The sequence below is a fragment of the Lissotriton helveticus genome, chromosome 9 (genome assembly GCF_964261635.1).
Source record: "Lissotriton helveticus chromosome 9, aLisHel1.1, whole genome shotgun sequence".
Classification (NCBI taxonomy): domain Eukaryota; kingdom Metazoa; phylum Chordata; class Amphibia; order Caudata; family Salamandridae; genus Lissotriton; species Lissotriton helveticus.
The window spans coordinates 1,178,373,308-1,178,517,486 of record NC_136070.1 but is presented as its reverse complement, the minus strand read 5'-3'; positions in this window follow the sequence as shown (position 1 = coordinate 1,178,517,486).

Genomic DNA, 144,179 nt, shown 5'->3' with positions numbered 1-144,179 from the left:
TCCATACAATCGCACTAAATATGGTGCTAGTAAGTCTGCGAACATTTTATAAAATTCCGTCACGAACCCGTCTGGCCCAGGCGCCTTGCCATTCGGTAGCCTTTTAAATGTGTCTGTGACTTCTTCAATAGTGATAGGGCAAGCTAGATATTCCCGGTGCCCATCGGCTAGCCAGGCAATCTCTACGTCTGCCATATAGGACAATAAGTCCTCTTGTGGTATCGAGGGGCGTGCTTCATAAAGTGCACCATATGTGGCCATGAATTCCCTTGTTATTCCCTTAATGTCCCTGGCGACACTTCCCTCCCTGGTTTGTATAGTCGTAATATTTTGGGGCGGTCGACCTGAGCAAATCTTGTCAGCTAGTGCTTTACCTGGTCTGCCTCCCTCCCCATACATTCTAGCAGTTTTACGTTTGGATATATGTTTAAGTTCATCATCTGCAAATTGACGATGTTCAACTAGCAGTGTTTGTATGTCTCCCAGTAGTTTAGTGTCTCCTGTTTGTGTGTACCTCTGTTCTAAATTGTGTAACTCTTTCTCACGTGTTTGTAACTGTCTTCAAATGTCTTTCAGTATGCCTGTGGAAGTACTTATGCACACTCCGCGTATTGTGGCTTTAAATGCTTCCCACAACAGACAATGATCCTCAGTCGTGGGGCCATTTAGGGCGAAGTAGTCTACCATTGCCGTATGTAGGGTTTCTACGTACAAGGGGTCTCGCAATGCCGCAGTATTAAATCTCCAAGTGAAAGGTGGTGGCTCATAGTGTGGGATAGTCATCTCAACTAGCACAGGGCTATGGTCCGACAGTGTTCTAGGCAGGTGCTTTATATGAGTGACCCATGTCGTCACCTCCTGCGTTCCTAGCCAATAGTCCAGTCTGGACCAACTGTTATGTGCAGTGTTCACATGTGTCGCCACTTCCATCCCCGAATGTTGAACCCTCCACATATCTGACATGCTCAAGTCTTCCATGGCATCTAGTATCACCGCTCTCGCTCTGACATGTGGTTCTAGTGTGCCAGGGGTCCTGTCCAGTCCGTCCTTCAGTGCCACATTAAAATCTCCCCCCCATAGCACATGTTCTACCTGGAGGTCTGTAATGATGTCCCATACTTTCCTAAAGAAACCTGGATCATCTATATTAGGGCCATACGTGTTCACTAATGCCATCTTCCTCTGTCTCACAGTACCCACTACAATAACATATCTGCCTTCGTGATCAGTGTGAGTGCCGGCGACTGTAAAGTGTATCCCTTTCCGTACTAAAATGCTGACCCCTCTGGAGTATGATGAGTAGTTCGCTTTGGTAACTGACTCTGCCCATCTAGCGCCCAGACTAGAGGTATTGGTAGCCGCTATATGTGTTTCCTGCAGAAAGGCTATGTCAATATGTAATCGATCAAAGTACGCAAACATCTGCCGGATTTTCTTGGGGTTACCCAGGCCCCTTACATTCCACGTGACGAATGTTAACGCATGTGATCCTGCCATTTTGGTGTGATCGGTAGATGCCATGCCATGTTAGTGGCCATCTTGGTGTATGAAGTGGCAGTAGTCGGTCGCACCGGTAGACGCAAAATGATGAGTCTGTAATGTAGTACAACAGGCAATTCAATGTGTTCCAGAAATAAGGAGGTCGCCATGCTTCTCAGACACAGTGGTTGAACTCTAATAACACCCAGTCCCCCCGTCCTCCCCCCACCCACTTCAGCTCCCAAACTGTGCCAAAGCCTTCCCTTCAAAACACTCAAAACAGTAGTAGAACTTGAATTGGGGCGCACCCTCTTGGGGGTGTCACCAGGTACACACATCTCCATCCACATAGTGGATGTGGACAGAAGCCTGCGGTCTAGTCAAGAAGTCGCACAAGTGTCCTTTTCCCCCCTCACCCACCCCTCGAGCGTCTTTAACCTCACAGTGCTACATATCCTCACATTAGTGCGTTTGCCATGCATTAGAAGACTGTTGTGCTAGCTGAAACATGTGCAAGTCTATCTCTGACGGTACGTCCAGTGGGACCACGCAGCACTGTTTAAATGTTCAACCATGCACAGTAAGTCTAAGCCCCACCTAGTCTTCAAGCCACCAAGTTCAGGATATATCATCCAGGTTGTTGCCTCTTAGCCCAACGCAATCTAAATCTCCCCTCACTACACCTTGATTTTCAATGCATGTCCAGTGTACTCACTGCGGGAGGTACCACCTCTAGTGCAGATGGCTGGCGTGGTCATGCATGAGGTGCAAGGGAGGTCCCCTCGCCGTGCAGCAGTTTAACACATGCGCTGTTCGTTGTCTCCTTATGAACTGTATGCTTTTCCGCTCTGGCGCCATGCCACAGCGCCCTTTAGTGAAAGTGATCTCCAGCTCGTCGTGCACATAAGCACTGAGTCCGTTCTCCCGAAGATTTAGTCGACATCACTGGTTTGCTCGTCTCGATCCTGTCTTTTCCTCCGCTTCCCCATTTTCTTGATATACTCCTGCGCCGCCTGTACCGTTGGGAGCACAACCGGCTTACCCGCAGTCGTGATTTTGAGCTTTGCCGGGTACAGCATTGCGTATTCCAATCCTAGATCTCGCAATTTTTTCTTCACCGGGGCGAATTCTTTGCGCGCCAACTGCACTGCCATAGTGTGGTCTGGGTAAAATTCCAGTGTATTTCCGTGGTGCATGATTTTACCCATTTCTCTGGCCAGTCTGAGGACCGTGTCTTGATCCCTGTAGTTGAGCAAACGCGCAATAATCATGCGTGGGGCTGCACCAGGTTTGGGCACGGGCGCCAATGATCTGTGGGCCCATTCGACCAGGAATACAGATGACAGTTTTTCGGCACCGAAAATCTCCTTCAGCAACGTCTCGATGTAGGTCTCCATTTTGCCCGTGTTGGTGGACTCCGGCAGGCCAGAAATGCGAACATTATTGCGTCTAGATCTCGCTTCTTGGTCCTCCACCTTGGCCCGAAGACTCTCCAACGTTTTATCGAATCCGCTGCATGCCTTCAATGTGTTCCTGGAGTCGTCCTCCACTTTAGAGATTCTCTGCTCCGCTTCTACTATGCGCTCGTCATGTTTTTCTATCTTCGCCGCCATATTGTCCACACGTTGCATCACGTTATCTAGTTTACCATTCATCTCTTGGAGACTCTGCTGGATGGCCCTCAGGACTGCCTCCATGCCCGTACCGTCAGGCGTGTCTTGTTCTCCTTTTAGATCTGGGGTAGTCGCGTTGGTCTTGGTCTGTTTCCTGGTCTCGAATGGCAATTTCGATTGCTGCTTATCTGGCTTACCCATATCACCAGTGTACGCTGGGGGACTGTGTCTCAGCGGGCTCGCTGCTGTCTGGGCGCACGTGGTGGATTGGTTGCGGCGGGCTGGTGGCCTGGACCCCGACAGGGTGGTAGTTCTGTTCATCAGATGTAGACTAGTCGTGTGGTTCCCTCCGCGCCTACTCTGCAGTCATATACTAAGGGCAGCTGCAGCTCTGTCAATTATTTCCGCCGTTTCCGCGTTTGATTAGCGCCGTTCGCCTATCAGGTGTGCAGTGTAATTTATATGGTATCCCAGCCGTGTCGGAGTGTCAGGATGTCTCCATATTCGCTTCTTCACAGGACCGTCTCAACTTGTATATTGGAGCAGGGTTGCAGTATAGTAGCGTTTATACCATATCCTGCCGGCTGTCTGGTGCGTTACATACTATTGTGCACATGCGGCAGGAGCCTCAGTGTTCCCGACGTCGCTTATTGCCAAGGCATGTCTCTGGAAGTCGCTGTAGTTGCACCTCCGATGCCGCCTGGAGCACGCCTCTCGCCCCTAGGAACAGCTCCGGCCGAACTGCGGTCGAGCGCTGCTGCTCTCGTACAGGTCTTCGCCGTCAGCGCAATATACCTCCACCATTAGGCTCCGCTCCGCTGACTTATGCACTCCAGCCCTCCTGCAATCAGTTCCCCTCAGTGTCGCGCAGACCCACAGTGATCACAGATGTCTCTCCCGCTGTAGCTGGTGTGCGTTTCAGCGCCTCCGCCATCTTGTGTCTGCTGGAACGCATACCTTATCTCCGCGATCTCCTTTCGCACACGATTGCACAGTCAGCTCGTTAATTTTTATATCAGATGCGTGCCTCGGCAGGTCGCACAGCGGGGCTGAATAGTATAGTGCTGAGCTTACAGTTAGCAGATCTCTTGGCAGTCACGGAGGTCGGGCGCGGCCATCTTGTAGCGCCGTTCTTCCTCGCAGCAATTTTCGCCTATATCTCCGCTAGGCGCCTCTAATTCGTCACGCCACCATGCAGCGATCATGGGTGGCGCAGTCCGACGGTCATTCAGATCATTTTCGCCGATTTTGCGGTGTCCAAGGGGGGTCAAAAGTCGCAATTTGGCTTCCGTCCGGCGGAGCTGACACACTTAGCCAGCCATTCCGCAGTGTGCCCTCTAGCGCCCCCCATGACAGTCCCTACTTGAAGAGATGACTGCATTGACCTAAAAGAAAGAAAGATTATTATTCTGTCCCTACACTAACACTAAAGTGGTATCCCTACTTAGCATCATTCCCAGGAAAGAGGAAAAAGGTGTCAGCAGTGAAGACTTCCTCAGAAGAGCACTCACTTTGCAAAGATAAATAGTCAAAGCTACAGAGGTCGTTCTAAGACGCTCTTTCTTGCTTCCCTTCTAACCCTCTCCTGCTCCACCCGCGGGGTACTGTCCCTAATACAAAATCCCCATACCAGTGAACATGGCCTGGACACACCCGTTCAGGCAGGTCTTCTTTATATGATTTTCAATCGAAACTCTGACTTCATTCTAGAACCGTCGGGGCGACCTTGAGTTCCGGACACCATCTTTGCTTAAAACATACTATCTGCATTCCAGTTGACTCCTGTGGCACCTGTTCCTACCATCCTTGCTCCTAAAACAAAAGGGACATGTGTCCTTGCACCTGCAGCTGGAAACTTGTAAACAACTCGACCTAGCATGCACACAAGTTTCACTGTCTACTTTTCACTAAAGAAAAAGGAGCCTTCCCAAGGAAAATACATTTCATGCCTACATCTTTTGGCTAACATAAGAAATCACGAATAGGCCTCTTCTTGTACTTATATGCGATCAGGCCTTCATACATTTAAACACACATTTTCTAATATCACGTTATAAGCATTACAATTACAGTCATCTAATCCATCATTTTTCATTACATGGATAAGCAAACCCTCACGTGCAACTTTAATATAGTGCATGTTTAATCCTAATGCATCACTTTACACGTAAATTAATAGATCCTGCATCTTCAAAAGCACATTTCCGATTGAACTCTACTACGATCTACATAAACTATATGGTTACATTTCTAAACATGCTAACATATGTCGTTTTAGTACTATTCCTCTAATGATCACACATTACTACAGTCCTCTAAATATGCCGGTGCTGACTATCAGTGATTATGATAGACCCCTACAATTTTCAGAATAACATGACGCTCTATCATGTATGTTAGATTTGGGGCTCTCTAGTTGGCACAGGTAGGTACTTGTGACAAATAGGAACCCTGGCCTCTAGTCCGGATAAGGGGATTACACTACTAAAATAACCCCTGCTCACCCCCTTGGTAGCTTGGCACGAGCAGACAGGCTTATCTCAGAGGCAGTGTGTTAAGCATTTGTGACCACATACAGTAATCCAGTGACAACACTACAAATGGACACCACACATGTTTTATATAAAAAAGAAGTATACTTTATATAGAGTTACCAAAAGACCATAAACGACAAAAATACACAATACTGTTACTTTAAGATGGTAGATTTAGCTTAGTTCAGTTCAGTTCTTAAGTTGCGACACTTTGCGTCAATGTACCTTAGGTTGCTGTGCGCTTCTACGAAAGCAATGTTGCAGCGAGGGAAATGCGGCAAAGTTCAGGTGCCAAGAAATAAAGACGTGAAGATCTTCCAGATGCGACACGCTTCTCCGGGGATGCAAGAAGTTCTCGATTCAATGCGTGGACTGCAGCGGCGACACCCTTAGTCAGCGATGCGACGGCAACAGCCCCAACTGCGACACTCTTCTCCCACGATGCATGAAGCTTCCGCGCCATGCGACAACTACAGCGGCGACACCCTCCTTCGGAGTTGCGACGGCAGCAGCAGAGACGGTGACATGCTTTCTCTTTGTTGTGACACACTTCTCTCGAAGCAGTGCAGGGGGACATTTCCAGCGGCGACAGCCTCCTTTTTAGTTGGGACGGCAGGCACAGCAACGGCGACACACTTTGTTTTCAATGAGTCGCGCTTCCAGCTCCTTGCGACACGCAGTTCCTCAGAAGGCCCAAAACAGCAGCAGGCACTTCCAAAGAACTCTGGGGAGCTGGGGGGTGAAGTCTGTTGTCCCTGAGACTTTAGCAGGAGGCAAGCTCTTGTCCACGCCCTTGGAGATCCTTCACAAGTTGAAAGCAAAGTACACAAAGTTCCTTTCTCCTTCCTTTGGCAGTAAGTCAACCACTGCAGGCCAATCCCCCAAGCAGCACTTCAGCTTGGGAATAGTCTCTCCTCAGTTTCTTCAGGTTCCTCTCCTCAGTAAAGGTTTCTTCTTGTAGTCCAAAAGTGATCTAATTTCATGGGATAAGGGTCCCAATATGTATACCCCAAAATCCTTTGTTCTCTGAGGGGAGAGAGGCCTTTGCCCAGTCCAAACCAGTTCTGAAGCACTCCGTTTACCAGACTTCTCCTTTCCTTTCACAGTGTAGGGCAGGCACATCAGACGCCCCACAGGAGGTGGAGCCAGCGTTGTGTTAGGCAAGTATAGTCCTGGAGCACTTTGTTTACAGGACTCCTTCTCTTCTTTCAGTGTGCAGGGCAGAGACATCAGCCGCTCGCCAGGATAATATGCCCTGGAGAATTCCAATAGAAACCCATGTTCACACCAGAACATGGACTTCTATTGGAATTCTCAAGGGCATATTATCAAGCCCAATATCGCCGCTTTAGCTGCAATTTTCTGCCGCTAAACCGGCGGTCATTTTTAACGCCCTCCTTGATAATATGCCCCACAGTCCCTTCAGAATCTCTGATCAACCCCTGGAACTGTGCCCAAGCAACCAGTGAACTGCCACAGAAATGAAAGCTACGTTTATGCAGCACCACTAATTTTAAAGTAAAGAAAACAGCATCAATAACATTTCCAAATCAATTTCTTCGAATGGAGAATCATTTCATGTCCCAAAAGACACACAAATGATCGAAATCAGAGAATCTGTCCAGAGCAAAAGGAAAGCACCAATAATATGGTATTAGTACACAGTTGACTGGACTTCGGAGCGATATTAGGGAGACTGCAATGAGCAGTCATTTACACCAACGGGGTCACACCAGTCAAATTTTAGCCCTGGGACTTAGTCTAATTTAGGTCTTCAACTGGGGCAAGGTCATTGTCAAGTTCCTGCAGAAGCAATTGGTTTTCAGTACCCGTAAGAAAATGGGTTAGATAAGGGGGAGGATAACCCCACTCAGGCAACAACCACAGATCTTGTCAAACACAAGCTGCATTTCTTGTGAACAAAACAAGTCACTAAATTATTGAGAAAGAAGGGCCCCAGTAAGTACAAACCAAATAATTAATGAACCACAACTGGTAATCAAAAAATGTAAACAAAAAGAATTAATCCGCTAGCATTGTTTTATTACAATGAAGCTGAGCCAGACATATCAGTAATAATTAATGAAACAACAAATGCAAAATCTCTAAGTTGTCGTGCCCTGGGAGAGGGGGAGGGAAATGTGCAGTGAGTAGAGTGAATATAGGGAAGGGTAAGTGACATATACACACGGGCCAAAAGGGCCACACAATATTGTACAAATTTAGAAATAACTGTCCATAGGTTTAAATAATAACCTAGAAAACAACCAATTTTATGGATGCAATAAAAAACAATATAGAAATAGAAAAAAGGAAAATAGTCGACGTTTTGACCCCTTTACGGACGCAGGCTTGAATGGATCCCTTGCAGTGGGGTCTTCATCAGGACAGAAGACAGGGACACAGACCAAGATGCTCGTTTTCAAGTGGTGGAGAAGGAACTGAACCCCCTAAGCGTGGCGTAGATTCTGGACAATCACCCTCTTATTATCCAGATGATGGCAGTGCCAGGGTGGATTATAAGGGAGGCGTAGTTATTGAACATATATGTTTGCTTCCCACTAGGGTCACAGACGATATAGCAACACCCGCCTGTTCGTGATGGAATCAGCACAGGAATTTTTCAAACCACTATCAAAAAGTCTCGGTAGATAAATGATTCAGAAGCCAAGGTGTCTGAACGCTATCACAGCGTGTTACTCTGACCAGCATCTAATGCGGAGCTCCATGGTGCATTATCAATCCGAATCGGCTTCAAGCCTGCGTCCGTAAAGGGGTTGAAACGTCGACTATTTTCCTTTTTTCTATTTCTGTATTGTTTTTTTATTGCATCCATAAAATTGGTTGTTTTCTAGGTTATTATTTAAACCTATGGACAGTTATTTCTAAATTTGTACAATATTGTGTGGCCCTTTTGGCCCGTGTGTATATGTCACTTACCCTTCCCTATATTCACTCTACTCACTGCACATTTCCCTCCCCCTCTCCCAGGGCACGACAACTTAGAGATTTTGCATTTGTTGTTTCATTAATTATTACTGATATGTCTGGCTCAGCTTCATTGTAATAAAACAATGCTAGCGGATTAATTCTTTTTGTTTACATTTTTTGATTACCAGTTGTGGTTCATTAATTATTTGGTTTGTACTTACTGGGGCCCTTCTTTCTCAGTATCTCTATTACCCAGGTCCCAGTGACGTTAATGGGTCAACCCCCCTTTTGCAACTTAAGTCACTAAATTAGCCTGTGCTTAACCCCCTGGTAGCTTGGCACAAAGCAGTCAGGCTTAATTTAGAGGCAATGTGTAAATTATTTATGCAGCACACAAACAGTAATAAAGTGGAAGCACAATAAAAGAAAAAACAATTTAGAAAAATAGAGTACATTTTAATAAATAAAATGATACTAGATCAACAAAAATCCAAACAGTAGAACTGTGGATATTCCGTGTTATACTTTTTAGTGAAAATAAAGCCTAAAAGCATTAAGTGCCACATGCTGTCATCTGGTCACGTTAGACCAGGGGAAAGTCACAAGTTCAAGCCACTGCAATGATGTGCGGACAAAGTATAGGGATCGGATTAGTCTTGCTGAAGAGTTATACTTAAAGTCCGGCACAAAGAGATCTGTTTGCAGTGGAGGAGGCCGCAAAGAGTATATACAGTGCCACAGATGGTCATCGCTGTGGCATGTAGAGCAGCCTGGGTGTCATGGGCTGAGCCGATCAGACATTGTGAAGAGGTGTTTCTGTATCCTTGCTTTGGCGGTCACGCTAGGCTGTGGCTATAGGAGAAGTGCAGCTCTTGTGTTGCCGGTCGTCACTGCAGGTCTCACCGGAACTTTTCATTGGAGGTCTTCATGGTAGGCAGAGTCATAGCGCGAATGGGCCACTTCATGGTCACAAGGAGTCCAAGCGAGGAGTTCACTAGAATACTAGCCAAGGGTATTGGACCTGAGCAGGCACCTCTTACAGTTCAGATACTCACTCCAGCAGAAGCCAGCAGGGCTCAGCCAAGTCCGGTTGCCGGTCCATGCAGATCCAGTGAAAGCAGATCAGGTGGGCAGTTCCAGGGAGGCCTCCGGAGCCTATTGTGGCCTGTAGCTCACACAGGAGGTCAGCCAACTGACTCTTGGATTCACATAGGGTAGCCTGGGATAAAGGTAAACAGGTCCAGTCTTTCTTCTCAGACAGCAAGGCATTCCTCAAGCAGCAGGGCATTCCTCTACTAGCAGGGCAAACCTTCTTCTGTAATGTTCACAGGCCTAGGAGTGTCCTAAAGAGTGGCTCTGGAGTTCCAGTGTTCCTACCCCGTGCCAACATTTGTGTGAGAGGATTCCCTGTACTAAACCCCCACATCTGGTCTGGAAAGTTCTTCCCCTGTCGGTCGGGGGGGTGACAAAAGGCAGGGTAGGCCTGGTGTCAGATTACTTTGTGTGTGCAAGAGGCAAAGCCTTTGAAATGTAACTGGAGCTGGGTACAGCACCTCCCAGTCATTGTGCCAGGATGGGGACTCCTGTGCACACCTAAGCCCCCATTGTTTTACTGTCTGGAAGCAATACACAAACTTAACAGCCAAGCCATTCACAGCTATTTGACCCAGGGCACTGGCAGACGACACAAATGGTTAGGACAAGAAAATGAAAACTTTCTAAATGTGGCATTTTCAAATTTTTGACTTAAAATCCAACTTTGCCATTAAAAAGGATTTTAGATTACAGCTCATTTAAGTGTAGACAGCATATAGCTGTCTGCTCTTAATTAAATGTAATAACGTAAACCAATTTTAGTCAATGGAAGAGAAAGGCCTTACCACAATGAAGGAAGACTTTAGGAGTTTTTCACTGCCAGGACATTTATAATTTAAGTGCACATGCCCTACTTGTTAAATACAATTCACCCTGGCCTATTAGCCTGTAGGGACTACCTTAGGGGGGACTTATATGTATTAAAATGGAAGAAGTAGGCCTGCAAAAAGGTTTATTTTGAAAGATCGAAATGCCAGTTTAAAACAGCACTACAGTGACAGACCAAGGCATGTTTTAAAAGGCTACTTTAAAGGGTGGCATAATGAGTGATGGAGGCCCACTAGGAGCATTACATTTACAGGTCGTCGGTACATGTAGTACAGTACCATTTACTAGAGACTTATAAGCAAATAAACAAAGGGTGTACGCCAATTTTAAGTCAATTTTATCATACTTGTAGGACTGAGCACAAGCCTTTCAGCACTGATTAGCAGTGGTAAAGTGCACTGAGTTCTAAATCCAACGAAAACGACTTCTGCAAAACAGGAAGTGTGAAGGCAAAAAGTGTAGGGCAGTACCGCACTATGGCTGACAGGAAGCCGCGGCCGGCAGTGGGAGGAAATGCAGGGCAGGACGTGGGGAGGGGGAGGGGCAGGGTGGGGGGTAGTAATGTATGGATTTCGGAGTTTTACAGGTAAGTAAACATTTAAATAAATAAAACCTATTTCGTTGCGCGCACTGCATCCCATTTTGGGATACATTGAGTTCAGCCTTAGGGCGGAGGGAGACCCTGAGTTTTACAAGCCAGGAGCCAGCTACAGAGGTAAGTTCGCCTTGGGGCAGCGTGTTGAGCATAGTGCATGCACATGCGTGAGAAAGGCCTCAGGTGAAGATTTGGGGCGCAAGAGCAAGGCTGAAATAGTTGTGCCCTGCCCTACAATGTTACACCCTTTTCTTTGCTGCACTAGTTAATCTTGACCCTTAACAGTACTCATGATTGGAGCTTCATTGTTTCCGTGACATCAAGGATTTCTGATACGATAATTAAAGGTAGATGTATCGCGTATTCTGCCATTAGGGTGGCCTTGCAGAGCTAACGTCGTTACACTTTTCTGTAATCGCAGGCTCACTGTCGAAGTCACTCTCTCAATGACAAGACAAGATGATAAAAAGTTTTCTAACTTCTTTTCTACACCAGAGTAACATTCACGGTGTAGTATAGAACACTTTTTATTTGATGTTATCACCTATTCTACATTAAGCGGTGTTTCAGCCCCGTGGCCTCTGTCTTCCATTTGAGCACTGCAGGTGTGGCAATCAAGGGTCCCTGGTTCTGTTTAAAGAGACAGAGCAGTACTTTTAACACGATTGACGTTAGGAAATAGAGGGGCTTATTTACAAGTCCCTTGTGCCGCCGGTGCACCTCTTTTGTTCATTTTCAAAGTGGAGCACCGGCAGCGCAAGGGGATTGCAAATAAGCCCCTAGAGTTTGGGGCTTAGTGTCCTCGATGCAGTGCATGTCTGTATTTGAAGGTTCTACAATTGCACAAGTTTGGTACTGCAAGAACCGTCTCGTTGGGTTACGATTTAGGACTGAGCAGGTCGGACACAATGCTGCTGCTTAGTCTAGTCTGCCCATCGATCAGCTCACTTCGTAGAGCTTCCCAGCCAGTGGGGGATAATATATTGCATTGCTAAACACTTATAAGGTCCCAAAGGCGAGACCTATTGGCTGTGCCAATGCTTGTTTTATATATGTGGGTGGTGTAATTCACACAATCAACCTATTTGCAATACTTAAATTCCACGCCACTGATGAAAATTCAGTGAGAACATGAATTGTCCTTACTGGAAAGGTAAATGTACTTGGGTAAAATAAATGGTTTTGTTCTGATTGTTGTAACATCAGCATGCAACATTGTTGCTGAGGTCAAAGAAAAGCAAAATAGTTCTCATTGAAATCTGTTATCCAAGTGCTCTCCTCCCTCACGATTCCTATATAGCGTGCATTTCTATTCAAGGAGAGTAACTAGGCTTGTTGGACAGTCTAAACCATTGTCTAAGATTTCTCTCTTACTCTAGGAACTCTGTCAGGATCGCACCGGGACAATGACGATGGATGCGCCTGCCGAGTTGTATGAAACCGGCTGCAGAACGGACTTCATGTACCAGAACTCTCATGGGAGGAGGAGCCTTTAAATAGGGGAAGTGCGCACTTCCGCATGTGCGTAATTTTGACTTTGGATTCGGAATCGCATTGGAAAACGACTACGGATATTGTTGTGCGGTGTAACTAACGTGGAGCGCGGAGGGGAGAGGATTCACCCGCCGAGTTGCCCCGTTGTTGAACGCCGAGTTCTGGACCGTTGTGACCCGTGGTTCGTGTGGACGGTATGTTGGGAGAGGATTCACTCACGTCGTTCCGTAACCAGTAGGCGATGCAGAAGACAAGTAGGGAGAGAGGAGTCGAGATCAGCTCTTTCACTCTGAACTATCGCTTACTGTGTCTTTACCTTGTTCTCTGGAGCCGAGTAGGGACACCGTGACGTAACGGTGCTATCCTGCTGCTCTGTGATTTGTTTATGGTTGTCCTACACACTTGGAAATCCTCCCCGTTTATTTTTAGATACTCAGCGTGTTGATTCCCCGGTGAGGAGGAGCGCTGAGGGAGCAGGCTGTGTTGTCTTATACATTGAACAGCAGACAGCGTGTTGATACCTGGGGAGGAAGAGCGCTGCAACGAGTGAAATAAAGGCGACGGTTGTTACACCCTGGAAGCTAGACTTGGGGAATTATCTAGAATAGCCTGTTAACTTTGGAGTGCTTATCCAATTTCTTTTGGGATAATAAAAGGGTTAGTACTTTTTCTTTGGTCTTGCAGCAGAACCGGAGTTGAAGGTTCATGTTTAAAGGAGGCTGGATAGTCTTCGTGTTTGGTTATGAGTTGTATGGTCTGATTGTACAAGGGAATAGACAAATTAGTGAGACCTATTGAGAGTAGACCAGGAAATGTCGTGTTTACTAATGTGTCTGATTATGTATTCCAGATCCTTTGTCCCTGCTGTCCCTTCCCGTCCTTTGTCCCCTGCCTGATCTGACCAGAACTCAGTGTTATACGAATTCAGTTCGGAACGATCTGGAAGTGGAATCATTATATCATCATACCGACCCTGAGGAGCTGGATCATAACAAACTCATATTGAGACTAAATCATCCAATTTCGTTTTGTGTTTGAATTTAGTAACTCTACCAATCTAACAGGATTAAAATATGATTTTCAATGGTTAATTGTTCTCACAAAAATAATTGACAAATTCTATTTCATGTAAAACATTAACATCATGTTTCCATCAAATGCATCTACAAAGTATCTGATTTTAGAAGAATCCATATATTATTCAAGACAGCCATTCACCTTCACACAGTCCCTAACTAAATTCCTGGCAGGGAAGAACAATATCTTGCAAAGTCCCGATTTAGATTCTGAATGTTAATGACAGAATCATCTAACTCGCCTGCTTTTTTGTTAGGAATGATTCATCGACTTTGATTACAAAGTTTTGAGCAGAATCAATTTAATGAGTTCAAAGGAATATTCAAATATGTCTGGCCAATTTCTAAAACCAATTATAACATTTTACCTACAGTCTTCTGCCAGACACCATGTGTCTTTGATTTCTTGAATCAATCTCACAGATGCTTTCAAATTTGAAGTTCCATATTGGGTAATAAATGTTGCCTTTCTATTTCAAGTATATGTCTTTATTTTCTCTTTGGGGTAGGCAGGGTAGCGGTCCAGCTCTTGGACGCCTCCCGCCCTCCCCTGCTACTTAAGGCGGTAATTACTGTTTCTTGGCAGACAGATTACTCTCTTTCCCCTGAGGCGGAAGCCGGGGGCATTCTCACTTTCGCTCTATGCAAACTGAAACGCGTGTGAGCTGTTAGCATTTTTAAAGCTTGTATATATTTTAATGGTGCAATTTTACCTCACTCAGCGAGGCGATCCTGCAGGCGAGATTGAAGTCGCTTGTCAGGGCTCTGCACACCGGCGCAGCCGATTCAGGCGCTGACGCCGGTACACAGAGGGACAGCCGCCATCTTTGGGGTAGGCAGGGAAGCGGTCCAGCTCTTGGACGCCTCCCGCCCTCCCCTGCTACTTAAGGCAGTAATTACTGTTTCTTGGCAGACAGATTACTCTCTTTCCCCTGAGGCGGAAGCCGGGGGCATTCTCACTTTCCCTCTATGCAAACTGAAACGCGTGTGAGCTGTTAGCATTGTTAAAGCTTGTATATATTTTAATGGTGCAATTTTACCTCTCTCAGCGAGGCGATTCTGCAGGCGAGATTGAAGTCGCTTGTCAGGGCTCTGCACACCGGCGCAGCCGATTCAGGCGCTGACGCTGGTACACAGAGGGACAGCCGCCATCTTTGGGGAAGGCAGGGTAGCGGTCCAGCTCTTGGACGCCTCCCACCCTCCTCCCCATGCATTTAAACAGATGGGCCGTCCGTCCGCGCAGCGGGCGGGCGCAGCGGGAGCGCCGATGGCGCGCCGAAGGCAAGCCCGTCTGCGCCCGTCCACGCCTGGCCCGTGCCTAGGGCCAGTCCCTCTGTCTGTCGGGCGGACACTAGTCGTATTAGCTGGACTAGTGATCAGCTCCTTCAACTGAGACCTGCGAGATGTTTATCTACCACTCGCTGTTCCCCCTGCCACCTGGAGGACGTTCCCTTTAACGCTCGCAATGTAACTTTACTCTCCCTCCTTGGGGCAAACGCTCCGCTCCACTTCCCAGCTTGGCCAAGCGCTCGACTTACCCCTCGACGCTGAAAGCAGGTCTGATTAATTGCCGCTCCCTGCCTCGCCATTCCAGTGAGATTTGGACGTCAATTGTCTCGGACGCTTGGGATGTTCTGTTCCTCACAGAGTCATGGATCAGGGACACTTCCAACCCTGATATCCATCTGGCTACTCCTCCGGGTTACCTTTTGAAGGGTATCAATCGAGAAGGGGGCAAAATAGGTGGGGCATAGCCATTATCTTAAAATCACACCTCAATTTGACCATTAGTAAACTCACGAATATTGGGATGATTGAAGCTATGTATTTTACTATTGCTGATGCAGCGGCGGTAATCCTTACGGGTATCCTAGTTTACAATCCTCCTCTTGCATCGACCCTTTCACTAACTGCATTAATTCACCTGACGGCAGATCTCTCCCTTAAACACCCACACTTCATAGTACTTGGAGATTTTAACCTTCACGTGGACAATCTACTCTGTACTCAGGCCACTCATTTATTAGACACCATGCAGGGCTTGAATTTGCTCCAATTAGTTAAGGGTCCAACCCATAAAGCTGGGCATACACTCGACCTAATTTTTTCTAACTTCTCGAATATTAAGGTCTATCCATCTCTCCCTCTTACCTGGTCTGATCACTATCTCGTTCCTTTTGACCTAGATTTGCTCTCTGGACCTAGACCGGTTGTTCTAGGCAAAGAGATGGGGGAGAAAGTGGCATAAAGTTACCTGTATGGCTTTGGATCCCCTACTTTGCTACCAGCCGGACCCCCTGTCTAGTGACATTGATGAAAGTGTGTCCAAACTTAATTCCGCTTTGCTCCTTGCCATTGACTCCATTACCCCTCTACAACCTATTACTTCCGCTAGAACCCGACCCTCTGCCCCATGGTTCTCTCCTGCCCTTCGTGAGGAAAAAAGCCGCTGCAAAATATTGGAACGTAAATGGCGACAAAATTATGACCTGGAGTCTAAAACGAATTATAAGACCGCTCTAAAAAAGTTCCTTAAACTAAAACGAGTTACTATGAGAGACTTTTTCTCTCTACAAATCACTAATGCTAAGAACTCTTCAAAAACCCTCTTTAGCATTGTTAAGGACTTTGTCAACCCTCCTGCCAGGGCCTCTCAGAACTCCTCTTGCCAGGCACTATGCAATGGCTTGTCTGACTAGTAAGAGAAAATCGACAATATCAGATCCTCGTTCCCTACTGATCGGATTACTCCGGCTCCCCTGGTCGGAGACCCGGAGATTGCATCTTTGCAGTCTTTTAACGAACTGTCTACTGAGACCGCATTAAGGTTGTTTACCCAGTGCAAATCTGGTTCCCCTTCTGACCCAGTCCCTGCCAAGGTCATGGGTGACCTGGCCCCTGTATTGGTTAGCCTTTTCTTTCTATCTGGAATGCCTCCCTTTATCATGGCAAATTTCCTACTGCTTGGAAGGAGGCTTTGCTGGTCCCCATTCTGAAAAAGTCGGACGCTGATCCAGCTAAATTCAGTAACTATCGCCCCATTTCCCTCCTCCCCAAACCTGCAAAAATTCTGGAAAAGGCCGTGCAGCTACAATTGACAGAATATCTAGAAAGTAATCTTTTATTCCACGATTCCCAATCCGGATTTAGAACGGGTTTCAGCACAGAGACTGCCCCCTTGGAGGTGTCTGAGACGATCTGTGAGTGTGTGGATATGGGCGAGGAGGCCATGTTGGTCCTCCTCGACCTATCCGCCGCTTTTGACACGGTTTCACATAAGATTCTTCTAGATCGTCTGAGGCTTGCTGGAATTGGTGGCACTGTACTGTCCTGGATTGAGTCCTTCCTTATAGGAAGATCTCAGAAGGTGGTTCTCAGGCCTTTTAAATCAGAGGGTAAACCCCTTCTTTGTGGCGTCCCGCAGGGCTCTGCCCTGAGCCCTCTGTTTTTTAATGTTTATCTCGCACCTTTGGCTAGAGTGGTGGAGGCCTGGGGGATCAGAGTGATCTCATACGCTGATGATACTCAGCTGGTGTTTTCTTTTAGAGATCACTCTGACTCCACCTTTGCCAACTTCCGCCATTGTCTGGACAATATTTGCGCTTGGATGACCACCAACCACCTAAGGCTTAACACCGATAAGACAGAGGTCTTGTTTTTTAACCAGAAAACTGCACTGTCTCCTAGTCTGTGGTGGCCCACAGTGCTTAACCCCCCGCCCACTCCTGTCCAATCAGTACGCAACCTTGGCTTCATGTTTGATGATGCCCTCTCCTGTAAAGCCCAGGTTGGCAAGGTTACATCGGCCTGTTTTGCGAAACTTCGTATGATTAAAAAGATCTTCCCATGCCTCCCCGAGACGCCTGCAGAACCATCACTCAGGCCCTCATTACATCACACCTGGATTACGCCAACAGCTTGTACGCCGGTGCCCCTCAATATCTGATTGAACGTCTGCAGATTGTACAGAATGCGGCGGCAAGACTGATTGGCAATATCCCTTATCGGCAGCCGGTTGCACCCTACTGCAAGAAATTACATTGGCTTCCCATTGCATGCCGTATCCAATTCAAGATTCTTACCCTCGCCTTTCGTGCTCTTAATGGTCTCGGTCCAGGATACTTGAAAAAGCGAGTGGTAGTATCCCAATCAGTAAGATCGCTGAGATCTAACAGTTTACGCCTTCTGATTGTGCCACGCTTCCGACTCTCCAGAATGGGCGGCAGAGGGTTTGGCGTAACGACTGCCAAACTCTGGAACAGCCTCCCACTTGATCTTAGGTTCAGCCCGTCTGAATCCCTTTTTCGTAGTAAATTAAAAACGTGGCTGTTCTCCAGGTTTTGAACTCAGTCCTGAACTTAGCCCTGTTCCTTCTCCCTACCTCTGAGCCTTCTGTCCTAGCGCCGGGACACCCCTTCGGGGGTAGCCGTGCGCTCTATAAGCTACTTAAATAAATAATAATAAATAAATAAAATACCCTTTTCTCCTTTTCTTAGTCTCTTCACTTTATTCTTTAAACTGTTCTTAATCCCAATTTAGATGTAATAGTTATGCTGTGCTTCATAATTCAGTAGACCTTGTATACATCCATTTTACATCCTTTAGTTTCCCATTATATTGTGGGTTCTTGCTTATTCATGGCCTTTAGTTTGTCTTATCTTGTATTGATGTGCTCGGGTTCCACAATCCTTGCATTTGAAGAGCCAATCTCCTCCTCCTTGATCTGACACTGTAAAGGAGAAAGTTTCCAAACGCTTCCTTTACACAACTTTAACACACTTTCTTATGCTTCTATCTGTGTGTACCTCTACACTAATTCTTATTTTTCATGTTTTTTTCATTCTTGTAGAGAAATCATAGGTATGGAGATGATTAATAACAATGACCCCAGCATTTGATGCCCCATGATGAACCACAAAAATTCATCAGAAGGCCTGAACTAGAAGTGATGATGATTTGTAATGGAGAAGCCTGGTGTACATAGTCGCCAAACTCTTTGTAGTTAGCTATGCAGAGGGCAAGAAGTTCATGAAAAGTTGATATGTGTTTATTCTACTGGGAGGTATGATGACCTCCTTGAAAGAGCTTGGCCTGTGGTGCTGTAGTGCCTTGGGGATGTGCAGATTGCCTTAAACATCATTGTTTAATTCACCAGGGCTTTCAATTTTGGTGTTGAATAGTCCATAATTATTTGTAGGCAATGTTCGGTGTTCATTAAAGTTTGCCCAAGTACCCTGCTGTTCAGTCCAGATGTAGCATTATCATGGCTGATGTGCCATGTTCAATAAGGAGTGAACCCATCACACAAAAGCAAACAGTAATGGACACGTTGACCTCAAAGATCCTCCATGGTCTGCACATCTGTTCTTTCAGTAGGGAGTAGACTAACCTTGGTCAGATTGTTGCAAGAGTTATCTGAGACATTCGACTATGTAGTAGATTGAGGGAACTCCCATCTGCTTGTTAAAAGTTTGAAGTTTGATTCCTTCTCTTTTTATGGTTTTCAGTCTCTAGGCACAAAACATGCCAGTAAGAAATTGGGTTACTGGTTGAGGGAAAACAACCTTTACAACGCAACTTTTACAACACACTACCATTACAACAAAACTTTTACCACACAACGTCTATTACAACACATGCAATTACAACGCAACTATTACAACGTATGACACTACAACGCACACCACTACAACGCATGCCATTACAACTCAGTCATTACAACGCATACCATTACAACGCATAACATTACCATCCAACACTTACCCCGCTGTTGCACCCCCTGGAGTTAGAATAGTAATTTTTACCCCTACACTGTCCAACACTTACCCTACTATTGCACCCCCTGGAGTTAGAATAGTAATTTTTACCCCTACACTATCCAATACTTACCAAACATGCAATGTAATGTTAGGCGTTGTAATGGTATGCGTTGTAAAGGTATCATGTGTTGCAATGGAATGCGTTGTAAATGTAGTTTTTTAATTTTCGTTGTAATGGCATGCGTTGTAATGGAATGAGTTATAATGGATGTTGCGTTGTAAAAAATGCATTGTAAAGGTATGCATTGTAAAAGTGTGCGTTGTAGTGACATACATCCCTGGTTGAGGTTGTGAAAAACCTACCCAAGCAACAAGCACAGACCTTGTCAAGGTGAATCACAAAAAGTCATTAACTTAACCTGTGCTTAACCCTCTTGTAGCTTGGCACTAAAGTAGTCAGGCGTAACTTTGAGGCAATGTGTAAAGTATATATGCAGCACACAAACAGTAATAAAGTAAAAACAGAGCACAAACAAATCCTACACCAATCTAGAAAAATAGAGAGCATGTTAAGAAATAAAATAACACAAAAACAAATTAAATTCAATCAGGAGAACCCAAGTTATGAATTTTTGAAGGTTTTAGTGAACAATAACACCCTAAAGATCAAAGCGCCAGCCGTGAGTATCTGGTCATGCGAGACTTGGGCACGGTCAAAAGTTAACGCTGACCTCGATGGAGAGTGGTTCGGACACGCAAGGTAAATTGAGTCTGGTCTCGGCTTACCTTCGGACTTGCCTCAATGCAGCATAGCTGCCAGTAAGCTAGTACATATGACCACATGATTGCAGAAGTGCCGTATTTGTGTCCACCCATTGTAGCCCGGAGAGTGCATGGATTTCCTCTGGATCCTTGAATCGTTTGTGAACAATTGTCGACCATCATGGGATTTTCAAGCGGCAACTGGAAGAGTCCCTAGAAGGTAGAAATGAGCTGCTGAACAAATGCCCTTTTGTCCAATCTTGCTTGTTGGCCCAGGCAGCCGCAGTGTGCTGGGTGGTAGGTGCTCTGCCACTGAATCCGGGGAGCTGGGATGTCGGACATATGGCGAGGCATGGCACAGTACTAAAAGGCTGAGGAGACATCGGGTGGGTGGAATTCAGAAGAGTTTCGAGAACGGGAGGAATTAGGCATGTCACACTGATTGTTAGTGCAGGGAGTTTGTGCCATGCATTACAAATTAGCAAGAACAGCAGCACACAACACACCAGAGGGTGTGCTTCTTGGGTGGGTTTTGCTGCCACTTAAGTAGATTTTCTACTCGAGTGGCAAATTTCTCACCATGAACGGTCCTGACTGCGCACTTTGGGGAACCATACAAGGGTGCCTTCGTAGCGACCGGAAATCATGCTAAGGGATGTCAAATCTCACTCACATTCACCAACTTACTGTTGGTGAGCCGCATGTGAGAAACATTTCTGCCACACGGCCGCTGGCAGACTTTGCCCTTAAAACCGTATTACATGCATAATGTAGAGTGGCCAAAACTCCACCAACTCTGAACGCGGGGCAAAAATTATCACCCACCTCTTGCACCTAAATTTGCAGGCTGTCATCCCTCCTTCCCTCCCATTGTCCTGATGAAGACCCGCAATGACTACTCAATAGTGCACAGATTGGGTTGAAACGTCAACGCTACTTCTTGGTCTAGATCATGGCTTGGTGCGCAAAAATTAAAATTGGATTAGCAGCAGAGCCATTGATTTCATTCTGGCTTTCCCTTCTCTTATACATATTTTAATCACCTTGTACATAATATGCACTCAACTGCATCACTGAGCACAATATATCACTTAAATGATACAATTTATATAAAACAACCTATTACCCATCAACCTGTGTTTTTTGTGTGTTCCTTATGGATAAAATTGCTTTGGTGTTTCCTTCTGAGGATTATAGATAATAAATAATATAACTGAATTACTTGTACAAGAAATAACTATGCACACATGACAGAACCATTGTTTTTGTTTTCAGCTCTAGAGGAGACCAGGAGGCTGGGATCTAAGGTAGAAGTTAGAAGTCTGAATTTTGAGATTTTGAGCGGGCTAGACAATGGGCAGCCACCTATCGGCAATCGGCTTTGTTGGTGTTGGTGTAGCTGTATGCACCACTTTTACCCAATCACAAGTTTAGGCTTTCCCAGCAGGGTGGAGGTGGTGGCACGGGCTCAAACAATGAGGGAGGAGATAACTGACGTGGTATCAATGTACATCTATTAGTTACCTTTTCACCCATGAGTTTTCAGGGCATTACACCACAGCATTGTGAAGCACTGTGAAGCCATGGGAAGCCTCACAGTGAAACTGTGAAGTACTGAGACATGATTTAGGTTCTTTGAGAGCACCTTAACTGATGGTATATTTCCGCAGTCATGGGTTTGGTGGTATACCTAGGCGGCTGAAAAAAAGCAAACACAATGCTTAACAGGATGCCATTACAGAGAAAAAGACACCAAAGGCAAACGAGGGGCTTAGGGGCTACTAGGGATAAAGAAGTGATAGATGGCAGCGACAAACAGCCAAATAGCTCATTGAACAAGGATGGATTTACCTGCGTGGGTCCTCCAACCCGCATAGGTTTGTCAATAAATAGGTGGGGTCAGTGGACAATACACAAGGTAATTCTGCAGCTACCTATATGGCATCCGCAATAGGAGAACTTGTGGACAAGTACTTAGGAAAAAAAGTACAAGTGGGACTCCGTTTCATAGCCTTCAAAGAAAATGACATCGAACTCTGTTTGGTAGATGAACTATTTTTGAGAATAGGTTTGCCTCAAACTTATCCAATGGATCCATAAACAATTTTTGGGAGTCACTTCTCCCTGTATCTCCAAGACAATTTGACATCATTCATCAGAACTCTGTCCTTTCAGACTGTACTGGAGGTGGTAGAAAGGGCAGAATGGATACAACAAATGTTGATGAGCTTCAAGAAGAAAGAGATTGTCAGGAAATATAGAAACAATCGACCAAGAATTACAACAGACTCTACAAGCCACTCTATAAACTGCTGGATGTGTTGATCTTAATGCAAAAAACTTTGCAAGGGAGTCTAGAAGCAATTGTCTTAAATAATGATAGCATGAAAACACCACCGGAGTTGTTGAGGAATATATCTCAGTAACTAGCCCAAATAAATTCTTCTATGCCATGTATAGTAAGGCAAATAGCCCAAGTTGAAGGCATAGACACATTTGAGAAGAATATGTGATGTTACAATGCGATCAAAATGATCACGTTACATTACATCGCAGTTTTTACAATGCAAGTCGTTACAATGACTTGCGCTGGAGGGCGCTGGACTTAGGAAAAGTATTATTTACTATTCCAGCACCAGTCAACGTACAGTAGGGAAGGTATTGGAATAGTAAATCATACTATTCCTTAGGTTAGAGCGATATCCATAGCAAGTCGTTGTAACGACTTGCGTTGAAATACCCGCGATGTAAAGGCATTGCGATGCAATGCCCGTGTGGTAATGGATGTCGCCCATTTGAGAATGTTATAAAAACAAAAGAAGCAGCAAAAAGAGGTGAGGGAACAGGTTGTCATTTCCTACTCGGTTTTTGTTTCCATAGTACCTATACTAATAAGGAGAGGTAGTTAATAGGGTAGGTACAGATACAGGAGGCGGGCCCCATGAGTGGACGACTTTTTCTGTAGATGGAAAGGGAGAATAATAAGACCCATCTTTAAAAGAGATTATCCTACTTATCCTAAAAACTAATGCCTCATTAGGCTTTTAAATGCAGGGGTAAGTATTTACTTGAAAGCTATGTTGGATTACCTAAAAGCTTGGATCAGGAGCATGACCTTGTACCAGTCAAACAAGGCATGTTTAAATAAAGTCACTCAACGATCGACCACTGCTTTGATCTCTGGGTGCTGGCTCAAACATTCATGGAAATCAAAGGGATTTCATTTTCCTGATTTTTGATTTTCGCATGGCCTTTGATTTAGTTGATCGGGCCATTTTATGGGGAAAATGATATAGTATAAAATCTCCCAAAACTTGCTGGCCTTACTACAAGGGTTACATCATGGAAAGGAAATGTCCCTGAAAAGTACGATTAATAACGGGTTAAAGAAGGGTTGTGTGTTGGACCCTACTCTTTTTGCATTGTACCCTGCAGACCTACCTGGAACTTTACAGACTACTCATTTATTCTACCACTGTATGGAAAGGAGCGTTTACCATGTTTACTGTTGATATAGTCATCTTGTTTGTAACACAGGTAAGCTTGCAATGAAAACGTAATACTTTTAGTAGTGTCAGGTGAACAAACAAACTATTAATATGGAAAAATCTATTACTATGGTGTTAAGTGATAAAAGTACCATATAAGTTGTCATTTTGAGAGATGATTGTAAAGGGGGTGTCGTCATATAAATATCTGGTGATGACTTTTACCAAAAAGTAAAAATCGAATTTACACCTAGATAATTAAAAAACCCAAGCAATGCTGACTGTGGGAGGGTTTAGAAATTTTAAATGGACTTTGGGGGCCCCTCAACCAAGCCTATCTTCTTGGCCTGCAAAGTTTTGGTTCTGCCACTGCTGTTATATGGAACAGAGGAGTTAAGCCTAGATTCATGATACGATTATGGGAATTTGGAGGGTAAATGTGTTAAAAATCTGTTGAGACTGCCCTCCAATACTATGGGGTCTATTAGGATGGCGGACGGACCAGTGGTGGCAACCGCCGCACCGGCGTCGGACTTCCGCGCATGATCGCAACCCAGGAAAGCACTGGTCCCATTAACATGGCGGTGACAACCGCGGTGGTGAGATTTTCCACCCGCCACATTTCCATTGGTACCAGTCTGCATGCCTGCCTAGCGGGCGGAACTGGACCACTACAATGGTGCCGTGCAGGGCCAGGCTCCACTAGCCTGATTATTGCCGGCGGTAGCCAGCCTTTCCGCGGCAGTGGGACCGCCATGCAAAGTTATGCGGAGAATGTCTCCGGGGGCCCATTGTGGGCCCCCAATGTGTTAGGGGGGTGTGGGTGCACAGGGGGGTACACAAGGTACCCCCTACATGTCCCTGTGCCAGGCGTCAGGCACTGTGCAGTGCCTGCTGCACAGTGCAGTGATGTGCATGACATACTCCTTTTCACATTGCGGCAGTGCTGCTGGCAGCAGCAGCCGCTGCAATGTTAATGCCTGCGATCGTACCGTCGCGGTCGGATTTCGACTGTGGAGCATGCTAATCAAACCGACGGTTATGCCGCGGTCCTCGCAGGCAGGCTTTTCCTGCTACCATGGCGGTCGGGCTGATCTTCTGCCCCGCCTCCTAATAGACCCCATAGTTTCAAGCAGTAAAATTTGTTGAACTCTCACTGCTTGTTTTGCTCTTTTTAGCAACTGGTTGGCTAGAAGTGTCTATAAAATGAACACTATGTTTTTTTTTTTTAAATGTGCTGTTTTAGAAATGGGGCTTCTAGTTGCTTAGGGCACGCACCTAAGGCAAGCAGTACCTACCACTCTAGTCAGTATAGGCTTAGATCCACCCCTAGGATGATCTGAGCTCACCCTCTGGTAACTTGGAACAGAGCAGTTAGGCTTATCATAAGAGGAAAAGTGTAAAGTATTGATGCAACACACACACAGTAACACAATTAATACACAACAAAAGACTACACAAGTTTAGAAAAATAGGGATTATTTATCTGAATAAAATAAGACCAAACTTACAAAAATCCAAGGCAAAAGCAGTGCTTTAACCGCATCAACGCGGTGCAGATTTACCGCGGTGCGCTGAAGAATGCTAAAACCCGCGGTTCATGACGAGCTCAGCTCGTCATGAGTGTACGAGAGGTGTACCTCATGACGAGCTGAGCTCGTCATGAGCGTGGAAGGGGTTAAAGATCATAAATGATTTAGTTCAGGCTATCAAGTTAACAGATTATTGTTTCAAAATCTGCTTTCTACCACAATGGTTAAAACAAGTTATTGTTGGTTCCTTGTGCCAAAAGTGGGTTGTTTGACTGAGTTAATCGACAATTCAGCTGAAAGCAAAGAGTTGCGGGCCAGTAGCAATTGCTCCTTAGACCCCCCCACTCCACCCAATAACTTCAGTATTCCGATGCCGGTGTTGGGCTCAGGCCCCTTGGGCTGAGGTGGGTGATTGGCGGAGGCTTCACCAGCATCACTCGACAAGCACGCATTGCTGAAGGGGCAGCGCTGAGGGATTCTTTTGGTGCGGTGTTGATTTCAACATGCATGCTCGGCTGAAGGGTCTGCGCTGAGGTGAATTTGCTCAATGTAACAGCGAATAGGTAAACCAGTAGGAAGTGCCTTCACTCTGCATTGGGATTAGAAGGGCTGATTGTCTTGTCTCTGAGAGTAAGGCGGTCCTGAGCAGGGAGATCCACCAAGCAGAGTCTCTGCTATGCTAACACATGTCGTGCTGAGCCCAGCATGACTGTTCCCCAAACAATGAGTTTTAACTCTACCAGAGTGAAGTGCTTGTAGTTTGCAAAGTGGTGCAAGGAGCTGGATGTAAGCACTGTGTTCAATCCTCAGTAGCACCAGCTGGCAATTAGGCACACTCCCTTAAAGCGAAGTGCTTCCACTTGCATGATGGTGCAATGCTGCCAAATCTTGTAAATAAGGCCCCTTTTACTTACAAACTATGAAGGTACCTGATTGAACTTCGGTACCTGAATACATTCTGTTGCATGTACTGAGCCCATTCATAAAGCTGAGATTTATAAAACAGAAATCGACTTATGCATATTTTCTCTGACATTTGGTGTAGAATTGAGGCTCTTTTCACATTCACCCTTCAAACATACAAATATTTGAAGAATTATTCCTACCAGCCAGTTTTTGCTTATATAAATATAATATTAGATGGAAATATGCACGAGTGGGTACATTGCGGTCTTCATTTTCCTACAAGTCCTATTGCACTGCTCTCTCCTGTCTCCTCCCTTCATAATGTAGCCATTATAAGTACGCTTTTCTGTGACTGGTGCTGGATTCCCATTAACTTCAATAGAGCACAACAATTTATTTGTGTACACCTGTCTAGTATGAAGCCAGCTGAGGCAATTCAGTCTACCCCATAGGCACCTTAGAAAAACAGAAAACATTTAAGATAGCTAGTTTTTAAATAGTTTTGCTAAGGGGAACCTTTATATATTTCGCTTAAATATAATGATAGGAAAAGGCTTTTTTTTGTATAGAGACACACATTTTTTTTATGCTGAGGGTTGTTTTAATTTTGTGAACTGGGACCTCGCTAAGCAGGCTCCAGTGCATGTGCTCTCAGACCTTAAACATGACGAGATTGGTTATACTCCTAATTGCTATATTTAACTTACCAAACGTTATTTTCACTGTAGTAAGACAGGCTGTTCCATAGGAAAACACCTGGATGCAACATTACATTTAATAAAGCTATCTCCATATTGAAGGCAGCTAGAGATTCCATTCTTGGACTCTTGCAATATGTATTAAAAGTCCAATTCACTGGTGGTGAAGTCAAATTTTGAATAAATATTAAGGAAAAAGTCCTTTTAGAAAGTTACATTTTGCCTGCATAAAGCATGTGGAGGCTAATTCGTATTAGCCTCCATCTGCTGCTCTCTGAATGCTTAGCCCTCAGTGAGGTGTGCAAACTTCTCCAAGAGCAGGAGACAAAGACTTGGATGTCGGAAGTGTTTCTGTTTCTCTGGCAGCATTACCATTTGGGCAATGCCAAGGAACTTGATTAACTTCAAATAGCCCCTTCCCCCTTCGTTATAGACAAATGTTAGCTGACACCTGGGAAGGTCATTCCTTTTTCTCCCGGTCAGGCAGGCTCAATTCGCAGTGGGTAGGGAGCTAGCTTCGGATCTGGTTTGAATTGACCACATAGGTAATTTCCGGGACTGCATCTCTGGGGATAACTCACAGGCTCTGCACAAGGGAGAAGTATTTCGCCATCTTGGAATTAGGTAGAAAGAGGAACAGTGGGATTTTTTACTGTAGGGTACACAGGAACCGCCATAAAATTAGGTAGGGATACTCCTCAGAATTTTGTCCTATTATATAGGGAGGGGCTAGGAGCCACCCACAGGCTAGTACCAGGTATTATGGCACCCTTGGGCACCTGCTTCAGAATACTCTGTTCGTATGGAAGAACAAAAGAAAGACTTTACCTGCTGTTTGAGACCTGTGAGGAGACTTGAAAGCCTGGAACTGCTCCAACTCATACCAAGGATACAGAAGTGGACTCCAAGTGTCAGATGGCTGACCTCTTGTTAAGCTACCACAAGCTTGAAGAAGTATTTTCCTGAAGAGGTCAGCTGACCAGTTAGAATAGATCCTGCCCTAGCCCTGCTGGTTGCTTCTGCTGGAGTGAGTCTTGATCCCCATGTGCTGTTCCTGATCTTCTGGGACCCTGGGGTGTGTCCAACTGTACCTTTGCTAACATCCTGAAAACCCTGGGTCACAGCAAACTATGGTTGCTAAGCCCTCCGGAGGACTGGGTCAAACCTGCCAAGTCGATGTGACTATGGTGGGTTGCTGCTGAGCTGTAGAAACAGTTTTCCCCCACTCAGCAGGACCTTGCCGAGAGGGAACTGGCCTCGTTGAGCCCTCTTTGGCTACAGCTTGCAGTCTTGCACTGCTGGAGGAATCAGAGATCCCAAAAGTGACTAAGTCAGACAAAAAAAAAACATGACTGGGGTGAAGGCACAAAAAGTATTTGGCTAGAAAGATGCCCCGGACCTGGCCCTCCAACTTAGGGTCTAAACCCTCCAGGGTAACCGGGGTCAGAGGTGATGACTCCCTCCGTCTGCACCCCCTTCCAGAGTTCTGCACCCTCCCACTTGGAGTTGTACCACTAGAAGACAAACTGGTAGGGACACTGTTTACAGATGTTCTTCCCTCCAGGTCAGGCAACACATGAACCTGTCTTCCCAACCCAGGGGCCAACCCCTGCAGTTGAACACTTGCCCGGCGCACCAGGACTTCACTCATAGATGTGCCCATACTGGTAGACAGTACCCACCTGGCCAACAGAACGGTGTGGCCCAGTCTACCCCCAGGGTGTGATTTCTGCCCCCTTCCAGGGGCCACCCTGTCCACCAGGACAGCCAGCCACAGGGGCCACTGACAATGGTCAGTGATGAGAGCCAGGCCTTATGCCATTCAGGCCTCTCTAACCTCTGTGGTATCAGAAAGTGGGGGGCAGTAGCCCCAGGTGCCTGGTACCTTTTCCCCAACAGCTGGTCTCCAACCTAGAGGCTAAACCCTCAGGTTGCACTGGGGTCAGAGGCGAGGACTCCCTCCCTCTACACTCCCTTCCAGAGTGCTGTACCCTCCCCACTGGAGTGGTACCCCTGGAAGTCAAACCGGTCAGGACACTGATTACAGATGTCCTTCCCTCCAGGTCAGGCAGAACCCAAACATGGTCCCCCAACCCAGGTACTTAACGCTGCGGTTGAACACCTGCTTGGCATGCCAGGACTTCTGTGGACTCACATAGTACCCCCCGAGGGTGACACATGACTCGTGTGTCTTATGACAGTCCGCCTGGCGCAGATCTCCCGACCCCTGTTCACCCGACAGTGCACGAAGATCCCCAGGACAGAAGTGGTATCACCATGGTCACTCCTGGGAGACCCAGCCCTTCTGGCTGGTCCCTGACCCTCTGGTTCTCCAACTGGGGAACACATCCCCCTTTCACCCCTCACTCTGGACTTCTGCACCCTCCCAAATGGAGCGGTGCCGCCAGACACCAGAACCACTGATGCTCTGTTTACAGACGCTCCAGGTTCTCCTGACACTAAGAGTTCCCCCTCAAATGTCCTTCTAGTACAGCCTAGGTCCCCAACCTTAAGGAACCCTCCAGGCCCTGAGACTGGGTTTGGGGCACATTGGGACCCACAGCCCCACACTCACTCCTTCACCACTGAGACAAGACATGAGCCCCAACACCCCTCCCACTACACTGGGACCTAACTGTGCTACACTGAACCTCTTCCACCTCACAGGTCTGAAAGATATCTATGCCACTCCTTTTGGGATCACTCCCCAATGTCTCTTCAGACTCTCTGGACTCCACCAAGAGATCTGATTCCTGCGCAAGCTCCCTGGGATCAGATAACTCACACTCCACCTGGTGTTGGCATAGCTCTGGAAACCAGGGACTTAAAATATGCTCTCCAACAAATGAATCACACAGCCCCCCACAGTCTTTAACCAAGCTACCCTTTGCCTCAACCTCTAGTGCCTCACACAAGTACCCCACACCACTCTCCTGATTCTGGCAAGACAGTATCTGACTGTCTCTGTCACACAACCCACACTCTTCTGGGCGGTCTTCACACTCACACACCAAGCCTTCTACCATGGGGGAACCCCTCTCCCTGTACCTCTAATCTAGAGTCAGTAGAGTGCCCCTCCCAACACTAGGAATATGGTCCCCTGTGTCAGTCCCCCAATCTACTTCAGGGACAGCGCACACCACTGGAACTAAATCATAAACCTGAACCTCCTCCCTCAAGTCAGGCATCACATCTCTGGGTCTTTGTACCTTTCTCTCAGCACTGGATACCATAATCTTGCTGCCACCATACGAGCTGAACTCCACCTCCAACTCAGCCAAGCTCACTTCTTGAGCTACCCATTGTTCTTCTTCAGCTGAGACACTCATGGCCTCAAGCCTCTCGAGCTCCAAATCAAGCTCTCTCATTCTTAATTCAAGTGTCAAGGTCAATTTCAATTCTTACAAGGCATACATTTTCTGGCTCTTTTCTGCTGTGTTCTGGGCCTCTATTTCTATCAGCTTCAACTCAAGCCTCAGGACTTCTAACACATGATCTGTAGCCCTTTGGTTTTCCTCCAACTCCTCTGGGGAACAACTTCTAGCGGAATAGTTGCTGCAAGCCCTGGAGGCTGCTCTGGACACAGGCAGATCCTGTGACCTGACACCATCCCCTTCTGCATCCTCATCCACTTCTCCACCATCTGTCTCCCCAGACTCATTGATCTCTCAGCAGGCCCTTAAGACCTTCTGTAGCTCTTCCTTCCTGGAGCGGCTCTTCATGGGACATCAAAAGCTCCTGCAGAAATGCTTGAGTTGACCTACTTTGTAACCACTTAACATTTCAATATCAAACTTCAGTTCTGCAACCTCACTTGCTGGTTTACCCTTCTGAGACATGATGCGTGGATACTTTTAGGGTTATGATCAAAAATAGAACCAAAACAAAACACAGTATGTGGTTGCGTAGTGGTCTGCACTAGACTAGTGATGTACAACAATTACTGTGGGTCAATTACAAATACAAGCTCAAATCCTCACCGCTGACCACCAATGTTAGATCTGGGGGTCTCTAGTTGGCAGAGGTTGGTACCAATGTCCAAATAGGGACCCTTGCTTCTAGTCAGGGTAAGGCGGATACACTCTTTAGATAACCCCTGCTCACCCCCTTGGTAGCTTGGCACGAGCAGACAGGCCTATCAAAGGCAATGTGTAAAGTATTTGTACCAACACTCACAGTAAAACAGTGAAAACACCACAAATGGACTCCACACCAGTTTAGAAAAATAAAGTTATTTAATCTAAACTACACAAGACCAAAACGACAAAAATCCAACATAAGCAGTTCAAGAATATGATTTTCAAAGAGGTCTATGGTTTGCGTTAAAATAATCCACAGTTGCGTCATGTTTAGCCAAAAGTACCTTTAGATGCGACAAAAGTTCCATATGGAAGCTGCGATGCGTCACTCCTGAGACCCTGGGGAGGCGATACGACAGCCCCGCTGGATGCAACGGGCGTGTTGTGATGAATCCGGTCTGTATGGGGAGGGAGGCGATACCCTGTATGGATTCCGGTGCGCAGGTTTGTTAGGAAGCGTCTCGCAAAGGCACGATGCGACGATGACAATCTCAGGTGCGGCAGATATGCGCGGCGCAGCGTCGATCTTCTCCTCTTGCGGCCCCTCGATGTAATGCCTCTGCGACGATGTTCGCAGCAACGTGATGCGGTCCGCAAGCAAGCGGTGCGGTGATCTCACCAAGTGATGGCAGGCTCTGCGAGGAAATTCACAGCAATGGTAATCTTCCCGCACCGGAGCGATGTGTTCCGCAAGCGAAGGATGCATTGTTTCTTGCAGCGGCAACAGACGCTGCGACGATCTCGATCTTCGTGGCGGCAGGAATTTCCTTGCACTGTCGGGGATGTGCTCCTCAAGCGAGCGATGCATGAACATTTGCAGATTGTCCTAGTTTCTCCTTGTCCAGCTTCCCAAACAACAGGTACAACTTCCAGAGGCACCACAACTGGACCAAGTACTCTAGGAAGCACAGCACTCTCTCAGTAGAGTTCAGGGGTGAAGCTGAGGATGAAGACCTTTTGTTCCTGGGACTTCTTAACAGGGAGCCAGCTCTACTCAGGCCCTTGGAGATCTCTTCAAGCAAGGGGACACAGCACACAGCAAAGTCCTTCCCTTCTCCTTGCCAGCAAAGCAACTGCAGGTCAGCCCACAAGTACACAGCAGGACAGTCCTTCCTCTTCAGTCTTCCAGCTTTCTCCTTGGCAGAGGTTCCTTCTTGATTCCGGGATGATCTAAAGCTCAGTGGTCTGGGGTCCTGTACTCATACCCCAAAAAGTCTGTGTTCCCTTTGTGCAGGAGGGCTCTGAGTCCGGTCCAAACCAGTTCTCGAGCACTCTGTTTACATGACTCCTTCTTTCCTTTTACAGTGCAGAGCAGAAACATCAGACACCCACAGGAGATGGAGCCAGCATTGTGGAGGGAAAGCCCAGCCCTGGAGAACTTTGTTGACATGATTCCTTCTCTCCTTTCACAGTGCAGGGCAGACACATCAGAAGCACCGCAGGGGGTGGAACCAGCACTGTGGGGGGCAGGAAAAGTCCTATTCAGGCCCAGGTGCTATCCCTTCCCACCACTCAAGATGCAGATGCAGCTATTCAGCCTAGGGCTGACTCATCCAGCCTCCTGGGCCTCCCAGCCCCCCCTGCCACCCACAAGCTAGACAGTCAATTCACAAACAGGTCAAGGCACACAGAAAGGTCAGACAAGAGAACAGCCACTTTCTAAAAGTGCTGTTCTCAAACACAGGATTTAAAAACATCTTTCCCAAAAGATGTGTTATTAAATTCTGTGTTCAGGGATACCAGACTTTAATTTTCTATCTTGCTCCAATGGGAAGATATGCAGGTAAACATTATACACAGAATTCCCCATAAAGCCTATGGGCAAGACAGCCCTCTCAATAGTGAAAAACGAAAACGGCTGTAATTCAGAGCATGTCACACACACTAGTACATGCTCTACCTTTCATATACACTGCACCCTGCCCAGGGGGGTACCTTGGGCCTTCCATAGGGGTGACCAATGTGTATAGAAAGGGAAGGGTTAGGTCTGGTCAGTGTGGGCACTGGCCAGGTCAGCATGGCAGTTAGCAACTGCCCTCAGGCACACTCAGTGCACTTTACTAGGGACTTCCTGGTAACACAAATATGCCAATCATGGATAACCAATCACAATAACAATTTACACAGAGAGCATATGCACTGATCAGCAGTGGTAAGGTGCCCAGAGTCCTATTGCCAACAAGCACAGGTCAGGAAAAATAAAGGAGGAAGAAGCAAAAAGTTTAGGGATAACCCTGCAACAAGGGCCATTTCCAACATGGCCTATGTTGAATTTATGAAGTAACACAGTTTACTTTCTCTGCCTTAGTACATGGGAAATCTCACCCTCAAGGAACTAGATGAGATGAGGCTAAATTGCTAATCATGCAAAGACTCAGGCCGTCATTGGGAAAGATTAACGCCTCATGTGTTTTTAGGGTTACATCATTTTTTCCTACTTGGCCATTCATTTTTTCTGCCAGTCTTAGACTTCTTTGCTTCTTCTATTTATGCCATCACAAGCCATTTTTCCCTCTATCATCCATAGCCTCCTTGTCTCTGTGCAATCCAAATCCACCACAGTATATGAATTTGATAAATGCTCTCAAGTGTCGTAGTAAGTCAATAACATGCTTGTTCACACCCATTTAATATGTGCCAGATGGAACATATATGTAATTGGATTAGCTATGGCCTTTATTCTCTGTTCCCTTTTCAAACACCTTCAGGACATGTCATATCTAGGACTTCTGAAGCAACACATTTATCCATGCTAGCTCAAAACTCTTCTGTATACATCATCTCTAACCATGGGTTCTGTATCCACCATCCCCAACCAACAATGGATGTGTAAAGTGTCAAAATATAATTCTTGCAAAATGGCATTTTTTCTCTTAAAAATGCATAGTTGTATGTAGTATAGGATCTTGTGTGAAAAAGTGTAATTTATGTTGAGTACTCAAATGGAATAGCGAACCAAGGCATGAAATAGTGGGAAAATGCCCGGAACAACATGGCCTGGACCACGTGTTCTGGAACACTGCAAGTGAAACCACTCTTGCCTGAACTACACATCTGCCTTAATGGCGCATATGCGTGGTTATGGCAGAGAGTGCTCTAGTGTTCAGAATTGAGGGGGGGAGCATTGGAAAAGGAAGCTCTGGACGCGGAACGGGTATGTGGTGCTGTGCCGGGTTTGAGGGGGTTTAGGGTGGGGATGCTTTTAGGGGTCAGGGCGGTGGGCTCAGGGTACTTTAGGAAAGGGGGCAGGTGTTTGGGGCTCAGGGTGGGGGTCGGGGGACAGGGTAGTTTACTTGCTGGGTTGGGGGGCTTAGCAGTGGGGGGCGCTTTTAGGGGTCAGGACGGGGAGGATCGGGGGAGGGTTTTTAATTGCGGCCGGATTATAGGTCTCAGGGGGGAAACAACCTTTACAACGCAACTTTTACAACGAACTACCATTACAACGAGATTTTTACAACGCAAAAACTATTACAACGCATGTTTTTACAACGCATGTTTTTACAACGCAGGTACCGTTACAACGCATACCATTACAACGTAAGTATTGGTAAGTATATAGTTTGTATAGTATTATAGTGTTTGGGTAATGGGGTATTTTTAGGGTTCAGGGTTAGTTTTCAGTTTTTGAGTAAAGGGGTATTTTTAGGGTTCAGGGTCAGTTTTCAGTTTTTGGGTAAAAGGGTATTTTTAGGGTTCAGGGTCAGTTTTCAGTTTTTGGGTAAAGGGGTATTTTTAGGGTTCAGGGTCAGTTTTCAGTTTTTGGGTAAAAAGGTATTTTTAGGGTTCAGGGTCAGTTTTCAGTTTTTGGGTAAAGGGGTATTTTTAGGGTTCAGGGTCAGTTTTCAGTTTTTGGGTAAAGGGGTATTTTTAGGGTTCAGGGTCAGTTTTCAGTTTTTGGGTAAAGGGGTATTTTTAGGGTTCAGGGTCAGTTTTCAGTTTTTGGGTAAAGGGGTATTTTTAGGGTTCAGGGTCAGTTTGGGGTTTTTTGGGTAAATGGGTATTTTTAGGGTTCAGGGTCAGTTTTCAGTTTTTGGGTAAAGGGGTATTTTTAGGGTTCAGGGTCAGTTTTCAGTTTTTGGGTAAAGGGGTATTTTTAGGGTTCAGGGTCAGTTTGGGGTTTTTTGGATAAAAGGGTATTTTTAGGGTTCAGGGTCAGTTTGGGGTTTTTTGGGTAAAGGGGTACAGGATAAATTAAATTAAATTAAATTAAATTAAATTAAATAATTTAAAATAAATTAAATAATTTTATTAAATTACATTAATTCAATTAAATTAAATAAATTAAATAAATTAAATTAAATTAATTAAATTAATTATATTAAATTACATTAAATTAATTAAATTAAAATTAATTAATTATATTAAATTACATTAAATTAAATAGAAATAATTAAATTAAATTATTTACATTAAATAAATTACATTAAATTAAATTAAATAAATTAAAATAAATTACATTAAATTAAATAAATTAAATTAAATTAAATTAATTAAATTAATTATATTAAATTACATTAAATTAATTATATTAAATTAAAATTAATTAATTATATTAAATTACATTAAATTAAATTGAATTAATTAAATTAAATTATTTACATTAAATAAATTACATTAAATTAAATTAAATAAATTAAAATAAATTAAATTAATTACATTAAATTAATTAAATTAATTAAATAAAATTAAATTACATTAAATAAATATTATATACTTACTAATATTTACGTTGTAATGGTATGCGTTGTAAAAACACCTGCGTTGTAAATACCAGCGTTGTAATGGTACTTCGTTGTAATGGTTCCTGCGTTGTAAAAATTGCGTGGTAATGGTAGTCGTTGTAAAAGTATGCGTTGTAACGTCATACATCCGTCTCAGGGCACTGGAAGCGGTTCGTGTAGTTTTGAAAAGTTAGAGGTTATTAGGGCTCAGGGCGGGGGAGGGTTACTTTTAGGCCCAGCGTGGGGCGGAGTGGGTAAGACATGGTAAGGGGCAGGTTTTAGGCCTCAAGGGAGGGGAAGGGGTAGCTTAAGGGCAGGGCAGGTTTAGGCCTCGGGCAGGGAGGGTCGAATTTTAGGACTTAGGGCAGTGGAGGTGGGATTAGTGGCAACCCTTAACCACACATACCCCTTTACCATTCATGCCTTTACAACGAAAATGCGTGGTAAAGGCATTCGTGGTAAAGGAATGCGTGGTTAGGATGCATTCGTGGTTCGGGCTGCGTGGTAGAGGCACACGTTTTTAGCCATACGTGCCTCTGTCATACAGCCAAAAATAGTGTACACATTTCTTGCAAGTTACGAACACACCCGATTTTGTAGTACAGATGGAAAAGAATAATCAAGGCATGCTCTTGCGTGCAAAAAGCATGTGATTCATACCCTCAACACGATTTTAGAATACCTGGAATAAAAAGCTAAGCGAACAATGCACTTGCTTACAAAGTGCTAGAGAGCAACTTGAGTTAAAACTAGTGAGAACAAACACATGCATCAAGTTTAAGAAAAGCAAGAAACTTTGCAAACCACGTATAGCCCAAATATCTGGACCCCTTCGAGACTATGCTTGAGAAAAAAAAAACATTTGCACCCCAGTTTTTGTATAGTGTCCCAGGCCAGACCCCCAGGAATCTGGACAGCTAACTACCTTAAATCTGTGTCATCCTAAAACGTGTCCTGTGTTCCTCACACGACAAGAACTATCTGTACTCTAACCGTTCTCTACACTAGCTTAACTCTTAAATGTGCATTAAGGTTAATAATTTCTGCTGAAAATGAAGAGCAAAGTGTCTGTCTACCTTGCAGTGCTGACAGCGACAAGCAACTGCAGATCTTCCCTGCCACCTGGAAACCGAGATGAGGCAGCGAGCAGCATGCAAATTTCAGAGGAATCCGACCTTATAAAAAATGCATGTTCCTCGTCTGGAGAAAGAGCCTCGGTGGTTTTCGCTCTGCCAATCCCTTCAGGTTTGGTTTATGTTACACTCTGTACTGACATGAATCTTGTTCACATTAAAGGGCTTTAGACATTTCCATATGCATGAGCCTGCTGGGAGCACAACAAACGCAACCTTACAAAAACAGAGCGCGCAGCGGCGCAGATAACCTGGATTCTTGCTGAAGATGTCTGGTCACCGACTGAACAGAAGGGACAGGCGGACGCATCAGCGGATTACAACAGATATATTTCTATCAACGAGAAGTACAGGGCCCTTCTGCTCATTGCTGAAGGTTTGGGCACTGAAGCCATGAAACCTAAGATGAGAAACAGAAAATAGCAACTGAAGGAAACCCCAAATGCACACTTTATCTGAAGACAGAAAGTAGTTTCATGCACAGGTTGTGCGGTATAAAAAACAAGTTCATTCACTTTCACCGAATGCGAGGCTCAAGTAGGTTTCATATGTCTGTGATTTTTCACTTTACCGTAATTTCCCCTATTTATATTTTAAGCTTTTTACAGGAGACGTTAATCTGCATCCAGCAAAGGAAGCCTAGGTGTCATTTGTGGGTAGCAAGGAGTAGAAGCTGCTATCCGTGACTTGTCATTTTGAAGTACCCCTGGAACTTTCTTTATTACGTCTTCTGTTAGAAATGGGGTTCTCTAGTTGGCAGAGGTAGGTACGTTTGTCCAATTAGGGACCCTTCTTCCTAGTCAGGGTAAGGGGATACACTTCTAAAATACGCCCTGCTCACCCTCTTGGTAGCTTGGCACGAGCAGACATGCTTATCTCAAAGGCAGTGTGTAAAGCATTTGTCAACACATAAGATAATACAGTAAAAACACTACGAATGGAAAGTAATCTTTATCTAAACCAAAACAAGACCAAAACGACAAAAATCCACAATACAGTACTAAAAATATGATTCTTAACCTCTTGCATGCTCTCGTCATGAGCTACAGTGCACCTGTGCTCATGACGAGCTGACCTCGTCATGGCCTTTAGAACGCTCGCGCGCTGGGCTAGTTCCCCTGCTGTGCGAACGTTCTAAAGAAACGGGTGTGGCTGTGATGAGCTCAGCACGTCATGAGCACAGGAGCACTGTACTGCATGACGAGCTCAGCTCGTCATGAGCATGGGGGCGCTGTGCGCCCCCCCAGCACAGCAGGGAAATGTGCACAGCAGGGAAGGGGCTAAAAGGTAGAAAAAGTTCTATTACAAGAAAATTATGGATCCAATACTTTTACACAAAGTACCTTGGGTGCGTCAAAAAATGCAAGTAAAAAGGTGATGCATTGGTTCTTTACACTCAGGGAAGGTGATGCATCAGTTATTCACTGGAGAGGAGGTGATGCGTCGGTTTCTTACTGCATTTCCCAACAATGCTACAGACTTGACGCTACGATGCAAAGCATGACGATCCGATTCAATGCGATGCTAGAAGACCCTTGATGCGCTGCAAAGATTTCAGCTGCATCCCCTCAATGCGTCAGTTCGTCTCCAACAGGGCCTGCGTCAGAATCGGTGCGGTGATCTCAGACGTCGGCGATCGGTGCACAGGATTGGTCTCACAGCAGACACTTCAGTCGTGAGCAGGCGCTGCGTAGATTCTTCAACGGCAGCAATGCTTTACAAAATTCTTCTCGCACCCCTGCGAATCATCAGAAACAGTTGAATGTGTCGATTTTCACAGTTCTTGCAGTTACCAGTCCCAATACAACCTCCAGAGGTCCAGAACACTGGCAGGCACCTCTCAGCATGTAGTGTAGTTCCTATATTCCCAATAGGCTCTGCGCATTGGAATAATATATCCTAAAGATTTGACGTAGGACATAGGTCGACTAGGTCTCTATCGAATATATTAGACTTAATTGTGAGTGCCAGCTAGCTCAGAGGTCACTAGAAACTTTCTCGAATACACAAGAAGGGATTAGTTTCTGACAACCGCATAAACATGACAACTTTGTTTCCCCAAGAATAAAACGAATCTTCAGAGTCGTGGAAACAATAGATAGATATTTTACTCAGTCAATTGAGCATGCTTCGTTTCATCAGAGGTGCAGAGAAACAGAGAGACAGGCGTTTTCAATAAAAGGGTTTATTGAACAGTCTTCTTTCTCAGACAGGTAAAATGAACTGCTACAATCGTAATACTGGTTGCAAAGTATAATGCGTACAGTAAGAAGAGTATTATGAAATAATACTGTAAAAGCATTGTATGGTTCCTAGACCATAGACAAATACATACATAAATAACAAAGGCTAAAAGTACTCAACTGGTGCTTCTAAAAAACACCTACCCCGATGTACCTAACCTAAGTCTTGTACGAGGGAAGAAGTAAGTGAGGTGTAGCATAGGTTTAGTTTTTCTTTGCCAAGAATCTAACCAAGATTTCTCTTAGGGTCTAATCAGCTCCGTACCTTGGTTTTAGAATTAAGAAGGTCTGGTATCTCTGTCTCGGAACTCGATTTGCCAACATCCCATGAGGGGAGCTTGGAAACACTGGAGCTGGATTCTCATCGAGAGAAAGGACAGCTTCTCTGTCAGTGCGTCAGCTGGAGGGTCGGCTTTCTTTGGCACTTGCTGTAGCGAGCTGCGTCGGGCAAGTAGATAGTCGAGCTGCTCCGAACCACTGTGTCTTAGCTAGAGCAAGTGTAGGCATATTTATACCTTGAAGGTGCCTAGTTTGACGTAAAGTCAGACATAATAACGTCATCAAAGAACCCCAAGGGAATGGTAGTTCTTTGAAAACTCCATGATTTCTAGGACAAATCAATATTCAAGCAAGGGGATGTCCCTGACTGCTGAAGCCGAGTTTTCCAAGAAATCGTTGTGGCTTTTTGGAACTAGTGCAAGTAGCCATGCCTGTATTTGGACTGGATGGGTTATGTCTAAATATGGGTATGATTTCTATGTCTATATAAGGGCAATGTGAATTATACCTATATAAGGGCATGAATCGGTAAATTACGCTTGGATCCCAAAATGCTACACAACAAGCAGAGAAGTTCAGGGGTGACTGGGGTGAAGTCCCAGTGTCCCTGAGACTTCAGAACAGGAGGCTAGCTCTATTTCAAGCCCTTGGAGATATTCCTCAAGCAGGAGACACAGCACACAGCAAAGTCCTTCTTCTTTCCTTTGCAGAAAGTAGACACTCCAGGCCAACCCCAGAAAGCAAAGAGCACTGGGGCAGTATTGCTCTTCAGTTTCTGCAGCTCCACTCCTTGGCAAAGGTTCCTCTTGATTCCCAGAACTGATCTAAAAGTCTTGGCCCCTCTTTTTATATTACAAAATGATTTGCTCTCTGTGGCAGATAAGCTCTTTGCCCAGCCAAAACCAAAACTGTCCTCTTTGGTGCAGCTTCCTGGCAGGAATGGGAGACAGCATTGTCCTTGGCAGACCAGGCCAAATCAGATGTGAAAGAAATCTCCTCACCCTACTCTGAATGCAGCCCAGGTCTATTCAGCCCAGCCCTGACTCACCATGCAAAGGCAGGACACACCTAACCCACCCCCAAGTAGCTGTCTGAACAGAATGCACATACCCAGCCCCTGCCACTCCAAGCCAGACAGATAATACACAACCTAACAGAGGCACACTGGGGTGTTAGGCAAGAAAAAACCGACTTCCTAAAAGTGGTATTTTTTTAAACTCAGAATGTAACAATAACTCTCACTAAAAGACGCATTTTAACATTCTGAGCTCAGGCATATCAAGCTTTATTTTCCTATCTTGTTCCCATGGGCAGTAATGCTCATAAGATGTTATGAGCAAACTCCCCATTCTAACCTATGGGACAGATACCCTTACAATAGTGAACAACTAAATTGGCAGTATTTCACTATCAGGACATGCCACACACATCAGGGCATGTCCTACCTTTCACAGACACTGCACCCTGCCCACAGGGGTATTTTGGGCCTACCTTCGGGGAAACTCACATGTTAAATAAGGGAAGGTTAGGGCCTAGCAAGTGGGTGCTCTTACTAGGTCGACATGGCAGTACTAGACTGCACACAGGCACTGCAATGGCAGGCCTGAGACGTTGTTGCAAGGCTGCTTGCGTAGGTGGCACAATCAGTGCTGCAAGCCTACTAGCATCATTTGATTTACAGGCCCTGGGCACACACCGTGCACTGTAATAGGGACTGACTAGTAAATCAAATATGCCAATCATGGAATCACCTATCCATAACACAAATTACAAAGGGAGCACTTGCACTTTGGTACTGAACAGCAATGGCAAAGTGCACAAAGCATCTAGACCAGCAACACAAAATCCATCACACGTAAAAATACAGGAGGCAAAGGCAAAAAGTACAAGGGAAATCAATGCTAATAATGCCATGTCTAACACATGTCTCCTTCAGCTGAAATGTGGGGAGAAAAACCCACCCTCTTCTTCTATCCTCTTGAATCACTGGTTATAAAGGAAATATCAGGAAGAGAAAGCAGAGACACAAGAGCAGTATTCTGTGTTTGGCATACCGCATACTGCAATCCCCTAAATCTAACTAGAGGTGTCAAAGGACTGAGTTTGGGGGTAAGAGATCTGCATTTAATGTCATCATTGGGCAAAGGGAAGATGAAATCACATCCATTGCCGCAGGCATTTTGCTGAATAGACACCCATGTGTAGATGGGTGTCAAGTTCCTAAAATGTTATGCTATAGTGACCTGTTGTGAATGGCTCTCACTGAGTACCACTAGCATGAATACAAGATTCTAAATATGGTTATTCAGGGCAATGACATTGCAATGTGGGTGAAATATAAAGCTGTGATTCACTAACGTCTCAAGGCTCCAGCTCATCATCAGTTAGTTCACAGAATTCTTAAGCTCATTTCAACTGGTGGGCCAAATTAGGCTCTCACTCACACTCGTATCCATGAGGGTCTGGCCAAAAAGATGCCCCAAAAAGTTACCGCTCTCTTACCCTAAAGCCCCCTCATAGCCCTCTTCATCATTGCATCCCATGCATCTATTATTCAAATTTCAGAACAATTATTTCACTAGTCACTATTCCAGAAACATATTAATTTTAATTATTTATGTACAGATGAGCAATACTCATTTGTCCAGTCTTTTTACTGGAAAAACGATGTCCAGTTTTCCTAACGGTAACTTACTTCAGTGCATGCTTTGACGATCATGAAGAAAGTTCACAGGAAACTACAGAGAAGGCATAAACTCCTACATCTTCCTCTCCTTTACTATGTGGTCCAGTGACAATAAAGCATATTCTTATATGCAATCTGAGTATAATAAATCTCTCTCTGTCGAGGCCTGGCAGCAACCAGGTCTATCCGGGAGCTCACCCTAAGTCCCTAAGGTTTCAAAGCATGTAAATCAACTTCTACATAAATGGTCCCAAATCATTATCAAAGATAAATTACATTATTCCATACATTTCCGCATGTTTTTCAAAAATTTATTGACTGTTATTCAGTATTAGTTATTCAAGCTGTACTCAATATATAAACAAAAAGGCAAACAGTGATAAATTCCGCACTGTACATAGCATTGAAACAATTAAATCATTCACAAAGCAAATTCCCAATGCATTTCGGGTCACTTTGACCCTTCTTCAGGGGCATATAACTCAATCTTGAAAATAATATTCATTCCGATGACATGTACGTCAGTTCCTTGTCAGGGCACTACAAAAGTAATATAATATGATATCACCATCAATGCTCTCATAATATACATGTTGAAAATTAAGGTTTAACTACAATTTCTCCGTGCGTCTAAAAATGACATTATGTGCTGAGCAAACGGCTAACATCCAATGGACATCTAAGGCTCATGGACCTATGCCAGTGTTCAAAAGATTAAGTATAAGCGTGAGTAAACAAAACTCCCAAATCTCAACCATCAATATGTTGTCTTAACAAACACCCAAGTGACTCCCCACGTACACCACAAGTGTCTAGACTCCAAACTGTTCCCATTATTTAGATGTATAAATGGTCATCAGACCACTCACCATGCCCGTCTAGTTCATGAAATAAGTGAAACGCTATCCACGTCAGTCGTATGCTGCAAATGGCCAGAAACGAAGTGGATACAACTGTTAGTACCTAAATCATCATTAAGTGAGGAATGTTGAATGCATCAACCTCAAAAACGCTTACCCCAATACTGGCGGTTCAACCTCTGTGCTGTTATTCAAATGTATGCGTCTCAAAGGGGATGCCTCCAAAAAGCCGTCTGAACCAACTGCAAATCAATGCGTCCGCGAAAATCAGGTTAGTGTGCGCGTTATCGTTATTTAAGTTGGGGCAATAAACGACTCTGAAATGCTGAAGCAGTAGTTACCTAGCGGTCGTGTACTGGCGTGCCTGCAGCCCTGAAACGAGTGTCGGCGTCTGCGTCCGGTCCGTCACCGGTTTCTACTATCAGCAACCTAAAAGCTCCAGCTCTCATGGAGCTAGAGATGGGACTAATCGAGTATACGCGGAATGCCCATAAACGTGTGCTTCCCTATGAACCCCATGTAAAACCAAAATGTGTTTGACAATAATGTGAAACATTGTAATACGTGCATCGTCATTAATACCATTCAGCTGTGCAACAAATTATAAGACTCGAAAATCCTATGTTAATCTCTTCATGATAACATATCTATATTTGGGGCACCCTCAGTGTCAAATTGCGAGCAAAGAAATTGTAGTTAATCCTGTACAAAAGGGCATTAATATCATATTTACAACAATGGCTATTTTTCACAATCATTCGAAAGTAATCTAGCTCCATGAGAGCTGGAGCTTTTAGGTTGCTGATAGTAGAAACCGGTGACGGACCGGACGCAGACGCCGACACTCGTTTCAGGGCTGCAGGCACGCCAGTACACGACCGCTAGGTAACTACTGCTTCAGCATTTCAGAGTCGTTTATTGCCCCAACTTAAATAACGATAACGCGCACACTAACCTGATTTTCGCGGACGCATTGATTTGCAGTTGGTTCAGACGGCTTTTTGGAGGCATCCCCTTTGAGACGCATACATTTGAATAACAGCACAGAGGTTGAACCGCCAGTATTGGGGTAAGCGTTTTTGAGGTTGATGCATTCAACATTCCTCACTTAATGATGATTTAGGTACTAACAGTTGTATCCACTTCGTTTCTGGCCATTTGCAGCATACGACTGACGTGGATAGCGTTTCACTTATTTCATGAACTAGACGGGCATGGTGAGTGGTCTGATGACCATTTATACATCTAAATAATGGGAACAGTTTGGAGTCTAGACACTTGTGGTGTACGTGGGGAGTCACTTGGGTGTTTGTTAAGACAACATATTGATGGTTGAGATTTGGGAGTTTTGTTTACTCACGCTTATACTTAATCTTTTGAACACTGGCATAGGTCCATGAGCCTTAGATGTCCATTGGATGTTAGCCGTTTGCTCAGCACATAATGTCATTTTTAGACGCACGGAGAAATTGTAGTTAAACCTTAATTTTCAACATGTATATTATGAGAGCATTGATGGTGATATCATATTATATTACTTTTGTAGTGCCCTGACAAGGAACTGACGTACATGTCATCGGAATGAATATTATTTTCAAGATTGAGTTATATGCCCCTGAAGAAGGGTCAAAGTGACCCGAAATGCATTGGGAATTTGCTTTGTGAATGATTTAATTGTTTCAATGCTATGTACAGTGCGGAATTTATCACTGTTTGCCTTTTTGTTTATATATTGAGTACAGCTTGAATAACTAATACTGAATAACAGTCAATAAATTTTTGAAAAACATGCGGAAATGTATGGAATAATGTAATTTATCTTTGATAATGATTTGGGACCATTTATGTAGAAGTTGATTTACATGCTTTGAAACCTTAGGGACTTAGGGTGAGCTCCCGGATAGACCTGGTTGCTGCCAGGCCTCGACAGAGCTAGTTTTCGAGAGTTGTGGGCACAACTCATTACCGGGTTGCTCCTAAAAATAGTTTTAACAAGAGCACACACGTGCAATTGGTTTATTAAAGGAGTGCAGGTCAATCTCAACACAGTGCAGTTTAGACACGGCCCATCACACGACCAGCACCCATTAAACTTATAAGATTATGGCTTCTTTTAGAGAGATATCCAACCTCACATTGAATCAGGCTGAAACCAAAGTTTATGGAACAGAAGAAGCAGCAGACATTTATGCACTGATCGAACAGGTCCGTACGTTCAGTACATCGAAGGGCACCACTTCACAAATGCTGAAGCAATTGGAATACACCATGCGCAAGGAGGTTAATCAACGTTTACATGCGACAACATTGATAGAATATCATAAGGTTAAGAGAATCCCTAGAGGATTACGCATAGCGCTGAAACCGATGCTGTTCAAGTTCAATAAGACATTCATGATTAAGTGGCATGCCATTTTAAATAAATGTTCATTGGACTTAATTCTCTTGATAATAGAGGAACTCTCACAAATATTAAAAGATTTGCAGGAAGATATTTATAAGCTCCAGCAGGATCTCGCAAAGAACATCCCAACTGAGGATTGGACGAAGATACTTGAAGACATCAACACAAGGTTGGATGTGCATGCGAAGGAGGTACACGATCGTAAAATTCGAAAATTCCGAAGGGATACAATCGATTATAAACTTGATGAAGTTTATACGTGGGCGGAAGCCTACGCACAGAAGAGATACACTAGCAGACCGACCCCAAGACAAACGTCCTCTGAAGAGAGTGTAGTACAGGAGGATGAACTTTCATTGCAAAGAGCACCAGTTCATATCCAGATGAGCACTGATCAAGCAGTAACAAGCGCGGCTGGTCCATCAAAGAGCACTCAACCGTCTTTTTTAGCAGAAGGCCAATCCTCCATACACCCGCCAGACCTACCGGCAGAAACAAGACTAGACGTACACGGAGGGGACAAAACGACAAAAAAACCAGTGGAAGGCGGACGACCACAGCGCACGGGAACGAAAAAACCAACCTAGTGGTAAATATATCCAAACGGGAACTCACGCAAGAAGAGTCACGAATTTTGAACAAGGGGACATCATTTGTACCAACCTACGTTTCAAATGGATTAGAGACTGAAATTGCTCTATTCAAGTTTCTACGTAAACTACGGTTAAAATGGTTCTTTTCCTCAACCACCACTGATGGCAGTGGACGCCCAATCGACAAATTCAGACCAAAGAGTAAATTCATGTCTCCTATCTCACATAAGATATTAGACAATTTTGAGACATTAGTAAAAAAGGACTTGGAAGCCATCAGGTACGAACTTCCTAAAAGACAGAACTTGTCGAAAAGTGAAAAACGGACACTCAATAAATTGAAACAGGATACTACGATAACGTTTCAACCTGCGGGTAAAGGAGGTGCCCTCGTAATGATGGACACATCATTCTATGATCAAAAAGTGGATGACCATGTAAAAGACATCGAGACATATATTCAACTGGATTGTGACCCCACAGATGAACTTTCTAAACTCCTCAATGAGATCATCTTAAAAGCGGAAAACTCTGGCATCATCACTACTAAGACTGGCAAATACTTGAGAACCGAATTCCCACAAGTGCCACATATTTATATGTTGCCCAAAATTCACAAGAGTATTCATGACCCACCGTTTAGACCCATCGTGGCAGGATGTGGATCTATTCATGAACCCATTGGACACTTTGTTGACTACTATTTACAACCACTGGTACAATCTTGGACAACATATTTGAAAGATACGACTGATTGTTTGGTTAAACTTTCAGAAGTGAATGACTCGATTGATGACACCACCATTCTGTGCACCATTGATGTGGTGGCACTTTATACATCAATAGCACACACAGAGGGCCTTGAAGCCATTGAATGGAGACTGCTACAATCCGACTTAGATCAACCATTATGTGTTTTTTTACTGGAGCTTCTACATTTTTCCTTATTTCACAGCTACTTCAGTTGGAAATCACAATACTTTTTACAAAAAACAGGGACATCCATGGGCTTTTCTGGGGCCCCAGCTTACGCTAACACCTTCATGGCACAATTTGAACAACAATTCATCCTATCCAACAGAGGTTGGACAGAACATTTGATTCTATTTCTCCGATTTATTGATGATATCCTGGTGATTTGGCGTGGCAGCAGAGATGAGTTGGAACACAGGATTAGGGAACTTAATGAATGTAACCCCCGAATCAAGTTCACACACAACATCCAAGAAAATAAGATACAGTTTCTTGATATAGAGATTCGTAAAACAACACAAGGGATATCTACCACCGTGCATCGCAAACCTACAGATGTGAACAATGCGTTACATTACACCAGTGCACATCCTTTGAATTTGAAGAACCATCTACCCACATCTCAATTCATACGCATCAAAAGAATAACATCGGATCAAACAGAATGTGAGGCACTGTTCAAAGATCAAACAGAAAGGTACACAGAGAGAGGTTACCCGATAAACATACTTCAGGATGCTGCACTAAAAGTGTCAAAGATGGATCGTAAGAATCTTTTACAAAAGACAGAAAAATCGCCAAATGACAGAATTGTTTTTGTAATGAAACATTCAACGCAATCCCAAAGGATTAAACGCATCTTGAAGAAGCGATGGGAGATGATAGCTAACGAGCCAGATTTCACTAATCTGTTTAGAAATTTTCCAATCATAGCACATACACGTGCTAAAAACATCAGGGAGATACTGAAGAACCCGAGACCAACGCAAGGAATGACCTACAAAGGGATGAGAAAATGCTATAACTGTGGTCAATGCAACAACGTTACAGTAGGCAAAACGTTTCATCATCCAAGTACAGGAAAAGACATAGCGCTTAAACATAATGCTGATTGTAACACTACAGGTGTGATCTATGCGATCACATGTCCATGCAGTTTAACTTATGTGGGAAGGACGTCGCGAAAAATAAAAACACGTATCATCGAGCACAAGAGCACTATTCGCAATAGGTCATCCACTTCCAGTCTAGCAACGCACTGGACCAGGTCCAATCACACAATTCCACAAATAAGATTCACAGTATTAGAAGTAGTTGAGAAACACACAGGTAAAGATCACAACACAGCATTAGCCCGACGAGAAACATTTTGGATTAAAAAATTGGGGACCATGACACCTGGTGGGCTCAATGATCAGTATGAGATGCTATGTTTCCTTTAAATGTAGTGACATTAAGTAACATGATGGGGTAGCATGTTGACCTCTAGTGATAATCCCTGGTAATTGATGTGAATGTTTTGTGTACTTAAAACCTAGAGTAAACACTTTGTAATGCATGAGATCAGTGTTTTACACTTGATTATTATTTTGTGTAGAGTGTTTGGCTCGCAATTTAGGATCCTTAACCTTGATTGATCGATAGCTGTTCATCGCACAGGAGATTGGAATAATCTACTGGTACAACAGTTGAGACTATGCATGTAACAACAGAAGATAATGACGCATGTCGATAACCTATTTTTTTGATGGTGTTTAAAAGACCAATAACTGATTACTTTCGAATGATTGTGAAAAATAGCCATTGTTGTAAATATGATATTAATGCCCTTTTGTACAGGATTAACTACAATTTCTTTGCTCGCAATTTGACACTGAGGGTGCCCCAAATATAGATATGTTATCATGAAGAGATTAACATAGGATTTTCGAGTCTTATAATTTGTTGCACAGCTGAATGGTATTAATGACGATGCACGTATTACAATGTTTCACATTATTGTCAAACACATTTTGGTTTTACATGGGGTTCATAGGGAAGCACACGTTTATGGGCATTCCGCGTATACTCGATTAGTCCCATCTCTAGCTCCATGAGAGCTGGAGCTTTTAGGTTGCTGATAGTAGAAACCGGTGACGGACCGGACGCAGACGCCGACACTCGTTTCAGGGCTGCAGGCACGCCAGTACACGACCGCTAGGTAACTACTGCTTCAGCATTTCAGAGTCGTTTATTGCCCCAACTTAAATAACGATAACGCGCACACTAACCTGATTTTCGCGGACGCATTGATTTGCAGTTGGTTCAGACGGCTTTTTGGAGGCATCCCCTTTGAGACGCATACATTTGAATAACAGCACAGAGGTTGAACCGCCAGTATTGGGGTAAGCGTTTTTGAGGTTGATGCATTCAACATTCCTCACTTAATGATGATTTAGGTACTAACAGTTGTATCCACTTCGTTTCTGGCCATTTGCAGCATACGACTGACGTGGATAGCGTTTCACTTATTTCATGAACTAGACGGGCATGGTGAGTGGTCTGATGACCATTTATACATCTAAATAATGGGAACAGTTTGGAGTCTAGACACTTGTGGTGTACGTGGGGAGTCACTTGGGTGTTTGTTAAGACAACATATTGATGGTTGAGATTTGGGAGTTTTGTTTACTCACGCTTATACTTAATCTTTTGAACACTGGCATAGGTCCATGAGCCTTAGATGTCCATTGGATGTTAGCCGTTTGCTCAGCACATAATGTCATTTTTAGACGCACGGAGAAATTGTAGTTAAACCTTAATTTTCAACATGTATATTATGAGAGCATTGATGGTGATATCATATTATATTACTTTTGTAGTGCCCTGACAAGGAACTGACGTACATGTCATCGGAATGAATATTATTTTCAAGATTGAGTTATATGCCCCTGAAGAAGGGTCAAAGTGACCCGAAATGCATTGGGAATTTGCTTTGTGAATGATTTAATTGTTTCAATGCTATGTACAGTGCGGAATTTATCACTGTTTGCCTTTTTGTTTATATATTGAGTACAGCTTGAATAACTAATACTGAATAACAGTCAATAAATTTTTGAAAAACATGCGGAAATGTATGGAATAATGTAATTTATCTTTGATAATGATTTGGGACCATTTATGTAGAAGTTGATTTACATGCTTTGAAACCTTAGGGACTTAGGGTGAGCTCCCGGATAGACCTGGTTGCTGCCAGGCCTCGACAGAGCTAGTTTTCGAGAGTTGTGGGCACAACTCATTACCGGGTTGCTCCTAAAAATAGTTTTAACAAGAGCACACACGTGCAATTGGTTTATTAAAGGAGTGCAGGTCAATCTCAACACAGTATAATAAATCTCTCACATGTTTTGTGTGTTGCCCAACCGTTTATTTTTCATGGTTACTTTGATTCTTGGCATGTGGAGGGCATCCCATCCAAACACCAAATCTGAATGATACATAGCAATGCTAAGTGACTGAAATTCAGTTGCAAAACAGTAATACTTTGTCAACTAGAAAGATGTAGTGGGAAGCCATTCACAAAGTTTGAGAATGATGAAAGTAATATTTTTAGTGGACAGTGGTCCCATGGACAATGGCTGATTCTTCAAAAATGTTAGCCACGTTTTTATAATGTTTTTTTAAATGCATTCTATTGTTATTTAAAAAAAGGGCTGCATTTGAAAAAAAAAGGATCACTTTAGGTGAAAGCAATAATAGACATGGTGGTCCGCTTATCCAAGCAGGCCGCCATCTCCGATGGCTGGGATATCTAGTGAGTTGCATATGGTGACCTACCTCATTATTATGCATGAGGTAGGTTGATTTGCGACTCCCCTTTTTTGTAAACCTACCTATTAGTATGAAGGTTGGTTCACAAAATACTGCACGGCTTCAAAAAATACTGCTCACAAAATGTGACCAGTATTTCTCAACTAGTGCTTCGTATTATTTTGGCCCATATTGAAGAAAAAAGGCAAGCACTCTTGTTACTGATACGTCAGTTGGCTTAGAGACTTAAGGCAAGATGTCTCTTCCATGAATTTTATTGCATAATCAGACTTCTCTATGAGAAGGTTAACAGGTCATGCAGACACCCTCTCTCCAGAGCACATATAACTTATGGTTAATGTGCAGAAATGTTACCTAAGTGTCATTCGTATCTAATGAGATGTGGCTCATCTTCAGATACAAAGAACTGCATGAGAAGATCTTGTGCTCCGATTTTAATTTCAAAACCCAAATAGAGATATGAAAGAACATTAAATTACCGGATTGAAGTGAAATTACATTTGTGTCTGAGAGAGCAGCCCTAATGAAAGAGCACAGATGCTCTTAATGGACAATTTGCCCTCTCCTGAGAAGATCTGTCAAGATTTTGAGAAGAAGAGTGACATCAATGAGTGCTTTGTTTACTACACAAAATTGCTACTTTCTGTATCTTCTCCATTTATACTGAAAGCACAAGTTATACATTTGGGAGGAAATTTAGTAAAATACGATGGGATGCAGCACAGCAACCACAGTTGTTGTGCTGCGTGCTAAAAGGGAGAGTGAAACGCAGCACCTTATTATGCAAGATATTTTGCTGCTTTTCTCTACCTAAGTGCTGGTGCACTTTTGGCTGCTATTTGCCAAAGCAAGGGTCTATTCATCAAGCATTTCTTTTTCTATTTGAAGCGGAGCCTTCTAGCACAAACTATTTTTTTAATACGTTTCCTACTTTGTATGTGTGCTGTGCAATGCCTCACATGAGCAAAGTTTACAAACTATGAAGAAATTAAAACATTTCTATACCTTTATGTCTGACTCATTAATGCATAAGGTTTATACACAAATTCCTTTCTAGAATTGTTAGGAGATATGGATGGACGTCATAATGCATATGTGGTTGCATAGGAAGACCAAGCACCATCCATTGACCGATCCCTTGACGCCAAGTAGTGCAAAGATGCATGTATGTCTACTATGAATCACTTTGGCCAACTTTCCAAAACAAATGACGTTTTGTATTGCTTAGTAAATACAGCCACAGTACTTCTCAATAGTTTTGTGACACAAAAGTGATGCAAACTTGGCGCAAAGCATTAGTAAATCGAAACCTAGGTCTTCACCTGCAGAGCACGGGTGATGGATGTTGTTGGTAAAGCATTATAAAATTTCTCACCATTTTAGAGTCTGGAGTAATCTTCCTTCTTGCTTCAAAGAAGGGAGAATTTGGGAGCCTGCTGGAAACATTGTGATATGCTTAACTTACCAATTGCCAGCTGAAGTATGCCCTATTAGTTCTTCCCTATTCCAACAGAGTTGGGTATAGGTGTGAGACTTTGTTCCAGGAAAGGGAAGAAAAATTCCTGTCAATCAAATTAAAGATATTGTTAACCCTCCCCGCTGCCCCAAAGCACTTGAATTACTTAACAGAATGTTGACGGGCTGAAAATTCTGCTCCAAGAAATTCACAAGAAATAACCAGGAACAGTTGCTGGGGAATTGGACAGTGTTGTTTGACATGGGCAAGGCAAGGGGAGTCTGGTATACGGAGGATTGCTTGGGTCTGAGTGTGAGACATTGAGCAGAGGTGGCTGCTAGCCATATCCTAGTTACGTTACCCTGTGAGGTCTCATTGGTGACTACATACTTCTGATTGGGAAAAAAATCAGTTGATGAGGGATTGCTGGCTGCTAGAAGGCTAGCTGATGAATACTTATTTACTTCTTTAAACTTTCTGATATGTGTCTGTTTGTGTATATTACCTACTGGCGGTCGCCAGTAGGTATATATAGTTAGGATTTTTTCTCTATGGGATTTTTGAAAATTCTATGTCTAATAACTTTGGCGTTTGTGGACGGAATTGGCTGAAATTTTCAGGAAAATGGAACATTTTGTTTCTGAGCAGCCCCTGAAAATTTGGGGGGGGGGGGTTCGTCAAGGGGGGGCCGAGAAAAAAGGGGGTCCCAAAACGTGTTTTTCCCATGTTAATTTCCATAGGGCGGTGGTCTCACTTTTAGCCCGAACGGTTGAATGGATTTGCATGAAACTTGGCAAAATTGTAGGGACTGTTAGCCCGATGTGTCTTTGCTAGGTCTCAATATATGTGCTCCAGTGGATTTTGATAAATTAACGTTCAAAAAAATATATATATCTGTAACAGCGCTCCGGGTAGCGCTCCGGTTCGCGTACTTGTGCAATGGGCGGTGGTAATCTAAATGATGAGGGGGGGGGGGCAGCGTTCAAAGCACATCAGCGTGCATAAACACAAACATGTTTTTATCTACCACGTACTTGACTTATCTCTCTGAGATGCATTCCCTTGTGTTTCGGCAATGGTAGTCTGTTCATTACATAGATCGCCCGAGGGCGGTAGTACAGACCGCGCGTAGGAAAGGGTCAAAAGCCAGGGGTATAGGAGTATGTAACAAGTGAGCCATTTAATTGAAAAAAATAAACGTGACAAACGGTTGCAGGATCAGTGAAGGTTGATTTTTTATTCGAAAGTATAACAGGATCAGTTACAATAAAATCGTCCATACGCACACCAAGGGCGAGTATCATGGGTAACATTACTTCGAAGCTTTAATAATACAATAATCAATAATGAAAAACCGACATCAATAGGGTTGTCCGTATGCCCAGTCAGTACCCTTCCCCGCCCGCCATGTGCACAAAGACCGCATACATCCCCCATAACGTCAAGGCTAAGTAACTAGAACGTCATAAGGAGTTGCAAGTCGCTCCCATACTGGCGCCATTTTGGTCGAGGCCAGGCAGGTCCTTTCAAGTGGTGTGGGACCTGCCTGGCTTGGGGAATCTTTCAAGTGATGTGACTGAGGAGCAAATTGTGGACCTCTTTAAAGACTTCAACCCACTACATGTCAAGAAATGTGAAAGCGGAATGAAATGCTTTGCATTTGTAGACTTCAGTTCGGCGAAGACCCAGCAGAATGTTATAAGTAAATGTCATGGCACGAAGTTCAGTGGGAGGTCTGTCATTGTGAAAGCTTCAATTAAGTTGAATGGCTGCAAGAGCCCCGATTACACCAGCAGCCCTGTTAATATGCCGATCTTGGAAAAAGTTCCTCTGTTGGATTGCAATGGCTGCAGTGATGGTCTTGGGAAACTGCTTCCGAAAACTCTAAAGGCCACGAAAGCTTGCTATGCTGTTTCTTTGGAAATGCGGTGCTGGGTGATGGAAGTTATTGAAGAGTTGGCAGTGGTGTTTTTTGTAGATTTTGGACGCTCTGCCACAGTCCTGGCTTCGTCATTACGAGCACTTGAAAACAAGACATTCTGGGCAATACCACCCTTGACGCAGCCCTTTATGCTACCTATATGGTGTCTTCCATACAGAAAATATTGTTGGCAGCATTTTGAAAGGAAAGATAAACGGCCGTTCTCCTAGTGAGTCTCACATTCTTACATTTATGAAGAATGTTGAAGAGTAGTATGTTGAAAATCTGAAGCCATCGTTCTACAAACTCTCAGTGCTTCACCTGCTGTTCGTTGCTCTCCGCTGTGGTGTGGCATCCTTCTCTTCTTCCTGCGGATTACCTCAACTTCTTGCCGGACCCGCTCCGCGGGTCCCGCTTCGCTGTTTGGCCCAGGCGCATTGTGGACAGACTGTGCAGGAGGTAAAGGCGCTGTAAGTCTTGCAGGGCTGCGAGCAGTGTAGTCAGGGACTCGCTATCCCAGGAGTCCCGGACAGCCCATCAGCAAACACCTGGGCCGCTCTCCCTGCAAGCCCCGCCCCCTCACTCACGAGTGAAAAGCCCTTCGCTCCATTGCCTCTGTGGGACCCTCCAGTGCTTCACCTGCTGTTCGTTGCTCTCCGCTGTGGTGTGGCATCCTTCTCTTCTTCCTGCGGATTACCTCAACTTCTTGCCGGACCCGCTCCGCGGGTCCCGCTTCGCTGTTTGGCCCAGGCGCATTGTGGACAGACTGTGCAGGTGGTAAAGGCGCTGTAAGTCTTGCAGGGCTGCGAGCAGTGTAGTCAGGGACTCGCTATCCCAGGAGTCCCGGACAGCCCATCAGCAAACACCTGGGCCGCTCTCCCTGCAAGCCCCGCCCCCTCACTCACGAGTGAAAAGCCCTTCGCTCCATTGCCTCTGTGGGACCCTCCAGTGCTTCACCTGCTGTTCGTTGCTCTCCGCTGTGGTGTGGCATCCTTCTCTTCTTCCTGCGGATTACCTCAACTTCTTGCCGGACCCGCTCCGCGGGTCCCGCTTCGCTGTTTGGCCCAGGCGCATTGTGGACAGACTGTGCAGGAGGTAAAGGCGCTGTAAGTCTTGCAGGGCTGCGAGCAGTGTAGTCAGGGACTCGCTATCCCAGGAGTCCCGGACAGCCCATCAGCAAACACCTGGGCCGCTCTCCCTGCAAGCCCCGCCCCTTCACCAATTACACTTACTGAAAAGAACGCTAGTATCACCGCTGCGCGGGAGCGCGCGGGAGCGCGCCGGGAGAAGCCCGGGACAAGGGCGGGACCGTCTGTGGCCGTCCGGGGCCGCTGGAGGCCGGGCTGGGCCACCCCATTAACATCTAGATCCCAGGTATTGTTCCACCGTGTGATATACTAGTCGATACGTGACTTGTAGATTCATTTGTAGGGGGGCTCTGTATACTATGGCTGGCACAACAAGTACTTCTACATTACTGCCATCAATGTCAGAATCAGAACCGGCTGTCATGGGCCCTCTTGACTCTTATTTCAAACGCTTGCCACAGGATATTGACAAAGAGATTGCCCTGGCGGAAAGACGAGCTGGGCGTAGGCTCTCGATTGAGCTCTTGAAAAACCCGCCTGAAAAAAATCAAGGTCTAAACTTTCCTGCGCTGGTTACACCACTGTCATCTATTGTTCTACCAGTCACCCAGGACTTACTATTTGATATACCCCCCCTGATTGAGCTAGTTGATACTTCTTCATCAGTCACTGTAGGAACTGGTTTATTTGTTGAGCATTCTGATGCACTCAGTCATTCATCTAAAGAAAATGGAGTTCTAGAAAAATCCTGTTTGCATTTGGATACGCTTAAACCCAAGCCTGGTGTTAAAAGGAAATGGGGAGTTACTGCCAAAAAAGCGCAATTACAAAAACCTGTGAGAAAGCATAGGAAGCTGGGTTCTAAATCACTCCTAAGCCATGTCCCTGCAAAGAATGAAGTAGTAATGCCGATGGGGGAGGATGTAGCAGTCCAACTAGAAGTGGACTCAATAATCTTGGTGCCTCCTTCAACATCGGCAGTTCCAATTAATGATTCAATTCTTTCAGAACCCCCGGGGTTATCCTCTCCTAATCATGATTTCCTGGTAGAAGTGGGAAAAATAATGCGTTCCCTTCTACACCCTGTAGAGCTTAGACTGCAAAAGCTAGCCGAACAACTTGACCATCTCGAACAAGCTAGCTTGGATAATTTCTTTTCTATTAAATCTTTAATCAAGTCTGGCAATAGATTGGGTGAGAATGGGAAACACTCACAGATAGCTAACAAAGACCAGGGAGTCGTGTTGGTGGACTTGCAATCTCCGCCTGTAAGTGTTACTCCTGTCCAGGAAACCAAAGGGGAGAACAGTAAGAATGTATCTAATATAATTCCCTCCAAAATTATTACCAACAGTGGGAACACTAAATCCTTTAACACTACCAATGGGGGTTGTAAGGTTAGTGTAAAAAACCCACCCACCACAACTAGTAAAAATACCACGCTTTTGCCGATCGGGCCGGGGAAAACCATGGCCAAAAGGCCAGGAAATGATAAATCCCCCTCTAGTAATGGCACTGGGAACAAGGTGGGGCCTACGACTAATATAGTAGTGGGTAGTGGTCCCACGAGGGATGCCCCTAGTATTGGGAATAGGACCAATACTGTTGCGGCAGTGGAAAACATCCTTACACATTGCCGTGTTCCCCCGGAGCAAGCATCCACAAAACCACTTATAACTAAATTTCTGACTAGGATCCCTCCAGTACAGCTCACCCCGGACTCCTACCCATATGTGGCCATACTCACTAATGTCCCACCCCTAATGGATGGCCAAAAAGAAACTTTTGACATGCTAAAAAACAAAGCCATGCACTGGCTTCGTGTCAATAGACCTCTGCCAGGGGGAGTGGACGGCCTGATAATTGGGGTAAGAAGAGTCAATTGGATAGGGAATACCCTAAAAAAGCAGGGGGGTGAGTGTATCATAATTAATTTTCAGGATCCAAGGGTTGTGGGGCTGATAACGGGACCAGGATGGAATATTAGTATTGGAGGGATTGGGGTTGTGGACCTAACTTTCTTCTACCCGAGACCTGTCACCCAGTTAGGGGGTTGTAGGGAGTACTCGAGATCTAGTATTTCCATTGGGGTAGAGGCTGGTCCCATTGCTGTGCCCACTGCAAGAACAAATAATTATTATATACCGGCATGTATCCCGCAGAATGGGCAGGGACAGATGAGGTGGGGATATTGACAGAGCTCAGATGATCAATTGCATCCGGTGGGGGAAATGGTTGGGGGAAGTAACCTTGCCGGAAAAATGATAAATAATGAAGATGAAACGAGTTTAACATCGGAAACAGAGAATATGGGTGATGGGAGTATTATTGAAAGCCCTGTGGGCTATGTGGGTGAACTATCTATCCCAACCATTATTAGTATCAAGGAGGGAATAGTTGCTAATTGTATAAATACTGTCGTTGGAGAGGATTGTGATTGTAGGACGCTAGTTGATTTGTTGCCCATGGTATCTACTGAAAAGGGGACCTGTATTGAAAACACCCTGGAGAGCTTTTTGTCATGGAACATAGCGGGGCTGGGGGCTAGATTATTGTCACAGCAATGGATTGATTTTGTAAGTGGGTTCGAAATGTGCCTATTCCAAGAGACGTGGGCTTGTGACCCAATATATTTCCCAGGTTACTTAAATTTTTGTATACCAGCTACGAGAGGCCCCAGGGGCAGACCCATGGGTGGCCTCGCAATTTGGATCAAGCAAAATTCAAAGGTTAAAATAAAAGTGATTGATCTAGGGTGCAAGGATATACAATTATTAAGATTATCTGTAGGAAAGGGTGGCGTGATAGACATTTATAACATATATGCCAGGGGCATGAGTCTTGGTAATTCTGCCACCCTAGAGGTCTTATCCGCCTCCCTTGATTCCCAGTCACTTGGAAACAGAGTAATTTTGGCTGGTGATCTGAATAGGACATTCGAGCCTCTAGAAAACACTGCATACCCAATAGGAATGGAGGAAGATGCCCTCTGGGGCATCCCAAATCTAAACCTCGTACCTGTGAAGCGGTGGTCAAAAGACATTCTATTGTTGAACGCGCTATGTCTAGAGTATGGTTTGAGGGCTCTCAATGGCAGGACAAAAAGCGATCAAGGTGGCAATTGTACATTCGATAATGGACATAACAAAAGTAGGATCGACTACGTCATCTGTAGTTTTGAGTTATGGTGTGGTGTGGGTGACATGGAAATTGTGGGGAGAGTAGAAAGTGATCACAACCCCCTCTGTGTCTCCCACTCATGGTGGAGGTCCGCACGAACTAACTTAGTATCAGGTAGTGGGAACGTACCTGTTATGACTAATGACTTAAGACGGGTGAGATGGCCATATGTCCTGGCCAATTTGTCCACTTTGGAGTCCATCAAATTGGAGACAGACAATGCAATTGCTGCCATGACAAAAGTAGACCCTGTAATACCAGACTCGGTCGAACTAACTGATATACACGACACCTTCTTTTCTGTGATAAAACCGCACTTTACCAAGCCAGCAAAGTACAACAGAAAAGTGCCAATCACTATGGCGACCTGGTTCAACAAGCAGTGCAGGGTAGCCAGACTGGAGTTGGGCAGAGCACTCAAAAGCAGGGTCAAGGCCACGATTAGCGCCAGTAGGAAATACTATAATGACAGTATCCGTATGGCCAAGAAGTTGTGGGATGAGGAGTATTGGGAGGAGCTACTCGATGCTTCAGGGCAGAAGGATTCCAGACTTTTCTGGAAAATCGTGAAATGGGGAAGAGGGGGTGCCCCTAACAAACCCGACAACAATGTCGATGAGGCATTGTGGGTCGAGTATTTTAAACCCCAGTATGCTGAGAGTAGGGATCTAATGGCCATAGAACCAATCCCTATGGTATTCTGCAAGGGTGATTTATTTTCATGCAAGGACGCGGAACACGTAATAGCAAGTTTGCAGGGGGGGAAAGCCCCTGGGCTAGATGGAATCCCCTCAGATATTTTTAAACACAACAAGGCCCAGTGGGCAAAATACGCGACAGTGTTGGGAAATGGCCTAGCGAAAGGGGCTAAAATCCCAAATACATGGAAGGGGGCAATAATAATACCGATCTTTAAGAAAGGCGATCGGTCACTCCCCGCAAATTATAGACCAATAAGTTTGTTGGCCACCATGCAAAAAGTGGTGGGGAAGATGCTGGTTGACAAACTCATGGTCTGGGTAGATGATAACAATGCGTTATCCCCCTTCCAGGCAGGATTCAGACGTGCAACTAGTACGGTCGACCAAATTTTTCGCTTCACCATGCTGCGGTGGGGGACTGTACTCCTGGGCAAAGGCAGGCTCTATGTAGCATTTGCAGATCTCAGGGCCGCCTTTGATCTGGTGCCCAGGCGCACGCTGTGGGAGGTTCTGTTTAAAATAGGGGTCCCACCTGATTTGCTCACGCTGATAATGCGTCTGCATGAAAGTAACTATGCAAAGGTCCAGTGGGGGAGGAATGGGGAATCCACCGCTAACTTCCCAGTTGAGCGGGGGGTCCGGCAGGGATGTGCTATGGCACCCCTGCTGTTCTCCCTGTTCATTAATGGCATTGTAGATAGGATATTGGACGCAATGGTCGATGCACCTTCGCTAGCGGGCATCAGAGTTCCTATTCTGATGTTCGCTGACGACACCTTGATCGTGTCTAAAACCCCGTCAGGCCTCCAGAGAGCTTTGAACATTTTCGACTCATTCTGCAAGGAACGGGGTCTTGAGGTTAATGTAAACAAAACTAAGTTGATGGCCTTTGGGCAAAAGTGCCATTCTCGACCCAATGTTTCTTTGAACAATATTAATCTTGAGTTGGTAAATGTTTTTACGTATCTTGGGGTCGAGATATCAAGTAAACCGGGTTGGTCACGACACATAGAGAAGGCGGTGTTGAAACATCAGCAGATTTCTGGTGCACTCAGGGTTGAGCAAATAAAATCTAAAACCAGGCCCGTAAAACCTGTTCTCATGGTTTATGACGCAAAGGCCCTGGGCGCAGCCCTTTACGGGGCTGAAGTCTGGGGCTTTGAGAGTCTTACCACCCTTCAGAGATCTGAGAACAGGTTTCTGAGAGGGATAACTAGTCTCCCTCAAAGCACCCCACTTACACCGCTTGGTTTAGATTTAGGTAGAAGATCGCTTACCGACCGTGCCCGATTGAGGCCCATCCTTTATTGGAGACGTTTATGGACAACCGTGGAAATAAGACACTACGCCGAGGGGTTTTTAGCATTAGCCAAACTTGATGTTTTTCATAAAATCACATGGCTAAAAATGTTAAGGGATGCTCTTTTTGAGCTTGGGCTCTCCAAACTGTGGGAAAACCCCTTGGGGGAAGTATTCCCTAGTAAATCCAGTATTAAAGAACTATATTGGAACCACATTGATCAAAAACTTTGGAGAAGCGTAACCTCGGAATCCTTGGGGGGTAGATTCATGGAAATTAAACCCAAGCCATCCTTAGAAAAGTATTGGGACACTATAACTGTCCCAACAGATAGGAAATTATTTTTCCAGTTAAGGGCAGGCTCTCTCCCCTTGAGGTGTATGACGTCCAGATGGAAAACTGGAGGTAGCGCGTGTTGTCCGTCATGTGGGGCCCCCAATGAAAGCATCGCACATTTTCTTTTTTCATGTGTGGCTTATGTAAACCCAAGGAAATCTTGGTTGGCCCCAGTTTGTAGGAACCTTGGTGTCCTAAGTGGTGTTGAGGGGCTAAGAATTATTTGTTCCTCCACTGAAATGTTCATTGTAGTCGGAACTGCCAAATATTTGGGGTGGGCATGGTCCTTAAGGAGGAGGGCTCTAGCTACCAGTGTCTTCTGAACTCTACATCTTCCCAATTTCCTGTGTACGATTTCTATTTCCTGATAGCAACTGGGAGATATATATGAATTTTAACTTCAAAATGCGGTTAACATGTATGCTATGAGTTTTATTGTGTAAACCCGGGAATGGTCCGTAACGCGGAGGTTTCTACATTGTATCATGCATTTAGTTTCCGCACATTATGAAAAAGCTTATATTAATCCCAATTGATAAATAATTTTCTATGCTTGTGTATTATGTATTTTTAACTATAAACTAAGTGTTATAGATTGTTTAATGTTTTTAAGAAATGTATGTAATTTATATGTGTGTGCTTTTATGAGTGTATAACTCGAATAAAGCTTTTTCAATCAATCACAAACTCTCAACCAGCCTTGGATGGAAAAATCCTGAAGAATGTACAAACTGAAAACCAGTTTTTGTCTGCATAGCATCAGCAGCAACACTTGAGTCAGCTTTGTATGAAGCCGCCATCTTGATCCAATCAATACCGTCCCCCCGCACACATTCAGGGACCAGGCCGCATTGCGAGGGCACCGCAGGACGTGTCTTCAGGTCAAACGGATTGTGGGACAAGGTCCAGAATGGAAGAGTCACCAAAAGGCTAAAAGTCCCGCCGGACCCCGGGAGCCGGCCGCCTATGTCGGGGGCGATCTCAGGCCACACCAGGGCAACAAGACTTGGGGAGGGGGCAGGAGCCAAGCGCCCCCTCCGAGTCCGCGCCACCACACCGCCCCTCGGGGGCCTGGAACAGTCGCCCGGTCCGGACGTGAGCCATGAAGAAGGGCACCAGCCGCCATCTTGATCCAATCAACACCGTCCCCCCGCACACATTCAGGGACCAGGCCGCATTGCGAGGGCACCGCAGGACGTGTCCCCAGGTCAAATGGATTATGGGACAGGGTCCAGAATGGAAGAGTCACCAAAAGGCTAAAAGTCCCGCCGGACCCCGGGAGCCGGCCGCCTATGTCGGGGGCGATCTCAGGCCACACCAGGGCAACAAGACTTGGGGAGGGGGCAGGAGCCAAGCGCCCCCTCCGAGTCCGCGCCACCACACCGCCCCTCGGGGGCCTCTGTCAAGCGGCTCAGGGAGGCACCGCAGGCAGCGGTTCTTCAGATCAGTGGCTCTCACCGGCAAGGCTTCCCTCTGTCAGCAGCGATCGTTGGCGCTGTGGTTGCGGCCGGAGGCCCCGCCTAGTCAACGCCCCGGCCTCTCCATCTCGTAGGCCGCAGAGTAGTCGGGGAGAAATCCCGGGAACGGCGGCATGCATTACACATCACTAAGATGGCCGGGCCTACGACCCTGGGTTTAAGAGTCTCATGCTCGATCGATTGAGCTGGCCGGATCAGGCAACAAGAAGGTGGGGGGGGGTGGCGGCATCAGCAAGGCATCCCCCCACACAACTTGCTGGACATCATCTCTGGGTGTATTGGGGACGAGCCTTGGCGCGTGGTGTGGCCCCCGGGCTATTTGCACAATGGTCCTCCACCCCTAGGCCGCTACCTCGCCGGCTGATGGCCTTTGTAGACTTTCTAAAGCCCACATCCTACTAAAAAGTAGCCCAAAGTAGCCCAGCATTGCTACTTTAAGGAAGGAGGGACAGGAACAGCGTCATGCATTTGGATCGATGTTGCAGCAGGCTGCCATGTAAATAGTTATTTAATAAAACGTTTTACCCTGTTACTTTGCTGGTGTGTTGTATATATTTATAATATTTGCATAGGGTTTGTCGTTATTTTGGGCGGGGTGGGCGGCGGAGCCGAGCTGTCTTGCAGCCATCATGGCGTTGAGCTCGGTTCCTCTCACTAGTTTCATATTTCTCATGAGGGGTTGTTCCTAATGTTTCTATTTTAGCGAGGTCAAAAAGAGATCCCATCAGTGGCCTACTGATTTTGCTTGATTCTTTTTGTTTTTTCTAACGATTTTTATGTTATAGTTTGCTTGCACGATACAGCGGCTAGTCCGCATTTTATATATATGTCCTTTTTACTAGGGGTGTCCTCCGGTGGAGTCGGATGATCTACCTCTAATAAACGGTCCGGGCTGAACCAACTACCAACAAACGGGGCAGAGATAGGCATGACGGATTACAAAGGGGACAAAAGTCTGCACTACCTATCCTTCACTATCCGCAAAGACTAAACAGAGTATTGCGACTCTGTGCTTATTTGTGAATAGAGAATCACCCAAAGAGAACCAATTCTGAACGATCAATGTTCGGCCAAACAATCAATCAAATGAGGGATAAAAATAGGCACAACGGATTACAACGGGGCTAAAGCCTGCGTTACCTATCCTTCACTATCTGCAAAGACTAAACAGAGTATTGCGACTCTGTGCTTGTTTGTAAATAGAGAATGAACCAAACAGAACCAATTCCAAAACAGTAAATGCTTGGATAACAATCAATCAAATGGAGAGGGAAGCAGGCACGACGGATTACAACGGGGGCAAAGGCCTGCGTTACCTACCCTTCACTATCTGCAAAGAGAGAATACTCCTAAAAGAAAAGAGGGGGGGGGCAGCGTTCAAAGCACATCAGCGTGCATAAACACGAAAATGTTTTTACCTACCACGTACTTGACATTTTAAAGCTTTTGATATTTGCTATTAAAAACCATTGAAATTCACTGAAAAAAACATAGGTTATAGACCATATATAGTTAGGAATTAGCATTTACAAAACCTTGAAAATTCACTGAAAAAACCATAGGTTATAGACCATATATAGTTAGGAATTAGCATTTAAAAAACCTTATTTTACTAACACAAAACCATTGAAATTCCATATATAGTTAGTTGCACTAACTATATATCGCGCACCCGCAATCCACTGCTGATGATGTCACATATTACATCATTCATGACATGGTCAGTGACATCACTGATGACATCACTGATGACATCTCAAATGACATCACTGATGACATCACTGATGACATCTCATTTGACATCAATGACCACATCACTGATGATATAATTCATGTGACAATACAATGCATCTCCTCACATTTTAATATAACCTCTGTTACACCCAGTGTTAAATACAGAGTATAATTTTTGAAACCATTGACACACCAATACTAGTTACTACATACGCACTCACTGATTCCTACGTCTACACACACATTCACTCATTCACCCATACAATCATTCATACATACAATCACTCATCTTTACAACACTATCATATGAACTCATACACCTATACAGACACTCACACTCTGCCACTCATCCATGGAGTTACTCACACACCTAGTCAGTCCTGTAACGAATCAATCACACTTCCACTTTCTAATCTATACAGTTAAACATAGAGCACCTTACATTTTCAAACATATACTAACACATACTTACTCTCTTATACAATCATTGATACAAGTACACATTGATCTGCACAGAGTCACACACCTCCCAGCCAGCCACACACACACTCAGTCTCCCATACAAATACTTGGGCAATCAATCAATAACCCATATAGTTACTCATATAGCTACTGATCAACACATGCAGCAGTTTACAGAACAACAGACATAATGATGCACAAATTAAGACAGTTTAGTCACTAACCCATGCACTCAGTGAGACACATTTAATCACTCACTCATACATTCAGTCATGCACCTACTAAATCCTTCGTCCAGACACTTATACATCCACTCATTCTTCAATATGTAAGACATATTTTAACTTTACAGAAACATACAGTCACTGGATGTTGTCATCAGTGATGTCATCAGTGATGTCATTTGAGATGTCATCAGTGATGTCATCAGTGATGTCACTGACCATGTCATGAATGATGTAATATGTGACATCATCAGCAGTGGATTGCGGGTGCGCGATATATAGTTAGTGCAACTAACTATATATGGAATTTCAATGGTTTTGTGTGAGTAAAATAAGGTTTTTTAAATGCTAATTCCTAACTATATATGGTCTATAACCTATGGTTTTTTCAGTGAATTTTCAAGGTTTTGAAAATGCTAATTCCTAACTATATATGGTCTATAACCTATGGTTTTTTCAGTGAATATATATATATTTATATATATATATATATATATATATATATATATATATTCACTGAAAAAAACATGGGTTTAGGCACGTTATAGTTAGAAATAAGCATTTAAAAAACCTTAGAAATTCACTGAAAAAAACATAGGTTTCAGGGGCGTTATAGTTGTTGGACATTTCACTCGTACAAAACCAGTGAAATTCCCTGTTATAGTTAGTTCAGCTAACTATCTGAGACAACTGTAGTTTATCAAGTAGTACTACAATAGACACCGAAAGATTTATATATTTGACTTTACCAGACTGCAAATCAGTGCCTTTTAATAATCTAGTTAAAGCAGCTGATCACAATATGGTGTGTACCCAATGTGAGTCTGCAATGCTGTCCACATTATTTATACAAAATTATGGTCAATATGTCATTTTAATGTTCCAACGATGTAGGCCTGATGGAACTAAATTGACAGCTTCTATTAAAAATTTCGTGGCTTCTCAGTTATCAATTTCAGGAAGAACTTTTGCAACTGTAGCTATTATTTATCATGATGGTCCTTCAACAACATCAGGGCCTTATACAATTTATTTAAAATGTCGAAAAGGTTTGGATAACTGTAATGATACTCATTTGACTTTCAAACAACGTTTGCCTTTTCACTTAAAAAATTCATACCTAGTGTTTTTACAACCAACATTTAAGTAAAGGTAATTGGCCTATGAAGACGGGAGCAGTTAATAAAAGTTAGTCTGCTGTTTAAAATTATATTTGAGTAAAAGTGTTCAAGATAATATAAAAATTCTAGTTGTCATATAGGTACTGTAAGTGGATCTCATAGTAAGTGATATCAATATTATAGGAAATGTTGAATATCAGTGAGCCAGAGATGGAAATATGAATATTTAAACATTGTGAAAATGTTGTATGAGCTTTTCTTTCAGAACGTTGGGAAAACGGTAATTTCAGAGTTTGTTTAGAGTAATTTGAAAACATACTGATACATCTGACACTATTTGGCCTCATGGAAAAGTGAAGGAATAAGCAAAGAGTCATGACTGAACACAAGAAGGAAATGAAAAAATTGAAAAATATTTCACATGTTCTTTGAGCTTTTCTTATAGAAAGTCGATGAAATGGAAGTTTTAGAGAACAGTAGAGTATTTTCCAACGAAAAGGACCTTCATGATGTACTATTTGGCTTAAAAGAAAAGTAAGTGAATCAAAGATTAGTGTGCATATGTGATTTGTAAGTTTATATGGGTTTTTTCAAACACAATCTTTTAGATTGTGTTTTTTTTCCCGCTGTCATATGAGTAGTTTGAACTCACTATTTTGAGTGAAATTCAATATATTCTGACAACAGTAAAAATAAACTATGTAACATGTTGTACAAGTTATTCTATAGTTTGTATTGTGTAATTTAAATTTTATTCCCATTGTCTCACACTCACTTTCCTTTTTCCACCCTCTTTCAGCTCTCTTTACTCACTCACATTGTCTTTCTCTCACTCTGTTTCACCCCCGTTCCTTCACTCCACTTCTTTCACAACCCCTCATTCCCATTTCAACTGTCTGCATCCCCTCTCTCCCTTGCACCACTTTTCAGCTTTCAGTCTCTCTGCTTTACTTCCCTTTTCCGTCTTTTCCTCCTTTGCTCTTTTAGTAATTCCTCTTTACTCACTCACCTCTTTTGTCGCAGTCTGTCACTATAACTCACCCACTCTCCCTGACTTATCTTTAGTTTTGCTAACTCACATTCTTTTAGTATCTTTCTTACCTTCAGTTCATTTCTCTCTTCTTCTCTTCCTCTCTGTCACTGAATGTATCTGCCTTACTCTTAGTAATTTGATCTCCTTCTATTTCTTTTTCCCTCTTTTTGTCCTTCTACATTACTTTATTTCCCTTTCTGTGTCATTCACTCTTACTTTATTTCTTAGTACACTTTTATGATGTTTAACCTCTTGACTTGTCTCTTCTATTTTAAAATACATATTTTACTAATTATAACTCATTTTTTTTCTCTCTTTCACAGATACAAAGTGTAGTAAAAACATGTAATTAAATTTACATTAATTATATGGTAAGTGTGACTACAAAAATGTAGTTTGTCATCACCCTTTGCTGTAACCTCACTACTATTCTCTCACCCTACCTCACTCCTGTTTTCTTACTCTGCTTCCCTCACTTATTCTTATCCTCAATGTTTACTCCTCTTTCCCTTACTCTCCTACCACATTCAACTTCTTTCAGTCCCCCTGCTTTACTTCCCTTACCCTCTGTTCCCTTCCCTCTCTCCCTCACTCATTCCCTTACTCATTTACTTCACTCCTCTCACTCCTTCTCTCAGTCCGTCTGTCCTCACAGTTCCTCACTTCCGTTCCCTCACTCTGTCTCTCTTACCGTCGCTGTCTCTGTCCCCTCACTCTGTCACTACTCTTTCGTCATGCTCACTCCCTACAACTCACCCACACTCCCTTACTTACCTTTCTTTGCTGCTTCACTCAGACCCTTTCAGTCACTCCTTCCTTTACTCTCTCTGTCCTTTCTCTCTGTCACTCCCCATGTCTTACCCTTATTCACTTTTATCCACCCTCTTTCACTCCTCTTTACTTACACTCACTGCTCCTTTCTCACCCTCCCTCACCGTTGTTCCTTTACTCCGGTTCCGTCACTACCCCTCATTCCCAATCCTTTACTGTCCTTCCTTTTACTTTCAACACCCACTCACATTCTCCCAGTACGTCTGCTTTAGACTTCTTCCTCTCTCTTCCCTTCTTTCGCTCCCTTATTCATTTTTCTTTTCTCACTTACACCCTATTACACCTTCTCTCTGTCTTACTATGTAATAAACAGTCCCTCTGTGTTGCTTCCTCTAGCTCTCTTTCTCTTAACATCACTCTCTCTGTGTCTTTACCTCGTGCTCACTCCTTTATTTATTTTTTATTTTTTTGGGTGCGCGCCCCGGTACGGGTACCGGTGCGCGTACCCTGAAAAAAAAAGAATGACAGAGTTTTTTAAAAATGTAGTTTTTTTAAATAAATTGGAGGTAGTTCTAAAAAGAAATGTTTTTTTATTCTTTTTGTTGTTTTATATTTTTTTATTTTTTGGAACTTTTTTACTTTTTTTGGCTTTTCGGAACAGTTTTATATTTTTTTTGTATCTTTTATGGGGAGAAACAAAAAACAGGGAATTGTAAACGGCTCAACTGGAGCAAAAAAAACAGGAAAAAATTAAGGCTTCTTTGGGCAGTGGTGGTTGTCTCCAGCACGGTTTATGAGTTTGATGCTCTGCTCCCCATAACAAATTAAAGTCCCACAAAACATACAAGTAATCTTGTAATCTCCAAACTGGCGTTGGATGTTTGGGACCATCTCTCTAGTTTCTGGACCCGATGGAGTGGGTTGTTTGGAGGTGCTCGGAGAAGATTGGGGAGGGTTTCTGGTCAGTTCTCTGACCTCTGCTGCAGAATAGTTATTGGGGTGCTTTCGTTGCATGTGGCGAATCATTGTGTGATTCCCAAATGAATATTTTTTTGCAGGGTTCCCCCTGGATACTACAGCACCACAGATGAGACAGGTCTCCTTTGCAGCGTTTACTTTCTTTGCATCCCTTGGGATTTTAAAAAACTCCCATATAAAGTGCTCCTTAGGTTTATATGGGGGATTGTCTTCAGGCAGGAACTGCCTTCTCTCCTCCTCCTCCTCCTCCTCCTCCTCCTCCTCCTCTTCTTCTTCACCACCAATGTGATGTTGTGGTGGTCCTTGTGGTGGTGGTGGTGGTGGTGGTGCAGATGCTCCAGCTGCTGCTTCTACTGTAGCCATTTCTCTATCAATAGAAGCAGGTCTTCCTCACTCAAAGAACAAAGTGAGAATGAGGGAAAAAGGTGGGGGCTTTCATTATTTGGAAAACAAAACTGTTCTGAACCAATGAAAAGTGTTATTTTCAGGTCACATGACCTGGGCTTTCATCATTTAAAACCAAAACTTTTGTGAACCAATGAAAAGTGTTATTTTCAGGTCACATGACCCGACGCGTTTACGCTACGCGCCCCGGTGCACGCCTGGGGGCGAGCCCGGCGGCGCTTACATTGCGCGATCGTATGCGCTCGGGGGCTTCTGGGTGCGCTTATGCTGTCGTCATAAGACGCATTACGCGGCTACGCGATACGTGTCTTATAACGCACGGCGTCGCGGCTATGCGATACATCACGATGATGTTTTCGTTCGCGGCAATAGCGCTAACGGGACGCTCACCGGTACGCGCCCTGGGACGCGCCGCAAGACTGTGCTTACCGGTGCGCTCACCGGTACGTGCCCCGGGAGCGCTCCATGGCAAAAAATTTTTTTTTTAAAAAAAGGGAAAAATATACATATAAAAAATAGTATTACATAAATATACAATATAAAATTCATTATAAAAAATATTACATTTCATACCTATAGAGATTTGCTATTAAAAAACCTTTGAAATTCACTGAAAAAACATAGGTTTGAGGCCCTATATATAGTTAGGAATTAGCATTTACAAAACCTATGAAATTCACTGAAAAAACCATGGGTTTCACACCAGTTATAGTTAGGAATTAGCATTTAAAAAACCTATGAAATTCACTGAAAAAACCATAGGTTTCACACCAGTTATAGTTAGGAATTAGCATTTAAAAAACCTATTAAATTCACTGAAAAAACCATAGGTTTCACACCAGTTATAGTTAGATGGAAATTTTACTCGCATAAAACCATTGAAATTCCCACGTTATAGTTAGTTGGACTCACTATAACCTGCGCGTGCAATGCACTGCTGATGACGTCACATATTACATCACTCATGACATGGTCAGTGACATCACTCATGACATCACTGAGGACACCATCCTTGTGACAGACTGACAGACCTCCTTTCACTTCAATGTAACCCTTGAAACACATATTCAAAAACAGAAACTAACATTTTCAAAAAACATGGAGATACCCATACCAGTTACAACAACCAATTCAATAATTCCACCATCTATATACACATCCACTCATTCACCAACAGTTCTATACAGTCACTCATACATATACTCAATCATCATATGTATTGATACACCTATACATCCTGTTACACACCGACAGTCATCCAAAAGATACTCTCACACATACTCACACATGCAAATAAACTATTGAACATCCATTTATTTGCATATACAGCTATACACACACACACACTACCACTTTACTTCTAAGAAAACTTACACATACTTACTCTCTTAAAAAATCACTTATAGAAACACATACTAATTTAAACAGGAACTCTTACAATCCCTCACTCTCACATATACTCACTTATATACATCAATATTCACATATACTAGATTAAAACATATGTAGTTACTGATAAAGACACTAGTGAGACAGTCATTCACTCACTAACACACACATATACACACTCATCCACCCATACAGTCCTGCAATATGCTGTCTTCAAAACACATACAAAGAGAGAGTCAGTCATTCATGCATCTATGTGCTAAGTAATACCCCCACCAAACCATACAAACACTCATACTGATACTAAGAAAAACATCTAATAACCCATATACATACACATGTAGCTACTCACCAACCCATGCAGCCTCTTAAACACAAAGTTAAACACTAATAGATATATTTAAATATTTAAACATTACTCTCTAATATATATATTCACTAAGATACACTTAATAAACCAGTTAACCAATCAATTAAAAAAAAACATCCATTTAGACACTTATTTAAACATTTATTCTTCTATAAACATTTCCATATACATATATAAAACATATTTATTTTTTAAAAATACACACATTCACTGGATGGTGTCATCAGTGATGTCATGAGTGATGTCACTGACCATGTCATGTGTGATGTAATATGTGATGTCATCAGCAGTGCATTGCACGCGCAAGTTATAGTGAGTGCAACTAACTATAACGTGGGAATTTCAATGGTTTTATGGGAGTAAAATTTCCAGCTAACTATAACTGGTGTGAAACCTATGTTTTTTTTCAGTGTGTATATATATATATATTTATATATATATATTCCTGTATCCTCTTTGTTATTGTGTGAGATGCTGTTGGACACAGCTGAACTGCTCCTTATATACTTTCAAAGTAGGTTTATTATTTCGCAAGCAAAACAGTAGTAATATTATAATCAGCATGATTTTTAGTTCTTCATTTCAAAAATCATAGTATGCATGAGCAAATATGTAAATGGATGCAGCAGTTGTTTGCTTTGTGACATGCATCAGATGTTAATTATGTCATCAGGTTAAAAAGAATGCACGCGATATATCAGCCCAAACATGGTTATGTTACATTGCATTTTTTCTGCTTGGGTTAATTCAGGAGTTTCAGCTCTCTTTCGCGCTGGATGATGATGCTTTGTGACATGACGGTGGAAGTATCTTTGTCTAGCATACCTACCGCTTCTTACTACTGCTGTCTAACAAATTTACGATGCAGGGATAAACACCAAAGAACATGACATGAGCGCCTGGAGAGTTTGTTCTAACAATTTGTGCTGGTCAGTTTGTGCCATTTTCTTTTTTTACTCTTTCATCATATGGTATTATAATTGGTGAACAATAACGAATTGGCAGTAATGAATGAATGCTTGAGTTCGTGACTAACTGAGTGGGGGCTTGTATGCAATGGAGTTATGGAATCAAAAGGAGATCTTGTTAGAGAATGAAAGCTCTTACATGTTGCCATAGATGTCAAAACAAGGTCTTTACAGAAAGTCTTTTGCGTTTATTCCCCTTCGTTCTTCGCTATGAATGTTTTCGGTGGCCAGTTGTACTCATACCCCTCCTGCCCAACTGACCCTTCTGCCGGACTCCTGATCCTTTAACATATGCAACCATATGTGCTACTGTGTGTCAGTGGCATCTGCTGGTTCTGCAGCTCCAGTGCATCAGCTTGGATTGTTTCTTGTTCTGTTTATTTCAACTGGCCTCACCTGCTGCCTTACAAAGCCTAGTCCAGGACTCCTCAGGGCCACTCAAGGCTACTCAGGATCACCTCCAGTTGTTCTTTCTACCAGTTGCTGCTTCCCTGCTGGCCCTGCTGATGGTCATCTTGAACCCCTACACTATTGACTGCACCTTTGCAATCATTGTGTGACCAGGACCTGGACAAGACTGATTAGCAGATACTGGTTGTCGGCTGAGGTGGGTGTGGAAGACTGTAGCAGTAGCCGTCTGCTGCTTGACTGATAGCACCGGAGGGATAGATCAGCAGTGTGGTGATGGCTGATGTGTGTTGCTGTGCAGTGTGGTGACTTTGATGACCCAGTTTAATAGGCTACCTATAGATTCTCAGAATATTCCACATTCCAATTACTCTTATTCCTGCTTACTACTACTCGTTTAGTGCTCCGCTACTACTCCGTTACTCCAATACTTTCTGTTTCCCGGTCAGGGCCTGAGACTTGTACATTACTAGATTTGCTGGATACCTGCATTTTCTGGCTGTTCTGATGTCTTGGTGCTTTGGGATCTCAGTGTTGAAAGAAGGCTGTGGTTGGTGCAACTTGCAGCAAACAAAAAGATAATGTTAGTTTTCTCCACAATTATTTTGTCTACTGTTAATAGCTCATTATGACAAAAAAAATTAAGAAAACAGTTTAGAAAGCCTCTAATGTCATCTATAATAGCTAAAGGATGGTTGCAATAGCCATAATAGAGCTCCATTTATTAGTGATCTGTGGAATTGACATAAGTGGCTGTAGTTATGCAGAAGCTAAGAGAGCTCTGGGGAAATAGGATATCCCTAAGATCTGTAATACTTTTAAATATTCATTCTGTCCATGCTACCAATGCTTGTAAAGTTTGTGAAAACTTCAGAGCATAGCAAAGTTATGTTATCTCACATTTTACAAGCACTTGTCCCACTAGAAAGTAGTAACTTACAGAGCAAATGTAATCAAAATAAATAAAATACCAGCCATGAACCTGCTGTAGAAAATGGAGAAGCAGTAAATATTCAACAGAAATATGATGCAGAGAAAATGGAAAGAAAATGACATCTCAGGATGACTTCAAATGACAATAAAAAGAGATGAATTTTGTCCCTGATTGCATAGAACCATAGTAAACAATGTAGGCGTGAGGGAACAAGGACGGAAGAGGTTAACATAACTAATGACATCATCTTCTATACTAAAAGTAGAGCCCAATGGAAGAAAGCCTTTCTTCTCTATTCTCGACCTCATCCACTAGGAAAACAGGGCATGGTCTCACTGTATCTATCATCCCTTCCACAATCTAGTTAGCTGCAGCAACAATCACCATCTATCATAATGGGATCATCCTCATTCAAACTTCGGACCGTAACCTAAACCTACTGGATAACATTTTTCCTCTCATCAAGGAAAAAATTGTAAGACCCCATTCCTCCTCCCCAGCCAATCACAATCACATTTCATTTCCCAACTCCCTGCCTGATTCCCCATTAAGACATTTCCCCCCTGTGACCCATCCAGCATATACACCCACCCCAGACGTAACTGACACCCCTGGAGATGACACACGTCTCCCCAATTCATACTCTACCCCTAGCTCCACCAATATTCCCACTGTCACAATCACACCCCACATCCATACCTACTCACATCCCACCTTTCCACCCCACTCTACTGTTGCCCACACTGGAAGATCGCAATACAATGAACCAGATTACAATTCCCCCAAACTACCTACAAGACTCAAGCTCGCCTCCCTTACCCACAGTCCGTACATTAAGTATGTTATCAGCCACACCAGACCCCAGACTCAATGAAATATTACTATTGCTACAACAAGTCAAAGAGGACTTCCAAACTCTACATGATTTGTTTGTGCAACAGCCCAAGTTCACGCGCTCTGAACTAGATTCTAGGACACACCTCCACTTTAACCTCTCAAAACTCACCCAACAGCTGAATGCAAGCTCCCCTAAACATCAGCCCCTAAAGTGGAAAGCAGTGCCCTAACCTAATGCCTAATCCCATCCGGTCCAAAGGAAAAATCCTCTATCGGCTAATGACTTAATCTCCCTACTCCGTTCCTATGATCTACTGTATCTAACCCAAATACTGCGTACTCAGACAACTTGCATAAACATTTCCTAATCCAATCCATCCCCTCCAATATTCATAGAGTTACAAGACACAACTCTAGAGGTATAGTTGAAAGCAAACTCATGCGAGTCCCCCTCACACAGGAACCCAACACAACACCCATCAAAGCTTGGCTAAAATGTATACTTCTAAACTGTAGGTCTGCCTCAAGACATGCAGCTGAAATAGCTGACCTCATATTCACTAATGAACCTGACCTACAAATTTTAACCGAAACGTGGCTAAACAAATCATCTACGCCCATCCTAGACATACTGGTACCCCCATAACCACGCCATCACATGACTAGATAGAATTGATAGACGCGGTGGCGGTATTGCTTGCATACATCAGAGCAATCTCTCAGTTAACCGCTCCAACTCACCGGTTTTGTCCTCCTGTGAATACATTTGTTTAGACATCACTAGTAATAACAAACAAATGTGTTCACCACACACATTCTACCAGCCTTCAAGGGATAACCTCACCTTCATCGACCATCTCATGGATATTATATCTACAAATGCCAGACAACAAATTATTCAAATATTCCTTGGTGACTTAATTCTCCATTGGAATGATGGTGACGACCCAGGGGTCAATGGCCTCAAACCTTTCCTCTCAGACCTTAATTTTACCCAAATCTGTGATTGCCCCATACATGATAAAGGCTTAACGCTCGATCTAGACATTTCCAAAGCTGATTCCACTCAGCTTGAAATGATTCTCCCTTGTGACTGGCCTGATCACCAAATCATTACATTCTACCTCAATGAATCAGTTAAACTACTCTCTGCCCAACCATGGAGAACAAAAATCTGGAATAGGAATCTAAAAAATGTCGTCTCTGACCTACTCTCAACCTCCATTCCTAACATCCTGTTCCCCCATGACGTCTTATCCGGTGCACAAGGTCCGACTAACCAATACTTTTACTCCATGAACAGGAAATTAGACAAACTCGCTCCCTTACAATTGAAAATAGTCTCCATAAAAGACTCAAAACCATGGTATAATGGTAGGCTGAAAGAAGACAGATGATCCCTAAGATTAATTGAACGACGATGGAGATCAGCACCATCCGCTGCCCACCTCAAGCTTCTAAGAACCACAAGAAACTCCTACTACAGAAAGATCAGACGATCAAAAGCAGACTTCTTCAGTAATCAATTAGACCAAGCCAAGATTCATCCCCAAAAACTATTTGAACTAATCAAAACTCAATCTAAGGGTGTACCCATCGCCCCCAAGCTAACCCAAACACACTACCCAATTGCGAAGAATTTGCCTCCTTCTTTACTATGAAGACAGAAAACATAAAGATGGACTGGCTCATCGACCTAATATCCTATACTGACACTCCCATGGACACTTCTTTGACCCTGCTAGGAGCCCCACTTATATGCACCACAAAGTTCGACCTCAAAAACAACGCATCCTAGTCTTTCTTCAACACTTACAGTGAAGAAATGATACTAAAAACACTCATGGCCCTGAATCCCTCCAACCACTTCACAGACCCTCTTCTCGCTAACTACATAAAAGACTTCATTCCACTGTTATTGCCTTAATGGGCCAGGATTATAAACACCTCTCCCCTTCAAGGAACCGTCCTAGAAATCCTTAAAGCAGGGAAGATATCCCCCATCTTAAAGAAGCCATCGGCTGACCCTTTGGACCTAAATTATTATCGCCAATATCCAACATCCCACTCTGGCCAAACTCTTAGAAAAATGTGTTCACATGCATCTTGGCAACCACATAGATCAATTCAACCTGCTCAACTAATACCAATCCGACTTCCATGCAAGTCACGGTACTGAATCAGCCATGACCTACATAATAGATGACGCACTAAAAATCCTTGACCAAAACAAAGCCTGTTTACTAATTTTGCTCGACCTATCTTCGGCCTTTGACACCATCAAACACAACAACTTGCTAGATCTCCTGAAATACAGAATGGGATTATCTGGATCTGTTCTAAATTGGTTCACCTCTTTCCTGCAAAATAGATCATAAAGATTCAAGGTTAATCAATCTCTATCCGAACCCATCCAGTCACTTTAGGAGTTCCACAGGGTTCATACCTCTCGCCTACACCTTTTAACCTTTTCATGGAACCACTCACCGAACTTCTCAGCTCCTCTAATGTCCATCATTACATATACGCAGATGACAGACAACTCTATATAAAGATCAATTCACTTGAGGACATCAAATCTCTCAACCCCCACGCTTCAAAAAACACAGATTTGGCTGGCTGAAAACCATTTGAAACTAAACACCCTCAAAACTGAATTCCTATGGTGGCGCTTCCTCGCCTCCTATATCAGCTACAGAACTATCCCCATCCAGTCCTACCCCAATGGTTTCGGCAGGTAAACTCTGTCCTGGGACGGTTCCTGTGGGCTGGGGGGGCTGCCAGGGTGGCGCTCCGTACGTGCTTTTTATCTACGTATTGTGGAGGACTCGCCACCTCGGACCTTCTGTCCTACTATCAAGCTTCTCAATTGCTCATCCTCAATGACCGGTAGTACAGTGATAGTGGTGATCCGGCCTACGCTTTAGAGCGCGCATTGATGGGTGAAAATACGCTCCACACGCTCCTCTACTCTGCTCGGCTGCGGCGGGAGTTGCCTAGAGTTACAAAAACTGTCTTCGTTGTATGGCGTCAAGCGCTGCAACGTATGGGCTAGTGGGGTAGGCTAACTGCAGAAACACCGCTGTGGCATAACGGCCGACTGCCTGATCTTGCGTCACTATCGGGCTTTGATGGATGGGACGCGATTGGGATCTCGTTGCTGGGACATGTGATGTCCGGAGTTGCTCTCAAGTCGTTCCAGGAACTCAGTACAGAGTTCCACATGCCACAGACCCAGTTCTTCCGCTATCTGCAGCTTAGACATGCACTGACACCCAGCATTGCCAATTTAGACTCGCTCCCTGAATTTAGCCCCATTGAGGCGAAAGTGTTCATGGGCGATCTCGGAGATAAAAAGGTGTCCCGCATATATCAAACGATGGTCACTCACTGCTCTTCTGCCCTCCTTCCCCTGCGGACGGCCTGGGAGGCAGACATTGGTCCCATGGATGAAGATGATTGGCGGGAGGCCCTGGAGTCCCCACGAGGGACCGCCATCGCAATATGGCTCAGGTTTATCCAATTCAAAATTCTCCACAGGGCTTACTACACCCGAGAGCGACTGTGGAAGGCTGGACTGATTGAGTCGCCGGAATGCCTGCGTTGTGGGGTGGAGGTGGGTTCACTGCTCCATACTGTATGGATGTGTCCAAGAATAGCTGGTTTTTGGAGGGGTGTGTGGTGCTGCCTGTCTGAAGTACTGAATTGGGAACTGCCACGCACCCATCGGCTAGGACTGCTTCACATTCTTGAGGGGGTGGGGGGGAATGTCTATAAACGCCATTTGTTGCTATTGGGGCTTGTCCTAGCCAAAAGAGATCTGGCACGTGCTTGGAAGGACGAGAGGGCCCCTCCTCTGTGTGCATGGAAAGCAGGATTGGATTTTTGTATGGGTCTGGAGCGACCAATATTTGAAGCACGAGGGTGCCCCCGCAAGTACTTCAAGATATGGAAGAGGTGGGCTGATTATAGGGAGTTGACACTAGATCCCCCAGTGGAACCCGAGGAAGAGTTCTAGGCATCCACCTTTACATGGGCCTGTGACTTACGCCATACCTGCCGCACTATGCTCGCACAATGATGCTTCTTCTACACACGTGCACGGGGTTAGGGAGGGATAACCGGAAGGGACGGGACATGGGTGGTGGGAGTTTGGGGGTAGGGGTGGGGGGGGAAGTTTCTATTGTACATGTTTTGCCATGATTCTTGATCGGACTCGGATCCTGCGATATACCATGTATCAAAATGCCTGGTGGCTTCTCCTGACTGTGGGGTGCCACATTGATTGCCTTGCCTGATTCATCTAATAAAAATATGTTGTGAAAAAAAAAAAAAAAAAAAGAACTGAATTCCTCTTCCCAACCAATCAAGCAACATTCCTGATTGGCTAAACCACCTAACAGCACTCAACTGTCAACCTCTTATTATCGACTCCGCAAAATCGCTGGGGGTAACTCTGAATAGAAATCTCAACATGCAGAAACACATCAGCACCTCTACAAAAGGAGCACATTTTAAGATTAACACGTTGAGAAGACTGAAACCCTTCCTTCCTGCAAATGACTTCAAACATGCAGTTCAAGCACTAGTAATCACAATAGTGGGTATGGGAGTGTCTCTCTTTGCAGTCTTCCCAGATTAACAACGGCCCCTCTAAGAGCTTCAATCAATACAGCTGCTAGACTAATCACAGGCTCCAAATGAAACTGTTACATTTTCCCTGACCTTAGAGCCCTCAACTGGCTACCTTTCGAGGCCAGAATTAATCTGAAAATCACATGTATAACGCACAAGGCCATTCATCACTACGAGTTATCTAGCTCAGAAATTGGTACTTTCTTGTGGTAACAGATCCTCCAGAAGCTCCAGTAATCTTCTACTGAAACCTCAAAGATTTGCCAATAAGAAACTTACAACCGGACCTTCCCAGGATTTGGAATGCTTTGCCCCAGAAACTAGACAGAATCCTTCTACTGCATCATTAAAAAAAGAAGGCAACTATATTCTTGTAGGAAATGGGACCCCCGGCCGGCCAGGGCTTGCGCCACAGCCAGTCAGAGACCGCCACTCCTATATAAAGTCGACCCCTGCTCGCCCTCTAGGTAACGCGGCGCGGGCAGTCGGGCCTATCTCGGAGGACATGTGTGAAGCATTTGCGCACGCACCCACCAACAGCAACATCCCAGGCCTCCCACAAAAGGAACTCCACACGAAGTATATATGAAAATAGTCTTTGTATTAGACAGGACACATAGGAACATACACTTTACAAGGTGCTCAAGGCACGGCAGGGGTTACCAGGGAAAAGGTACAGGGCAGGGCCAAGGGACCACTGCCAGTGGTACACATCTGATGGAACTGGCATCTGGAACATATAACACTGGGAGCTTCCTCGGACTAGGACTAGAACACATAATCACCAGGAGCTTAGCATTAGAATACGTCACGCCCCGGGGTCTCATAGGACTAGCAATAGAACTCACTCTAACCAGCATGGACATACATGAGGCAAGGTACATAACACAACAGAGGCCCCCATCAGCAGGGCAACACATAATAATTCTCAGCATCACATTGATAATAGTCAGTAGCACCCCCTAGGTCAGATGACCGTCCTGGGGCAGGGGCGCCTTAGAGTCTCGGTGTCCAAAGTGGCCTGAAAGGGCCCGGGGCAAACCTAAACGTGGCAGCGGCCCACGAAGTGCTGGGCCGCTGAGGGACTTGGACGGTGCCTTGCAGGCTCAGGGGGACAGGGGGACAGGGGGGCGATGGTGGAGCCTCTCACAGGCTCTGCAGGGTCGGGGACACGTGGTAGAGCCTCTCGGGGCTCCGGACAAAGCTGCGGGCAGGCGGGGCCCCCCTCGGGGGACCCGGCATCAATGGTGGCCCCACGGGCCATGAGGAAGCCTCTCGGGGCTCGGGGAGACAGGGGGGCAATGGTGGAGCCTCTCGCGGCTCAGGACAAGCTGCGGGCAGGCGGGGCCCCCCCCTCGGGGGACCCGGCATCAATGGTGGCCCCACGGGCCATGAGGGAGCCTCTCGGGGCTCTGGGAGACAGGGGGGCAATGGTGGAGCCTCTCGCGGCTCAGGACAAGCTGCGGGCAGGCGGGGCCCCCCCTCGGGGGACCCGGCATCAATGGTGGCCCCACGGGCCATGAGGGAGCCTCTCGGGGCTCTGGGAGACAGGGGGGCAATGGTGGAGCCTCTCGCGGCTCATGACAAAGCTGCGGGCAGGCGGGGCCCCCTTTGGGGGACCCGGCATCAATGGGGGCCCCGGGGGCCTCTGCGCACACTCGGGCTCGCGCTGGAGGGGAGGGGCGGCCACCGGCAATGTGGCCCGATGCCCCGCCTCCCCTCCTACATCACTCACCGGCTGTGGAGCGCGCCGGTTTCTCTCTCGCTCTCCGGGGCTCCCTCTCGCTCCTGGGGGGCCCCGGGGAGGAAGCAGCAGTCGTCTCGGGGGTCGCAGGGGCGCGGAGTAGGCTCCCGCCGTTCCCTGCAGGTTCGTCTCCTCCTCACCAGCTCCCCGGGCCGCCGGCCAATCAGAGCGCGGCCCGGGGAGACGTCATCGGGCCAGCAGCCCATCAGTGCGCGGCCCGGGGGCGGGCCCCACGAAGGGTCCCGGGCTGCGGCTGTGAATACGGGGGGACATTGACGAGGGCCAGGATCCCTCGATTAGGCATCCATGAGGGGGCAAGCGAGGTAGGCACTCGCTGGGGGCTCGGGCCCCCCCACACGAACGGGGCAAATGCCGGGGGGGCTCCGGCTGGGGAAGGAGAGCGCTCTCAGCGCTAGAAACCCACATGAGCGCCCCAAGGCGCTAGGACCGCAAGGGAGCGCTCCCCAGCGCTAGGAGAGTGAATGACGCGCCCCGAGGCGCCGGGACAGCAGGGAAGCGCTACCCGGCACTAAGGCCATCGCAAACAGGGTCCGTAGGAAGTTCAGGAGTGCAGGGGAGGCACATCAGCTCTCCGAAGGGAGAAGGGACCCCAGTAGTTCAGGAGCAGGGCAGGGCCCAGGGAGGCACACCCTTCCCTGAGCCCAAGCAGCAGCACGACCCTAGCAGGGTCCCAAGCAGGAAGAAGAAGAGCGAGAGAAAAGGGCCCACCCTCCTTTTATACAGGAGCCCCCTTTGTCTCCAAAAGGGGCAGGCCGGGAGAGAACCAGCTGGAACTGGTTATAAGGAATTTCTTGGTGCTGGCCAGGCCAGGGACACTGGACGCACCCCCGGGGGGTGGGGCCAGCTTGGTGGGGGAAGGCCCAGCCGGCTTCAGCCAATCAGACGCCAGCACACCTACTGCACACACACACCAAGGTCTAGAAGGGGCCCTTCCCTTCTAGCCACACGCATGCCGCATACATCATCTTGTAGCATTCAACCTCACGAGCGCACACATACCAAACACGGCCCGGCACGCCCCACGCATCAGGAGCTACCAGAGCCACATACATCCCCCCATGCATTCCTATGGGAGGCCGGTCTCTCTCACCACACACACACTCAGGAGGGGAATCACCATCCCCCGGACACCTATAATAAGCACAAAACTTCAGGGGTGGACCTGCCAGACGGGCCAAGTCCAACAATTCTCATGGCTAAATTTACTTGAACTATGAATATATCTTGTAATATAATTGCTTTAATATATACTAGTCTGTATTAGACTCACCTATATTTTTATATGCTTGTCTCTGTTTCTTAAATCTGACCTGTAAAGCTCTCTGATACCCGCAAGGGTCTTGTTCGTGCTATACAAAACCTTCAAAATAAATAAATAAAATAACAATGAGAATGCAATACTCACAGAAGAATGAGAAGAAAAAAGTGAGTAATTTGTTCCAGAATTCCATCAGCACTCGAATGAAAGCAAAAGTAATAATCCAAAACCAACAGAAGAACAAAAATAACAATATCAAAGAAAGGTCATAGAAAACTAACATTTGAAGACAAGGCAAACACTCAAACCAAATTCAACAGTCCACAAAGAGAAATTAATAGTAGAGAGCTATAAAACAGAATCTCATGTTTATGGGCAACAGTTAAAAATATTGAGAAAAAGATTGCACTAAAAACTGAGAATTTAGTACCAGTTAGGTTCATAATCAACCAAACCACACAGACTGTGGTGAATAATTGATGAAACTAACATTAAAGAATGTGTTCAGGGTACAAATGGTGATAAATGTTTCAAGCAACACATCGCTGTTGACTAGGAAAGAAGGCAAGAAGGTAAGAACTGGGTGTCACATATAAACTCTGTGATTATCAGGGATGAATGTGTCTGTAAGCGCATCAGGAGTATAAGTATCCTACGAATTAATATTTTTGCCAAAGATGAGAAAATTGAATATAGGAATTGCACCAAAGGTTTAGATGTGCTACATTCAACTGATAGCCTTAAAAGTATAACACAGAAAGATGTTGCATTAATAAGCTCCTGAGAAGAAGCAAGAGGTAAAAAGAGGTGGGATAATGCAATCACAGAGTTCCATCCAAGGATTATAATGAATGAAGTCATGAAGTCTGTCAACATAGTCAGGAAGTTCTGTATCACTGTGAGAGAGGCAAATAAACACATAGAACACTTGACATAAATAAGAACTGTGGGGGAATGAAAACAGGGAAGGTGATGGAGGCTGGTTACGGATGGCAGGCAAAGTATTTATTGTTAGTATTTTTGTCAAGGAGACAAGCTCATTGTGAGAAATTGGGATGTTGGTTGACTGGGCTGTGGAGCTCTGGTCAAGTAACAGCCACAATTCCTTGCAGTGTGAACCAGAAAAAGTTACTGAATTAACCTGTCCTTAACTCTGGCTAGTTTGGCACAAAAAGCAGTCAGTCTAAACTTAGATGAAATTAAGCATGGGTGGATTTTGCGGATTGGCAATCCGCGGATCTGCGTATTTGCGGATTTGCGGATTGCGACAATACGCAAAATCCGCGGATCCTAGCGTATTTTTTTTTTGCGTGTTCGCACGGGTTTCTGCAAGTTCGCGAGGGTTTTATTGTACAAAGCGCTCGCGAACGTGCAGAAACCCGTGCGAACACAATGTGCCTACTCATGGCCAAACGGACGGGGCTTCCATGCGAGTGCACATGCCTCTTGTGTGTATAAAAGGTCAGAGACCGATCAGAGCAGCAGATCAAGAGACAGAAGCTCCTGGTCACAGGAACAGCTCGAGGATTGCTTGCTGGTGAAAGTCAAGGATGCATAGGCCTCTATCCAGCATCACAGCTGATTTTCGACGGTAGATTTGGGAAGAAGGCACACCTGCCCTGCCTCCGCGACGCTCACGATTGTTTCTGGGCTGATGAATGGGTCACTGAATTTAAGCTTCAACTAGGGCACATGCTTTATTGATATCTGTAAGTGCTTCCTCGTTGGGTAAATGTATAGTGCTTTTACTACACTACAGCTGCCTAAAGTGCCAGAGAGTTGTCTACAGCGACCATGTGTGTGTTACTATACAATCGCGCCGAAGGGCGCAGGGGTCACTATTTACAATGGCGCCGGCAAGCTGCCAGCGCCGTTGTAAAATAGTTACAAAGTTAGCTTGCACAGGAAGCACTTAGATAAAATAAAGCAGCACCTGCTTCGTTTTATCTAGTGGTTCCTGTGAAAGCTAACTTTGTAACTATTTTACAACGGCGCTGGCAGCTTGCTGGCGCCATTACATGCGTGGGTGGGGGTTCAACTTTTGAACCCGTTACATCCGCGGATTTTTTCGGATTTTTGGGAAAATACGTAAAATACACGGATTGCGTATTCACCAAAAATCCGAAACATCCGCGGGCGTAACGGATTTGCCGCCCATACTTAGATGAAATGTGTAAAGTCACACAAAGGGAAAATACCACACAAGAAAAATCCCACAAAAATAGCATAAATTCAAATACATTTTTTGACACCAAAAAGACAAAGTCCAATCAGTAGAACCAGAGTTATGAGTTTTTAATGTTTTTCACAAAACCTAGCGCCTAAAAGATCAACGTGCCAACGGTTGACATCTAGTCACTCGAGACTGGTTCAAAGTTGAAAAGAAATATGGCAAACAGTGATGGAGTGCAGTTCAGATGCACAAATTGGATTGGAACCGGCCGGCACTAATTTTGAGAAAAAAATTCTGATAAGGTAAAGTTCAGCCAGGCAAGGCCGCAGGATGTGTCTGAGGAGGGAGCATCCTTGTCAAATAGCCTTGGGTCAAAGCCAATGGTGAAAATTACTCTGAAATGGAAGCCAAAAATCACCGGTGGAACTAGGAACAGGGCTGTAGTCAAAGACAATTCTTAGAGGTTGGATACCCCTTTGGCAAAGGACCACTAATCAGGATTTAATGCTGCGGAGAAGAACGTGATGGGAGAAATCGCAAAGTCAATCCGACCAACAATGCACCACGAGCAGATAGGCAAGAAGCTTGTTCCTGGTTTCCTCCTGGTTCTCAGAGAAGTTTTTTTGCCAAAAGTTTTCCTAATCCCTACTTTTGGATTTTTGCTGTCTGGTCAACTTCAACACTACTGCAAGTGTCCAGGATTGGTAGTGTAACACTTGCAGGGTCAGGATGCACTCAGGCTGGTTTCAGGTGTGGGTCCAAGGTGAAGGGGGCCTTTTGTTTCTCTGAGGCTCAGCAAACTAGCACTTGTTGGAGTCACTCTGGTGGTCCTGGGTTGCAAGTCTAGTCCTTCTTCCCCAGGGAAGAGGGCAACAGGGCTGAAAGCCAGCAATTCAGCAAGGCAGCAGCAGGTCAGCAGTCCGGCAGAGTGACAGTCCTTTCAGTAGCACAGCAGTCCTTCTTGTCAAAGTATCAACAGGTCTGGAAGTGTACTGAAAGGATGGTGTCTGAGGCCCTATTTTTATATCCTGTTACCCTCCTTCTGAAAGGTGTGAAAAGCTTCTAGACAGCGGCTTTAAAGTGCATGGAATTTCATTACTCCCATACTCTGGCTTTGTATGGGAGAAATTCATAAAGTTTAACTGTCGGTTACACCCAGTCACATGACCCAAGGCAGGCTACAAACACAAAAGGGCTAAGGGCAGAAAAATGGCAATTTTCTAAAAGTGAAAACAACAAACTGGTAGATGGAATGGTTAAATTAATCTCAGTCACTGGCAATCCCTTGGGCCACATCCCAATCCATCGTTTTTCACCCAGCATGCCACCTTAGTTTGTACACAGCCATGAGGAAAGGTCCAGCCTGAACAGTCAGGCCATGTCTTCCCTTTACACATACACAAGCAGTCAATAACTGGTTTTGCCATCCTTATGGGTTCTTCATCTGGGTATAGCTTGGTTCCAGTAGCACAGTGAGCCCGGGTTCCATGTCCACGCACTTAGGGCATCAAATGCAAAAACAACAAGGTGATGAATGGAATGCTTGAATTAATCTCAGGCACTGGCAAACTCTTGGGCTGCATCCCAATCCATCATTTTTCACCCACCATGCTACCTCAGTTTTGACCCAGCCATATGCAATTCAGTCTTGCCCCTTTTCCTCCTGGGAACAGTCGAGCCCAAACTGACAGGCAAGTTGCTTCATGTACCACAACACAAGCAACCCAGCACCTGTTTCCCCTTGTTATAGGCTCTTCAGATGAATATGGCTTGGTTCCAGTGGCATAGTGAGCCCTGGACCCAGGTCTAGGCAAACCCAGAGCATTTAGAGCATCGAATGCTGAAACAACAAGGAATGGATGGAATTCTTAAATTAATCTAAGTCACTGGCAATCGCTCGGCCGCATCCCAATCCATCATTTTTTGCCCAACATGCCATCTCAGTTTGGACCCACCCATATGCAAATCATTTTTGACCCTGTTCCTCATGGGAACAGTCCAGCCCAAACTGCCAGGCCAGGTCCTCACTGAACCGGTACACATGCAACCCAGGACTGGTTTTGCCCTTCTTATGGGCTCTTAGGCCGGGTATAGCTTGGTTCCAGTGGCACAGTGAGTCCGGTACTCATGTGTGGGCTTACCTGGCACACTTAGGGCATCAAATGTAAATAACTATGGATTGGGATGCGGCCTGAGTGATTACCAGTGTCAAAGCAAACCACGTCGTCCCTTACCTTGTCTTGGCTGAAGCCCTCTTGGATGACGTGGATGATTTCGCAGAGACGCAAGGGACCAACTTCCCTAATCTCTAATCTAAACTTACTGATTTCAGAAGTACACAGCAAGTATTAAACTAGGAACCAGGGAGGAGGGCCGGTACTGGACGTTGAAGAGAAGACTTTGGTTCTTGCTGTCGACCTGCGAAGCAACAAGCACCAAAGACTTTAGTATTCAGGTCAGAAGGTTTTCTCCCCTAACTATGCTAAGGCCTCTTACAAACTCTATCTGTCTAGTGAGAATACCTAAAATCAGTGTGGCGACTTTTGCGATTCCCCTACCTGCGATCAGGAAGTTGTTGGCCTTCGTCCAGTATTTCTTTGATTGGTTGGGGTGACGAAGTCGTCAGACGTCCTCTAGGATTGGTGGTCAGCTGGTGAGATGTCGACTGGTTGGTCTGGAAATTGACGCAAAAATAGGAAGGATTATTTCACATTCTTTAAAAGACCCTTGCAAGTCGTCCTATCTACTCCTAAAACTTACTTGATATTAACTTCTTGCTTCTTGGTCTGGGGGGTTTGTGTCGTTGTCTCTAGAAAGAACTATAAAGACAAACATAGACCAAGAGAACACCTAATCCTAAACGTCTTTCTTCTAACACCTTTTTTTTAGCAGCAGAAATTCAAACCATCATAATTATTAAAACAGTTCTCAGTTTAACAATTCAAGAAATGAATAGACAAATGTTCTTCAAAAATACTATGATGCATAAAATGTCCCAAGTCTTCTTCTTGCATAATCTTCTGCAAAAGAATGTTCCAAAAATTCTGTTGACCTTTCTTGCGAAGGGCGCCTTAAATTAAGTAAAGTACTTAGCTTTCAAATTTGAGTTCCAGATGCTTGCTCCGGGAAATGAGAAGAGCCGCCGTTAAGACTTGCCAGGATCGGATGTACCTTCCGGTGAGTCACTCCAGCAGACGCGACCTTCTCCTTGAGAAATCTGAAGGCAAAGCGCCTTCCAGAAGGCTGGGTGCGGTTTAAATACTGGACCGCACCCAGCCGCTCCCAGCTACGCACTAGAACGTGCGCGAAGACGTTGCCTGCAATCCCACTTGGATGCGCACCAAAAAGGAGCATGCAGGGATGCGGGGACAGGAGGCATGTTGCCTGCAATCCCCCTTGGACGCGCACCAAAAAGGAGCGTGCAGGGATGCGGGGACAGGAGGCATGAGACCTTCACAGGGGCCTCGTCTCACTGAGTAATACGCGAAGGTTAGAACTCGGATACTAAGAGTTCACAAGCCCCTAAACCAATGCCACACAGCACAAAAGTGAACAACAGGTACAAGACTAGGCAAGTAAAATACAAAAGAAACCTATGAGGTGAAAGGCATGACTAGACAAGATAAAAGTACACCAAATCACACTGACTTTTGATGCGTGCGGGGAGCACGGGACAGGGGTGGGTTTTAATAAGGGAAGAAACACTGCACATGACTTCGGGATGTGTGGAGCACATCATGAGACTGGGGACGCAGAATCATGACAGTACTCCCTCCCCAAGATCCCCCCAAGAACAGTGGAAATGGGCTTAGGTTTCTCAGGGTGTCTTAGATGGAAGGATCGGACCAATCTAGGAGAGTTTTTCAGATGTTCCAAAGGTGCCCATGATCTTTCCTCTGGGCCATACCCTTTCCAATCAACGAGGTAAAAAAGTTTTCCCCTAATTCTTTTGGAATCTAAGATGGTCTTGACCTCAAATTCGGGGTGATCCTCAATCATGATGGAAGGCGGAGATTTAGAAACACGAGTCTGGGGATGGAATGGTTTGACCAGAGAGACATGAAAAACCGGGTGTATCAAGTATTTGCGGGGAAGAGTTAGCCTCACACAAACTGGGTTAAGTATCTTCTCAATAGGAAAGGGGCCAATAAATTTTGGATTGAATTTCCTGTTTCCCTTTAACTTTAAATTTTTAGTACTCAACCACACTTTATCACCAACAGTATATTGAGGTTGCTCAGATCGATGTTTATCCTTGGCTTCCTTTTGACATTCTTTTGCTTTAGCCAAGTTGAATTTAGCTTCTTCCTGAATGGTGAATACCTTGGATACATAATCAGAAATTGTAGGTACAGAATCACAGGTTTTAGAAATCTCGGGAATGCTTTTGGGATGAAATCCAAAATTACAAAAGAACGGAGACATTTTGATAGAAGAATGTTCTGAATTGTTATAGGCGAACTCTAAGGGGCTTAAAAGATCTGACCATTCTTCAGGAACACTAGGCAACATACAACGGAGATATTGTTCGATAGTTTGATTAGTTCGTTCGGTTAAACCATCAGTTTGGGGGCGATAACTAGAAGATAAACGAACATCCATATGTAACAATGAACCCAGTTTTTGCCAAACCTTTGAAATAAATTGTGAGCCCCTGTCTGAAATAACCACAGAAGGAATTCTGTGTAATCTTATCACCTGTGTCATAATTACATGAGCTAGTTCTAAGGCAGTGGGAAGCTTTTTTAAAGGAATAAAATGGGCCATACGCGTGAACTGATCTACAACAGTTAGAATGGTATTAAATCCCTTCTTAGTTTCAGGTAGTTCAACAATAAAATCTAACGATATAGTATGCCAGGGTTGAGGTGGAATTGGCAGAGGCATTAACAATCCACTAGGAGGTTGATGAGAAGTCTTGTGTTGAATGCAAATACTGCAAGTTTCAACAAATTGCTGAACGTCTTTGACCATAAGAGGCCACCAAAAGGTTCGTTTAATGAGTTCCATAGTTTTCAAGATACTGGGGTGAGCGGACAACGTTGTGTCATGGTGAAGATGGATTATGGATTTTTGGATCCTTTCAGTGGGAACGAAAATCAAGTCATGTACCATCAACAAGTTATCTTTCACATATAGAAAAGGATGATCTTTTTTCCACATCTCAACATCCTTTTCTTTCAAAGCCTCTTTGATGTCATTGACAATATCACTCATGGATATACTTCCCTGAAAACAAGAAGTTGGGATTACAGGGTGGACAATTTCAGGTAGTTCTGGGCCTTTGTCTCCAATCCTAGATAAAGCATCCGCTTTTAAGTTCTCTTTCCCAGGACGATAAGTTATTACAAAATTATAGTCATTGAAGAACATAGACCAACGTAGCTGTCTAGCAGTCAGAGCTTTTACAGATCTTAGAGCTTGAAGGTTTCTGTGGTCCGTATAGATAGTTACTGGATGACGAGCCCCTAACAGGTAGTGGCGCCATTCTTCAAACACAGCCTTTATTGCCAATAACTCTTTATCGGCGATTGCATAATTCTGTTCAGCTTCAGACAATTTTCTTGAGAAGTATGCTATCGGGTGCATTTGGCCAGTATCAGAATTTCGTTGTGAAAGAATGCCTCCTAACGCATATTGAGATGCGTCTGCTTCTACGATAAACGGTTGGTTAGGATCTGGATGACATAAGATTGGGGCCATGGTAAACCTTTTTTTTAGGATTTGAAAGGCTTCATCAGCATCAGAGGTCCATAAAAATTTTACTCCTTTTCTCAATAACTTGGTTATAGGTGTAATGATTTGAGAAAAGTTTTGAATAAATCTTCGGTAAAAGTTTGCAAAGCCTAGGAAACTTTGAATTTGTTTCACAGTAGTGGGGCTTGGCCAAGTTGTTACTGCTTCTACCTTTTTTGGGTCCATCTCTATTCCTTCGGGGCTAATAATGTAACCCAGGAAGTCTACCTTGGAAACATGAAATAGACTTTTTTCTAATTTCACATAAAGTGAGTTCGAAAGCAGTTTTTGAAGAATGGCGCGGACCTGTTGTACATGTTCTTTCTCTGAGTCAGAGTAGATGAGAATATCATCTATATAGACTACGCAACAGATGTCTATGAATTCATGCCAAACTTTGTTTATAAAAAACTGGAAGGCGGCAGGAGCATTACATAGACCAAAAGGCATGACTTGGTATTCAAAGAGGCCGAACTTAGTGCGGAAGGCAGTCTTCCATTCGTCTCCTTTTCTTACTCTGACTAAATGGTAAGCTCCTCGCAAGTCCAGTTTAGTATAAATCTTAGCTTTCTTAATTTGGTCCAAAAGAGTAGGAATCAAAGGTAAGGGGTACCTGTTCTTAATCGTGACATTGTTTATTGCCCTATAATCTATGCACGTACGCAATTCCCCCCCCCCCTTTTTTGGAATGAAAAAAAGAGCTGAAGAGACTGGAGATTTAGAATGCCGAATGAAGCCGTTTGCGAGGTACTCATCAAGGTATTCCCTCAAATGAGAGTTTTCAGCTTCGGTAAGAGCGTAAATGCGACTGCAGGGCAGGGTTGCTCCAGGCATTAGATCAATTCTACAGTCGAAATCTCTATGTGGGGGAAGAGTATTGGCTCTTTTCTTGTCAAACACATCAGATAAGTCATTATATTCTGATGGAACCCCATCCAAAAGCAGTACATTGGGTGATTCGATTCCAAAATCAAAACCTTGAACCACATCCGTAGATCTGTCTAAGAGGAAACAATGTTCAGTACAAGTTGACGACTTAAAGGTGATTACCTTGGTTACCCAATCTATACTTGGGTTATGTTTTACTAACCAGGGTATGCCTAGAATCATCTTAAATTGGGGAGCGTCAATTATGTCGAATTGTATCCTTTCTCGATGTATAGGAGAACAATCCATTTCTAAAGGTTCAGTCTGTCTATTTACAATCCCTGAAGTCAACTCTTTACCATCAACTGCTCTGACAGTTTCAGGGTGATCCTTAAACACTGATGTAAAACCTAACTGTAGGAAGAATTGGGAATCTATAAAATTTCCTGTAGCCCCGGAATCTATAATGGCTTCAACCTTTCTTGTGTGAGATTCAGGAAGTAGACCTCGGAGTTCTACAAGGATAGAAAAGTGTCTAAATCCAATGGGAGGAAGAGTTGAGGCCAAACTAGAAAAACTACCCGATAAACTGACCTCTCCTTTTACCGAGTTTTCTAGTTTTCCGACTTTTCCTGAGTAATGGCTACATCAGAGGATTTGATCTTAAACTTATTTGGTCGAGTGGGGCATTCCTTTCCTTAAAGAAAACTACCTTATGCTCTGACTTCCCTCTTTCTCCCTTTCTCTCTGAAATGCGATGATTAAGCTTAACCACTAAATCAATGAAGGCACTTATGTCCTCTGGGGGCTCTAGGATCTGGGTTATCATGTCCTTTAATTCCTCCCTTAAACCTCTGTAAAAGATAGAGACTCTTTTATCATAAGGCCAATCAGCCTCTAAAACCAATCGGTTGAAGGTAGATATATAATGTAAAAGATCAGAAGATCCTTGCTTTAAACCTAAAAGCTCATTGTCTGCCGATTGAACAAAAAGATGTTTTGCAAACATCTTTTTTAAGGCCCTCTCGAAATCCTTAAAATTATACAAAATTCGATCATCATTCTCTACTAAAGGAACCGACCATAGAGCTGCATCTCCACCCATGTAGGATAACATAAATGCAACTCTGGAGGAATCGTCTGGAAAAGCTGTAGTCTTAGCTATAAAATGTAAGTGGCATTGTTGTAAAAACACCGAGAATTTGTTACAATCCCCATAAAACCTCTCAGGAGGGGCTAAGGGGGTGGGGAACGGAGTCACCACTTGGATTCGTGTCGTGGAATCAGAACTAGAAGATGGACTCTGAAAAGTGGTTGGGCTCAAGACTGACTTCTGCTGAATTGAGTCTTGGAGAGAGGACACATCCCTACGTAAGGCTGCGTTATCCTGTCTAATTGCCTCTAATACTGCGGCCAAATCCTGCATATTCACGTGGTCCATTGCGTCCGGGCGAAATTATCTACGTGGGCTTTGCCTTCTGTCAAAGCAAACCACGTCGTCCCTTACCTTGTCTTGGCTGAAGCCCTCTTGGATGACGTGGATGATTTCGCAGAGACGCAAGGGACCAACTTCCCTAATCTCTAATCTAAACTTACTAATTTCAGAAGTACACAGCAAGTATTAAACTAGGAACCAGGGAGGAGGGCCGGTACTGGACGTTGAAGAGAAGACTTTGGTTCTTGCTGTCGACCTGCGAAGCAACAAGCACCAAAGACTTTAGTATTCAGGTCAGAAGGTTTTCTCCCCTAACTATGCTAAGGCCTCTTACAAACTCTATCTGTCTAGTGAGAATACCTAAAATCAGTGTGGCGACTTTTGCGATTCCCCTACCTGCGATCAGGAAGTTGTTGGCCTTCGTCCAGTATTTCTTTGATTGGTTGGGGTGACGAAGTCGTCAGACGTCCTCTAGGATTGGTGGTCAGCTGGTGAGATGTCGACTGGTTGGTCTGGAAATTGACGCAAAAATAGGAAGGATTACTTCACATTCTTTAAAAGACCCTTGCAAGTCGTCCTATCTACTCCTAAAACTTACTTGATATTAACTTCTTGCTTCTTGGTCTGGGGGGTTCGTGTCGTTGTCTCTAGAAAGAACTATAAAGACAAACATAGACCAAGAGAACACCTAATCCTAAACGTCTTTCTTCTAACACCTTTTTTTTAGCAGCAGAAATTCAAACCATCATAATTATTAAAACAGTTCTCAGTTTAACAATTCAAGAAATGAATAGACAAATGTTCTTCAAAAATACTATGATGCATAAAATGTCCCAAGTCTTCTTCTTGCATAATCTTCTGCAAAAGAATGTTCCAAAAATTCTGTTGACCTTTCTTGCGAAGGGCGCCTTAAATTAAGTAAAGTACTTAGCTTTCAAATTTGAGTTCCAGATGCTTGCTCCGGGAAATGAGAAGAGCCGCCGTGAAGACTTGCCAGGATCGGATGTACCTTCCGGTGAGTCACTCCAGCAGACGCGACCTTCTCCTTGAGAAATCTGAAGGCAAAGCGCCTTCCAGAAGGCTGGGTGCGGTTTAAATACTGGACCGCACCCAGCCGCTCCCAGCTACGCACTAGAACGTGCGCGAAGACGTTGCCTGCAATCCAACTTGGATGCGCACCAAAAAGGAGCGTGCAGGGATGCGGGGACAGGAGGCATGTTGCCTGCAATCCCCCTTGGACGCGCACCAAAAAGGAGCGTGCAGGGATGCGGGGACAGGAGGCATGAGACCTTCACAGGGGCCTCGTCTCACTGAGTAATACGCGAAGGTTAGAACTCGGATACTAAGAGTTCACAAGCCCCTAAACCAATGCCACACAGCACAAAAGTGAACAACAGGTACAAGACTAGGCAAGTAAAATACAAAAGAAACCTATGAGGTGAAAGGCATGACTAGACAAGATAAAAGTACACCAAATCACACTGACTTTTGATGCGTGCGGGGAGCACGGGACAGGGGCGGGTTTTAATAAGGGAAGAAACACTGCACATGACTTCGGGATGTGTGGAGCACATCATGAGACTGGGGACGCAGAATCATGACAACCAGTGGCTGAGATTAATTCAAATATTCCATCCAACAATGTTTTGTATACTTAACTTTCTAACAGTGGCATTTTCAAAATTGTAATAAAAACCCTGACTTCACTATTGTTTTGGGCTTTTGCAAAGATACCAAACATGACATGGCTACCCGCTCCCAATTGGAAATTTCACCTTATTAAATGTAATAAGGAATCGCTGATGTTATTCCATGGAAGGGTCTTGCATCACAGTAGTATTTCACTACCAGGATATGTCAAACATAAAATATATATATCTATCCTTTTAATTACAATTACCCTGTCCTGTGCGCTACCTAGGGCCTATTTTATATGATTTATATGTAATTTATAATGTAAAAGGGGAGTGTAAAACTAGGTAAGGTGGTTTTAATGCCAAGGAAGCATGGCAGTTTAAAACTGCATTCAGTTTGCAGTGGCAGGCCTGGGTCATCTATTAAGGGGGTACTTAAGTGGGTGGCAAAATAAATGCTGCAGATCCACTGGTATCCTTTAAATTACAGGCCCTGAGTGTAAGCTATACCACTCTATTAGCAACTTATAAGTTTAAAATGTGCCAATTGGCTATAAGTAAATTTAGCCATGTTTTAGAGGAGTGAGCACAAGCTCTTTAGCACAGGTTAGCAATGGAAGAGTGCACAGAGTCCTAAGACCAACACAAACGAAATCAGTAAAAGGTGGAGGGAAAAAGGCAAAAGGTTTAGGGATGACCCTGCAGAGAGGGCCAGGTCTAAATGCTACATTATATATGGCTCCCCCATTACTCCTCTGCCCCAGCGTAGCAGTTGTAATCAGGGACAGATGATGTTGGGGGTCAAACATAACATCAAATAACAGGGCCTGATTCGCAACGGTAAACTTTTACACGTTTGGGTACGTTTACATGTTATTTGGCATTCACTAACTATGAGTTAATAGTAAATTTGCAACTATTGTTTTATGTGCAGAGGTCTCTGCCAATTGTAATTTTAATATTAGCTCATAGTTGTGAATTAAAACGTATACGTAAAAAAATGTTTGTGTACCTTTGTGAATCAGACTTATAGAAGAGTAAAAAGTTAGTTTTCGATAAACATTTCCTTAAGTAGGAGCCTCAAGATTCCCTCTTGTTCTCTATTTGAAGTCACTCTGAATCTCTGTCTGAAAAACTTCACAATACTAATTGGGAGATATCCAAGTGACCAACCTGCACAAAACACATTCAATAATGTTTTTAGCAGTTCCTTGATACATTTCATCATATTTTAATATAACGGATCTGACTTTATCTGTTCTGAGATTGAAAGAAGTGTCCGTACCCCTTCTAAATATAATTTTCCAAATTGCAGCAGGACTCGCACAGTCTTTCAGGGGGAGCTCAGACTCAAAATTGAAAACTTAAGCAAAACATACTGGGAAATTAAAGCTAATTCATATATGTGTATATATATATATATATGTATACATATATGTATGTATATGTACGTATATTATATCATATATAATATATGATATAAGTATATAAAAAATAAATGTCATAGATCTTTACTATAATACTTTTGATCTTTTTACAAGGGCTTTCTAAAAACTGGAAGGTTTGAATATACAAGGAAGTCGAATAGTCAAACAAACTAAAAATTCAAAGCCACAAAGTTACTAAATGAGCAGATTTGTGAGTCCATCAATCAGGACAAAAACTAGATAGTAATTCACATATGGGCATCTAACCCTATAATTTTGGTAGTCGGCTAATGGTCAACGGTCGCACTTCCTTCCCAGTGCGTCTATTGGAAGTTGTCGTAGAGTTTTTGGATTTTAAGGTGGAATGAAGTTCCAAGCTTGTCGCAGAGGTCTTGGAATGGGTTGATGTCTGTGGATTTGCTGCAAGGGTTGGTGAATTCTTGGATTTCACTGAGGAGCTCCTTGGAGTTGGTGGAGTTGGCAAGGATCTTGTTGTGGATGAACGTCGTCTTAGTGGTTCTGATCCGGTTGTGGTAGTCCGCCATGGCGTACTTGTAGGTGGTGTGGTTTTCGGGTGTCTTGGTATTTCTCCAGTTCTTTTCCAGGCATCTGCAGGTGCGTCTGGCTTCTTGGAGAACGGAGGTGAACGAGGCGGCTTTCCTGGGTCGCTGTTTGTCGGGGTTGCGTAGTGGGGCAAGCTCGTCTGCGCAGGTAGAGATCTAGGTGTCGAGTTCCCTGGCTGCGACGTTGACGTCTGCAGCCGTGGTATGGTTTACTCGGGTGAGGGTGAGGTTCAGTTGCTCGTCGGTGACCTTGCTCCAGTTCCTTCATGGCGGTTGTGGGGCAGGTTTGAGTGTCTTGGGTTTGTCGATGGTGAAGTGTACGCAGTGGTGGTCGGTCCAAGGAGGTAGCGTGGTGTGGCTGAAGTGTTCGCTGTTTCCTGTGGCAAAGATGGGGGCGAGGGTGTGGCCCGCCTTGTGGGTTGGTGTGGTGATGAGTTGCTTGAGTCCAATGCTGGTAAGGTTGTCCCAGAGTGTGGTGAATTTGGGGTCACTGAGGTTGTTGAAGTGGAAGTTCAGGTCTCTGATGAGTATGTATTCATTGAGGCAATGGCGTGGGGTGCAATGAGGTCAGTGATGGCGGCACCAAAGGGGCCTGGGGTCAGGGGGTTCTATAGATGAGGTTTCCGCGGAGTGTGGAGCCGGGGCTGGTCTGGATCTGGAAATGCAGGTGTTTAGCAGTGGGGAAGGTCTCGCTGGAGGTGGTGAGGCGCAGGGTGTTCCTGTGTGCAAAGGTGAGGCCCCCTCCCGGGTGGTTGGGGTGATCCTTTCTCTGGATTTTATATCCGTCGGGATGGTGGTGTTGAAGTCAGGGGCAGAGGTGGCATTGGTTCAGGTCTCTGTGAAGAAGGCGATGTAGGGCGAGAGGGCGTCTAGTAGACTCCATATCTCCATGGGGTGTTTGTGCACGGAGCGCACATTGAAGAGGAGGCAGCTACGGGTGTCGTTGGTAATGTAGTCAGTGGTTTTGGAGGCCGGCGTGGTGTTGAAGGTCTGGCGGCAGTGGAGGCAGGAGAACTGGCCATTGGTAGTGTTAGACGTGGGATGGAGGCAGTCCCCGCGTCTTCCGGTATTGAGTGCTTGGAGGGCGACTGAGCTGTAGTGGTGGAGGGGGCGAGATGCAGGGTCCCTGGCGCTGGCCGCGGTCGGGTCGCGGACAGGCACAGACGGGCTTGCCTTAGCGGCACGCCTGCTACACGCGTCCACTGCACGACCACGCAGCGGCCGCCATTAAATAGGGGAGGTGGGCGGGACGGCAGCTAGGTGGCGAGGAGCATACGTGGACAGGGGACCAGGGCCGCAGGGGCATCAGCGGTGGGAAAGGAGCAGGGAGAGAACTGAACTCTACCAATGAGGCAATACACTGAAGACCAAATTAAATGAGAATAGAACAGACAGCACAGCAAAATTAAATGAGAAAATCACAGATAGTACAGCAATTACGGGCACAGCAAGTGAAGATCAGCAGAGACTGTACCAGCAGTAACAGACGCAGCCAGCAGGTGGGATCAGGCAGAGCACAAAGCGGCCTGGAACACCTCCCCAGAGGGGTTATGAGAGCTCATCTGCGACGAAGATGGAATGAAGCTGTTGGGAGGTCTTACTAGTGCTCCCCTGCAGCGGCCACCATTACTTAGGGTAGGTGGGAGGGACGGCAGCTTGGAGGCAGGGAGCGGACTTGGACAGGGGGGTGCGGCCGCTGGGGCAACAGTGGCGGGAAGGGAGCGGGGAGAGAACTGAACACTACCAATGAGGCAAGACACTGAAGACAAAATTAAATGAGAAAAGCACAGACAGTACAGCAAAATTAAATGAGAAAATCACAGATAGTACAGCAATTACAGGCACAGCAAGTGAAGGACAGCACAGACTGTACCAGCAGTAACGGGCACAGCCAGGAGGTGGGATCAGGCAGAGCACACAGCTACCCACTTTGCACAAAAAGGATCTGTTTTGAGTGAGAAATGTGGTGTGTCCATGTTTAGATAGTTTTCCTGTCACAGGAACCACACAATTGTGGTATAATTTTTATTAGAAGCCTTAGAGAAATGCTGGGTGTAAAAATGTTTGTGATTCCTCACAGATTTCAGAACTTTTCATTACAGAAATGGAAAGAAAATATGTTTTTCTAGTCACAGTTTGAGGTTTGTAAGTGATTCTGAGTAAAATAAATTCTGGAGAGAGCTTTGCAAGTCACCCCAACCTGCATTCTCCAGGTGTCGAGTTTTAAAAAATGTGCATGTTTGCTAGGTTTCCCTAGGTGCTGGCTGAGCTCGGGCTCAACATCCATAGCTACCCACATTGGAAGGGTAAATTTTGAGTGAGAAAATATGATGTTTCCATGTTGTTTTTTGGGCCATTCCAGTTGAGGACAGTAGGCCTACCCACAAAAGCAAGGTGCCATTTTAATCATGCAGGGAGGAAGGAAGCTTATGGCTCCCTGCAGACTCCATAACTTTCCATAAGAAAAGTGAGGAAAATATGCTTTTTTAGTAAAAGTTTAAGGTTTGCAAGGGAGTGTGGGAGAAAAACGTTGTGGGATCCACACAAGTCACCCCACCCTGGATTCCCCTAGGTGGCTAGTTTTCAGAAATGTACATGTTTGCTAGGTTTCCCTTAGAGCTAGCTGAGTTATGGTCCAAAATCCACAGCTACCCACATTTGAAAAATGGGTCAGCTTTCAGTGAAAAAACGTGATGCATCCATATAGTGATTTGCCCCATTTCCTCTCATGGGCACTAGACCTACCCACACACGTGGAGTACCATTTGTATTGGTAGACATGTGGGAGCCTAGAATAGCAGAACATTCATTACAACTAATTGGATTTCACTGCATTTGTGACTTCCAAATGTAAGCCAGTGTGTAAGATAAATGACATTTTTAAAAATACCCTCTAAATCATATGCTAGTAAGGGCACCTACAAATTCAGAGATGGACAAATAACTACCACTCCTAAACTCCATATCGTGTGCCAATTTCAGAAATACTCTAAAAACCTTAAGTGATCTACACAGATTATACCTTGCTGAATTTGGAATTGTGTATAGTTTTCAGAAATCTATAGCTTTTCTGAATCTCCCATGGGTTTCACAACAAACTGGCAGTCAGTTGAGTGCACAAAAAAATAGAACTAATGCGATACTGCTTTGAAAAATTCCATAACTAGTTATAGGCTTTATTCCACTCTGCTTGTTTCTGAAAGCTGGGAAGAGGAAGACTTTAGCATATCAAACCGTTCATTGATGCCATTTTAGGAAAAACCAGACACTTTTAGCCAGAATACGTTTTTTCCTATTTTTCCCGAAAAACTCTTGATATATTTTGCCCCTTTTACTCAGTTCCCTCCAAGGGAATACACAAACCCTGGGTACCTTTAGAATCCACAGGATGTTGGGGAAAAAGGACACAAATTTGGCAGGGATACCTTATGTGGACTACCCCAAGTTGCCAAAAAAGTAGTGTGCGGGGTGGGGAGGCCCAGCAGTTATGGGGTTAAAGGACATTTTAGAAAAAAGGTGAGCGAGCAGAGAAGGAAATTGATACATTCTGGACAGACTTGTTTATGGCCCTGACTCAAAAAAGACAGAAATAATTCTGCGAATCGATTAGGAACTCTTTTGGTGATGTAAGAATCATCACAGCCCTGCTAGTAACAGCAAATCTAGACATTACACAAAAAATATACAAAAACCCATTGGTAAACATACGTTTTAGGCAATCAATTCATAATCCATAGTTTGACATATTTACATGTTTATATTTCCTTTAGTGCCATAAAGTAAACAAAATTAAGTACACACAGCAATGTTTGCTGAAGTTTGATTGAGAAATGTGTTATGTTAACAATTATTTATAGAGCGCACGTTCACCAATTGGTTTCTTGGCGCTAGGTTTAGGGTAACTGAGGCTCTGTTAATCTGTCCTACACAGAGGCTTGAGCAAATAGCCAAGGTCTTAAGAAGCTTCCTAAATTTCATGAGTTCCATGCATGTTCTGATGTTGGGTGGCAGGGAGATCCAGAAGCCAGGAGCCAACACTGCAATCATTGATAGGTCGTTGTTTATTATCACCCCAAGACATTTTGCTAAGGTAAAGGAAGTGCCCAGCTCGCTTGGCTAGAACTGAGGACTCCAGAGGTTCTTGGTGCCTCCTAACAGGATCAATTCTGTTTTCTCGGGTTAAGTTTCAGCTGACTGCTATTCATCCAATCCCGATATGTAACATGGTGGCTTGAAATTCTGATGCAGAGTCAGGGATAATATTGATGGTGAATATGAGCTGTAAGTCATCCGCATAGTTAAAAGTACACACCTTCCTGTTTTTTAGGGACTGAATCAATGGAAGTAGGTAAAGATTGAATAGGTGGGGGAATTATGAAGAGCCCTAGGGAACTCCACAGGTAACACTTTTTTTCGGCGCAGTGAAGTCACATAGACGGACTGATTGTGAGCGGCCCTCCATAAAAGATGGTATCCATCTGAGGGCTGATCTCAGAAGACCAGCGGCACTGACACGGTCGATTAGGATGTCATGATCGACCGTGTCAAATGCTGCAGACAGGTCCAGCAGTACCAGAGCCTGAGGAGACCTGTTGTCTATCTCGTTCCGAAGAGTGTCCAGGACAGTCAGTATGACTGTCTCAGTGGAGAGAGCTGGGTGAAAACCTGCTTGGCAGGGATTGAGATATTATGACTGTTCGATGAAGGCACATAGACATCTGGCTACATGAGATTTGAGTACTTTGGCCAGATACAGAAGCAGCAAAATTGGCCGGTAGTTAGTCAATATCTCAGGGTCAGCCCCTGGTTTCCTCAAGAGGGGGACAATAATTGCCTTTTTAAAGGCACTCGGGACAATGCCCTGAGTCAATGACTCATTTAGAAAGGAGAGTGCGGGCATACGAAGCAGAGAGAAAACCTCTTTTAGAACATAAGGGGCGAGATGTAGGTAATCTCGATTTACCTACTCTTAAATACCAAATCATACCGATTCGGTATTTAAGAGTAGGTACATGGGATGTAGGTAATTTCTCTTTTTAAATTACCGAATTGGTAAGATTCGGTAATTACAGAATCGGTATTTACCGATTCGGTAATTGCCATTCATTCCTATGGGCCTGGAGGCCCATAGGAATGAATGTTAATTACCGAATCGGTAAATACCGATTCGGTAATTGGGGGAAAAATTAAAGGGTGGCAGGGTGTCACTTTGACACCCTGTTGCACCCCTCAATCGTGTATGGGTGCCCATGTTGCAGACATACATGCCCTAAGGGCATGTATGTCTGCAACATGGCAGCGTTTGAAAATAAAAAAAAATGCTTTTTCACGGCTTTTCATTATTTACCACCAACTTCTAGTTGGTGGTAAATAACGAATTCTTAAAGCCCTGAAGCACTGATTACAGTGCTACCTACATCTCATAATACAGATTCGGTAATTTGACAGAATCGGTAATTTTACAGAATCTGTAAAATTACCGAATCTGTATTTTAGGTGGCCCTACATCTCAGTATCCAAATACCGGTCGGTAACGGACAAAAATAGGTATTTTCGGCTGTTACCGACTGGTATTTGGATACCTACATCTGGCCCAAGGTGGGTAGCTGTCCATTAGAGATCCTGATTTCACCTTGGACATGAGGTCTGGGAAGTCCAGCCTGTCGATCACCGGAAAATGCTACAAGAAGTGTAAAAATCAGTAATTTTGCAATACATGAAGATCACAAAATGTTGTCAAGTATGCCATTTTACGATTTCCCATAATTTTTGGCCAGCTGAGAGGGGTTCACGCAGAAAGTGTCTAATTCCAGAGATATTTTCTACTCAAACTAGTGTGTGGCTAGTATCTTGCATGTCTTCATATGTAAGGTATTCCCTTGTGGGATTTTTTTTCTCAAGACACCACCAAATAATATTTCCATTATGTTGCAAAGTCATCCTGTGTGCCCTGTGCACCTCCATGTTTTGCTGATTGGTACTGACTATCAATGGGCTCTGTCTAACCAGGCCTAGGGCCAGGGATATGTTTAAAACACAATGAAAACACACACATACATGAGGGTACACTATATATTAGGGTACACTTATGGTTGGCATGGCCTACCCTAAAACACCCTAGCACATAATAAGGCAGGGGGATTACAACTACCTTTATGTCCCTAGTACATAATATAGCATGGCAGTTTAGAGTCCAGCAGCTTCTTTTGCATTTGCATGTGTACACTGCTGAGAGCCTGAGGTCATTTTAAAAGCAGCCCTGTGCTGCACCATTTCTTTTAAATGTACATTTAAAAAGTGATAAACTAAAATATTTTGTCATTTTAGGTACTCCTCCAGGTGTCCCAGGGGTGAGGAGGGTCATGTCCTATAAAGATGTTTTATATGCCATGAGGATAGAGAAATTTCACATTTCACAATCCCCATTGTAGTGCCTCCCAAAATCCACATTGGTGCTAGGAGCACTGTGGAGTGAGGATCTACACTATTTTTACATACTCAGAATCCCTAAAGTCTTCTCTGGTTGTCCCAGGGGTGGGGGGGGGCATGTACTTAGAAGCAGGGTCCATAAAAAATATGTTTTGTAGGCCCTGGTGTTGGAGAAATTGTGCATTTCATTTTCCCCATTGTAGATTCCCACCACATAGGATAGATAACAGGCCAATATATTTGAACACATACCTATAGTTAGGAATCAGATAAAATATCATTCAAGGACTTAGGAGAATGATATTGATAAATCCCAAAAATTGCTATTTTTTATCCTAATATATACAGAAGTTATAAGCTTTTCTTGTCTGTAAGCCAAAGATCAGCCTTCCTGTGGTCTTCCCTCAATGGTCAGAATTAACAGGATTAGCCAAGCTGCTTTGATGAAGTGATAAGTGGCTCAACCCGAACAGAGGCTATCTGTTGGAGAGAGCTTTTCTACACAGGAATGGAAGAGCAGGAGAGAGTGGTTGCAAAGCATAAACTTCAAAGATGAGGCAGGGAAGGCCAGATCACCTACACCTCAGCCCTCTCACCCAGTCAGATGGCTGGTTCAAGGCAGGGATTTGTTGATGGTAGGGGAAGAGATCTATGGAAATGAGCCATACTGTAGGTTGGTTTAACTACTTCTTGCTCCACTTCTGAGACTTCAACCATACTGAATTTTATAGGATTGTGCTTTCTGGGAGAACATTATGTCACACTTTGGAGGAAGTGATCATGTTCTGGGGTATTGCCCTGCACCTCATTAGACATGATTGCTCTTCTGCTTGCCCCAGAGAATATTCAATCAATCAATCAATCAGAGAATTTATAAAGCGCGCTACACACCCGCGAGGGTCTCAAGGCACTGGGGGGAGGGTGGCTGCAGCTAGAGGTCAAAGAGCCAGGTCTTGAGTAGTCTCCTGAAGGTCTGTGTGTCTTCTCTCTGGCGTAGGGGTAGAGGGAGGGCATTCCATGTCTTGGCGGCGTGGTGTGAGAAGGACCTGCCCCCGGCGGTGTTTCTGTGGATGCGTGGGACGTTGGCCAGTGAGAGGTCGGCGGAGCGGAGTTCTCTGTTGGGTACGTAGAATGACAGTCGTCTGTTGAGGTATTCTGGGCCGGTGTTGTGGAGTGCTTTGTGTGCGTGGGTCAAGAGTTTGAAGGTGATTCTTCTGTCGACGGGGAGCCAGTGCAGGTCTCTCAGGTGGGGAGTGATGTGGTCTCGGCGGGGGACGTCGAGGACCAGGCGTGCCGAGTCGTTCTGGATTCTTTGCAGTCTGCTGATGAGCTTGGACAGGGCTCCAGCGTAGAGGGCGTTGCCGTAGTCGAGTCTGCTGTTGATGAGGGCGTGGGTGACAGTTTTCCGTGTGTCTGTAGGGATCCATCTGTAGATCTTGCGGAGCATGCGGAGGGTTTAGAAGCAGGTTGAAGAGACTGCGTTGATTTGGTTAGCCATGGTGAGTTTCGAGTCGAGGATGACTCCCAGGTTGCGTGCGTGGTTGGTAGGAGTCGGGGCGGTGCCCAGGGAGGTGGACCACCAGGGGTCGTCCCAGGCGGAGGGGTTGGGTCCGAGGAAGAGGATCTCTGTCTTGTCCGTGTTCAGTTTGAGCCGACTGTCTTCCATCCAGTTGGCGACAGCCTTCATACCACGGTGCAGGTTGGCTTTGGCGGTGAGGGGGTCCTTGGTGAGAGAGAGTATCAGCTGTGTGTCGTTGGCATACGAGATTATGTTGAGGTTGTGGTGTCTGGTGATGCGTGCGAGTGGAGCCATGTAGATGTTGAAGAGCGTCGGGCTGAGTGATGATCCTTGCGGAACGCCGCAGATGGTCTTGGTGACCCCTGAGTGGAACGGGGGAAGGCGGACTCTTTGGGTTCTGTCGGAGAGGAAGGAGGTGATCCTTTCCAGGGCCTTCTCGTGGATCCCTGCGCCATAGAGGCGTGTGCGTAGTGTGTGATGGCAGACGGTGTCGAAGGCGGCGGAAAGGTCCAGGAGGATGAGGGCTGCTGTCACGCCGTTGTCGAGTAGAATCCTGATGTCGTCCGTGGCGGCGATGAGGGCGGTCTCGGTGCTGTGGTTCTTGCTGAAACCTGACTGGGAGGGGTCGAGGATGCTGTTATCTTCCAAGTAGCAGGTGAGCTGGGTGTTGACGATTTTTCGAGGACCTTTGCCGGAACGGGAGCAGGGAGATGGGCCGGAAGTTCTTGAGGTCGCTCGGATCCGTCTTGGGTTTCTACAGCAGGGCGTTCATTTTGGCATGCTTCCAGCACTCAGGGAAGGTCGCGGTCTTGAATGAGAGGTTGATGATTTTAAGCAGGTGGGGTGCGATGGAGCTGTCAACCTTGTTGATGATGTGGTGGGGAAGAGGATCAGATAGGGCGCCGGAGTGGATGGTGCTCATGGTTGTGATGGTGTCAATTCAATTCAAATTCAAAATTTCTTTATTCGACTGTAGAGAAAAACAGTCATAAAAGTACAGAGAAAAGCACATATATATACAGTTCATTAGTTAAAAAGAATTCAATTTAAAACAATGGATCACATAGTAGCCTATCACAGCTCATACAAATGTGAAAGTTCAGTTTATCAGAGACTTATATATATAAATAATACGGGGCAGGTAGAGATTGGTGTCTTCGGTGGTCACGCTGGTCCATGCGGTGAGGTGGTCGTGGTCGGTGGGTGCCAGAGGTAACGGTGCAGTGGGGTTGGTGGGGCGCGTCCGGGGATTGAGGCTGTCGTGGATGTCGGTGATCTTGCGGTGGAAGAAGACAGCAAGGGAGTCGCAGAGGGCTTGAGAGTGTGGGATGTCGTTGGTGCAGGAGCCAGGGTTTGAGAGTTCCTTCATTATGTTGAAGAGCTCCTTGCTGTTGTGTGTGTTGTTGTCGAGGCGGTCTTTGAAGGAGTCCTTCTTGGTGGTCCTGATGAGGTGGTGGTGGTTGCTGATGGCGTCCTTGAGGGCTGTGTGGCTATCGGGCGTTTTCTTGTCGCAGCAGGTGATTTCCCGTTTCCGACAGGCGCGCTTGGAGGCTAGGAGTTCCGGGGTGAACCAGCTTGCTCTTTGGCTGGGGTCCTTGTTGGTGTGCTGTTTCATTGGGGCTAAGGCTTCCATCCAGTGTCTGAGGACACGAGCCCCCTCCTCGGGGTCGGTGGGGTTGGTCGGGGAGTTGAGTGCGAGGTGAGCTTGTAGTAGTTCCTTGGTGACTTTGCCCCAGCGGCGTCTAGGGATCTGTGGGGTGCGGTGGTGTGAGACGGGTTTCTGGAAGCTGAAGTGGACGCAGTGGTGGTCGGTCCAGGTGAGCTCGGAGGCGTGGCTGAAATCGACGTGGGGACTGGAGGTGAAGATGGCGCCGAGCGTATTGCCGGCGATGTGGGTGGGTGTTGTGACGATCTGTGTCAGTCCGAGGGTGGAGAGGTTGTCGATCAGGGTGGATGAGTTGCTGTCATTGTTGTTTTCCAGGTGGTAGATCAGGTCGCCAAGGAGGATGTAGTTGGTGGAGGTCAGTGCGTGCGTGCTGAAGAAGCCTGCGATGGAGTTGCAGAATTTGGGGCGGGGTCCGGGTGGTCTGTAGATGAGGGTGCCTCTTAGGGTGGTCGTGGGGTCCGTGTGAATCTGGAAGTGCATGTGTTCTGCGGTGTTGAGGGTGTCGGTGGTGCTTGTGGGGACTCTGATGGTGCTCCTGTGGATGATGACGATTCCTCCGCCGACTCCGTTAGTGCGGTCTCTGCGGGTAATCTTGTATCCGTCGGGGATGGCTATGGCGATGCCTGGGGCAGCGGTTTCGTTCAGCCAGGTCTCTGTCAGGAAGGCGATGTCTGGTGATGTGGACTCGAGCAGGTCCCAGAGCTCGACGGCGTGTTTGCTTGCGAAGCGGGTGTTGAGCAGGATGCATCTGAGCTGATTTGGTTCCGTAGTGGTTGGTGGCTCGGTGTCTTTGGTGCAGTAGAAGCTGGAATTCCGGCAGGGGAAGGGGCCGTGGGTGCGCTTGGGCGTGGCCTTGTGGCATTTGAATGGTCGTCCGAGGTTGAGTGCGATAAGGGTGTTGGCATCGTACCGGATGTGGGCTTCGTGGGTGGTGCTTGGTCCAGGTGTCGTGGCGCTGGGTGCGGTCCAGGCGCGGACGGGCGCAGACAGGCTTGCCTTAGGCGCACCTTCGGCGTGCCAGCAGCGCGCGGCCGCAGCGCGCGTCCACTGCACGCGGCCACTGCACGGCCTTGCAGCGGCCGCCATAAAAGGAGGAGTGGGAGGAAGGCTCAGCTGGGAGGAGGGTGGGGCTCGTGGGAGCGACGAATCGGCAGCAGGGGGGCGGGCGGCAGGGGAGGCAGCGGCGGGAAAAACCTGGCAGCACGCGCGGGGAGCAAGGGAGTAGGGCGGGGTACAAAAGGAAGGGGTTGGGGCAATCAGCAGGAAGGTGGCGAAGCAATCAGGGCGGCGAAATCACCGGGGGCCAGGAACCGTGAGGCCAGGAGCGCACGGAGTGCTCAGGAGCACGGACAGGCACAGGAGCAGCGCACCGGCAGGTCAAGAGGCGATCACGGAGGCAGATCGCGGCGGAGTTGCAGCGGGAGGGGAGCGACCTACCAGAGGGTCAAGGGTCGCTATATATTGAATAAATATGTAAGAGGTGCAGAGCCTCTCAGATCTGCTGCTTGAAACTAAGAGAAGAAGAAGGATTGCCAAGGTGGAAACTTGATTTGCACCATCAGGCCCTGCATTCAGACTGACTGTGCCTGCTACATTATCAGGTACCACAGCTCTTTGGATGTACCTTGCTTTAAGAGGACTAATGAGTGGACTCCCTGCAAGCTGCAGGTTAACAGAGCTCACCTGGATCACAACTCCAATAATCCCCTGTCTAGAGTTCATCCATTGGATTTGTAAGGGTTTTGTCCAGGTGCATCGTGGGAATTGTGGTCCCAACTTTTCAAGAACCACCTTGGAGATTGCAGACTCTTGGATTGTGTTTTGGTCACTTTGGACCCTCAGGAAGAATTCCAAGAAGATTGGAGCAACTTTGGAAAAAGCTTCATCAGGGGACTTACTCAACCGCAAGAACCATGCTGGCCACGTCCAACCATGAGCTGCCTGCCCTGCTGGTTCATCCTGCTGAAAAGCGCTGGAGTTCTGCCTTCCAGGGTTTGACCGAGTGGCACCTCAAAAATAAGCCAGCGAACCCTCACTGAATCTGGACTGGTGAAGAGCATCAAGGGACCCTGGCAGAAAGAGCATCAGAAAAGTCTGAAGGTAAAATTTCGAACAAGGCCTACTGCAAAGGGGTATCTGAGCAGGGCTCCTTTGCAGTCGGCCTGAAACTTTGACTTTGTCTCGGTCAAGAGTGACCAGATGTCCCAGAGGGGCGCTATTGGTTTCTAAGTGCTACATAGCGCTAAATCTTTAGAAATTCAAATAGCCGGTTTCCTACATTAGAGTTTTGACGTTTTGGTGTCATTTTAAAGAGAAAAATATTTCCTATTGTTATAAACAGGTGTGGGATTTTTATTGTGTGTTAATTATTTACTGAATTTGTGTTTTTAAATGCTTTACACACTTGTCACCTAAACTAAGCCTGCCTGCTCACAGCCAATTTACCAAGTGTTGAGCATGGGAATAATTTATTGAGACCTGTACTGAGCCCTAGACCGTTTTAGTAGCCTTATTGCCAATGGTAGATGCACATTTACCACTACTAATAACCCACTTTCCAATACATTAATTGTGCAAATTATATTGTAATGTTTCCAATATTTTGTGACGAAAAATTATGCAGTTTTGATAACCCTAACTTAGCACTTAAAAAGAGTTCCTTATAGCACTCAGTGGCAAAAAGTGATTTATATTACCAGGGTGTTGCACAAAGCACTGTTTGTAATTTATTTAAAGGCTATATAATAGAATGTGGAAATATTATCTGATTAGCAGGCTAGTAGTACAATGCCATCTGGCCAGATGATACATTATCATTAATCTTTGGGATGGAAATACGTTGAATTCTACTTATTTGGGCCACCTGAAGGCAATGACAAAGGTTAGCAGGAAGTATTAGGTAATGTGCTTTGCAATAATTAATTGTAGTAATGTTGACAATGCTGGCCCAAACAACTGGTTATTTCTGGAAAATGAAGAATCGGTTCTTCATTTGGAAGAACTTTTCTTTACAAATTGCTGAATCGTGAGGGCCAACTTTTATCTACATAAAAAAAAGTCACTGTATTTCCAAGGATGCTACTTATGAGGCCTGTCCAACAAGAGGTAAGTGCATATTGTAGTGCAAAGAATTTTGTTGTGTTAGTCATCAAGAATCTGTTTAACAACTTTCAAATAGTAGTTAACAACCAGCTCACCATGACCGGCCAAGTGAACACAGTCTCTGACTTGTGTTTCCACACACTCAAGATGCTCAAGAAGATCTTCAAGTTGCACCCTATCAACACACACAGACTCATCACACGTGCCCTACAAAAAAACGGAATGGATTACGGCAACACTCTCTATGTCTGAATCAACACAACTGATCAGAAGACTCAAGACCATAAAAATCGCCGTAGCCAGACTCACAATTCTACTCATGCACATACTCCACATACGCAGGTCCAGCGCCAGTGGTCATTGCTTCTCCTACCATGCTGCCAAACCTCTTATGGGCTTCTTATGCACATCAGTGATGCTTCCTCAGTTCTTCAATTTTGCAAGAAATTGAAGATCTTGTTCTTCACCAAGGCACAGCCCAGATGACACAGCTCCTATGTTCAGAGCACGGTACCCTCCCAGGTGAGTCATGCACTCTACAAATACACATAACATAACAAAACATAACATAACATAGCAAGGTACCATTCATGATGGCCAAAAAGATAGAGAAAATCATTTTGGAAGCCTGTGTCAAAAATACAGAAAACAAATGACATACCAACCTGTCTTGTCTGACACAACTCTTGCATTCAGAGCCAGGGTACCCTCCCAGTTGAATGATGTTTTCTACAAATACACATAACATAACATACTATACCAGAACATGACATAACATACCATAACACAACATAACATAACGAAAAATATCATAGTATAACAAGGCGCCATTCAGGATGGTCAAAAAGCCAGACAAAAGGCATTTTGGAAGCCAGTGTGAAACAATGTAGGAAGCAAAAACATAACAAACGTGTCTTTGCAGCGTATAGAATCACCACTTGGAGCATCTTTGCAATGAAAAACATATGTATATTGTTAGTCAACTCAGACTCAAATGTGCGATACGATTAAGCTTTGTTGATCTGCTAGAAATGAATAGTAGAAAAAGCAGAGGTCAAAGCTGAAGGCATTGGAAGGACAAAACATTTACATTTTTAGCCAAATTCCAGTAACAAGTACTAAGAGGTTTCATTAAAGTGACTAAATTGTGAATCACGCTCACCGATTCGACATCTGATATAAAAACTGCCCTCACTTTCGGACAATACGAAAAAAAAACAGAAGTATTGATTTGTCATTTAACAGAACTCGTAGAAAAGCCCACACAAAAAACAGCTACACGACATCCAAATTTCAACTACGAATAAAAAGAAAAAAACAAGAATGTCAAATTACAGTAAATGAAACCGAGAGTATATTGCACACGGCTCTAGAAGGAGTGTCACCAAAATAACTTCCTCGCAACAAATCCCTAATATGTACAGCAGTATGGAGGCATGCCCCATTTCACATTAAAAGCCTTCACAGAGTAGGGCTGTTGTTTTAGTGAAATGCAGAGGCACATTTGGTTGCAACTTATACTTCTACCCCTCTAGTGCACCCAGCCCACCTCATTTTCCTCCACCTCGAAAACCCCATTTGTATCATGTAAACTGCATTAATTTTTTCATCTACAATGACCTTTCATTTTGCACGCTGTTTTAAAATGTAACTTTTTTGACAAGTGTTTTCCGCTGTCGTTTCCCCAGTCTGTATTTGAAACAGTGTGTATTTCATCTTTTTGAAGGACTGAGATCAGGGTCATTAGGCATCACTCACTGAGCCAAATGTAATTTATTCAAACTCATGACGAATCCCTACCTATTGAACCTTTGCATTTGGCCTTGCATTTCTATATCAATTACACGTAATGGATTTCTCTTCCCTACAGGTCTCTTCTAGTTATTTCTCGATGTGTCCCTGACACCAATATGATAGTTAGGAGCCGTGAACCATTGAACTGAGATAATTATCTGCACAACTGAGGTGTGGAGAGGGAGGGCCATCCTCATGGCTGTGGGCATTTAATTTGTCCAGGACCTCTTCATCTAAAAATTGACAAAGCTGTGATGGAGGGAAACAAATGGAAGCAGTTCATGCTATACTATGTACAGCACTCTGCTGCTTTTTGGCTAGGTTTGCGCTATAGAAATACCATATGCATACATATGTTGGGGCAGATCTGCAAGGAAGTGCCGCAGCGTGGCACCCCAAGTCCTTTGGGTGCGCCACGCTGCGGCACTTCCAAAGCACAGGGATGCAACATATTTACAAGAATATGTTGCATCTCTGTGCTTCCCCCTGCGCTGGCGCACCAACTGCAGCCATGCTGGTACAGGCACCCTTGCACCATGGTTCCAGGATGCCTGCATCGTGGGGAGATTGTGGGGGCACTTTCCTGCACAAAAACAATCACTACAGGCATTTTCCTCTTTCAATGCATGCTGTAGAATGCAGCACGCATTGAAAGAGGAAAAAATGAGGAGAAATGAAAACATTTCTCCGCGTTGCGCCTTGCTACGCCACCTCTAGGGTGGCGTAGCATTCAGACGCATCTCCAGATTTACGATTTCTCGTAAATCTGGAGATGTGTCGTGTTCCTTTGGTGTTGCCTGGGAACACCCACTGCAACACCCATGGAACGTTCCTTCAACCCAAAGGGCTGCGTGTGAAGGGGCCGTATTTACAAGGAGAGGAGAAGACAATCCTACAGGAAAGTTTAAAATAATTCCTAGCTGTCTTCGGTACCTTAACATTGAAATAAATAAACTAGTAAGGGAATAATACCTAACCTATTCCCTTGAAAGATACCACAAAATAATTCTCTTAAGAAGAAGGAGGAGTAGGGTAAAGGCTAAATTGAAAAGAGAAAATGAGGACTCCTTATGGATTCAACTACGGGAAGCGGCACATAAGGGTCAAGCTAGAATATTTTGGTCACTGATTGGGGAGGGCTGTGGAGTAAGATATAGACCACTGCCATTTCCCATTGAAGAACAAATTTGGGTTGGGTATATCGAGAGTTTATATGCGAGCAATGGATTGGTGTCTGATTTTGTTATTACATATGTAGATAGTTCCCCATATTGCCCTCCGACCGAAAAGGACATTGAACTGGCCATTAAGGGTTTGCGCTCATCCGGAGTAATGGGTCCGGACGATCTTCCCATCTCAGTTATAAAACAAAATAGTGAGATGTGGAGTAAAATTCTTTTTCCAGTTTTTAACTTCTGTTTTTCTCGAAAAACTGTTCTTCCCTCGTGGAGGGGGAGCATATTGATCCCCTTATATAAGAAGGGAGTCCGCGATGCTCCACATAATTATCGTCAAATTGCCCTTTTGGACGCCATAGGCAAAGTTTTTACAAAATGTCTTCTTAAGTCAATTAATGACTGGGTGTCCGAAGAAAAAATCTTGCCTTTTGAGCAGACTGGTTTTAAGCAAAAGCAGGGCACCATGGACAACTTGACGGCATTGCAAATTATAACAGAAAATTATATCAAGGTCCGAGGAGGGAGAGTCTATGGGGCTTTTATAGACTTCCCCACAGCATTTGATAAAGTAGATCGATCTTTGCTGTGGAGGAAATTATCAAATTTAGGCATGCCGTCTACCCTCTTGGAGTTAATCCGAGCATTGCACACTGACAATTGGTGTAGAGTTTTGTAAGGCGGGGAAAGGGGACTCTCACGAATAATACCAACAGCCAATGGGTTAAAACAAGGCTATTTATTGGCCACTTTATTATTTTCCCTCTATATAGCTGATCTCCCTCATGCTTTGTCCCTAAGTGAAGGAATTGCTCCTGTCTTGGGGGTAATCCGATTGTCTGTTTGATGTATGCAGACGATATAATAATTCTGGATTTAACACCAAAAGGATTAGATAATCATCTGCAGGCACTCCATGACTAAGCGGAGGCACACTACTTGAAGATAAATATCTCAAAAAGTAAAGTAATGTGCATGACGGGAAGGAAAAAGTTTAAATTTGCCAGCTTCAGTTGGACTGTAGGTGGACAGAGATTGGAAGTAGTAAAATCCTATGTCTTCCTTGGAAAAAGACATTTCGCTATTTTACTAGAGGTTTTTCGTGCTAAAATCCCAGCTTCATTACTTTATGGTATTGAATTACTCGATATAAGAAATTGGGGCTTTTTAAACTCTACGGAAGGCAAAATCCTGCGCTGTTTTACAACGGTTAATACAGCATGTTCAACAGCCGCTTTTAGGCTGGAATTTGGCCTGCGTAGTAGTTGGGTTCAAGGCCTAGCTGGGATTGTGCGTTGGGTCTCTAGCCTTGCTAGGGGGGAACCGGGTACTTTAAGACACCTCATTCAAATTGAGTTGTTAGGAACATTAAAAGAACACTCGCTAATTGTAAAAAATTTTAGAACTACGGTTGATCTTTTGCAACTTGATGAATCGATCCTCTTTTCCCTATCTGCATATCAGCTGAAGTCCACCTTGAAGTTGGCTTCTTGGAAACTAAGCTTTACAATGGATAGGGAAGCTTGTATCCTGAAGAAAGGTGTCTCTCCGACCATTGATGCTTTCCTAATGAAAAAAGCTCAAGCATATGTCTCCTGGAATCTCCCTCATGGAGTACGGCGATTTCTGTTTTTAATGAGGCAGGATTTACTTCCCCTGAATAATCTATTGTCTAGATGGTATGGTTCCTCAGCTATGTGCAACCTTTGTAATAGTCCAATTCAGGATGTTACCCATGTGTTGTTTGTGTGCCCGGCCCTACTTTTACATAGGCGTAAGTGGCTGAGACCAATCTGTTTTCAATTAAGTATCTTCTCCGCCAATTCTTTTCGAGAGGCTATTTACAATCCTCCTAATGAAATGTTCTGTTATAAAATTTTTAATTTTTTCAAAAGCTTCTTAGTAATATATTAGAAGGTTTGATATGCATATTTTATCTTGTGTTTTATCGATGATTGTAGGTAAATGCATTTGTTTTGTTAATCTTTTATGTGGATCTCGTCAGAGTTCCAAAATCATAAATAAATAAACTTGAAACTTGAAACTTGAGAAGTCATGCAGGGTGCCTTTTCCTCTCTTTGTAAGTATAGAGGAGCCCTCTGCGCCACCAGTATGTCACGAAAAGTGACGTAATAGTGGCGAAGGGAACTTGTAAATCTGCCCTGTTGTGTTTTTGAAATGAGTCATTCAGGAAACGTAATAGTCCTGATTACATGTGGGCTGGGTGGAAGGGCGTATTAGTTACCATCATCCCAGGTGAGGTATTTGCCAGGTGTGGAACATATCTCCTATTCTAAGCTTTTAATTTGCAAATTCGACATAATGTAAAATCAATATTTAATGCTCTGAATACTGCATGTTTTAACTTTTCGCTGGTGTATTCCTCCCATAAAACTTGACAGGCTTGACTTGCTGAAACCTGAGAGATTAAAACATTACTGAGAGATAATGATGACAATTCTGTTCAGGGCCAAAAGGATGACTTTCTCACAATGTGTCATTGTAGTGCAGTTAGCTGTGGCCGAACCACTTCCATGAACCCTTCTGAGCCCTAAAATCGGCAAGGTCCACTTACATATTCCCTACTCTGTAAGATGACATACTTAAGAAGGCATTGGAAAAACCAATGCCGACGGCTCTGGTGAGTTGGTGCACTGGTCATTTCTAAATTTGTAAAAAAAAAAAATATTATAGTAAAATACTGTCACAAATAAAAAGAGGAGGAAAAGGAAAACATTCTGCCACCTAAATATGGTGCTCATATGCTTGCAAGAAATATTTAACGATTTTAATAAAGTTACGATCACAAATAATTTAAAAGAACAGTATGTGTTATCTTGCTAGCAGTCAGCTGTATGTGAAACTTATCGAAAAATAAATTGTGCTATTGGCTTTTAATCATTGTAAACTGAAGACATAGCTGAAACACACAATGGTTTCTTGGAAAACTGAAACAATTTAAAGTATGGAAATAAAAGATATTGGCAAAGCAAAGTATTTGTAATGGTCTGCCAGGGCCAGGAACTGCAAAGTACAACTTTTTAGGCAGCTGTGCCCGTGTGATTAGGAAAAATGGCACCACTCACTCTGCAAGGGACCCAATAGCTTGAGTGGGTTGACCCTTTGCCTTATGCACTATAGTGTGGTGGAAATAAGCAACATGTGAGTGACTATTTTGAACAACGAATGGAGAGGGCTGACCCGAAGCCCATCTATTTATGTATCACTGTGTTTTTTATGTATGCTTTTCAAATACATTAGACTAGCAAGACAACTAGGGCTGAGTCTCAATCAAACCTAAAAACTGCCTCACTTCACCCACGGAGTAAAGGGGTTCTCTGCGATTTAAAAACTTGCTCCGGTGTAACTAGAGTGCTAAAGTCTGACCAACTATAAGCAATAGGCCTGCACAGACAGAGGAAGACCAATAAACATATTCAAACAGAAAGTGTGTAAATGTATTGAATCGACACAGTACAATACAATGGGTTTAAGGATTATTGTTGGCTCTAAGGAGCCTGCAATGAAGTAGTTCCTAACCAGGAAAATAACCCACATACCCTAGGAACTGTAGGTAATGTAGCACCTGGTCTTTGCTTCACCTGTTTAAACTGGTCAATAGGAATTTATTTCAGATGTTATTTGTGCCACAAAATGCATAATAACGCTCACTGGTAGTATCTTACACCACAGTGCCATTGTTGTAAAATGTCCTTTTGGGGTTTGTTGTTGACCTGCCAATAAGAGTCAGCACATTCCCTGCAAACCTTTTCTTCCCAATTTGTTCTATTGTGCTATGAGATTCATTGAGCATAGGATCCAGCTGCATAGATCCCAGACATTTTCTTCCCCAAAGACTGCCCTTGAAATGTAATAGGAAAAAACGGACTGATGATATCAAGGGAGACAGCCCCTGCAGCAGTCTGTACACAGGCAATGATAGACGATAACCCTTGGTAGACAGCATGACTGAGGCTAGTGCTCCACACTATGGGCCCGATTCACAGAATGAACTTAAGACAAAATCCGAAACTTACTACCATTTTGGTATTCACAGAAGGCACTTACTCATTTTGGTATTCACAGAAGGCACTTACTCATTTTGGTATTCACAGAAGTTAGGAGTCCTAACTTTAGGACTCCTAAACGCCGTCTGTGAATACAGAAAGTCTTAAAGTTAGGATTTTTCTCAGTTTAGGAGAGGTAAAGTTAGGACTCCTAACTTTAGGACTCCTAAATGCCTTCTTTGAATACCGAAAGTCTTAAAGTTAGGAATTTTCTCTGTTTAGGAGCAGTACAGTTAGGACTCCTAACTTTAGGACTCCTAAATGCCTTCTGTGAATACCGAAAGTCTTAAAGTTAGGATATTTCATCTCTGTAGTGCGGTGGGCAGTGCGAGACCAATTCTGCTGAGGCCCGTACACATCTGCCAGCCGTGGGTGCAACACAATAAATTTCATCTGCCAACTCGGACAGCACACTGTCCCATCAAGTAAGACACTAAAACACCCATAATCTGTCAGGCTAATACCTATGGACACGCAGATTAATATATGGCTGCACTGCTGCATGGGAGATTTAAATCCCTGGCAGCTCTTGATCTGGTGGGGATGACATAGATCTGCTCGGAGCCAACCTACCATATCAGAGTGGTGAGACTACTGGAACCACATAGGCACACGCAAGTGTGTATCCAACAGACTCATACAAGATCCATTGAGACGACACGACAACTGTGACACCCTCTTGCAGCACTGACAGGCTAGGGTACTAGAGGGTGTAAATCATGCTACCTGACCTGCTGTAGTGCGACTGACACCATAAGCATACAATCTTGCTGTGACCCACCGAGGAAAGACATGGGGAAGACAGACAAGCAACAATCGCGCCTTACCTGTGAAGCAAAAAAAGTTTGCAAAACGGCGCAGCATGCCCACTCAGATTCGGAGCAAGACCTGCCGTCACAACGAGCAGCTCTTTGGAGAGTACTCTGGAAGCCATGCAGCAAAGTCTTCGGTCTATATTGATGGGAAAATAGACGCCCTAAACGCGTGCATGGATAAAATGGCATCTAAACCGGAGGATGAGGTGCAAAAAATGATTAATAAACAGTTAAACGTGGACAAATTGGTGGTCATCATCCAAGCAAAGAATGAAGATTTGGAGGCGCGCTCGCGCTGTAACAACCTACGCATACTAGGTGTCCCGGAATCCACGAACACTGGCCACTATGTGGAGGAAATGATAAGACACATTTTTGGCAGTGAAGATCTTTCGGTGGTGTTTGTGGTAGAACGGGCGCACAGGTCCCTGCAGGTGAGGCCCCCTCCTGGAACCCCGCCATGTCCCACAATAGCGAAACGCTTAAATTATAGGGACAGAGACACTGTAGTACGCTTATCCCGAGAGAAAGGCACCATTCAATTTGATGGAAACAACCTTTCTTTTTAATCAGTAGCAGTGCAGACAAGGAGGCGCGAATTTGGACCTGCCAAAAAGAAATTCCAATACGCCATGCTGTACCCGGCGCAGCTAAGAGTGGAACAGAATGGTCGTCCCTTAATTTTCAACAGCTCTAAGGCTGCCATGGACTACATTAAGAAGGCAAAGCAATTGGGGCCGCCTCACGTGAGAGGAGACAAAGACGCAGACATATGCCATTCTTAGGATGAATAAAGTTATTATCTTTTTGTATGGACTGATAAGTGATAGGTAGTTAAAAATGATGTAACATGACCTCTTCAACTGGTGGGTGGGGCGCACGGGGTGAGCGCAGACTTCTTAGGCACAAGAGATGCCCACTGTTAACACTAAACTGAGCCAGATGTACTGGGCCACAAAAGTTTCTCCCCAGCCCCCTTTGGTTAATGAAGGGTAAAAGCATTCTGACGCCCCCAAACAGGGTAGACCCCAACTGTGATTGCATCTTTGTTTCCAATGTGCCCCTCTGTGTACATGAGGGTGGTTAATGTTTGATGGGAAAGGTTTTCTTGTTGCAGGGTATGGCTCTGGCATTGTTACCTCGCTGGAGTGGGTAGGGGAGAGTAGTACGTCTTATGTTTTTTAATCTCCAATCACTGACCGCTTGCATAGCCTTATCGTGACACCTACTTTGTTGGGTAAAGCTCACACATGCAATGCTGACATACCTAGACAGGGGACTTAAAGCACTCCAGTATATAACCAAGCACATGCACTGAAGTTAATCACATGAAATGTGCGGGGCCTAAATAACCCTAAAAAAGTCAGACAGGTCTTTGCTTATCTTTACAGGCACCAGGTGGACGTGGCATTCATCCAGGAGACATACCTCACACCTGAGCAAACATCGGATCGTGCTGGGCACACAACAAAAAAAAATCCTCTTACTCCTCCTACTCCAGTGGAGTGCTCCTATTAATATGGAAAGGTGTCCTTTTCGTCACCGCTTACACAGACTCCGATGACAAGGGGAGATAATTCATATGGCAGGGCAACTGCAGAGGCACACATATAACATTAATAAATGTATATGGGTCTAATATAAATGACTCTGAACTGTATACCACTATTTTCACAAAACTTTACAAACTGCAGCCATCCACGATCCAATGGGAAGGAGACTTCAATATCCCACTTGACTTAACCATGGACAGACCTGACTCCCAAAGTTCCCCAACTAAACAAGGTTCTCATAGACGGTATGACAACATGGGACCTCACTTGCATATGGGGTCTTAGGCATCCTGACACGAAAGAAGGTACATTTATGGCCACTGCATATTATATGTGGCCTCGCCTAGATTACTGGCCGGTGACTAGGACAACAAGCACTTGGATAGATGAGATAATGCACTTACCTAAAAAGCTTTCTGATCATTCCCCCATTTTGTTGTCTCTAACATTGCCCACTGACATCCCACCCCCATTTCAGTGGAAAATGCAACCCTCTGTGCTTACGGACCAGGTCTTTAAAGATGGGGTATGAACAGCAATTATGCAATACTTTACTGAAAATGCTATGTCTGTTGACTCTGCGGAAACACTATGGAAAGCATTCAAGGCCCCTATTAGGGGCACCTGTATTGTTCTTAGTGTGGGTGTGCTGAAGTCCCTGTGGAATCAACTATCCCAATTAGAACAATAACTGCATGAGCTTGAACTATCTTATGAAAATGATCCTAGGCCACAGAAACTTGCAGATATTAAAACGCACCTTAAAGAAAATACAGAAACGACAGACCAAGAGGTTAGATATCTATCTATGCGATGGGTGGCGTGAGCATATGGGGAGGGTGGTAGGGCGGGTCGCAGACTAGCTACTGAGCTTATGGGCTCCAGAGATATCCCATTTATCCAAACGCTAAAGACACAATCAGGAACGAGAATGCATACCTCCCCAGATAGTCTGAAGATCTTCATAGACTACTATGCAGGGCTATACGGACATAAAGAGTCTGCAGTTGTAGAGGAAACAGACGCTTACCTAAACAACATAACATTGGCTTGGCTGTCACCTTGCCAGAGGGATTTCTTAGTCCAACCACTCATAGAGGAAGATGTGAAAAATGCAATTCGCACATTGCCTAACGGCAAAGGATGGGTGGGGACGGCATCCCGGGTGAATTCTATAAGGCCTACTCCGACTTACTGACACCTCACCTACTGGCCATGTACCAGGTAGCATACGATAAGAAACAACTGCCCCCCTCTCTGCAAGAGGCGATCCTAATACATTTATTAAAACCAGGGAAAGAGCCTGAACAAGCAGAGTCATACCACCCGTTGTCCCTAATCAACACGGACGTTAAGATGTTAGCCAAGATCATTACTACCAGACTCCAGCTACTGCTTCTGGCCTTAGTGCTAGCAGAGCAGGCAGGTTTTGTTCACTCGCGATCTATCACTCACAATCTGCATACTGTTTTCGCAGTCCTGAATTGGATAGAACCCACTATGCCCGCAGTGGCTGTGTTTTTAGACGCTGCTAAGGCGTTTGATTCGATCCAATAGACATACATGTCTACAGTATTGGCAAGAATGGGAATGCCACCCGCCTTCCTGAACTGGATTATCTTATTACACACGGAGCCCACTGCACAAGTCCTGGTAAATGGACTAACATCTGAGCCAATACACATATGCAGAGGAACCTGCCAGGGCTGCCCACTATCCCCAATACTATTCACCATAGCTCTAGAACCCCTAGCTTGTGTTATAGGCCAAAAACACTAAGAAGCTGCATTAAGATTTCTCCTATGACCCCTCGTGATTTCCCTATATGCAGATGACATGGTTGTATACCTTAGGGACCCAAGCATGTACCTGGGGCCCACTCTTAGAGAGTACGTCAAGTTTGGATGGTTCTCAGGCTTTGCCATAAACTGGAGTAAATCTGTCGTATTCCTGCTTACTCCACCGGTCATACTGCACGAAACAGAATTTCAATTGGTGTGGTGCACGTCATCCCTCAAATATCTTGGACTTTGCGTAGATAGGAACCCAGAAGTGGTCATTAGGCTAAATTATGGCACTGCCATCACAAAATTGAAGAACCAGATAGCACAGTGGATACGGCTTCCCCTATCATTAGCCCACAGACTGGCGCTAATAGAAATGGTAATCCTCCCTAAATGTTTATATTTTTTTGCCAACATCCCAATTCCTCTAACAATGGCATTTTTTAAAACATTGCAATCCTGCATGGTAACTCTAACCTGGGTGGGCAAACAACCCAGAATTAGCTGGCAGAACCTGACTCGCCCATATGCCTTAGTAGGATTTAACGCACCTGATTTATATTTATATTATCTATGCACCCAAGCACACTTTGCTCAAAATTGGTATCAGGCTCCCAACTTTATTGCACACGTGGCGGTCGAGGTAGATGACGCCCACCCAATTCCTATCAACTCTGTGCTTTTACACGAGCGCAAGGTAACTAACCAGCTAGCCCAGTGGGGAGCACAATCAGAACTTGGAACACACTAGCAGCACGCGTGGACAAGTTGCCAATATATGTAGATTAACTGCAGTTGCTGTGTCACCCCTCGTTATCGTTCACAAATGAGGCAGGAGCACTAGCGATATTACAAGAGGCAGGTCTCCATACTATGGGGGATGTCTTCCCATGGGAAAAGTTTTATAACCAATCTGTACAAAACCGCGCAAAAGGAAATGTCTAACCCAGTGGATAGTGCCAGGGAAAAATGAAATGTAGTGTTTAATGCACAACTCAGACCTGAAGACAGGGAAACATGCTGCAGATTATTAGATAAACTTACCTCCAACTGCAACCTAAAGATTATACTTTAAATGTCTGCAACAGGTATATTACACCCCACAACAATTGTACAAGTACGGGCTACAGCAGGATTCAAAATGTAAACGCTGTAAATCGGATGACACAGATTTTATCCACCTCGCCTGGCTTTGCAAACCTATAGCGACGTATGGTCACAAATAACAGGCATACTAACTGAGATAATGGGATTGGAGATTGCATGTGCACCTGAGCTATGTCTACTAGGCCTGCTTAAAACAATACCTGCGGTGTACCTTAAGCTTGTACCAGTGGCATTGCTATTGGCTAAATGCCAAATTTCAATCTGTTGGGGCGCAAAAAAGGTAACGCATAAAAAGGACTGGTTACATGATATGGCCCATTGTAAAACACAACTGGAAACCTATGCAAAGGAACTGCCTGAAGCTTCACGACCGCGAGATGTCTGGGCTCCATATATTGTGTATATGCTGAGTGCAAATTCAGACCTAACTGACTGATTATATACAAATTTGGGGTTATTATTATATATATGTTCGACAGCACGTGCTTTCCCCTTTTTTTTTTTTCAAAGTGTTGACAACACCCCATGATAAAGAAATAAGCTATGTAAGGATTGGTATGTCATATAAGATGGATATTGTTTACTCTGTTATTGTTTATGTTTATGTAAAATAATTGTCAATGCTTTACACAGCTACAGCATCTAATATGTAAAATGGACATGTGCAGCATTGCAATGCGAAATTGTAATTTCCTTTGTTTTATGAAAACCAATAAAAAGAACATGTATATAGTTGAAAAAATAAGAAATAAATAAATATTAAGCTACCTTATTTTTACATGTACATCTCCCCTAAGATCTACTCTAGGTGCCCCAGTGGTAGGGTGCCATGAAAAAATAAGCAGGGACTTTAAAACAAATGTTTTATATGGCCTGGTGAGGGAAAAACTACCAATTTCGTTTTTCGCCATTGTAGCATTTTAGCTCCATAGGCTAACATGGGAATACTGTAATAAAGTATAACTATGGACAGGAGAGAATACAAATATTATTTCAAGGACTGAAAAGATTAGTAAAGATACATCCAACAATTTGTCATGGTTGAATTTATCATAACTATTACAGAAAGGAAGTTGTAACACTTTCTTTTCTGTGAGCCAAAATCCAACCTTCTTGCAGCCTCTTCTGATTGGCCAGCCTTGACAGGCTTAGCCAAATTGCTCTGATGAGGTGATAAGTAGCTTGCACAGAGACAAAGGAATCTATTGGGGGGGGAGAACTGCAGCCGTAAAGACCCGGCCAGGAATGGGGCATGGTAAATAAACTGGTTATCAAAGAAAGAAAAACAGTAAGGCTGCCCTCTCTTCCTGTATCCCTCAGCCAGATGGGAGCCCTAGGAATGGAATTTGCAGAAGGCCTGGAAGGGGATTTTAAAGGGAAATGAGCCACACCAGTAGGTTGGCATAGCCAGATATTAACACCAAAGAGAAAGTTTCTCCATATTGATTTTTAAAGTCCAGTGCTTTATGGGACAAGAATATGCCTCCCTTTAGTGGAAGCTGCCATACTTCTGGGGGGAACCCTGTACCTTATTAATGAGGGGTGCCCCTCTGCTTGTCCGCCCCCAGAACACTGGATACATCTGGGAAAGCTGCATAGCAACTCGGATCCCTGCCTGGAATAATCAACAGAAGAAGGACTGCCCTGCTGAACTCTGGGTCTCCACCCAAGAGTACTGCACTTATAAGTACTGCACCTGCTGTACACCTTTGGGTAGAGTACTTTTCCTGGCTTCAAAAGGATTAAGGAAAGATCTCTTAGAAAATAACAGGTACAAAAGAGCTCCAAGCGATCCCCTGCCTGAAACTACAAGAAAGAAATCTGCCCTGCTAGAATTCTGGCCTGCACCAGGATAACTGCATTCTGAATGACTGCACCTATTGTACACTAAGGAACTACAGCCCTAAGGACTTTTGCATTGCTTCAAAAAGAGAAAGAATGTACTCCCTGAAAGCAACAGGTTAAAAGAACTCCACCTGCATCATCTCTAGCAACAAAAACCCAGCTTACCACCTTCAGCTGGACTTTGGCCCGGTGCATTGATGGAACTGTAGTCCCAAATTCTGAGGAGCAACTCAGAGACTCTGGAACCTTGCATTTTGTTTGTGGGCACTTTGAATACCCAAAAGGAACTTCAGGAAGCACCTCCTAAAATTTGGATAACATTTTAAAACTTTTGTGAAAAAGCTCCATAAGTGGACCTACCCATTGATGAGAGTCAAGCTGTCGATGTTGAACTGCAAATCAGCCTGGATTTTAGATTCATCCCACTGAAAGCTCCAGAGCTCAAGACTTCTAGAATTTCACGGAGGCCTCGCGCAAATCCAAGCCACCGTTGTTGATCTGAATCCTGACCTGACAAAGTGCCATGCTTGACGATGAGAGAAAAACTGTCATAAAAATGACTAAGTGTGATGGTAAAAATTGACTGGTTCTTACTGCTCAGTGTATCCGACCCACGTTTAATCGTGGTTAGCCTTAAGCTTTGACTTAGTCCCGGTCAGGTGCGACCAGATGTCCCAAGCTGGCATTTTGCATTTTTAGGCACTATAAAGCATATATTCTTTAATAATTCATATCTCCGGTTCCATATATTGGATTGGATTAATTTTGGTGTCATTTTAAGTATAAAAATATTTACGAATTTATAAATTAGTTGGGTATTTTTACTGTCTAATGGGTCTTACTTATTTATTTAATTGTATTGGTGTTTTTAAATGCTTTACACACCTGTCTCCTAAGTTAAGCCTGCATGCTCGCAACCAGCTACCGAGGGTTGAGCGATGGAATAATTTATTGCGATTTTGACTGGGCCTTATATTGTGTTGGTGGCCTTATTGCTAGTGGTACATGCATACTTGTAATATCCTTATCATGTATGTCAGGGGGTATCTTAAGCCATAAAATACATGGTAACGCCATCACCTTTCCTACAAACCACTTAAAATCTTGATGCATAGCTCTTTCATAAGAAAGATCAAGCATGTTTGCAAACATGAAGAATACAAATAAAACCTCCAGTGCAAAATTAAACACATCAAACACCTGCTAGTGTTTGGTTGCAAACAGATATTCGAAATAGTTCAATAGAAGTCAGTTACAGAAAAAAATAGCTGCACTCGCTCGGAGTGTGTAGAAACATGCAGAAAGACTCTAGCTTTTCTCAAAATATATGAGTGCATAAAATAAACTTGTTCTCTCTGTTTGTCATTGTAGGCTAAAAAATAGAGCGAAAGAAAGGAAGCAGTGTTGCTTTAAAAAGCTGCCTCAATTTTGCTCCCTGACCTGACCTCCCTTTTACCTCAGCTGCTGGCTCTGGCAGCCGCCATTGTGATGTCAGAACACAACTGTGATACCTTATAATGATCAAGTTCTGACATCTTTTCTTAGTAATCTGTTGGGTGCCTCACACATCACCAATTATTAAGAAATTAGATACTCATACTTATACAGGAATTACAGAATCAAATGTATCATGTGTGTGTGTATATACATACATATATACATACAAATTTAAATTATAGGTATATATATATGTCTTCATATATATATATATTTATTTATATATTTTAAAAATATTTTATGTATACATACACATATATACATATACATAAACATATGCATACTTTTATTTTTAAGTGCTTTTTCTATCACATTGTTGTATGACATCTCTTACGTACCTTGTTAGGGGAGCTGGAGGTCTGTTGATATGCAGGGAGTGGTACAGAACTCACTGCTGTTCACACATGTATGATATTAGAAACACGCGAAAGTATGTCTGGTATATGTAGAGAAAGGAAAAGACAACCATTCAGAAAAAAGTTATCTATTGGAGAATTATTTTTTTAAGATGAGAATCCTCACTCACCCTTGGGTGACATGCTCCATCATAGGGTTCCCTCCTCACGTCTTCACGGCAGGGTACCTGGTGTGTGCTACATCTCTCAAAAAAGAGGAGCATGGGTGTTTTGGGCTGGATGAGCAAAGATTTTTAGGTGAGGTGTATAGTGCTAAGATAAAACTGTCTCCTGGTAGGCGAGAACTCAATTTTATTATGGTTCCTCTAGTGGAGAGGATTAAAATTGAGAATCATGTCACCCAAGGGTGAGTGAGGGTAATCGCCCTAAGAAGAGCATTTGCCTACTTTTTTCTGAAAGGTTGTCTTTTCCTATCTCTATATATACTAAATGTACTTTTGGAGGTTCTACTTAAATTAGGGAGCTTTACCCCTTTGGTTGTGTTCCCTTTTCCCTCCAGACTCCTGTATGTAGTGAGCTCATGTGTATGATAACAGCCACAACCCCACTGATTTCACACCTACCCCAGACATTTCAAATAGTTCAAGGCATTAAATTAAACAATTAATCTGAAAAAGTGAGGTTTCAGGCCCACGTGAACCATTATAAGAAAGAACAAAATATGCTTTTCTAATTGTCACTGGACCTTGGGAGAGCCATGGTGATACCTTGGGTGGACCAAGATTGTCTGCTATCCTGACTACTTTTTAGACAAGTGCATTTCATTAATTTGGCTAATCGGCAATCAGGATATCAAGTAATGTGTAGAATTACATGCATTGGCATGATAAAGATCAAATGCCACTGGAGAGTGGAGAATGTACATATACACACACTGGAAAGGTATGAACAATTGGAAGGGGACAGACCAACAGCAGATAGTGGAAGCAAACTACATCCATAGGTATGGTAGGGAAGATGTGTACTTGAATGATCTGGACCTCTTGAATGGAAGGTTATGCGGAGTCCCAAACATGGACAAATCATAGAAAACTATATATAACCATGAATAAACGTCAATATCATGGTTTGTTAATAAACTTAAACAAAGATAGAGAAACATGAGTTGGCTTTGCTAGACACAAGGGTGTGAATTAGAATTTGGCAGACAGGGTACTGCATCACAAATGTGACAGAGTAGCCAGACCTCCAAAACCCTCATTCTACCCACTCTATTTTGAGTCTAGTAGACCATCAGTTTGATGCCTGTGGTACTCCCTGTCTCCACTATCGGAAAACTACTGTGATGGCCTGATAGTGGATGGACCATCAGAATAAGGAAATCAGATCACCAACATTAATTAGAGCAGACAGTGTAATGTCCTTTTTTCAAAAATAATTAGGAAAATCAGGATCATTACTTATTGTTTTTGAAAAAATAAATGCTTGGTACACGGCCTCCTACAAGATGGCAGTGGTGCACAAAATGTTAAGTGCCTTCATAAACGCCCCTTGGCAGCAGCTCATGTGAAGGCACAGAGGTCACTGATAGGACATTGGTGATCTCTAATGGCCTTATTGTGAGTTTGGTGATGTGGCAGAGGGACCCCTCCGCTCCTGCACCACCAAACCCATGTCTTAACTGCCCGTCAGAGTAGTATTTTTCTCCTGTCTGGTGGGTGGTTCTTTGGCGTTCCCAAGATGGTGCCTATGAAATAGGCACCACAATGGGAACGTCAAAGACAGTATCTGCACGGCATGGACTACTGCAGCCCATGTCGTGCAGGTACTGGTGTGCATGCACAGAGGGGGGTCCATGCTATGCTCCCCTTATTGCATCCACATGCCGTGATGCACGAGGGGGCCCTATAGGGCCCCCTTTGTTTCCTTACTGCCAAATTTGTAGGGACGGTCGTGCCACCATGAAAAGTGTGGTGAGAGGAAATCTTAATTTGTTAGGCAGGGTTTCAGTGGCCATGCCAAGCATATTGTGGCCTCAGGACTGCCGTGTAACCACCACAGAATGGTTGTTCCCTTGTGGTTGAGGTGGTTCAAGGGTGACCCGATTGCGCTAGTGGTAATAGGGCAGTTGGGAGGCTGCCAGCATGAGTCTGGTGATCCGTGGACCGCCAGACTCATCAAATGATCCTAAATATGGTGGCCCATTTGAAGACTGTGCCACCCTGATGGAGAGAGGTAAAATCACCACACTCAAAATCATGACCTAAGATACTCATGTAGAACTGGGTGGTAACGGGACATCTGCCAAAAATTGGCAGATGTCCCATCCATTCACCTCTCAGTGTGCCTGCATCAATTGAAGATGGGGACTGGTGTCTTTATGCCCACAGATCAACTGGAAACTCAGCTGTTGAGAAAACCGTTACTACCAAACTACTATCACTCAAAAAATGTGAAACAAAATTGTTTGATACCCTACAATATTTAAAACATGGACTCAACATTGAGATGGTATTGTATACCTATTAGGATAAAATCACTCTAATGAATGATGTTCTTAGAATTAACCTAACAGGCCATACAGTACTGGTCATTAACCAAGTGATCTCTATCAGCTGGCCTTACAATATTCAGGTCTAACTTCAATATAGAACTGCTTACCTGTAATGATGAGTAGGCATACACAACCAAATTATTACTTCTAACAGAGATTGACTCAGTTGAGTACCGAATATGGTATTCTAAATAACTCACAAAGCAGCTTATTATGCGAGACTTGACAAGTGATCTTATATTTTTATTACTTTATTCATGTGCTTATTTATATGCTATTTCTCAGAGACTGCACATTTTCTTTGGACTTCTACTTCCTCAAAATGATGTGTTAATTATCTGTGAATTATTCACTTTGATACACATATGTAGAAGTTCACTATTGGAGAACTGGTTAGGTTACCCCACATCATCACAAAACCCCCAAAAAAATTTGCAGTGTTTTGGAGTACAATTTGAATCTTTTTCTTTCATTGGACTACAATACTTTTTCCTAAAGATAGTTAACTTTATAACTGATTCTCAAGTCTGTGGATTTTATGCACACTTATATTATGTAAGATCTCTGTTGACAGTCTTGTATTATTTTTCTTTTATTTTTCTTTTCTTTCATATTGACTGTTGTAAGGATACAGGGCCAAATTCACAAAGATAGGTTTCGCTAAAAGTGAATCAAATTTGCGCACTGACTTTTTGCAAATCCTGTGATATTTTGCAAACTGGCCTATGTACTAATAGGTCAGTTCACAGAATACTACATTACTTGGGTCACAAGTCAACCTACCTCATGAATATTAAAGAGGTAGGTCGCAGATTTCTACCTGATATAATTTGCTATCATCATAGGGGTTAACACTACACCATGCCTTTGTTTGCTTTTAAATAAAACGCATTTATTTTTTAATGCAGCCCACATTCTTTAAAGGAAAATGGGTGCATTAAAAAAGTTTATATAAAGCTTTTAGAACTGTTTTTTAAGAGTACGCAGTGGTCCTATGAATCACCGCCTATTTCAAATTAGTTTTTTTTGACAATTCACAAAGGGAAAGGGGTGACCCGTTCCTTTTACAAATAGGTTTCCACTACCTTTCAGAAGTTGGTAAAATATGAATGTTTTACCACTGAATTTCGGCATCAAAACATTAATGCAGACCATAAGTGTGGAGTCCTTAGCTGCCCCAAATAACCACCAATACACTGTTGTGGGTTACAGGGTAATTATTTATTAATTACGATACACAGGGAAGAGCGCCGGGCGTCTTAATCCGTACGCGCTCCGACTAGCTCTGGCGAGGCGCGAACCGCCGTTCGCGTATGCGCACTCACGTGCGCTCTGCCACCAGTGCGTGTTGCGTCACACGCACATCAGCGCGACTACAGCGCTGACACCACATATCTCCTTCTTTTACACAACGGGAAAGTTCAAGTTCAATGTCTAATGTTCCATCACTCAAAGTCTCTAAGGTTTGCAGGTCTGACTATCACACTCCCCGCACGCGTGCGCCTTACCGGAGTGGAGGCTTCGTGGACACCCTTTGTCGCTGGGCTTCCCTCCTTTACTCTCCCCTGACCTTGTTGATTCTTCCGGGGTGTCGCTTCTTCGTTGGCTGATGACTCGCTCACACTCGGCTCGCTCAACTCTCCACTTTCCCTACACGCACCTTCTTCTCCATGGCTTTCGTCGCTGGATGCACTTCCTTCTGCTTCACCTTCTAGTCTCTGGACAGGAGGGCTGTTACTTTTCTCCTCCGGCCACTGCACAATTTTATTTATCTTCGCCATGCGATCCTGGGACCACACTTTGCCATCGTTAAGAAGTGCTGCTCTTCTGTACACTTCTTCCATATGTAGGGGTGGGCTGTACTTGCTTTCTTCTTTCTTTCTCAGTACTGCTTGCTTGACTCTCACCCACTCTCCCTTCTCCAGAACCAATTCCTTCACCTTTCTCCTCTGGTTGTAGTGTTCCGTGTATACTTTCTGGGCCTTCTCCAAATTGTGTTTGACTACGGCAGGTGACCATTTACTGGTGATGGTCTTTTCCCTCCATACCACATTGTCTTTCGTGAACAGGTGCCTGCCCCTTAGGATCTGGAAGGGACTATACCCCGTTGCGGTAGGGGTGATTCTGTATGCCCACATCATTTTCTGAATTTCTGCTTCCCAGTCTTTGCCCTGCATGATGGCCGCTTGAATAGACCCCACGAGGAATCGGTTAAACCTCTCCACCTGTCCGTTAATTGCCGGATGGTACACTGAGGTGTGCTTGGATTTGATGCAGTTTCTCTCGGTGTATCGGTGCCACTTATCGGATGAGAACTGCGGACCATTCTTTGTCAATATTGTCCTAGGAATTCCTTCTCTTAGGAACACCGAGGTAAGAAACCTGATCACCACCTCCGAGTCCATCTCCTCTTGCACGTGCACTTCCGGCCATTTGGAGTACTTGTCAACTATGACACATATGTATTTGGCTGTCCCTTGGCCATCCAATATTGGCCCTAGTATGTCAACCGCCAGGTCCTCCCAGGGATTGCGGGGTTGTTCAAATTTTCCCAGCGCAGGCCTCAATGGCTTGAGTACTTTGTCTGACTCCTGGCATTGACTACAGTCTCTAACATGTCTCTCAATCTGGATATCCATTCCTGGCCACCAGTACATCTGTTTCACCCATGACTTGTTCTTCACTATGCCCAGGTGACCCTCATGTAGCAGGTTCAGCAGGGTCGGGATCAGCTTTTCCGGCGGCACCACTTTGTCACTGCGATACAGGAAGATTCCCGAATCACTCATGGATAATTCTTCTCTTACTTCATACATTCTCCTAGGTACCTCTTTCAATCTTGTCTTTTCTGGCCATCCTTTTACAAGGTTCCTCTTAACTTCTTCCAGGTTCACATCTTCCTCGTACGCTTGCTCCCACTCCTGTAAGCTGATAGCGTTTTCCATGTCTTCCATCACCGCTACCATTTCCTCGTTCTCCGCTACCGGCGTGGGCGCATCCTCCATGGCTGAGGCCCTGCTGAGGTAGTCCGCCACCTTGTTGTGTGTCCCCGGGATGTACTCCACATCATACGTGTATTCTAGGAGCTTTAGAGTAATTTTTGCAATCGCGGGGTGGCAGTGTCGTGTCCGCATGAGGTAAGCACTTTAACCAAAGGCTTGTGGTCGGTTTGTACGCGGAACGTTGTTCCCCACAGGAACTGTCGGAACTTCCCCATGGCCCACGTGACAGCTAGCATCTCTTTTTCAATCACGCTGAACTTTTGTTCGGTGTGTGACAATGCTCTGCACGCAAAGCTGAGTGTTTCCACGGTGTTGTCATCTCTCTCCTGTGCAAGGACCACACTTAAACCTTTCTCGCTGGCATCCGTGGTGAGAATGGTCTTTCCTGCGGGATCATGCCCATGCAGAGGCATGGCCTGGCTGATGTTCCCTTTAAGCTCCTCAAACTCCTTCTGAGCCTCGGCGCCCCACTGGAACGTTATTTTGTCTCTTACCAGTTGTCTCAACTTGTGCGTTTTTGTAGCAAAGTGTTGGACGAATTTGCGATAATACTCGGCCATTCCAAGGAATGACCGCACTTCGTCTTTGTTGGCTGGGGCTCTGGCCTCACAGATTGTGCTCACGTTTTCCTTCTGGGGAGTGATCCCTTGTTCGCTTATCTCGTGATCCAGATAGGTGACGGATGTCATCCCAAATCTGCACTTTTCCCTTTCTGCAGTTAGCCCTTTCTCCTGCAGCACGCCTAGCACTTTGTTCAGTTTGTCGTCGTGGTCCTTGCGATCCTTCCCCATTATTAGGATGTCATCCTGAAAGTACTGGATGCCGTCAACGTCTTTGAACAGGCGGTGCAAGAGTTTTTGGAACACCGCAGCGGCGGACGCTAGCCCGAAGGGCATTCTCCGAAACTGGTAACATCCATATGGTCTGATGAAGGACGTGAGTTTCCTGCTTGACGGGTGCAGGTCAACCTGATGGTATGCAGACGTGAGATCCACCGTGGAGAACCATTACACACATCTTGTCTTGGCCAGCATTTTCTCGATTCTCGGGAGCGGGAACTTCTCTACCACCAAGCATTTGCTTAACTTGCGCAGGTCCACATATAGGCGCACTTTGCCATTGGGTTTCCTGGCGACCACCAAGGGGGCCAACCACTCCGAGCTATCTATGGGCTCTATGATCCCTTGTTCTTCAAGTCTGAGTAGTTCTAGTTGCACAGCTTCCCTCACCGCTATGGGCACATTCCGGACTTTGTGGGACACCGGCTGGGAATTTTCCTTGAGGATGATCTTGTGCATGAATTTCTCGAGTTTCCCTACCTTTCCTCCAAAGACCTTTGGAAACTCTCTCTTCACTCTTTCCAGGTCTGGCCAGCTTTCATTGTCAGTGAGCAGTATTTGTTCCTTGCCGTCTGGGTCCAGTTTGATTCCTAGGTCTCCCTGGTCTCTCCATCCTAGGACCAATGGACCTTTCTCTGCCACGTACAGCTTGCATGTCGCTGTCCTCCCTCTGAACTCGAACCTCAGGTTCCGGTATGCTACCATTGGAATCAGGTTGTTCCTGTATGACACTGGTCGTATGTCTGGTGGCTCTAGTTTGGGACCTAGGCTGGGTTTGAATTCCTCTTCCCATACCGACCTCTGAACTATGGTGTATGGGGATCCCGAGTCAATCGTGATTCTAATTTTGACTCCCCCTATTAGCATGTCCGCTCGCGGTTTGTCCGAGCGTTTGGTGTTAATACCTAGCACTTGTTCTTCGATGCACAGCACTCTGTCGTCTTCGTCCGATTCCTTGTCAGATCCGTCTTCGTGCTGCGGTTGCGCAATGTATTTCACAACCGATCTCTTTTCCTTCCTTCGACACACCTTCTCGTAGTGGCCTACCAGACCGCAGAACGTGCACTTCGCGTGAAACGCTGGGCAGCGTTTGTCTTGGGCTGCGTGGTTCGCGCTCCCACACCGATAGCACGTGGACTTGGTGTGCGAGAACTGTTTTCCTGCTTGTCCGGGTCTTCCCGCCCATTTGGTGGTACCTCTGCTGTCTCCGGGCGCCATCTTGTGTCTTCCCGATGGCTCCGCGTCATCCACTTTGATGACCATGATTCTTTGCGCACTCTCCTTTTTTGCGGCATCAGCACACCGCTTAGAAAGTTCGGCCTTCTTCACCATCGCAATTACTTCCTTTAGCGTCACCTCACCGTGAGCCCACATTTTGTCCTGTACGTTCCTGTTGGTGGTGTGCATTACTATCTGGTCCTTAATAAAATCTTCTTCAGACGCTCCATACTTGCACTTGACCGCTAACCTTCCCAGTCATCAACCGACTCTCCTTCTCCTTGCTTCCTCTGTTGGAAATTGTACCGATCAATGGAGACACACACTGCTGGGCGGTAGTGGGCATCTAGATCTTCCAGGGCTTGTTTGAAAACGTCCGCATCGGCTGCTTGTAGAGGTGTCGTCGCTATGTTCTTGAACACCCTTATACCTTCCGGGCCCAGGTTGTGTAGCAGTATGCGTTTCCTTCTTGCGGGGGTGAATTCGTCACTGGATTCGTCTTCTAGGGCTTCTAGGTAGTTCTTGAAGTATTCCTTCCAGTCCTCCCACTTCATCTGGGGTTCCCCGGCCTGGGTAGGAATGGGATAGGTGCCGTGAGTGAGGACGCCTGGTTACTCATTCTGGCTTGTCTGTCTGGCTCACCGTCCTGATTCCTGGGGCTGCCTGGCGCGCTGTCGTTCTCTCTCTGATTCCTGGGGCTGCCCGGTGTGCTGGCACTCACTGCTCGCGACGTGTTGGGGCTGGGTTCTCCTCTCCCCCCTTCCACGTGGTCACCCTTTTCCACCAGGGCCTTTGTGGGGACGCTTGCTTACCCCTGCCGTGCTTCTGTGCAGGTCGCTGCGTTGCTGGGCTCTTGGCCACGTGGTGTGTTTGTCTAGGTCGCTGTGCCTCTGCCGTGCTCCTCCCTTGCGTCCTGCGGTGGTTTTGTGCCTCACTCTCTCTTCTGTGGGAGAGCGGTTTTCATTTGGCACGACTCGGGTCCTTACTTTCACCACTCCACTGATGTTCCACTTTTTTCTTCCTTCTTTTCGTCTGTGGGGACAGATCCCAATCCTCGTCGCCACTGTGGAGTCCCAAGCTGCCCCAAATAACCACCAATACACTGTTGTGGGTTACAGGGTAATTATTTATTAATTACGATACACAGGGAAGAGCGCCGGGCGTCTTACTCCGTTCGCGCTCCGACTAGCTCTGCCGAGGCGCGAACCGCCGTTCGCGCATGCGCACTCATGTGCGATCTGCCCCCAGTGCATGTTGCGTCACACGCACATCAGCGCGACTAGAGCGTTGACACCACAATAAGGAATTGTTATTTTGAACACACCCCTACCTAATAGCACTCGCTAATTGTTTCCTGAACCCATATAGCGATTTGGAAACATATCGAATTGCTAAATGGGTTTAATACATTAAAAAACAAATTTGCTTGTGACAAACCTTGTGATTTACCAAATCGTGGGCCAGATATACGAACTCAGTTTCTGATCCAAAACCCTTCATCTTTATATACCTGGGTAGCCAGTCATATTATGGTGATTCACTGATGTCAGTGCAATAATGCCCATTAGTCTAACCAGGATCTCATTCTCAGTGTGAAATACCGTGTCTATCCGGATCAAACTGATCCAGTGCTCATAGCACTCATGCAAACTTAGCCACAGTGTTTAATCTGCCTATTGTCTTTTTTCTTTTTGCTTGCCTGTTGGTTCTCATTTTACATCTGTGGTCCCTACTTATGATGCACTTTGTCATATCTATTGGCATATATGCTCATTTGTATGACTATCTCTGCATCTTGGACTTACAGTTCCTTTATGGTGAATTGTTGTCTACACATGTCTTTCCATTTAATCCACTGTTTAAAAGTCTCTATATGATCAATAAAAACACTTAACATGTCCTACATTTTATTAGCTTTTCTCCGTTTTCTTTAACTTTTTGACTAATGACAGCAACATATAGAAATATAACTGATTCCATCTATTACTGATGCATAATATCTAATGAAAAATATCTTAGGGTGTATATAATATTTATTTATTCTTCCTTCATTACCCTTATATTCACATCAACTAGATGCTCTGCATCCCATATCTATACACTGTTATCTCTTAGCTAAATAATGTCATTCTGTGCCTTCTTACCTTATGTGCCGTCTTACCTTCATCTTTATGTACACCCAAAAGTGCTATGATTGATCTCTGATTCTACCTGCCTTTTTTACATAATAGGTCTTGGGACATGTCCCCTAACTATGTTATTTTCCTTCTTGGTTTTGGACTTTGCCATTTTATCATGCAGGACTTTGGGCTCACTCTGATTTGGTTACCCAAGGGTTGCTGTTACCTGAGTAAGCACAATTGATTCTAATTATTGGGAAATCTTTCACATAGTACCTTTAGAACTAAGGAAAAAACATAACAAAGAAGTATTTTACAGTGTTGAGCTATTGTCGGAAATTTTGCATTTCCTTACAATATTATATCAATCTTATCAGCTGACTTTTTTGCCAATCTAAAATATTGCCATCAGCTTACACTATACTGGGAAGCCCATCTGCGGGGCTAATATTATTCAAAATGGGGGAGCGAGCTGTGCAGCCCCCTCCCCAGTCCTTTTTTGGCCACGGGAAACCCATCCTCACTGTTAAAGCTGGGTTCACTAGTTCCCCAAGACCTCCGTGGCCGTGGCCCCAGCTGGCTTCCAGCAAGCAGCAGGAGCGGACATTGCTCCTGCCCAGAAGGAGCACCTATCAATGCTTCTCCCTCTGGGCGGGAGCAATATTTTGAACTGTTTCTCTGCCCACATCAAACAGATCAAAAGCCTGCTGCCAGACAGTGGAAGTATTTTTAACGCTCCAACCAGCTGGGAGCAGACTCTTTGTTTGAAATTCAGAAATGGCAAGTGAGAGCAAACACAGGTTTCCCTGCCCATGCTGGTGCAGGCAGGGAAACTTCTATCTCCTGGAGGTGGGCCCTTTGGACATAGCATGTAAGCTGGCCCTGGGGAATGGGGTCCGACGGGGCCTTTAATGGCCCAGGGCAGTGAAGGGTGTCACCGGGCCTCCCTCCCCATATTAAGTAATTTCAACCCTGGGATGGGCTTCCCAGAGACTTTATCAACTCAGGGAGGGGGCGCATGGTGCCCCTCCCCTTATTTGCAAATTTGGACACCAGGGCTGGGCTCCCTTAGGGCCTTTAACGGCTCAGAGAGGGAGACTCAAAAAAAGAAAAAAAAAATTATATATATATATATATATATATATATACACTGAAAAAACCATGGGTTATAGACCATATATAGTTAGGAATTAGCATTTACAAAACCTTATTTTACTCACACAAAACCATTGAAATTCCATATATTGTTAGTTGCACTAACTATATATCGCGCACCCGCAATCCACTGCTGATGATGTCAAATATTACATCATTCATGACATGGTCAGTGACATCACTGATGACATCACTGATGACATCTCAAATGACATCACTGATGACATCACTGATGACAACATCCAGTGACTGTATGTTTCTGTAAAGTTAAAATATGTCTTACATATTGAAGAATGAGTGGAAGTATAAGTGTCTGGACGAAGGATTTAGTAGGTGCATGACTGAATGTATGAGTGAGTGATTAAATGTGTCTCACTGAGTGCATGGGTTAGTGACTAAACTGTCCTAATTTGTGCATCATTATGTCTGTTGTTCTGTAAACTGCTGCATGTGTTGATCAGTAGCTATATGAGTAACTATATGGGTTATTGATTGATTGTCCAAGTATTTGTATGGGAGACTGAGTGTTTGTGTGGCTGGCTGGGAGATGTGTGACTCTGTGCAGATCAATGTGTTCTTGTATCAATGATTGTATAAGAGAGTAAGTATGTGTTAGTATATGTTTGAAAATGTAAGGTGCTCTATGTTTAACTGTATAGATTATAAAATGGAAGTGTGATTTATTCTTTACAGGACTGACTAGGTGTGAGTAACTCCATGGATGAGTGGCAGAGTGTGAGTGTCTGTATAGGTGTATGAGTGCATATGATAGTGTTGTAAAGATGAGTGATTGTATGTATGAATGATTGTATGGGTGAATGAGTGAATGTGTGTGTAGACGTAGGAATCAGTGAGTGTGTATGTAGTAACTAGTATTGGTGTGTCAATGGTTTCAAAAATTATACTCTGTATTTAACACTAGGTGTAACAGAGGTTATATTAAAATGTGAGGAGATGCATTGTATTGTCACATGAATGATATCATCAGTGATGTGACCATTGATGTCAAATGAGATGTCATCAGTGATGTCATCAGTGATGTCATTTGAGATGCCATCAGTGATGTCATCAGTGATGTCATTTGAGATGTTATCAGTGATGTCATTTGAGATGTCATCAGTGATGTCATCAGTGATGTCATTTGAGATGTCATCAGTGATGTCATTTGAGATGTCATCAGTGATGTCATCAGTGATGTCACTGACCATGTCATGAATTATGTAATATGTGACATCATCAGCAGTGGATTGCGGGTGCGCGATATATAGTTAGTGCAACTAACTATATATGGAATTTCAATGGTTTTGTGTGAGTAAAATAAGGTTTTGTAAATGCTAATTCCTAACTATATATGGTCTATAACCCATGGTTTTTTCAGTGAATTTTCAAGGTTTTGTAAATGCTAATTCCTAACTATATATGGTCTATAACCTATGGTTTTTTCAGTGAATTTCAATGGTTTTTTATTAGCAAATATCAAAAGCTTTAAAATGTCAAGTACGTGGTAGGTAAAAACATTTTCGTGTTTATGCACGCTGATGTGCTTTGAACGCTGCCCCCCCCCTCTTTTCTTTTAGGAGTATTCTCTCTTTGCAGATAGTGAAGGGTAGGTAGCGCAGGCCTTTGCCCCCGTTGTAATCCGTTGTGCCTGCTTCCCTCTCCATTTGATTGATTGTTATCCAAGCATTTACTGTTTTGGAATTGGTTCTCTTTGGTTCATTCTCTATTTACAAACAAGCACAGAGTCGCAATACTCTGTTTAGTCTTTGCAGATAGTGAAAAATCGTTAGAAAAAACAAAAGGAATCAAGCAAAATCAGTAGGCCACTAATGGGATCTCTTTTTGACCTCGCTAAAATAGAAACATTAGGAACAACCCCTCATGAGAAATATGAAACTAGTGAGAGGAACCGAGCTCGACGCCATGATGGCTGCAAGACAGCTCGGCTCCGCGGCCCACCCCGCCCAAAATAACGACAAACCCTATGCAAATATTATAAATATATACAACACACCAGCAAAGTAACAGGGTAAAACCTTTATTAAATAACTATTTACATGGCAGCCTGCTGCAACATCGATCCAAATGCATGCCGCCGTTCCTGGGATTTTTCCCCGACTACTCTGCGGCCTACGACATGGAGAGGCCGGGGCGTTGACTAGGCGGGGCCTCCGGCCGCAACCACAGCGCCAACGATCGCTGCTGACAGAGGGGAGCCTTGCCGGTGAGACCACTGATCTGAAGAACCGCTGCCTGCGGTGCCTCCCTGAGCCGCTTGACGGAGGGCCCCGAGGGGCGGTGTGGTGGTGCGGACTCGGAGGGGGCGCTTGGCTCCTGCCCCCTCCCAAAGTTTTGTTGCCCTGGTGTGGCCTGCGATCGCCCCCGACATAGGCGGCCGGCTCCCGGGGTCCGGCGGAACTTTTTGCCTTTTGGTGAATCTTCCATTCTGGACCTTGTCCCACAATCCGTTTGACCTGAAGACACGTCCTGCGGTGCCCTGGTCCGACCATCACATATACCTGCGCCAGGAGACGGCGTGGGGTGCACTGGAAGGGAGAGGGGGTGCGAACGAGCCTCCCCCACCTCCCCAGGTGGAGGTTTCTCAGCTGCACCCCAGCGCTTCACTCGGCCAGCTGAATTGCGCCCGCTCTTGCGGCACAGTGCCTCGCTCGGCCACCTGAGTTGCGCCTGCTCTTGCTATTACAGCGGCTCACCCGCCATCGGGCTGAATTGCACCCACTCTTGTGGTAAAGCGACAGGCGGCTGCCACGGAGCTCACGAAATGGCGGTCGGCTCCACAGACTTGGGCCTGGCCTGCAAGGATGGCTCTGGGCAACCCTGGAACTCGGACGCTTGACTGCTAGGGCATGGGCCCCATTCCCAAAAGCGTCCCCTCAGCCTTGAAGAGGCCCCCGACTCCCGCAGACTTCCGGTGGGGAGCGACTGCCATGATTGCTCGCGGAATGGCCACGACGTAGCCACGGGGTGCTCTCATGCTGACGCCAGCTTCAGTCTGAAACTTCCAGAAACACTGTAGACTACCAATTCGATCTGTTCCGGTGGAGCCCCAACGTGACCCGGTAGAGAAGAACTTGCCCTCCCCTCTTCGACTGATGGTTCTTGTTGCCTGTCCCTTCTGTTGTCATTTAACAGAACTTTTTGGACTGCTGAAAGGGGTTCTGTTCTGACCGCTGGTTGGTGGAGACATTTTGACTATATTCTGGACCTGCCCGGCCTCGCCCAAAATGGCGTCGGTATAAATGAGACTCGCAACTCCTTGATGTGTACTGGTTGCTCAGCCTTGATATCACGAAATATGTATGCAGTTTTGGAGCACATGGCGGGCGGGAACGGGTACTGATTATATATTTGCACATCCCTATTGATATTAAGTTCTGATGTATTATTCATTACTGTACTATTGAAAGTTCGAATTAGTGTTACTCATGGTACTTGCCCGCAAATATATATCTAGATAATTTCATTGTAACTGGTCCTGTCGTACTTTCATTATAAAATTAACGTCCACCGATTCCGCAACTGTTAGACACCTTAATTCCTGCAACCTGATGGCCCGCCCGTTACTTTTTTCTACAGTGTAAAGGTCCCCTCATCATATACGATTCCAGTTTGCTCCGTGGCCGGCCCACGTGGTTGTAGGCCCGTATTTGTATACTGACATTTTTGCAAAAAAAAAAGTTTTCGAAGGAAGTATGGAATCAACGTCATAACAATCGTCTAGGTTGGTAGGATTTTAGAATAATGGCTGTTATTCCCAAACAATAGAAGACAGATAATGCAGACCCTTTGCCTGAATTTTGGATTGATTGAAATTTGTATCCGTCACACCTGCCCTTTTTCCAGAATTGTTAGAAAATGGTCGACAGTAGCTTAAGGTATCTGCCAAATGTAAGTGTGGTATTTTGTCCCATAAAATAAGACTAATTGAGAAACAAATACACGAAGAGGGAACTCGAATTTAGAGACAAACAAAATGAAAAAATTTTTGGCATCATAAGAAGGGGAGGATATGTTACACAGAAAAATAATGTGAAAGGGATAGCCAAGATCTGTTGTATCACACGTTCCTGCAGCTAGTCTGATACATGGTAAGTAGAAGCTTTTTCGTGTTTGCGCGCGCTGACATCCTCTGAATGCTGTATCCCCCCCCTTTCTTTTCTCCTCTGTAGGTTACATCGGAGTTCCGACTGAAGAATGGAGTGGACATGGACCGCACCGTGCTCCATGTAGGGAAAGACATAGACAAGCGCTGTGAGATATTGCATGGAGTGCAGACCATCACTGTGAACGTGAAAAATTGTATGGTGTGACTGTGCGTACATGCCCTGATTGTATGGTATGAATGTGTATGTATTCCATATGCCCGGCCGATAAACGTTCTGTTTGCGCAACTGCCGCGTTAGAAAACAACATCGTGACGCGTTGCGTAACCGCGACATATCGCGTTGTCGCGTAATGCGTCATATGACGAGCCGCGTTAGCGCACCCGGAAGTGCTCCGGTGCGCGAGGCGCGAAGCGCAGCTTCCCGGAAGCGATCCGGGGCGCGGCGCGGAGCGCGTAACGTAAGCATAACAGGTCATGTGACTTGTTAATAAAACTTTTCATTGGTTCATTTCACTTTTGGGTTCCTAATGATCTAAGGCTAGGTCATGTGACCTAAAAATAACACTTTTCATTGGTTTAGAACTATTTTTTGTCCCAAAATGATGAAAACCCCTCCTTGTTTCCTCACTCTGACTTTCATCTTTGTGAGAGGAAGACCTTTTTTCATCACTTAGCAATGGCAAGTGTTGTAGCTTCAGCTGGTGCATCCCCACCACCACCACCACCTCCTAGGAAGAGAGTACCACCTCCTCAGGTGGTGGTTGAGCAAGAGGTGCCCCCCCACCTTCTTGTTGCCTGATTCGGCCAGCTCAATCGATCGAGCATGAGACTCTGTTGTGATCTGAAGAACCGCTGCCTGCGGTGCCTCCCAGAACCGCTTGACGGAGGCCCCCGAGGGGCGGTGTGGTGGCGCGGACTGGGAGGGGGCGCTTGGCTCCTGCCCCCTCCCCAAGTCTCGCTCGGCCAGCTGAGTTGCGGCCTACGACATGGAGAGGCCGGGGCGTTGACTAGGCGGGGCCTCCGGCCGCAACCACAGCGGCAACGATCGCTGCTGACGGAGGGGAGCCTTGCCGGTGAGAGCCACTGATCTGAAGAACCGCTGCCTGCGGTGCCTCCCTGAACCGCTTGACGGAGGCCCCCGAGGGGCGGTGTGGTGGCGCGGACTGGGAGGGGGCGCTTGGCTCCTGCCCCCTCCCCAAGTCTCGCTCGGCCAGCTGAGTTGCGACCACTCTTGCGGCCTATGACATGGAGAGGCCGGGGCGTTGACTAGGCGGGGCCTCCGGCCGCAACCACAGCGCCAACGATCGCTGCTAACGGAGGGGAGCCTTGCCGGTGAGAGCCACTGATCTGAAGAACCGCTGCCTGCAGTGCCTCCCTGAACCGCTTGACGGAGGCCCCCGAGGGGCGTTGTGGTGGCGGGGACTGGGAGGGGGCGCTTGGCTCCTGCCCCCTCCCCAAGTCTTGTTGCCCTGGTGTGGCCTGAGATCGCCCCCGACATAGGCGGCCGGCTTCCGGGGTCCGGCGGAACTTTTTGCCTTTTGGTGACTCTTCATTCTGGACCTTGTCCCACAATCCGTTTGACCTGAAGACACGTCCTGCGGTGTCCTCGCAATGCGGCCTGGTCCCTGAATGTGTGCAGGGGGACGGTATTGATTGGATCAAGATGGCGGCTTCACACAAAGCTGACTCAAGTGTTGCTGCTGATGCTATGCAGACAAAAACTGGTTTTCAGTTTGTACATTCTTCAGGATTTTTCCATCCAAGGCTGGTTGAGAGTTTGTAGAACGATGGCTTCAGATTTTCAACATACTACTCTTCAACATTCTTCATAAATGTAACAATGTGAGACTCACTCGGAGAACGGCCGTTTATCTTTCCTTTCATAATGCTGCCAACAATATTTTCTGAATGGAAGACACCATCTTGTAGCATAAAGGGCTGCGTCAAGGGTGGTATTGCCCAGAATGTCTTGTTTTCTAGTGCTCGTAATGACGAAGCCAGAACTGCCGAAAGGGATTCTGGTCCTGCCGCGACTTATTGGAGACATTGAACTATACCCTGGACCTGCCTGGCCTCGACCAAAATGGCGCCAGTATGGGAGCGACTTGCAACTCCTTATGACGTTCTTGTTACTTAGCCTTGACGTTATGGGGGATGTATGCGGTCTTTGTGCACATGGCGGGCGGGGAAGGGTACTGACTGGGAATACGGACAACCCTATTGATGTCGATTTTTCATTATTGATTATTGATTATTGTATTAATAAAGCTTCGAAGTAATGTTATCCATGATACTCGCCCATGGTGTGCGTATGGACGATTTTATTGTAACTGATCCTGTTATACTTTCAATTATAAAATCAACCTTCACTGATCCTGCAACAGTTTGTCACGTTTAGTTTTTTCAATTAAATGGCTCGCTTGTTACATACTCCTATACCCCTGGCTTTTGAAAGACACCATCTTGTAGAATAAAGGGCTGCGTCAAGGGTGGTATTGCCCAGAATGTCTTGTTTTCTAGTGCTCGTAATGACGAAGCCAGAACTGCCGAAAGGGATTCTGGTCCTGCTGCTACTTATTGGAGACATTGAACTATACTCTGGACCTGCCTGGCCTCGACCAAAATGGCGCCAGTATGGGAGCGAATTGCAACTCCTTATGACGTTCTATTTACTTAGCCTTGACGTTATGGGGGATGTATGCGGTCTTTGTGCACATGGCGGGCGGGGAAGGGTACTGACTGGGAATACGGACAACCCTATTGATGTCGATTTTTCATTATTGATTATTGTATTAATAAAGCTTCGAAGTAATGTTATCCATGATACTCGCCCATGGTGTGCGTATGGACGATTTTATTGTAACTGATCCTGTTATACTTTCAATTATAAAATCAACCTTCACTGATCCTGCAACAGTTTGTCACGTTTAGTTTTTTCAATTAAATGGCTCGCTTGTTACATACTCCTATACCCCTGGCTTTTGAAAGACACCATCTTGTAGAATAAAGGGCTGCGTCAAGGGTGGTATTGCCCAGAATGTCTTGTTTTCTAGTGCTCGTAATGACGAAGCCAGAACTGCCGAAAGGGATTCTGGTCCTGCTGCTACTTATTGGAGACATTGAACTATACTCTGGACCTGCCTGGCCTCGACCAAAATGGCGCCAGTACGGGAGCGAATTGCAACTCCTTATGACGTTCTATTTACTTAGCCTTGACGTTATGGGGATGTATGCGGTCTTTGTGCACATGGCGGGCGGGGAAGGGTACTGACTAGGAATACGGACAACCCTATTGATGTCGATTTTTCATTATTGATTATTGTATTAATAAAGCTTCGAAGTAATGTTACCCATGATACTCGCCCATGGTGTGCGTATGGACGATTTTATTGTAACTGATCCTGTTATACTTTCAATTAAAAAATCAACCTTCACTGATTCTGCAACCGTTTTTCACGTTTAGTTTTTTCAATTAAATGGCTCCCTTGTTACATACTCCTATACCCCTGGCTTTTGAAAGACACCATCTTGTAGAATAAAGGGCTGCGTCAAGGGTGGTATTGCCCAGAATGTCTTGTTTTCTAGTGCTCGTAATGACGAAGCCAGAACTGCCGAAAGGGATTCTGGTCCTGCCGCTACTTATTGGAGACATTGAACTATACTCTGGACCTGCCTGGCCTCGACCAAAATGGTGCCAGTATGGGAGCGACTTGCAACTCCTTATGACGTTCTAGTTACTTAGCCTTGACGTTATGGGGGATGTATGCGGTCTTTGTGCACATGGCGGACGGGGAAGGGTACTGACTAGGAATACGGACAACCCTATTGATGTCGATTTTTCATTATTGATTATTGTATTAATAAAGCTTCAAAATAATGTTACCCATGATACTCGCCCATGGTGTGCGTATGGACGATTTTATTGTAACTGATCCTGTTATACTTTCAATTATAAAATCAACCTTCACTGATCCTGCAACCGTTTGTCACGTTTAGTTTTTTCAATTAAATGGCTCGCTTGTTACATACTCCTATACCCCTGGCTTTTGACCCTTTCCTACGCGCGGTCTGTACAACCGCCCTCGGGCGATCTATGTAATGAACAGACTACCATTGCCGAAACACAAGGGAATGCATCTCAGAGAGATAAGTCAAGTACGTGGTAGATAAAAACATTTTCGTGTTTATGCACGCTGATGTGCTTTGAACGCTGCCCCCCCCCCCCCCATATCATTTAGATTACCACCGCCCATTGCACAAAAGCGTACCGGGCGCTCCCCACGCAAAAAAAACCGATTTTTTTTATTTTGTTTATTTTTTTTTTGCCCCGCGGGGCCCTTTTAAAGCCTCCACATCAAACCTAGGGGGTCAGGGAGGATCTACAAAGCCCCCTTATGGTCATTTCCCCCTTTGTTTTGGCCTCCTCTTGTCTCTCGATCCTACCGAGAGACAAGATGGCGGCCACTCCGGACTGTTTAGAATGTTGACAGACACCGGAGAGCCAATCAGCTTCGCTTCGCGAAGTTCCGTTATGCGTCAAGTACGCGAACCGGAGCGCTACCCGGAGCGCTGTTACCGATATATATATTTTTTTGAACGTTAATTTATCAAAATCCACTGGAGCACATATATTAAGACCTAGCAAAGGCACATCGGGCTACCAGTCCCTACAATTTTGCCAAGTTTCGTGCAAATCCATTCAGCCGTTCGAGCTAAAAGTGAGGCCAACCGCCCTATGGAAATTAACATGGGAAAACGCGTTTTGGGACCCCCTTTTTTCTCGGCCCCCCCTTGACGCAACCCCCCCAAATTTTCAGGGGCTGCTTAGAAACAAAATGTTCCATTTTCCTGAAAATTTCAGCCAATTCCGTCCGCAAACGCCAAAGTTATTAGACATAGAATTTTCAAAAATCCAATAGAGAAAAAATCCTAACTATATATACCTACTGGCGACCGCCAGTAGGTAATATATATATATATATATATATATATATATATATATATATATCTGCTCCGAAATTTCTCAAACCGCAATCACGCGGACAAAGAGATGGCAGCACTCTCAGGGTAAATGCACAGTATTTATTCAAAATAAATACTGTGAATTTACCCTGAGAGTGCTGCCATCTCTTTGTCCGCGTGATTGCGGTTTGAGAAATTTCGGGAGCAGATTTTACGTGTCGGGTGCACCCCCGACAAGGCAGGCACCAGCCTAGGAGTGCGGGAGGCAGGTGTAAACGGAGCGAGAATATATATATATATATATATATTACAAAGTTCCAAGGCTTCGGGAATGCACACACAGCAGATTTTAACCAGCACGGTTTATTAAGAAATCGGGAACCTGCAGCAGAATCCCACAGTCATTTTACATCCGACCTGACGCGTTTCGAAGCAACAGCCTCTTCTTCCGAGGTCTCTCTGCATTGGGAAAGGTTCGCAGGTGGTTCCAATTTGGCATGCTTTTATTTCCGCAGTGGGTTTGCATGCTAGGATTTGTAGTCCTATTTGGAAACAG